The 144,179-nt window shown below is 43.2% G+C and overlaps 1 protein-coding gene across 3 annotated transcripts; it reads right to left on the bottom strand.

Moving 5' to 3' along the window:
- Positions 1–58,680: 58,680 nt before the first annotated feature.
- On the bottom strand, positions 58,681–130,122 carry SNX10 (sorting nexin 10). 3 transcript variants are annotated; one of them, XM_069729892.1, is made up of 7 exons: positions 129,942–130,122; positions 81,176–81,246; positions 71,803–71,886; positions 71,424–71,524; positions 70,453–70,551; positions 60,119–60,322; positions 58,681–59,655 (listed from the first exon to the last, which is right to left on the bottom strand). In XM_069729892.1, exons 2-7 carry the CDS (start codon positions 81,197–81,199, stop codon positions 59,541–59,543), a joined length of 627 nt encoding a protein of 208 aa, XP_069585993.1. In that variant the 5' UTR covers positions 81,200–81,246; positions 129,942–130,122; the 3' UTR covers positions 58,681–59,540. The 3 variants fall into 3 exon arrangements, with proteins under 3 accessions (XP_069585993.1, XP_069585994.1, XP_069585995.1); XM_069729893.1 differs by lacking the exon at positions 129,942–130,122 and adding an exon at positions 96,883–96,937; XM_069729894.1 differs by lacking the exon at positions 81,176–81,246 and having other exon boundaries at positions 58,682–59,655; positions 129,942–130,009.
- Positions 130,123–144,179: the final 14,057 nt, after the last annotated feature.

Here is a 144,179-nt window from a genome sequence, read left to right as displayed (position 1 = left end):
TCTTACACATTGCTTTAATTTCTGTGAAACACATAAAGGGCTAATAATGTGAATGTGACTTTGAGGGGTGGGGTTTTTAAAACGATGTCACTTTTGATATTTTCTGTAATATAGGGCCTTCAAAGTCACTTCAAATATAATGTGGTCCATAAACAAATAAGTTTTGTAAATTTTGTTATAAAAATTAGAAATTGGTGGAAACCTTTTAACCCTTCTACCTTCCTAACAAAAAAATGTTGTTTCAAAAATTATGCTGATATTAAGTAAATATTTGGTAACGTTTAACTATTTTGTGCGACTTTTTCTTGTTTAAGGGCCTAAAAATGAAAATTGGAAAATTGCTAAATTTTCACCAAATTATCCTATACTTTCACAAGTAAATGCAAAAATGATTGTCCTAAATATACCCCTGACACAAAAAAAAAAGTCTGGCAATCACTGGGATTCGCTAAAGCGTTCCAGTGATATTACCATAGAAACTGACACTGGTCAGAATTTTAAAATTTGACTTGTTCAGTGGGTACGGAAAGTATTCATACCCCTTTACACTTTTCACTCTTTGTTTCATTGCAGCCATTTGGCAAATTCAAAAAAGTTCATTTTTTTCTCATTAATGTACACTCTGCACCCCATCTTGACTGAAAAAAAACAGAAATGTAGTAATTTTTGCAAATTTATTAAAAAAGAAAAACTGAAATATCACATGGTCATATGTATTCAGACCTTTTGCTCAGTATTGAGTAGAAGCACCCTTTTGAGCTAGTACAGCCATGAGTCTTCATGGGAATGATGAAATAAGTTTTTCACATCTGGATTTGGGGATCCTCTGCCATTCTTCCTTGCAGATCCTCTCCAGTTCCGTCAGGTTGGATGGTGAACATTGGTGAATAGCCATTTTCAGGTCTCTCCAGAGATACTCTATTGGGTTTAGGTCAGGGCTCTGGCTGGGCCAGTCAAGAATGGTCACAGAGTAGTTCTGAAGCCATTCCTTTGTTATTTTAGCTGTGTGCTTAGGGTCATTGTCTTTTTGGAAGGTGAACCTTCGGCCAAGTCTGAGGTCCAGAGCACTCTGGAAGAGGCTTTCATCCAGAATACCTCTGTACTTGGCTGCATTCATGTTTCCTTCAATGACAACCAGTCGTCCTGTCTCTGCAGCTGAAAAACACCCCCATAGCATGATGCTGCCACCACCATGTTTCACTGTTGGGATTGTATTGGGCAGGTGATGAGCAGTGCCTGGTTTTCTCTACACATACCGCTTAGAATTATCACCAAAGAGGTCTATCTTCGTCTCACCAGACCAGAGAATCTTATTTCTCATAGTCTGGCAATCCTTCACGTGTTTTTTACCAAAATCTATGTAGACTTTCATATGTCTTGCACTGAGGAGAGACTACCATTGGGCCACTCTGCCATAAAGGCAGTAATGGTGGAGGGCTGCAGTGATAGTTGACTTTGTGAACTTTCTCCCATCTCCCTACTGCATCTCTGGAGCTCAGCCACATTGATCTTGGGGTTCTTCTTTACCTCTCTCACCAAGGCTCTTCTCCCATGATTGCTTAGTTTGGCTACGGTTAGGTCTAGGAAGACTTCTGGTGGTCCCAATCTTCTTCCATTTAAGGATTATGGAGGCCACTTTGCTCTTAAGAACCTTGAGTACTGCAGAAATGCTGTTTGTAAACTTGGCCAGATCTGTGCCTTGCTACAATTCTGTCTCTGAGCTCCTTGGTCAGTTCCTTTGACCTCATGATTCTTATTTGATCTGACATGCACTGTGAACTGTGAGGACTTATATAGACAGGTGTGTGCCTTTCCAAATCAAGTCCTATCAGATTAATTAAACACAGCTGAACTCCAAAGAAGGAGTAGAACCATCTCAAGGAGGATCACAAGGAAATGGACAGCATGTGACTTAAATATGTCTGAGCAAAGGGTCTGAATACTTACGACCATGTGATTTTTCAGTTTTTCTTTGTTATTAAATTCGCAAAAATGTCTACATTTCTGTTTTTTTCAGTCTAGATAGGGTGCAGAGTGTATATTAATGTGAAAAATAATTAACTTTTTTGAATTTACTAAATGGCTGCAATGAAACAAAGAGTGAAAAATTTAAAGGGGTACGAATACTTTCCATGCGCACTGTATGGTATATTCATTGTCTTTACTTTGAGGAATGCAACCATTGATGTTCTCACTAATCAAGCAGAGGGTTAAAGGATTTTTTCCAAAATATCAAGTTATTCTATATCCATAGAGAACAGTGCATGGCTTTTTCCAGCAATCCCTTAGAGAATGAATGTGGCAGAGGCAGTGCATATCCACCTGGACTTGATTGAGGACAAAGCTGCAGAGTTCTGTTCTCAGGGCTTTAATGTCACCATCTCAGGATCACTGAAGAGCCTGTTTGTTGGGCTCTCCATGCATGTGTTGTGACTGTCACATAGCCACATGCAGCTGCAGCGCCGGACACATGATTATCAGGAGCGCTCCAGGTATCCAGGTTCCCGCTGCAGCTTCTTCTGTAAGCGCTATAGCTATTCGGATAAGGAGTTATCCAAAGCTATTCACTCATCCATAATAAATAAACTAAATCTCTCCGAAGGCCTACATTGATGTACAGTGGTTACATTATAATTAATATTAACCTAATGGATACTTTATAGTTGTTTAAAATAGTTAAATGCATAAAATAAATTCATAAAATAATTCTTGTTGCCTTTTCATCGGATCACAGAGTATTATTATTATCTGGGTTATTGTCAAGACGCAAGTGGCTGGGATTGGCAATGATTCCAAAATGTTACCAAACAGTATTTATGTCATGTACACATGTAAAGTAATTATTGTGTTCCTGTTGAAGGGAACCTGTGTCTGATTCATGCTGCCCAAACCAAAGCCAGCATGAATCAGACAGAAATTGGCTACACGAATGCAGTGAGGTATGTTTTAAGGCTCATTCAGATATCCGTGCAAATCGACTTGTGATCAGACTGCAAGGCACAGATTGGCTACAGGTTTCTTGACCCGAGCATGATAGCTTCATAGAAATATATGAAGCAGTCACGCTCGGGTCAGGAGAGCCGTGGCCAGTCTGTATATTAGTGGTTGTAGCTCTGTATGGACGTCTGAGTGTCCTTCAGTCTGAAACGACCCAGTTTTTCAGGGAAAACATAGTTTGAAGAGCCAGACATGGGTGGCAGTGATCTTTATCTACAAAGACGTTGATTCAAAAGTTGACTGACAGGTCTCTTTTAATGTACATCTCCTGAGGGGGGAGAGATCTGTCAATCAATTTGACAATAAGAGAAGAAGCTAGGTGGGGTGGCATTGGACTAGTTAGGGGCTATTCCTATGGTCCCTTATTGGCTCTTCAAGCTATGTTGCCTCTGAAACAACGGTGCATTGCAAAGAAAGACATACCTGACGGTAATTGTGCAGCGAGGCTCTGATTCATGCTGCCCATGATTTAGGCAGCAGGAAGGGACTAACAAGTTCCCTTTAATGCTAATTACCTTACCCAATGTGCATCTGGATTCTAAAATGAAAATGTATTCCGAATAAATTCCTATAGAAAAAAAAACCTAAATCACACTACCCTCTATTCTTGTAGAATTTTCTTTGTAGCACTAATTCTGTGAGAGGCATACATCAATAGACTTGGAAATAAACTCTTTGCGAATGCAAAGTGCCCATCAGCTGGCGTGTGAAAATAGGAGGGGGGTGGGGAGGAAGCATTAGGAGAAACAGAAGCCATGGCGCTATTTGAATATCAGGCTCTGCCACACTCTGGGCTCCTCTGACAACTTCATTACCTCCGCATATAAAATGACTGCAGGGTAATGCAAATGGCTTTCCGTCACACTGGTGCATTCTGCAGTCAGGCAGAGGGCATTCGGAGACACTGTTGTGAGGGAGACAGCTTTTGTCCAATTTAATAAGATATCTTCAAGCAATAGTCCGCCCACTCTGCATTTGTTATGGGGTCCAGTGACCTAGCCTTTCAGAAATTTAAGGGGTTGATGTCTTCGTCTTGACCTCAGCTGTCAGTCATAAATGAGAAAAGAGACAGGAGGCAGTGCAGAGGCCTTTGCCTATCTGTAGAGAATTTCTAATCAATGTTGGGGAAATTTCACATTACTTGACAAGGTGATCTAATTAATATTATAGAAATGCCAACAGAATATCATTCGGCAGATTGGATTTATCACCTTGAAATGCTGTATTGCGGCTGGTAACAGAACAGGCCTTTCCCTTGACAATGATTAAATTAGACATAAGCATCAATATGTGTTACTCATTGGAATGCAGAAGTTCTCACTATTACCTCTCAGTCAAATGATTCTGAAAAAAAAAACGGAAATAAAATGATGTTTTGGGTCTCAGTTTGCTATCAATTAAACACGCTTTGGCAAACATTTCAAGGACTGATTAATTTATGTACGCTCAGGGGTGTGATGCTGCTGTGACATTGTATAGAAGGTGAGCGGCAGAAAAGCTAAGTATATTCATATATACTGGATATTGGAAAGGAAAATCCTAAACGTTACTATTAATTGGTCAATACTTAAAATGAACATTGTGATACCTGTGTTTTACACTATTTCATTGTTACATTCAGTGTAAACAAAATTCTTTCTTATTTCACTTGTTGATATTGATTTCTTCAAAGTTTACTTTCAGGAATGCAGTGATGAGCTTATACTGCACATCTAACATTTTATGACTTCTTTTATGCATTTTGCATCAGTATTACTGTCGACAGACATATAATTTTCTGGACTCTGCGCTAGTGGGTGAGACTATATGCTATGATCTATCCTATACATAGTTCACATAAACGTGAGGGATTTCTGATCGCCTGTGTTTTTATAACAGTATGGAAAACGTCACAAAGCAGTACTGAGCAGTACAGCTGTGAATCCAGGACTGGGATAACATAAAACCTTACTAGGAAAGAGCAGAATGTGTCTGTATGTGTCTTTGCTTTTCTGTTTCACAATGCTACTCCCACTTCATCCTCCTTCACTCTCTGTGGTCTTCATTAGGCAGAGAGATAAGCTAGATAGTTAGACAGATAGATAGATAATAGATAGATAGAGTGATAGATAATAGATAGATAGAGTGATAGATAGATAGATAGATAGATAGATAGATAGATAGATAGATAGATAGATAGATAGATAGATAATAGATGATAAATAATATATAGATAGGTTGAGGATAATATAAATAAAATAATAAAATCAGAAAGATTGCCTCTTGGAATTGGTGACTAGAGATGAGCGAATATGTTCAGAATCAGTTGCCGAATCCGAATTTTCCATATTCGTATCATATCGGTGCCAAATTTATGTTTGACGATTGTTTTCAAACAGCTTCGCTCATCTGTACTCCCATTGACTCCAATGGCGTTCAGCTATGTTCGGCGAATCCGAACCGAATATTAAAATATTCGCTCATGTCTACTAGAGATTCACCAACATTTTTTTTTTTTTTAAAAAGTAAAATTTACTGAAAAATTACATTTCAAAACATCACTCTATTGGACAGCATGTCACTTTGAACACCTTTAAAATATACACCATAACAAGGTACAATAGTAACATAGTCTTTGCTCAGCATAGACAGAAAATTGGTGGCTCTACACATCTAAGACACTCCACTCCTGGCCCTGAGTGTCACTATAGGTCCTGCTTCTTCTGCAGTCTAATGCCCAACTTCATTTGGTGGTTCCTAACTTTAAAAGTCAAGCGCCTCCTGCAGCCCCTCGTCTAGCCTCTTTTATAACCACCATAGCTATTTAGTAAGTCTTGTCTTTTCAACACAGGGTGTAACAATCTGCTTTATGCAGTGCACACTGTCTCTTCACCACTCATGAATCCCGCCTACATTTATAGTTTCTCCTGTTCTCTCCATCTTCGGAAACCCAAACAACATCCTATGTCAACATAGAAAAGGTTTTTGCAGATCGCTTCCTACATAACAGCGCCATGGACGGCAGTACAGCAGAGATAAAAATATCTTATAAAGACGTCATTATTAGTAAAGTGCCACATCTGATAGTGAGACTACATCATCCACAAATATATAAAAGGCAAAGGTTTCTAATGAAATCCCTTTTCATAAAACAGTAGAAGCAGGGCCGGACAGGCCATTTGGCAAGTCTGGCAAATGCCAGAAGGGCCTGTCTGGTCATGGGCCGCCTTGTCTGCAATGTTATTAACAGAATTAGTATTCTCAAGACACCCATACTGTCAAGAGTTGTGAAGGAGCACAAAGTTGCAGACTCCTTCACTTACCCCAGCAGGCCACCGGTATCATTAGAAATATTGGTCTTGTAGAAAATCTTCCTTTCCTCCATCCGGGGTAATATTAGTAATATATCCCATCTGGTGCTTGGAGACGGGGACAGCATGGGCCTGTGTGATTTCAAATGCCAGGGCTGAATTTCAGCCCGAGTCCGTACCTGAGTAGAAGAATACGTTTTTAATGAATTCGTCACCTGAAGAGGAACCTATCCAACCACATCAAGGTAAGGAACTCGGACCTAATCTTTTGCACACATATGGTAAAATGTTCCTAAAAAGAGCACTGATATTTTCCTCAGACCTGGAGATTATATGAGAGAACTATGTCTGGCTCAGCTCTGGTGTACCAAAAAAGATAAAGGCGATGGAGAACTGATACCCAACTTTGCACAAATTTGAATCAGGCAAATCTATTTTGTTGTATTATTCTGTAGAAAACTGGAAGACAAAAGCGAACATTTTATTATTCTGCTATGTAGTCAACCACCAGTATCCCAAATGTCCACCCTGACCCCTCTTTGCTGATCCTCTCAGTGTATCTATGGCAGTTACCTGACTGTCTTCTCACTATTTGCTTGTGTTTCACAATCATCCTGTAGTGACTTATGTTTTAATATTTAAAGGGTTCTCCTTATATATTCTGCTAGTGCACAAAACCTGCCACTTGCACACGCGATCAGGCAAATATCAGGAGACGTGACATCATGGCCTCGCTCACCTCCCAGTGTAGAAGTGAGAGGGGCAGGGATACCCCAGAAATAAATCTTTCCTAGCCTGCAGACTTATAATATTTTGTTTTCACTGAAGTCATACCTTCAGAATAAATATTTCTAACTATCACCTTTAGACGTTGCACATTAACAATAGCATCTATAACAGGACGCTATCATCTCTCCTTACTCAGGTATTCTAAACACACAATAACTCTACAGGTTCCTACATTTCATGTCGTAGCAGATGGTTCATTAGACATAATAGAGCAATATGTCTACTCTGGAGATTTCATTGCTAGTTAACACCTCTTTAAAGTAGTAGGAAGGCAAATGTGATGGTAGAGCATTTGTGATCTCATTGACATTGGCTCATTAACAGTCTGGTATCCACTATATTTAGAATAGGCATTATACCAAAAACTTTTTTTTTTTTGGGGGGGGGAGTAGGTTTTCTTGCAGGGTCTTGCGTTCTGACCAGGGGCGACATCTACATACCTTTGCGTTGAGTGTATTATCCTGTAAGTTTTTTAAGGTTTCTTTCTGATATTCTGGTTTCCTGGCACACAGCAAAAAACTTAGTTATTTTCTTCCTATTCCACATACAGTATGTCTGTGCATGTACTTAAAATAGAAAAATCATGTTGTGAAAATGGCTTTAATTAGGCAGGTATATATTCTTTAACCTCTTCATGACCAATGACGTATATTTATGTCATCAACTGTGTCCTTGCCTTCCAATTGGAAGCCACTCAGCTCAATATTTCATACAGGTAAAAAAAAAAACAGACATTGCACTTATATAACCCCACTAATTCCACAACACTTTACATACATTATTGTATTATTATTATTATTATTATTATTAAAAAAAATCAATTGAAAAATTGAAAAAAGAGGATTCAGGGGAGAAAAAACACTTCCATTTTCCTGAGGATCTTCTTCTTGAAAAAGTTGGCTGCAACAATGGCATCTAAAAGACATTGTGCGCACAAACCCTTAATACAAACCATCATCATCAGTGTTATCTTAGTATGAAACCAGCCTGAATTTGTGATATGGTAGAAATTCAGACTATAAAAATGTAATAAGGAGTCCAGAAGATGTTGTATATGTGTAGCAACCTCAGTCACATTTTTTTTAGCGTTTCCTGGAGGGATTCCCAAAAAGTACACATGAACAAAGAACACCCATATAAACACATGCAAGCAGAATGTTGTAACATTTTCATCGTAATGTGCAGCACGGTGGCTCAGTGGCTAGCACTACAGCACGGGGGTCCTGGGTTCAAATCCCACCAAAGACAACATCTGCATGTATCCTGTATGTTCTTCCTGTGTTTGTGTGGGCTTCCTCCGGGTTCTTCTGGTTTCCTTTCACAATCATACTGGTAGGGAATTTAGATTTTGGGCCCCATTGGGGGACAGCGATGATAACATGTGCCAACTGTAAAGCGCTGCGGAATAAGATAGCGCTATATAAGCATAATAATAATAATAATATAATAATAATAAAATGTGAAATTTAACGTAATAAGAAACATGGAGGCTGGATCATTGTTTTCCATGTGATAAACATGGGTCTAGATTGTGATGGAATATAAGCAGATGTAACGTATTATTCCCATTATTGAACCCTCAAGGGAACCTTACACGGTAGACCAAACCTGCCAATTTCACCAGGTTCACTTGATAATCAAATGTTTATGGTAGTCTTTCAGCAGACCACCAATGTAGATGCGGAGGGAAAGAAGGATTAAACTTCAACATGGACAACTCTGTTTTCCTGCAGGAGGTACCGTAAGTCACTTTGGCTGCATCATGTTCCATTGTTGCCAATCAAAGAAACACATACACTTGGCTCCGGCATGTGATAGCTGTCAGCTAATCAAGTGTCATCTAGTCAGTGTTTAATCCAGACTTCCCTAGACTAGGAGTCCGTCTTCATATCTACCATTATACCATTGAATATGGCATGAGTTAGCCTAATGGAGAAGACCTGACAAGCAGTTTTTATTGATAACAGGATATGGGTTTAGTCCAGATAAGAAATTCCTGTTCATTTGAGGCCTTGGTAGGTATACAGAGTTAGTCACTAGAGTTAAGGACCATCCAGATAGGGTTCACCTTGTCATGGCTGGATGGGTCTTATGCTTTTTAAAAAAAAAAGTGAACTAGGTATCCTATGTTTTTGTATGTATAGCAATAGTGGTAGTTTTGTATTCATCTATTGCAGTGTGTTACACATAGTGTTTCTTTTGTATCTATCTTTGCTTGATTATGGCCACAGAATACATGTTCATCTGCATATTATATTATAATTATGTGTATGTTGGCCATTGTTGCATCGACATTTATGTCTGTTCCCACTGTTCCTGCTTCTGTTGCTGGGCTGTACCTACATTGCATGCACCGCTGTGCCACAGTGGAGCAGTTTTGGTTGTTGGGACTAGTGGTGCGATCCAAACAGGGAGCTTGGGGTTTAACTCTTTTGTTATCTAATTAGCTTCCTTCTGTGAGTCCTAGACTCACACTATTAAATCCTCTGACTTTTCACTACTATATGCCAGTTATAAGCTTAGGATGACCTGATTTCTTGTAACCTAGAGTCTCGACACCGCTCATTTGACCTCAGCCCATATTTTAATTACCTGATGTTTATGTTCCTGTTCCAGACCTCCTGGCTTTTATGTGGCCTCTGGACCGCCCTTTTCCAGCTTGCTCCACTTGCAAATAGCAATTATCTTATCCTTATCCTATTTAAAGGGGATGTCCAGGACAATTTTTTTTCTACTATGGGCCTACTATGGGCCTAAAAACTAAAAGGCGGGTGGGCCTAAAAACTAAAAGGCAGGTATTTGCTAAGGCTGGTTTCACACTTGCGTTGGGCAGAGCTGCGGAGGGCTGCGTAGTTCCTCTGTTAAGCCCCGCCCACTAATGCACATCTTCCATTCAGCTCCGTCTTCATCAGCATGCGCCCTGCGTACCTATCTGTAACATTGGGTACTCAGGCCATGCGAATGTATGCAGATGCCTCTGCATGCGCCGTTTTGATGCTGCGCCGAACTGCATCGAACGCAACATGTTGCTTTTTGTTGCAGTTGGCGCAGCAACATAACAACGCATGCGGAGGCATCCTCATACATTCACATGGCCTGCGTACCCAATGTTAAAGATCAGTATGCAGGACGCATGGCGACGTAGGCAGAGCTGAATGGAAAAGGTGCTGCAGTGGGCGGGACTTAATGGAGGAACTACACAGCCTTCCACAGCTCTGCCCAACGCAAGTGTGAAACCAGCCTAATAGAGACAACTACCTGCCTGTTCTACCCGATGGCCCATGGTAAAAATATAAATAAATAGCCTTGGATAACCCCTTTAATAACCACCAGGCTACCACATACAGGGTCCTTGGGAGACCTCTAATTCAAGGACTCGTCTTAATCATTCAAGTACAGATAGATAATACATCTAATGACTGATACTCTAATGTAAGGATATGGTAAAAAAGCGATTCCAATTTTGACCTAAACTTTACTAAATGTATAAAATACATTTTAAGCCTAATATCTTGATGTCTCCAATTACACGGTTTCACACCTTGTGTCCATCAATGACACGTTCCTTCTCTGTTAGTCTTCCTTTGCTTTCTCATACAGATTCTGTCCTCTGGAGAGGTCTCTTTTCGTTTTTCCCTCTAGATAAGATCTTTTTTTTTCATATACAAAACTGACATGATAACGTGACATGAACACTTCTGAGCCCATAGTCTCACCCTTGTTTCTCTCCAAGTACAAATGGCAGTATAGCAATTAAAGAGATCCCGTCGCATTCCTATTAGCATAATAAAGCGCTAGATCCGGAGCCTTAGAAATTCTACATTGAATATATGAGCTGACCGAGTCTCAGAACTTCTGTAGGATTTCTTCTCTTTCCCTATTTTCACATTTCAAAGCTGACCATGCATTGACTCTGCCTATTCTTACACAACCACAGAGTGAATAAGCCAGCAATAACCCAGCGATATGATACTTCATGAATGCTTTTCATACATAAATACAATAGCATTACTAATAAGCACAAGAGGCAGCACTACAGGAACTCAAGCAAAAAAGGTAGATTTGTCAGGATCCAGGATTAGCTGAGTACATCATTTTATTAAATTTTAATTAAAACTTGTGGAGTGTCATAAGTAATGGGGGACCCTCATACAGTGTGGAAGGGGTCTTCATACATTATAGGTACTTCTGTGGGGCCCCTTATAAAGTGTGAGGCCTAATATAAAGTTTGGGGGCTAAAGTGGGGTCGATTATACAGCGTGGAAGCTAATGTGGGGGCCATTATACAGTTTGAGTGCTAATGCAGTGTCCATTATACAGTTTGGGGGCTAATTCGGGAGCAATTATACAGTTTGGGGGATAATATTAGGACCATTATATAGTTTGGGGGCTAATGCGGGGGTTATTATACAGCTTGGAAGCTACTTTAGGTTCCCTTATACAGTTTGAGTACTAATGCATGGGCAATTATACAGTTTTGGGGACTAATGAGAGGGCCATTATACAGTTTAGGGCTTACTTTGATGGCCATTATACAGTTTGAGGGCTACTGGGGGGCCATTATACACTGTGAGGGTTTCAGTGGGGGTCATTATAGTGCTTTGGGGGAGCAATGGGGACATCATACTATGTATAGAGGAGCTGTTATCATAATGTGTATAGCAGCGCTAGGGGCCCACAATACTGTGTATAAGGGAGCAATGGGGACATCATACTCTGTATAATGGTGCTGTACGTTGTGGGTCTCAGTGGATATTTTTAAATGTTGAATGGACATTTAAGAAGCATTATTGTTATAGGGGCACTTAGAGTATTGTGGCCACCAAAGGGGCAAAATATGGGCACAGGGAATTAATATTTTCTAAGTGGCAACTTACCATCCAGAGGGCACAAATGAGGCATTACAATTATGTAAATGTCACAGTGGTGGGCATTATTATGTGGAGCACTAAGAGGAGCATTGTTATTGTGCCAAACAGCAGGTGCAGATGAGTCCTGGCTGGAAGAAGTCATGTTGGTCTGAGCCAAATGTAAAAGAAGTTAAAAATTATCGACTTTGTCAGAAAAATCGTCAGCTGTAAGTCATCATCTGTAACTGTACTGTGATCACTTTTATGTTCTGCAAGACTGATATCTATCACTATATGTCACCATAGCATATTGTATGATATCCCCAGATCAACACCTCATTGTCTAATGGTTAGACAGAGACCTGGAGAGGCGTACAAGTCACAGTGTCTTGCACCCACTGTGAAATTTGGTGGAGGATCGGTGATGATCTGGGGATGCTTCAGCAAGGCTGGAATTGGGCAGTTTAAACTTTACGAAGGACGTGTGAATCAAGCCACATACAAGGTTATCCTGGAAAAACAGTTGATTCCTTCAGCTCAGGCAATGTTCCCCAACTCTGAGGACTGATTTTTCCAGCAGGACAACGCGCCATGCCACACAGCTAGGTCAATCAATGGATGAAGGACCACCACATCAAATCCCTATCATGGGCAGCCCAATCTCCAGACCTGTACCCCATTGAAAACCTCTGGAATGTAATCAAGAGGAAGATGGATAGTCACAAGCCATCAAACAAAGAATAACTGCTTACATGTTTGTACCAGGAGTGGCATAAGGTCACCCAAAAGCAGTGTGAAAGACTGGTGGAAAGCATGACAAGACGCATGAAAGCTGTGATTAAAGATCATGGTTATTCCACAAAATATTGATTTCTGAACTCTTCCTGAGTAGTGATGAGCGAGTATACCCGTTGCTCGGGTTTTCCCGAGCACGCTCGGGTGACCTCCGAGTATTTATGACTGCTTGGAGATTAAGTTTTCATGGCGGCAGCTGAATGATTTGCAGCTACTAGCCTGCTTGATTACATGTGGGGATTCCCTAGCAACCAGGCAACCCCCACATGTAATCAAGCAGGCTAGTAGCTGTAAATCATTCAGTTGCCGCAATGAAAACTAAATCTCTGAGCAGTCATAAATACTCAGAGGTCACCAGAGCGTGCTCGGGAAAACCCAAGCAACGAGTATACTCGCTCATCAGTACTCAGGAAGAGTTCAGAAATCAATATTTTCTCCGGGCGCTAACAGCTTCTTCCAGCGTTGAGCGGTCACTGATACCACTCATTACAGTAATGAATATGCGGCTCCACCACTATGGGAGTGGAGTAGTGTCCATATTCATTACTGTAATGAGTGGTACCATGTGACCGCTCAACGCTGGAAGAAGCTGCCAGCGCCCGGAGAAGACCATCAGGATAGCTGCCAGGGACTGCGCCGGGAGCAGGTGAGTATGTCACAGCCGCAGCTCCCCCCGGGACAATGACTCGAGTATAAGCCGAGAGGGGCACTTTCAGCCTAAAAAAATTGGGGTGAAAATCTCAGCTTATACTCGAGTATATACGGTATATATATGCCATGGCCAGCTGCCGGTTATTAGTCTCCCCATCTATGCAATCACTTCCTTTTTGATCGTCATCATGCTGCGCACATGTGGGATGAACTTCAACCCTCTGACATCATTGGACAAGCGCACAGCATATAAGAGACAGAATCCCGGCACTTGAAAGGCACTAGGTCACGGTGTGCATGCACACAATCAACTGCCATCTTGTAGTAGACTTCGGGTGCAGCCATTTTGGGGGAGATGACAAGCGCTGGGTGTTGCAAAAGAATGTTAATATATATACTGGGAGCAATGATACAGTGAAAAGTTCACGCTGTAATTGTATTAATTTGTATATAAAGTAGAATACAATCAAGGTGTAACCATAGGATTTAATTAAGGTGCAAAAACATTTTTATCATAAATAAATGGCATACAATTGTAAAAGGTTTTATACTTTATTTTATTTACATTTTTCATGTGACTATTTTATTACCCTATCCCTAGCCCTTATTCTCACCCTAGCCCTAACCCCAGTACTAACACTATCCGTTAATTCTACTTATTATTATTATTATTATTATTATTATTATTATTATTATTAATTTTTAGTAATCAGCAAAAATGAAAAATGTATTACAATTAGTTTTTATTTTTTTTTACAGAGTACACTTTTCAAAATTTGGGACAGCTGTTCTAGCAGGTCCCTGTCTCTCCTCTCACAAAATTACAAGTGAGAAGTAGGGAGCCATGAGACAGCACAGTGCAGCACACATGCAGTTCACATGAGTCTACAGTATGCAGAGCACGGCAGTCTGTCATCCGCTGCTGTACTCTGCATAGGCTGCGACTGAGATAACAAAGATCACTTTTTTATACTGAGATCTGAATTTTACTGGCTTTAAGGCAGCCACTCACTGTACCAGAGACCTTTTCCAAGAGGAAGTGCCTCAGTGCATTGGAGTCCTTGTTCATTTGACAGTGGATGTAGGGGAGCTGGTAAAATTTTGAGCTCCCATGGAATTTAGTACACACTTTACATCACTGCTTCTAATATTTTAATAAATTGCCGTAGGGGGTATATTAGCTTGGAGAATACAACCTTCCCATGAGTAGATAGATGGCTTTACAGGATGGTATTCGCCTTCTGATTTTGAATCTGCTAATTTAACATATGTTTTGTAGGACATAGAGCAACAGGATTTTCCTTTCTAATCAATTTCTGAAAGTTTTGCTTGGTTGGGCATACCATCCCCATCTGAGAGCCCCATCTGACTGATACACAGACTGCTAATTGGGACTGCAACATTCTGAAACTGCATGGAAGAAAGCACAACTCACTTGTCGAATAACAGGAAGGTCTGTCACATTCTGACAGTCATGTCCCATCTGTCATGGAATACAAGTTTGGAAACAGTGACCTTGATTCACAACAGTCAGATGTTAAAACAAGAATGAATATAGGTAACAATGTGAGTATCCTCATCTTTTAGAAAAGGGAAAGTATCTTAAATCTCACTTTGGATTCAATGGTGGATGTACTGTATGTTGGAAGAATTTTGTGATTTTGAGCAAGGTTAACCCCTTAACCCCCGAGGGTGGTTTGCACGTTAATGACCGGGCCAATTTTTACAATTCTGAACACAGTCCATTTATGAGGTTATAACTCTGGAACACTTCAACGGAACCTGATGATTCTGACATTGTTTTCTTGGGACATATTGTACTTCATGATAGTGGTAACATTTCTTTGATATTACCTGCGTTTATTTGTGAAAAAAATGGAAAATTTAGAAAATTTTGCAATTTTCCAACTTTGAATTTTTATGCCCTTAAATCACAGAGATATGTCACACAAAATACTTAATAAGTAACATTTCCCACATGTCTACTTTACATCAGCACAATTTTGGAACCAAATTTTTTTTTGTTAGGGAGTTATAAGGGTTAAAATTTGACCAGCAATTTCTCATTTTTACAACACCATTTTTTTAAGGACCACGTCACATTTGAAGTCATTTTGAGGGGTCTATATGATAGAAAATACCAAAGTGTGACACCATTCTAAAAACTGCACCCCTCAAGGTGCTCAAAACCACATTCAAGAGGTTTATTAACCCTTTAGGTGCTTCATAGGAATTTTTGGAATGTTTAAAAAAATGAACATTTAATTTTTTTTCACAAAAAATTTACTTCAGCTCCAATTTGTTTTATTTTACCAAGGGTAACAGGAGAAATGGACCCCAAAAGTTGTTGTACAATTTGTCCTGAGTACCTGGATACCCCATATGTGGGGGTAAACCACTGTTTGGGCGCATGGCAGAGCTCGGAAGGGAAGGAGCGCCATTTGACTTTTCAATGCAAAATTGTCTGGAATTGAGATGGGATGCCATGTTGCGTTTGGAGAGCCACTAATGTGCCTAAACATTGAAACCCCCCACAAGTGACACCATTTTGGAAAGTAGACCTCCTACGGAACTTATCTAGATGTGTGGTGAGCACTTTGACCCACCAAGTGCTTCACAGAAGTTTATAATGTAGAGCCATAAAAATAAAAAATATTTTTTCACAAAAATGAACTTTTTGCCCCCAATTTTTTATTTTCCCAAGGTTACCAGAAGAAATTGTACCCCAAACATTGTTGTGCAATTTGTCCTGAGTATGCTGATACCCCATATGTGGGGGTAAACCACTGTTTGGGTGCATGGCAGAGCTCGTAAGGGAAGGAGCGCCGTTTGACTTCAATGCAAAATTGGCTGGAATTGAGATGGGACGCCATGTTGCTTTTGGAGAGCCACTAATGTGCCTAAGCATTGAAACCCCCCACAAGTGACACCATTTTGGAAAGTAGACCCCCTAAGGGGTTAATATGCCAGGGCGGTCCGTGACCACTCCTGGCACATAGTGCCGGATGTCAGCTGTGATAGTCAGCTGACACCCGGACGCGAACGGCCGCGCTCCCCCGTGAGCACGGCCGATTGTTATGACGTACTATCCCGTCCCTGGGAATTAAGTCCCAGGTCACCTTGACGGGATAGTACGTCAAATGGGATTAAGAAGTTAATGACTGAGCCAATTTTGACCTTAATGACCCAGCCAAATTTTAAAATTCTGACTAGTGTCACTTTCTGAGACTACAACTCTGGAACAATTCAACATATCCCACTGATTTTGATCATTTTTTTCTAGTGACATATTGTACTTTATGATAGTAGTAAAATTTCTTTGATAGGACTTGCGTTTATTTGTGAAAAAATCGGAAATTTGGTGAAAATGTTGAAAATTTCACCATTTTTAAACTTTTAATTATTATGCCCTTAAATCAGAGACTTATGTCACACAGAATAGATAATAAATAACATTTCCCACATGTCTACTTTACAGCAGCATAATTTTGGAAATATACATTTTTTTGTTAGGAAGTTAGAAGGGTTAAAACTTGAGCAGCGATTTCTCATTTTTCCAACAAAATTTGCAAAACCATTTTTTTTAGGGACCACATCACATTTGAAGTGATTTTGAGTGGCCTATATGACACAACGTACTCAAAAGAGACACATTCTAAAAACTTCACCCTTCAATGTAATCAAAACCACATTCAAGAATTTTATTAACCCTTCAGGTAATTCACAGTAACTGAAGCAATGTGGAAATAAAAAATTTACATTTACAAAACTTTTACTTTAGAGCAAAACTTTTTTATTTTCACAAGAGTAACAAGAGAAAATTGACCCCAAAATTTGTTGTACAATTTCTCCTGAATTTGCCGATACCTTATTTGTGAGAGAAATCTACTGGTTGGGTACACAGCAGGGCTTGAAAGAGAAGGAGTGCCATTTGACATTTTCAATGTAAAATTTGCTGGAATAATTAGAGGATGCCATGTCGCATTTGGAAAGCCTCTGATGTGCCTAAATAGTGGAAACCCCCCACAAGTGACCCCATTTTGTAAACCACACCCCCTCAAGGATTTTTTCCAGGGGTATAGTAAGCATTTTGAACCCACAGATACGACACAGAATTTGATAACATTAGGTTGTCATATTGAATATGTCGTCAATAGTGTTGAGCGCAAGTTCTAGCTACTACAGTATACATTGGGTGCTCGGGTATGCACCAACTGTCACGGGTGCTCGAGTCCATGCCCCACTTGTTTTGCAGTTGATAGACACCCCAAAAAAAGTGGGGATCTGCAATACTCTGTGTATACCCAACCACCTGATGTGCACTCAGGTAGTGATCACTTCCGCTCAACACTAGTCATCATGTCATCATTTTGTTTTTCTAACATCCCTAACCCCAACCCCAACCCTAACCCTAAACCCAACTGCAAAGAATGGAGAAAATAGAAAAAAAATGTATTTTATCATTTTTATCTAACTAAGGAGGTGACAAAGGGGGGGTTATATACTTTTTTTTATTTTGATTGCTGTGATAAGGTCTCTCACAGTGATCAAAAGAAACCAATAGGAAAAATTTTCTATTGTTGCCGGATATCGGCTGGCAGATCTCGGCGGGCACCCTGCGCATGCGCCCGCCATTTTTTCTTCCAGGAAGAGGATGTCGAGCAAGGGGACGGATCAGGAGGGACCAGAGGATGGCGGATGTACCAGGGATCTCGGGGGGCATCATTTCTCTCTCCTCTGGCATGTATATCATGTCAGAAGAGAGAAAAATCATTGAAATGGCCAGCACACTTCTTTTTTTTGTGATCGCCGTTATTTACTGAATAACAGTGATCATGTGATCGGTCGTCAGAAAATCCAGTCCTGATAATGTTCTCTGGGGTCTTGGCTCCCAGTAGCCAAGACCCCAGAGATTTTTTGACTGTGGGGGGTGCTACAGCCTTATTCTTGATCGCTGCTTTAATGCGTATTGGCGGGCGCTAAGGATTTAAAGCACAACATCAGCTTTTTGGGGTTTTTTAGCGCTGAAGTGGTGTTTGTAATCTAAGGTCCCTGAACTTATTTTTATACTTATCTGCTGTTGTTTTCACCTTTTATTGGCACCACTATGATCCAGTGGCACCCTCTTGTGATCGCAACTTCTGACTGGCCAGAGTTCAGAAGTAATGGTCAAAAGCTCTCAATGCAGGAGCCAAAATGAGGCTATCATAGACTTGCATTGAAAAAACACCTCTGGCTTGCTCTAGCAAACACTGGAGCTAGCAAATTCTGGCAGGTCAGAAACTGCAGAAGACTGACTGGCGTGGTGACGGTTGAAAGTGTAGGACGGTGGCAGGTAAGTATGAGAGTAAGGGCAGGGACCTTACATTAAAAGCACCACTCCAGAGGTAAAATTTTAAAAATTCTGGCATTGTGCTTTAAGATGGATCTACAGCCCAGTGTCACACAAGTCTAATTTGGGTGCATTTTTGAACCCGTATAGCATCTGCAAATCTCATCCACACAGCAGAATTTGCCAAACTTACAGCATCTTAGGGAACTATAATGTTCTTAGCTTGGGTCATTAGATAAATAGTCATGTTAGGATTTTCAGCTCCAATATGATGCATATGTGAAAATGGTCACACAGTCTCAGCAACAGTTACATTACAAACAATAAGAAAGACATTGGTGAAAAAGAAAAAATACCTGTAAGTTACTCACACTCAGTAAATTAGACAGCTCTCAAAGACATTGGTGAAAAAGAAAAAATACCTGTAAGTTACTCACACTCAGTAAATTAGACAGCTCTCACTGAAGTTGTCATGTATAAGATGAAAATGTATGTTTATAGATGCAAATATCTATGACAAACATGTACATGTGTGTTTGAATAATTAATGTGATGGAGTATGTGTTTGTAAATGTATGGTGAGGATGGTATATTTATAATATTGTGAGGATAACACAATGGTTTATGTATATTTTTCTTCTATTGTGATGATGTCATAATAATTTGCTTATTTATGGTAAATGCTTTGCAGCCCTGATATCCTTGGCTCAAATCCACCTCACGCAACATCTACAAGGAGTTTGTGTGTATTTCCTCCCACACTCCAAAAACATATTGATAGGAAAGCAAGCTTAATTGTGATGTAGTGTCAAGGGACTATGGGCACCTACCTGATCCCTCAAACCAGTGGTGCACCAGTGGTGCCCTAGTCTATCCCTGTCCCCCAGATTACTCCTGAAGATGGAGACGCCGGGTTCTCGTACAAATATCTATGCTTCTAATGTAACCCTTATCTGATCCCTCTCCCACTCAGACAGGGGAGGGGCTGAACACTAACCAGACAGACAGAGTTAACAGACAGGGATAAAAGAAAACTACAATCATACCAATACACTCACAAAACAACAGAGTGGGAAACCTTGGAGTTATAGGAAGAGGAAACCAAATGTAAAATGATAAGGAAAAACATGCAAACCAACTCCATGCAGCAATCTCCAGGAAAACCCTCCAACCGCTAACTCCAAACACTGAACTTTCTCCTTCACCACCAAATCAGGAAGTAGAACTATCACTGGCAGCTCCCAGGTGCCAGTGGTGAGCAAATATACCAGAGGGGAGGGGCCAACACAGAACAGCTGAGACAATTCAGGATGGAGAGCTCCAGGAGATCAACTGAATTGATTAACCCTTGCCTTGACAGCAAGGAAACCTGCACTGTTTAATAGGATGGTGAACCAGTTCTAATAAGTGCAGGAGTTACCAATAACTACTAATGTGTAACCAGATGCCGCAATCTTCTTGCCCCTCTCTGACGCAGTATCCATGTCATAGTAGTAGTGAGCATTTATTAAAATCTGCTTTATATTTTGATGCAATAATAGTGTGTGTATTTTTCTTGGTAATCCTCTATAGTAATAATAGTCTGCCCACTGCTGTGATGTCATAATAATACAATAAAATAATAATATAAATGTGTAACCCGGCTTGTTATATTTGAATGTAGTAAAAAAAAGGGGGATAAACCTAGGTGAAGTGCGTTCCTCTTGACAGCACTCACTGATGGGCAATACCGGTGTGAATATTTATAAGCTTTGCTCTATTGTGATGTCCAGTAATTTGGATAATTTAGGCATAACTCTATCATCTAGGTATCATAGATATATTTGATAGTGTTTATAGGCTTTTTCACAAGTTAATCTATTTCTACATTGTTCTACACTAATTTAACTATATCACACTTATATGTATTTGTGTGCTTTTATAATTTTCCTCTGTAATGATTATTTCATAATTGTTTGTGAGCTTTACTAGGTTTTCTGCATTGGTTTTACTTCACCAAGATAATGTCTCATCATAATGTCACAATGTTTGTTTTCTTGCAATCACAGTATAATAATAACTCAACGGGGAATATTTAACAAGTCAAGTTTGCCAGAATTCTGGCGTAATTTGTGCCAAAAAACTGTCTTTCATGACTTTCACCATAGTTATTAGACTACGTTCCCACAATGAGCTTTTGGTGAGTTTATGATCCTGCTGAATTTCTGCACCTATTATTCAAATTATGTTACTTGTGTTTTTTATTGCATTTTTGTGTGTGTTTTTTTAACGTGTTTTTATCATGTTTTTGTCTCATGTTGGTCTGCCATACTTTAAATAAAACTCCATTGTTTTTTATATTTCCTGGTATTTCCCTTTCGCTGGTATTTCGTAAACTTTATTGATATAGTCATGTGCAGATTACATGCGTTTTTGATGCGTTTCCACCTTGAAAACACACTTAACACGCATGTGCGTTTTGCACCTGCAGAATTTTCGCACCTAGTGCAAGTCTATGGGGAAATTCCGCACAAAAAAATCAATGTACCATCAAGAGAATTTGACATGCTGCAGATTTCATGAATTTTTAGTAATATTGTCCTTCAAGTTCTAGGTCCCGGGTACGACTAAATCCCCTGCACCAATTATAGTTACACCCCTGGTGATGTCAGCTCTACAGACAAACAACAGTGACCTGGGCAATGGTGGAAACTCAGCAATGGACCCAGCGAGACAGACAGCTGAGCAGACGTGAAAACGATTTTGGAAAAGGGTCAACCCTCTAAGTCCAAAGAATGGGTCCATATTCTTAGACTTTAAGAGCTCACCACATCAGAACCATGATCAGAGAGCCTGTACGGTAGTGCATGGTGGCCATGTGGCTTCTTAAAGAGGAGCCACATCACTGGTGGGACACATACAGAAGAGGGCCCCTGTGAAAGAACAATATATGGGCTCTTTGCAGTCATATAGGACATACAACATAATGTACAATTTCACCTGATTTGAAGGTGTAAATGGCCCTCTTAATTCTTGGGCCCCTGTGAGCCTGCACAGGTTGCACCCATGGTATGGCCGCCCCTGAGCCATATAGTCTTTGTGTACTGCCCTGCAATCAGTGTTTTATGCATTGTCTTGTATGTATCACATGCAAAATGCTTTAAGGATGACGTTTTATAGATAAACATTTCAGGGGTTGCATAGTGTTAGAAAAACTTGGCTGCTTTCTTCCCAAACTGCCACATGTTCCTATGGGGGTTGCCGGTAATACAGCTCCACCTTATTGAAGGGAATGGATCAAAAATGGTGCTTTATTGGGAGAAAGCAGCCGTGTTTTTCATGTCTCGGATAATCGTTTTCAGAAGAATACCATGATAATAATACCCTGTAGGATTCACTCTGGTAAAGGTTGTACTATTGGCATCGCCACCACATATTAACACTACATGTTCTTTTATTTTTCTACCCTCAATAATTTTATATTTGAAAAATGTTGAAATATCAATGAAGATTTGACATAAGAAAGAAAGGAAAAGCGACACAATTCAATCCAAATGAAACAGTCTTCTCAGACACCAGCTATTGTCTGCTGACATTTCAGTGGGATGACATTGATCCCTCCCAGCGGGAATGTGTTCTGATATTCTCGGTTCCGCCGTTATGCTTCTGTCTTCTCACCATTAAGACACAGGACCCCACTGAGGTCTTATTAAAACTGATCTTTTGTAACATGTGCTGTCTATGCAAAATGACACTTATCTGATGGAACTCTGTGGAGGGTGACAAAGGATCTGATGGAACATTGCAAAGGGTGACAGGGAATGCTGTACAGTCCTTACATGTCACAACACATGGAAGACTCATGAAAGAGGCAATGAATGATCACTCCAGGATCTCGCAGCTTTCTGAGTGACGGCAAATGACTCCCTAACCTACATGAACAGTATGTGAGGCTACAGTACAATGGAAAAAGAGGAGCACGATGGCACAAGTCGCACAAAGTCATCGGCTCAACAACAGATGTTTGACTGGGACATCTCTTGCAAGTCATTGATTTCACATTGATTTTTTTTCGGGGGGGGAGAAGGATTTTCTAATAATTTGCAGATTACTGAAGATATAAATATATGCTGAAAATCTCATAAACCTAGATGAAGTAGTCTGTGCGAGTAGCAAGCAACTATTATGAATGATATGCGAGCTTGGATAACTGTTAAGTCTCTGTCACTCATCTGTTTTGATTTTTGGAGGGGTTACACCTTGAAAACAATTTTATTGATTGTTTTTTTTTATCTGATTTTCATCCGTTTTTTCTATACGCCTGTTTTACTTATGCAAAAAATGATTTTTCAAGAATTGAGAAAAAAAGATTAGTTGGTCCGGCAGCCACTACAATGCAGAATCCTGCATCTCTGGTGCGTCTTCTGATTATTAAGTCTGGTGGATCATTATACACGTGTCACAACTATGATATCAAATGCTGGCATCCCAGACTCCTGAACGTAATCATTTCACAGACCAAACCCAAGAAAAAAACAAAATGAGCATATACCCTGTAGTACATGAATAGTAATAGTGCATGTGAATAACATGGGGTACTTAGTTAACGCTATTTTGATTTTTTTTTAAAAAGGTAACGTCATCCCACCGCAACAAGGTGTCCTAATCGGGACGGTCCTAATCTGTCTCTAGTATTAAAACCTTATCTTATGCCAGCCGACCTCAGGGTAAATAAGGGCAGAGCAGGACCGGGGCCGACTATTCAGCCATCTGTCCATGGCAAGCTATATAGATGAAATGACTAGCTCAGAAGGGGCGGTACACATTGTTGTGGTGGGATGGCTTTTTATCGTTTTTTGTTTTTATTTCAAAATAGCGTTAACTAAGTACCCCATGTTTTTTACACGTAATAATACTATTTACTTGTTTACGTACTACAGGGTATATGCACATTTTGTTTTTTTGCTTGGGTTTTCTGTTAGATGCGTGTTCACAGTGTGAACGTGCGCTTACACATTGCACGTATAAATGCAGAAATGGTGCTGAAATTTGTGCAGCAAATACCACACTTATTGTGCACTTACCCTAAAAGAATTCTGACAGCATGTGATTATCATGTAATCTGAAAGCAGCATGATGTAGGGGCTGCACCCCCGATTCCAGTGATATGTCACTTACTGGGTTTTGTGCTGTTTTTTGAATAAAGTGTTTTATTATAAGGAGGTTATCACCACAGGACTAGGTGTCTCGTGCCTCCTAGGCAACTTACCTATGCAACCCCGCACCCGCCAATGATAAGCAGGTTTCTATCAATATACAATGTACACAGAAAGATGCCAATCAGGGGTGTGAGTGGGGTTGTACGGGACTTAGCATTCTGAGCTCTTCTATATCTGCAGCAGCGAAACTGATTTTATCACAACTGCTGCACCCAGAAAACTAAGTGATGCATCGCTGGAATCAGGGTCTCTGCACCTACATCATGTTGCATTTTGATGGGGAAGAAAAACCTGGTGACAGAGTCACATCAATATGACCAATATGCAATAATGGGGGATAGCTGGCCCTCCAAGAGAAATTAAATCACAAGGGGACTCAAATCACAAGAGGCATAGTTATCTGGGGTAGAAGAAATCTTGGCCCTAAATATCACAGGCTTATTTAAAAAAAAAAAAAAGTTTGTTCAGGAATGCTTTCCTGAAAAAACAGTGCCACACTGACTACACACACTGTGAGCTATATTGCAGTTCAGACCTTTCCTCTGAACCCCAATATCAGACTCAACCCATGGATGGATATCGTGAGGTTGTTGGAAAAAAGCAGCCATGTTTTCTAAAACTGAACAGTCCCTTCAAGGGGAGCATTCAGTTAATCTTAAAACTTATGTCTCATTCATTTTTTAAACAAACTGTATGAGAAAAAACTTTACTTTTTTTTCACTAGTGTGTAGAATCTGATTTTTCATTCACTTTTAGCGCATGTTTCCATTTTCACCACTAGGCTAGAGTCACACTTATCGTATTAAAAATCGGTCCGATTTTGACGGACGAGAATCGCACAAATGTTCCTGAACAGTGATCCGTATACAATCCGTTTGCAATGCGAGGATGCGATTTTCTCGCATCTAGTAACAGTGTAATATCTGTATGGCATCCGTATGCAATGCAATTTTAACATGAGCTTTTGCATACAGCAGTTCTCTCCACTGTGTAATGAATGAAAAGCTGCCTGCGCAGCCTCCCCGCCTGACCGGACATGAACTCTGTAATGTGGGAAAGTTTCTGAACTTTTTCCCACGCTGCCGAGTTCACCTCAGGTCAGGCTGTGAGTCTGTGCATGCTCAGTGATGTCAGCGGTAGTCATTGAGGCTGCGCAGCGGCCCCGCCTGTCCTGAGGTGAACTCGGCACCGTGGGAAAAAGTTCAGAAACTTTCCCACACTACAGAGTTCATGTCCGGTCAGGCGGGGAGGCTGCGCAGGCAGCTTTTCATTCATTCCTTTGTGGTTTACAGCCTTAGCATTAGCACCGCTCCCAGTTGTGAACTATTTAACCCCTTGAGATGGATTGCAGCATGGGACTTGACTGTATGGTGGACAGGTATGGGATATTGTTGCTTTTTTATTTTTGTTTTTTTTATAGGAGAACGAGGGCTTCGCTTGGATTGGGAGTGTAATAAAGATGGAAAACCTGTGTGTTTAATTATTTCATTAAAAGACTTTATTCTTAATGTGTGTGTATTTTTTTTAACCCTTTCATACTATTGGATTAATAATGGATAGGTGTCTTATTGACTCCTCTCCATTATTATCCGGGCTTAATGTCACCTTACAATAGCAAGGTGACATTAACCCCTTATTACCCCATATGCCACCGCTACAGGGCAATGGGAAGAGAGAGGCTAAGTGCCAGATATGCCGCATCTTACAGATGCACCTTTCTGGGGTGGCTGGGGGCAGATGTTTTTAGCCAGGGGAGGGGGCAATAACAATGGTCCCTCTCCAGGCTATTAATATCTGCCTTCAGTCACTGGCTTTCCCTCTCTGGTGAGCCCATGCAATTTTTTTTCCCTGAATAAATTTGTTAATATAACACCTACATCTCCAAAATTATGAAACACATCTGTGAATAGCAGTCATGTGAATGAGGCCTTATCGGGCACATGCAGTTCTTTCAATTTCTAATATGCACTTATCTGAGCTTTCATTTCCATGCTCACAATTAGTTCATATATGAACTATATTAATTCAGTTTTATTCATCCTCCAATCTGTGCCGTATCATTTATAAAAAAAAATTCCTTCTTGTTTAGTTGTTTTATAAAAAAAAAAAACCTAAATGCTAAGGGAGTAAATGACATTAAATGGTCAGGAACCTTTTCTGCCTATAGAGAACTCCTGACATTTTAATGGGCAATGATCTGGAAAAGTTGCCTGAAAATGCTTCCCTTTGGGATAGTCACATTGTTTCAAACATGTGTGACTTAATATTTTCCAATTGTATGCACTAGTGCACATTGGCGCAGGTCACAAAACTTTATGTGATGGCTGCTTTCATGTTATCCTGCCTTAATGGAATAACACGCAGATTAAACAAGATATTTTTGTGCTGCCTAACAAGAAATGTGCTCACTCAGCTGGCTCAGAGAGGGTTAAAATTCTTATGAGCTTCCTCATATAAAAAGTCTCTTTTCGTGTAATTGCGAGAGTGGCTGAGAGTCATCACTGCCATCTTCCAAGCACAAAGTGTGAAATTAGTTGGTGATGTCAGCTCATTTGACGTGAATCAGGTGACCATGTCTCATTTCAGATTGTGCTAATTGGCAGTCTCAGATGAGATACCATGGACTGGAGGAACGTGTAGACAGATTGCAATGGTGACCTTTGAAGTACAACATTGGAACACAATGACCTAGTTGTGACATTGGTTTCTGCTTTGCTTATATGTGATATACCATTTTGTGCTCCTAGAATTTAATACATTGTGGGGCTTTTGCTTCTTCTCGGTTTCTTGTGATGATTACTTATATATTGATTATCAAAGCTGAAATAGAAGAAAAAGACTTCTTGATAATATTCCCTTGATTGTCACCATTTTGACATACCGCTTGAAGAAAAGACGGGAAGAAGGTGCATCTTATTCGTTGTTGTCCACCCGAGAAATCCCTTTATGTCAATGTCAACAGTGGATCCGGCATCTGATGAGAACGAAGACAAGACCTTCAATCTTCAGAAATAGAGAGGACCTCAGTCACACAGACTATGTGGCAAAGGGAACACTCTGTGGAGCTCTCTGTCGGAGGGGACTGAACCTTTGGGGGCATCTGTGGATGATAATTTTGGATATATTTGTGCCAGACACTCTATACATTGCCTGTGAGAATTAATAATAGAACTGCCCCATTTCTTACCAACAATATGTATTACTCCAATCAAATTGCAGATTGTAGCCAAATGTATTTAATGAAGCAAACGATTGTTTAAGCAGAACATTTTTTTGGCTATCGAGTTGGAATTTGGTGGCTCACTCCTAATGTGACAAACACTGGAAGACTATGTCCATTTTTCTTGGTACAGAAAAAATCAAGTTGTGTTGTGCCACGAGAAAAGTTATCCATATTATTCTAATAATAAATAATCTGAACAGAAATAATTGATCTTTAATGACTGATAGATGAGGTCTCAACTCAAAGAGCTTCACCTATTGGAAGAACAGAGATTCTGCGACTCCTTTCATTGATTCACAACAACCACATTGCCAGTAGTGTTTAAAAGAGGCTGCAAATTTGCATTTTCCTCTCCATTGACGTCTATGGCAGCTACTAAAAATTCAAGCAAGGAGTTAACGTTTCCAAATGTGTCACCAGCTACATTACAATATACCAATGATCACTGCAGTTACAAATGGATTGTAGAAAATTAATATTGTAACATTCATCATATTAGTCTAAAGCTGTATCACCATCTCCTCAATTGTAGAATCCCTCAGTACAAAATAAGAAGTAGTAAACATAAAGTGAACAATTTAGCAGCTTATAATGAGAGCTGCTAATACTATTCCTAGACATATACATCCATGGCAAAAAAAAAGTGTTCGCACCCTTGAAATTGTTCCAAAAAACAAAGTATTTCTCCCAGAAAATTTTTGCAATTCTACATGTTTTGTTTTACACATGTTCATTTCCTTTGTGAGCATTGGACAACACAAAAAAAGAGAGAAAAAGAGGCAAATTGGACATAATTTCACACTAAACCCCAAAAATTGGCAGGACAAAATGTTGGCACTCTCAACTTAATATTTGGTTGCACACCGTTTGAAATAAATAGCTTCCTATAACCATAAACAAGCTTATCGCACCTCTCAACTGGAATTTTGGGCCACTCTACTTTTGCAAACTGCTCCAGGTCTCTCATATTGGAAGGGTGCCTTCTCCCAACAGCAATGTTAAGATCTCTTCACAGGTGTTTAATGGGATTTAGATTCGGACTCATTGCTGGCCACTTCAGAACTCTCCAGTGCTTTGTTTCCATCCACTTCTGGGTGCTTCTTGAAGTATGTTTGGGGTCATTGTCCTGTTGGAAGACCCATGACCTAGGACACAACCCCAGTTTTCTGACACTGGACACTACATTGCGACCCAAAATCCTTTAGTAATCTTCAGATTTCATGATGCCTTGCACACAATCAAGGCATCCAGTACCAGAGGCAGCAAAGCAAGTCCAAAACATCTTTAAATTTCCACCATATTTGACTGTAGGTACTGTGTTTTTTTCTTTGCAGACCCTATTCTTTTTTGAGTAAACAGTAAAATGATGTGCTTTACCAAAAAGCTCTATCTTGGTCTCATCTGTCCACAAGAAGCTTTCCAAGAAGGATTTTGACTTACATATATTTTGGCAAACTGCAGTCTAGTTTTTTTAAGTCTCTGTGTCAGAAATCGGGTCCTCGTGGGTCTCTTACCATAGTGTTTCATTTAATTTAAATGTCGACGGATAGTTCGCGCTGACACTGATTCAGCCTGAGCCTGCAGGACAGCTTGAATTTTTCTGGAACTTGATTTGGGCTGCTTATCCACCATCCGGACTATCCTGTGCTGCAACCTTTCATCAATTGTTCTCTGCCCTCATCATCCAAGGTGATTAGCTACAGTGCCATGAGTTGTAAACCTCTTGATTATGTTGCACACCATGAACAAAGGATCATGAAAAAAAGCTATGCCTGCTATAAAAATAATCTCAAAAAAATAATTCCCGAACCTTGTGCACTGTTCCCGAGCCTTTGGCGTCATCTTCCCGAAAAAAAATTCCTTCCACAGTTCTGCCGACTTTGTAGTGCAGTGGTATCCTCATTGTGCAGTGATGAGACAGTGACCCAGCAAAGTTCAAAAGAAAAAGTCTCTTTAATGTTTAACTCCCATAACGTACACAGCACACAATATTCTCTGGATCACAGCCGGGAAACATATTCTCCAGATTGCAGTCGATGCACATGCCAGTCCACCTCCTGAGACTTGTTGCAGTGGGCGACTGCACCGCCATGTACTCTGTTGGTGCCAGATCTCTCAGCTCCCCTGGCTGTTTGGCTCCGCTTGCCTGTGTTGCCCCACACAGGTGAGCTCTGCAGAGCCAACTGCTCTGCACTGTAGTAAACACCAGACTGACACTGACCCTGAACCTGACACACCCAAAACCTATACTGCAGGGTTTTTGAGTAGCAACCTGTGGCCTTCAGCCATATGGAAAACCCAGCCAGGAATGAAACAGACTGCACCACTACCATCTGCAGTCTGTTTCAAAGCACAAAAACCCAGAGCAGGTTTTCCCTAAATCTGCCTTGGACAAACAGCATGTCCAAGACCTATACTCACTTTAGTCTGCATTGTAACCACAGCTATGCCTGTGACTGCAATGCACTCTCATGGCCTCAATACGCCTCTGTGTGCATCCTGGGGGGGACACACAGTGACCCCTACCTGTGACACCAGTAACTGCCTCACAACTGGCACCCAGCAACAGCAAACGTATTTTTTCAATTGGCTCATTTTGATTACTGTGATAGACCCTATTACAGTGATAAAAAGCCAATAATTAGTATGTTAGGGTTGGGATTAGGGTTGGGCTAAGGGTTAGGGTTGAGGTTGGGTTTAGGCTTAGGGTTTTTTCAAAAGCTAAAAAAAATTATGACGATATGATGACTAGTGTTGAGCACAAGGACTCGCTAATTGGGTTTACATGGGGTGCTCGGGTATGCACCAAGTATCGTGGGTTATCGAGTGAGATGCTCGAGTCTCTGCCCTGCATGTTTTGCCGCTATTAGACAACCAAAAACATGCATGAATTGCCTGCAATACAAGGACAATCCCCGCATGGTTTTTTTGGTGTCTAACAGCCACAAAAAACTGCAGGGAGGATACTCGAACATCTCACTTGAGATACTTCATGCATACCAGAGCACCCGATGCAATCTCGAGTAGCGAGCACTTGCGCTCAACACTAATGACCACATAATCAGTATGACAACCTAATGTTATCAAATTCTGTGTAATACGTTTGAGTTCAAAATCCTCAATATACCCTGGATAAAATCTTTGAGGGGCGCCTCAGGGGCCCTGCAAATGTGACATGTCGCCAGCAATCTATTTCAGCAAATTTGTGTTCCAAAATTCAAATATTGCTCCTTCAGTCCTGAGCCCTGCTGTTTGTCTAAACAGAACTTTTAACTACATGCGGGATATCGCCGTGCTCTTAAGAAAGTGACTATCAAACTGTGTGGACTAATTTTTGGTGTTACCTCTTGCAAAAGTTATAAATTTGGGGCTAAATCAAGATTTTTGTGAAAAAAATGAACTTTTTCAGTGTGATGACCTAATGTTATCAAATTCTGTGTAGTACCTGTGAGTTGAAAATGCTCACTATACCTCTGGATAAAGTCCTTGAGGGATGTAGTTTCCAAAATGGGGTCACTTGTGGGGGGTTTCCACTATTTAGGCACATCAGGAGCTCTTCAAACACGATATGGCATCCGCTCTAGATTCCAGGTACTTTTGCATTCAAAAAGTCAAAAGGTGTTCAATCTCGTCTATGCCCTGCCGAGCACCCAACCAGTAGTTTTCTCCCACATATTGGCATTCCCTTCTAAGCCCTGCCGTGCACCCAACCAGTAGTTTTCTCCCACATATTGGGTATCGGCGTACTCAGGAGAAATTACATAACACATTTTTGGGTCCATTTTCTCCAGCTACCCTTTGTGAATAAAAGTAAAATGTTCATTTATTTCCTTCCACATTCCATTAATTCCTGCGAAGAACCAGAAGGGTTTAAAAAAACTTCTTGAATGTGATGTGGTTTTGAACACCTTAAGGGGTGCAGTTTTTAGAATCGTGTCACTTTGGGGTATTTTCTGTCATATAGGCATCTCGAAGTCACTTCAAGTGTGATGTGGTGCCTAAAAAAATGGTTTGGTAAATTTTGTTGGAAAAATTAGAAATTGCTGATCAACTTTGAACCCTTCTAACTTCCTAACAAAAAAAATGTATGTTTCAAAAATTGTGCTGATGTAAAATAGGCATGTTGCTTATGTTATTTATTAAGTACTTCGCATGATATAAATATCTGGTTTAAGAGTATAAAAATTAAAAGGTTGAAAATTGCTACATTTTCTAATTTTTTTGTCAAATTTTAGATATTTTCATAAATATACGCAAATCACATAGTACAAATGTTATCACTAACATGAAGTACAATATGACACAAAAAAATATTTTGAGAATCAGTGGGATCCATTGAAGTGTTCCAGAGTTATTACCACATAAAGTGACACTGGTCATATTTAAAAAAAATTGGGCCTGGTCATTAACGTCAAAATTAACTCTGTCACTAAGGGGTTAAAAAACCTGGTAACATGAGGGGGAAATGCAGTTTTAGATGGTGGCTATTACAGTTCATGGCTGTTCATGTAAGGCATGATTGTAACAGGTCCAATAATGGACCACTCTTAGTTTTCGCACATGAAGAGGGGACCATCCTCTGCAATGTGTATGTGCTTTAATTGGGCATATAAACGGACAATATCACCCAACCCCTTTAATTATAACATAGGAGGGCTGTGTTGTATAAAAAGGAAAAGGAAGAGGTTATCACAACAAGATTTCCTCGTACGATATAATTAGTTTTCTGGAAATACTCAGGCGCATTATCTTGTGCAATATTTTAGGTTTATATTCTTGACCAAACTGCATTTACATGAGACACCTGATGACAGTATACCTAATGGTAACTTACACTGGCATCATAGACCGATCGCATCTATCTTCATATATCTTATGTCTTGGCATGGGAACCAGAGAACACCGCTATCCGCATACCATAGTGACATCTCTGCGCTTTGGGTTACTCTATAAGAGAGATTAGTACAGTAACTTGATGCTGAAGGATAAAATAAGCTTAGAATTCCAGTAAGAGACACGGTCAAATACTAGTAAAAATCCATATGGTAAATGAAACCGTGCGTAGTGGAAGTTTCAGATAATGAGAAAACTACTTCTGACCGTAAACCTAAATGCTGGGACTTATTTATGGATCTACTATGTTCAATGATCAATACCGATACCAAAGCACTAGTGGGACAGAGGCTCAAGGCCCACTGTAGTAGAGTTGACCACATACAGTACAAGTGCACCCTCTTTTCCTTCCCAAAAAATAAACCATTGAATCGTCCAAGTAGAAAAGAAGAATATAAGCCTCTCTCCGGTCTAGGAAAGTTTTCCTCTAAGATAATAGTGGACTCAAACATGTTGAAATCCAACATGCCCAATCTTTCGTTATTCTTATTCTAAATGTAAATATCTTTAGGGAAAGTGCAATGGAAATGGTAACTTGATACATAAGATCTACTGTGTACAGTTATTACTGATCCGGGCTGAATACCTAGCCTAGGCCAGATGTTACACAGTGTCATAAAGGCACGCATGTTACACAGTGCAGGTTTAAGGTGGAGCCACGCTGAGGGGTTTTTTGTGGCGTTTTCAAAGCATAAACCCTCAAATTCCCCAATCAAAACCTTGTATTTTTTGGGAGAGTTTATGAAAAGAAAAAAACTCAATGCGAACACACCCTTAGGTGCTGAATTAGAAATAATATAATGTGAAATAATGCATAAGGGCTAAAGGGTCAATCTATAAATAGGGAGGTTGTCCGTAGATTGTGTGTAGGCCTCTTTGGGGCATTCAGAGATAAAATATGATACAGTCACATGGATGGGTCGTTAGATTATATTTACATGACAAAGCCATCGGAATTCCTACATGCAATTCATTAATTACGGTAGCTTTGTAAACTCAAATAAAATGTATCTCGTTAGAAATATGAAATTGGTAGACTTATTTTCATAGTTATCCTACATGGACCACCATAGCATGAGGTAGGTGTCACATTCCTGATAATTCCCTATACAATATTAATACTATAATATTATAGGTAAAACAAATACATGAACATACCTAATTGGAATCTGCCAGCCGACAGAACCTTTATTGAAAAGCATCTCCTCATCCCTTGCAGATTGTAGTCCTGTCAGGGAGTAGTGGGTCCTATTTGCCCATGTACCAGTCTGTAATTTACTTGTCTACAGTATTTGTTTTATGCTATATTGTGAAACTTTAACCCTTCACGACCATAGATGTATCCATGCGTCCTGGCTGGGAATGATTTGCCGACCTTAAACATACAGTCATGGCCAAAAGTATTGACACCCCTGCAATTCTGTCAGATAATACTAATTTTCTTCCTGAAAATGATTGTAATCACAAATTCTTTGGTATTATTATCTTCATTTAATTTGTCTTAAATGAAAAAACACAAAAGAGAATGAAGCAAAAAGCAAAACATTGATCATTTTACACAAAATTCCAAGAATGGACCAGACAAAAGTATTGGCACCCTCAGCCTAATACTTGGTTTCACAACCTTTAGCCAAAATAACTGCGACCAACCGCTTCCGGTAACCATCAATGAGTTTCTTACAATGTTCTGCTGGAATTTTAGACCATTCTTCTTTGGCAAACTGCTCCAGGTCCCTGATATTTGAAGGGTGCCTTCTCCAAACTGCCATTTTTAGATCTCTCCACAGGTGTTCTATGGGATTCAGGTCTGCACTCATTGCTGGCCACCTTAGAAGTCTCCAGTGCTTTCTCTCAAACCATTTTCTAGTGCTTTTTGAAGTGTGTTTTGGGTCAATGTCCTGCTGGAAGACCCATGACCTCTGAGGGAGACCCAGCTTTCTTACAATGGGCCCTACATTATGCTGCAAAATTTGTTGGTAGTCTTCAGACTTCATAATGCCATGCACACGGTCAAGCAGTCCAGTGCCAGAGGCAGCAAAGCAACCCCAAAACATAAGGGAACCTCTGCCATGTTTGACTGTAGGGACCGTGTTCTTTTCTTTGAATGCCTCTTTTTTTCTCCTGTAAACTCTATGTTGATGCCTTTGCCCAAAAAGCTCTACTTTTGTCTTATCTGACCAGAGAACATTCTTCCAAAATGTTTTAGGCTTTTTCAGGTAAGTTTTGGCAAACTCCAGCCTGGCTTTTTTATGTCTCGGGGTAAGAAGTGGGGTCTTCCTGGGTCTCCTACATACAGTCCCTTTTCATTCAGATGCCGACGGATAGTACAGGTTGACACTGTTGTACCCTCGGACTGCAGGGCAGCTTGAACTTGTTTGGATGTTAGTCGAGGTTCTTTATTCAACATCCGAACAATCTTGTGTTGAAATCTCTTGTCAATTTTTCTTTTCCGTCCACATCTAGGGAGGTTAGCCACAGTGCCATGGGCTTTAAACATCTTGATGACATTGCGCACGGTAGACACAGGAACATTCAGGTCTTTGGAGATGGACTTGTAGCCTTGAGATTGCTCATGCTTCCTCACAATTTGGTTTCTCAAGTCCTCACAGTTCTTTGGTCTTCTTTCTTTTCTCCATGCTCAATGTGGTACACACAAGGACACGGGACAGAGGTTGAGTCAACTTTAATCCATGTCAACTGGCTGCAAGTGTGATTTAGTTATTGCCAATACCTGTTGCCACAGGTAAGTTACAGGTGCTGTTAATTACAGAAATTAGAGAAGCATCACATGATTTTTTCGAACAGTGCCAATACTTTTGTCCACCCCCTTTTTTATGTTTGGTGTGGAATTATATCCAATTTGGTTTTAGGACAATTCTTTTTGTGTTTTTTCATTTAAGACAAATTAAATGAAGATAATACCAAATAAATTGTGTTTGCAATCATTTTCAGGAAGAAACTGAGTATTATCTGACAGAATTGCAGGGGTGTCAATACTTTTGCCCATGACTGTATGTATACATCAAGTCAATTTTGAACTCACAGGAGCTGTGCTCGTGCAATGCAACGCTTTATAACTGTGATCAGACTGCAATAAGTGAAATTTTCATAGAGGGACAAGGCAAAAAAGTAAAAAAAAAGTAAAATGAAAATTGCAAAAATATTTTTTTAAATTATAAAATAGTAAAACAATATATATATATATATATATATCTACTATATAATTGTCTAAGGGTCACTTCCGTCTGTCCTTCTGTCTGTCACAGATATTCATTGGTCACGGCCTCTGTCAGTCACAGAAATCCAAGTCGCTGATCAAAACAGCTACGACCAATCAGCGACGGGCACAGTACGGAAGAAAATGGCCACTCCTTCCTCCCCGCAGTCAGCGCCCGCTCCGTACTCCCATTCGGTCACAGCGCCCGCTCCCTACTCCCCTCCGGTCACAGCGCCCGCTCTGTACTCCCCTCCGGTCACAGCGCCCGCTCCGTACTCCCCTCCGGTCACAGCACCCGCTCTGTACTCCCCTCCGGTCACAGCGCCCGCTCCGTACTCCCCTCCGGTCACAGCGCCCGCTCCGTACTCCCCCTCCGGTCACAGCGCCCGCTCTTTACTCTCCTCCGGTCACAGCACCCGCTCCGTACTCCTCTCTGGTCACAGCGCCCGCTCCGTACTCTCCTCCGGTCACAGCGCCCGCTCCGTACTCCCCTCCGGTCAGCGCTCAAACAGGGTTAATGGCAGCGTTGACCGCAGTGTAACGCACTCGGTTAACGCTGCTATTAACCCTGTGTGACCAACTTTTTACTATTCATGCTGCCTATGCAGCATGAATAGTAAAAATATCCAATGTTAAAAATAATAAAAAAAATTAAAAATAGTTACATACTCACCTTCTGGAGCCTCTGGATCGAAGAGGCCGGTTACCGATGTTCCTCGCGACGCCCCGGTGACCACTGCATGCAGTGCGGTCTCACGAGATGCTGACGTGCGGTCTCGCGAAACTGCTACGTCATCATCTCGCGAGACCGCAATGCAATCTTCAGACCGGAGCGCGCGAGGAGCATCGGTAACCGGACGCTTTGATCCGGAGGCTCCAGAAGGTGAGTATGTAACTATTTTTTATTTTAATTCTTTTTTTTTTTTTACACGGATATGGTGCATACTACGTGACTGGCCAATATACTACGTGACTGGGCAGTATACTACGTGGCTGTGTGCTGTTTACTACGTGACTGGGCAATACACTACGTGGCTGGGCAATATACTATGGCTGGACAATATACTACATGGGCTGCGCAATATACTACATGTGGGCTGCACAATATACTACGTAGGCTGCGCAATGTACAACGTGGGCTGCGCAATATACAATGTGGGCTGTGCAATATACTACGTGGGCTGCGCAATATACAACGTGGGCTGCGCAATATACAACATGGGCTGTGCAATATACTACGTGGGCTGCGCAATATACAACCTGCGCTGCGCAATGTACTATGTGGTATGGGCAATATACTACTTGGGCTGCGCAATATACTACGCGGGCTGGGCAATATATGTGTACTGTGTGGGCTGCGCAATGTACTTCGTGAGCTGCGCAATGTACTGCGTGGGCTGTGCTATACACTATGCATACATATTCTAGAATACCCGATGCGTTAGAATCGGGCCACCATCTAGTATATATATATATATATATATATATATATATACAGCTCTGGAAAAAGTTAAGAGACCACTGCAAAATGTTCAGTTTGTCTGATTTTTCAGCAAGGCTGGACTTGGGCAGGTTAATCTTTGCGAAGGACGTATGAATCAAGCCAAATACAAGGTTATCCTGGAAAAAGGTTGATTCCTTCTGCTCTGGCAATGTTCCCCAACTCTGAGGACTGGTTTTTCCAGCAGGACAATGCACCATGCCATACAGCTAGGTCATTCAAGGTGTGGATGTAGGACCACAACATCAAATCCCTGTCATGGCCATCCCAATCTCCAGACCTGAACCCCATTGAAAACCTCTGGGTCATCAAGAGGATGATGGATAGTCACAAGCTATCGAACAAAGAAGAACTGCTTAAATTGTTGTGCCAGGAGTGGCATAAGGTCACCCAAAAGCAGTGTGAAAGACTGGTGGAAAGCATGCCAAGATGCATGAAAGCTGTGATTAAAAATCATGGTTATTCCACACAATATTGATCTCTGAACTGATCTTGAGTTAAAACATTAGTATTGCTGTTTCTAAATGATTATGAACTTGTGTTGTTTTTTTGCATTATTTGAGGTCTGCAAGCAATGCATTTTTTTGGTTATTTTGACCATTTCTCATTTTCAAAAAATAAATACAAAATGTATTGCTTGGAAATTCGGAGACATGTTGTCAATAGTTTATAGAATAAAAGAACAGTTTACATTTTACTCAAAAATATACATTTAAAGAGAAAAATCAGACAAACTGAAAATTTTGAAGTGGTCTCTTAATTTTTGCCAGAGCTGTATGGTCCCCAACCTGTGGCTTTGGGAGTCACATGTGGCTTGTGGCCGTCTGCCAGCTTGATCCATTGGCAAACAGCTATGAAGATGAAGGTCTCCAGAGGGTGAGCAGATCTGGATGCGCACATACCGTAATGGTGGATAGTAAGGGTGGGGATAAATATGGAAGGCTGGAGACGGGATGATACTGCCAGTCAGAGGAGGTGCTTGAAGCTGGATGAGATCGTGTGATGAGTGTGCTTGATGTGATAATACCAAATGGGTGTGTAATTTTGGACCCCTGGATGTAAATGTACTGTCTATAATGGAGGGGGCACAAAGTCTCAGTGTGATTTCTGTGGGGAAGATTTGGCTGTCATTATAGTAATAATGGAGGCTCTGGATGTCACTACTGTGGGGAGTCGGGGGCGCAGGATGTGACTTGTGACCATTTCTCAGAGCTGAATGTGGATCTCATGGTAGGAAAGCTTGGGGACCACTGCTATATGGATTCTTTTAATATTCCTTGAGTAAATAATTTTCACTTTTTGCTGATGGATAAACATCTTCTGTAGTATATGTAATAAATGTAATAAAACAAGCACATTAAAGTGGTATATACAGAATAGATAGGCCTGCAAAGCATTAGAGGTATAATTTATAATAGTAGGAAACAGTAGCCAATCGGAGGTGGACATACCATTGGTATATTATGTGCAGCCGCAGAGGGGCCCAAGAGGTAAGGGGGGCTCTTCTACCTCCAAAGCACGTGGAATTGTACATTATGAGGGGCTATTGGACAATAAAGGGCCCATATTTTGTTTTTACACAGGGACCTTCTTCTGTCTGTGTCCACTCCTATGGACAATAAAGTGCTAAAAATCATTATATTAAAAAATGAAAAAATTACAACCCAGACGTTAGCTACCTTTTTACTAAAATAATCAAAACTAAAGGGTTCTGAAGACATTAATGTGTGATCCTTTTAATTTTGCATCCTCCCCCCTACCCTTTTTGTTTTGAAGTACTGATATCACATAGTACTATTATAATAGTGGTAAATTTCCAATTTCTCTGATGCAATGTATCTTTAATTTACTGTTTAATTTTTAAGAAGCAAAGAAAAAAAGTGTTTGCCCATCAGATGGTAGACACATAATTACCAGGCTTCCAGATAACAAGACTCCTGGAGGCTGTAACTGTGAGTGTTAGCGCTCAATGTACATTTCAGCATATTGGGCATTATCTCCACCCTTTCATGCTACACAATGATGTCCTCTCCCTTTTTTTTTCATTATCCGTTAACTGAAAACAGTGCCGTTGATTACAAAGGGAGGCAGTTTGACTCCTGCAATAGGTCTTCCTCACTAATCCTCACTGTCATGAAAATTCTAACTGCTACAATGAATAAGAGGTTCAATCCATATTTGCCAGGCCTAATATGAAATCTGTCAGAGCCCAAATTAATGAGTTCCAAATTCCTTACATCACGATAACAGGTTAAGACTGGTCAATTAATTACATAAATCCTTCCCGATTCATTGTGCATTTTCAGCTGAGATTGTGTCTTACATCACTGCATGACACAAGGCCTTTTGGCTCCTGTTGTTGCATGGAGAGGCCCCATTTAAGCTGAGGCTGCCTGCCATTGCAAAATGTTAAATGTCAGATGTTAAATTTGCACTTTTCTGTAATTGCTTTTGTGAAAAAAAAAATCAAATTAAAGTCCTCAGCGATTTTTCTGTGTGCGCTCTGTATGACTCAGATAAGAAGAGGCTACAAAGTTTGAATGAGAAAGTACACTATGGTTTATACAAATATGTACAATGTGCAAGAAAGATCCCATAAATAACACACGAAATAGCCCTATTCAGAACCACATAACAACTGGGCAGCACAAAAATACACTTTATCTCACTCAGGTGGAATTATAAGGAGCGATCCAACCTTGAAAAATATTTTCCTTCCTTGACTATAATGGCACATTGGCCAAAGAGGGTCAATTTAGTCTGTTCCATTATGCCGAAAAATGTCAGTGCTCCTCAAATTAAATCTATAAACATGGACCAAGTGTTTAATGGCTATAATGATTTGTAAGAGGAATGATATGAAATTTGAGTTGCATTACTGCTCTACAAAATGTAAAAAATTAGGAATACTTAGCGCATAAATTGGACGATTCGTGTATACCCGGCAGCCACGATAAGGTGATTCTTATTGCCTTGCACGCTACAGAATGCAACTCCTGGATTTGGCATACAAACACCGATGCTAAAATACTGACGTGTGAATGAGGCCTAAGTTGGAAATACACATTTTTCCCAACTCCCAACCTTTGTACATTTGGTACAGTCCAGCATTCATTGGAGTTGAATAAAAAAAGGGAGCAGTCCACAGTCTGACACCTCTGTTGACAGCATATCTCCCTGGGTGACCAAAGGAATTGGCTTTTACAATTCAACATGCTTCTTTACCCTAATATCTACTTGAGGTGTTGAGAGGCCCCCATTTACATTGGATAATTGGCCACACCCAAGGGTTACAAACTGTCCAAATTTCAGGACAGTCCATCAAATAGGACCAATGGAATAATGGCTTCCATTATGAGAAATGCTACGAATGTAGATATGAATATTGCCATATCCTTAGGCTAGGGTAACACGTCCATTTTTCTCTCATCCAAGGAAATCAATTTGATTATGCTGAATAGACTGAGGTCAGAGTGTGATCCAATTTTGTCAGATGTGGAGAAGAATACAAAAAGTTTCTCCATCTTCTCCATTCAGTCTGTGTTAAAAAAATAGGACCACTCAGATGTAATTTGAGTGCAGTCAGATCTTTTCGACAGACCCATAGACTAGATTGGCCAAGTGAGTTCCAAATATTGGAGGCAAGTAGTGCCTGCTGCGATTTTTTTCCTCTGAACATTCAGTCTAAGAAAAGAAAATCAGACAAGTACACAGCCTCATTGAATAACATGGTGACAAGTGCTATCTGTCAAAACAGTTGTGTGTGTAAGACGGAGGGGCCAGGGCTGCTGTCATGGCTGATAGCAATCTCTTTATCATTCTCTGGCCTTCACCCTTCATGCAAACATGTATATCTTTCTGAGTACCTTGGTGTTGTTCCTCAGCGCCATCAGAGTTTTCCAAGTACGGGACAGTTACCTCTGCAGACAATGCCAAGAATAAAGAGTCACAGTCCAGTTTCACTTCAACTTCAACATGTTTACTCAACAACTTGTCTTCCAGGGCACATACTGTTACAGCATCGGGGTCTCTGACCCTTGCCTGTCGCTAAGCCTGCGTTCGGGACGGTCCGTACTATACAGTCCTGCAGTGTCCTCAATGTCCAGTAGTTCTGCCTTTCATGGGGGCATTCCCTGCCGTTTCACCCCGGTCCTGAGAATGGCGGCCCACGCAGAAATCTGCCATATCTTGGAGCACTTTCTCGCACTTTGCTCAGCCTTCTTCAGTCCAGCAGCTGCAGTCCCACTAATACTGCTTCACTGATTTGATAGTTGTTGTACTCTCTGTTCTTAGTTCTGGCCCCTTGGATACTACTGCTGGGCCCACTCTTCTTAGGAGAACGTTGCGGGGCACGATGTGCCCTGGGCTAGGCAGCCCTCTGGGAGCTGTGTGGGCGCCCTGACCCCAACTGAAATGAAACAGGAAGACCTAACTGTCTTATCCCATCGTGCCCCTCCTATCCTAACTATTCTCTATGCTATACCTAATATCTATGATGCCCCATCTAGTGGCCAACTTGGGGTACTACTCCCCTAACACTATACGGGCTTGGGGCACTTACTTTCCCTAACAACAGAACATGTGCAATTATGGCAAAATATATTTTACATTAGACAAGTATATAAATTCAGAGTAATACACTTTATGCATATTAGTACTCAATACGAATAGTGATAATACATTAAGTAATGTAGCAGTATCACATAATATATGAACAGAAGTTAGTGGAGAAAAAGGGACAGTATTATTATAACATCCCCTTTCTTTTAACATGGTTGTCCCCAACCATTGTAAACTTTAATATGTAAGCATAATACACAAAAACTGTGAATGTTCTTGGCAAAGGGAGAAGCTCCCCCCCCCCCTTTCTTTGAATGTGGCACCCCTGTACTCTAAAACATAGTTCTTGGAAGAAGTCCTGCTTTCCAGCAGAAGGGGCACAACAGATGCAACAAAAACAAAAAGAAAAAAGTCCATAGGCTCTGAATATGGGTATTCAGCTCGCAGTCCTCTGGATCAAACAAATGCACACACACCAAAAATGTCCTTGTGACCGCTTCTGGCCACGAAACTCCAGCCTAGAAGGACACGGAATAGTCCTTTATCATATATAGACTCTAAGTGCAATGGCACAACACGATTTCTATTTCACCTTCAACTTTGGAGCCATGGATTGCCCCAATAAAAAGGTAGGGCTTAAAAAAACATACAAGAACTCTGCGGGAGTCTGATTAGGCCACGCTCAGTCCCGCATACTGCTTCACTTCTTCCGGGTACACAAAGCCATGGCTACAGCATAATAGCCCCGAGGGCAGTTCTCTTTATAGAAGGAGACCCAGTCTCCCTCCTTCAGGAGCTTTCCGAATTTCCCTGAGGCCGCGTTCACATAGACCTCCTGATGGGTCTCGACCTCACGAATAAAGCCGTATCCTCGGCCTGATTCCACATACATTAACTGGCTATAGGTGCGGCGACCATCCATAGTGCCAACTCCTGGCTGGCGCAATTTGGCCCAGACCTCCCTCTCCCTATTCCTCTTTTGCTCCACTACATGAGCGATCCAGGCCAGCTGGTCTGGAGATGGAAATGGACCCTCATTAAGGTGTGTAGGATGTGTGGCTCTCTGAGACGCCTGGGTGCTTGCAACATGCCTCCCCTCCAGCACCCGGTGAGCTGTCGTTCGCCCCAGGACCCTTTAGCACGGGTCGGTCAGTTGCGTCAGAGGGAAACGATTTGGGACAGGCTCCAAGAGCAGACAATAGGGATGGGGTCTCACTCTCTTGGGCCACGGGACTAGGCTCACTCACTGCCTCAGTTGGTCGTCTCCAGATCACGTCCTCTCGACGACTGCTGCATTCTTCCGTGGAGGTGGTGCGGTTTGGTTTCTAGGGAAGAAGTTCCGGCTCCGGCCTTGCTTCCGGCTCAGGCTCCGGTAGGCGCGGGGGCTCCGGGCCTTCAGCAGATGACCCCAGTCTTGACAGACGGATGGGCTCCGACACCACGGGCTCCCCAAGCTGACTGCCTAACTCACAGGCTGCGTCGCTGATCTTATCCAGGATGGGGCATGGTTTCCAGTGACCACCGAGGTCCCCCAGCTTGAGGTAGGAGTGATGCTCCTTACTCCTTGCTGCTCCGCTGCACTGACTGGGCCCGCTCGCTCTCCTGTTGCCATTGCCTCTCTAGGCGTCTCACTCCTCCGCTGCCACAATCCATAATGGCGCCGCGCAGCTGCACCATGATGTTCTTCTGGGTCACACCTGTTCCAGGGCGGGGTTGCTTTCTGTCGCTCCTCCCATTCTCTCTCCAGTAGTCTCAGTAGGCGTGGGGCTAGCTGCCTTCGACGCATTCCCCGCAGGTGCTGCCTGAAGGTTCTTCACGCCATTTCAGCGCAGTCATGTCCACAAAGGGCACAGATACAGCAATAGTCTTTCTCCTTGGCGCCACTCACCGCCATCTTTGTCACATCAGTCTTCGATAGAGTAGTAGTCATTTCCAGTGTTCTTGTCACCTCCAGGGCATCTGTTCTTCCCGGAGTTTCTTCTTTAGTCACATCAATCACAATTCTTTCTTTCTTCTTTGCCACACCGACTTCACCGCCATAAGGGGCAGTGAGGAGGGGCCAGGGCTGCTGTCATAGCCGATAGCAATCTCTTTATCACTCTCTGGCCTTCCCCTTTCATACAAACATGTATGTCTTTCTGAGTACCTCGGTATTGTTCCTCAGCGCCATCACTCTTCTTAGAAGAACGTTGCAGGGCACAATGTGCCCTGGGCTAGGCAGCCCTCTGGGAGCAGTTTGGGTGCCCAGGCCCCAACTGAACTGAAACAGGAAGACCTAACTCTCTTATCACATCGTGCCCCTCCTATCCTAAATATTCCCTATGCTATACCTAATATCTATGATGCCACCATCTAGTGGCCAACTTGGGGCACTACTCCCCTAACACTATACGGGCTCGGGGCACTTACTTTCCCTAACAACAGTACATGTGCAATTATGGCAAAATATATTATACATTAGACAAGTATATAAATGCAGAGTAATATGCGTAGTAGTACTCAATACGAATAGTGATAATTCATTAAGTAATGTTGCAGTATCACATGGTACATGAACAGAGGTCAAAGGGGAGAAAAAGGAACAATACTGTTATCACATCCCCTACATGTGCATGAGCCCTTAAAATGTGCTATCCATGAAATGGATTACCCCTCTGGTTAGCACATCTCATTTTCCTGTATAATGGCAGCAATTAACAGATGTTGGTATATTTATTTTGAAGGGGAAAATATTTTGTAATGCTAAAAGAATGATGAAAACAAATTTTATTTAAAATAGAAACTTACTTCCCATTAACTGTTCAAGTCAAGTCGGACTTGAGCTCGAGCACCATTGGTGGCTCTAGAGTTCCAATCCACTTCCTCTCAGAAGATGCCATTTATTTACTACATACCTGTAGTTGCCCTATTGATAATTGTACTCAAACAACAGCTTGTTAATGCCAATATCTACACCGCATATACCATGGCTGCACTCATTCCATTCAACCACATAGATATGGTCATTAGGTAAAGTTATGGCCTAGACCAAACCTAGAAGAATGGAGGAACAAACATCTGAATAGCTAAATGTGGAATGATTGTTGTGAGATTATTTGCCTGCATGTACTAACTCTTACAGCTATGAATGGAGATAGTCGGCACATGCGTTGCAACCTCACCATTCACGGGTGGTCAGACACCAGCTGGAACTGGTGATCGGGGAACCCACATTCTGGAGATAGATGAGGAATCCAGAGCTCTAACCCACATCTATCAAACCTCAAAAACCTCAACTGTTTCTCGTGGGACAACTCCTTTGACATCAATATCTGTCATTATGCAAAAATCATTTGCATAGTCTAACAATCAACAAAAGTGTCATTAAGGACTAAAACACTAATAAATGTTATAAATGATAGCACGGAAATAAGTCAAAGCAACCCAACATGGGATAACATATGGTGTCACTTTCCATTATCAAACAACAAAGTTTGGAATTACTGCTGGTACGACAGTCTCAGCGTGAACATGATATGTTTTCCATATGACGGGTAATCCAATTAAACCCACTACTACAGGAGGTCTGACAATCTGCAGGACTGTCATCGAGCTGTCACCCGCCTGGGCTTGGAGAGATTCACACATCTAGACAGGAAGCAGTGACACTGGCGGGACCCATCAAACTCTCCCGGCTGCTTAGTGTGCAAACAAAAGATCAGAAAGTTTCTGTGACGTTACTTTGTGTTCAGTCAGAAACAATCATGTTCTGGGCTGTCTGTCCGCATCTAATATCCATGGGGTCAGTCCCAGATTTAGAGCAAAGCTTTAATGTCTCACTGTGCCAAGTGATCTTAGTGATCTTGTTTAAGAAACTTTTGGAGAAGTCTGCAGCATTGTAAAGCTAGTAACATCAATGAAGCTGTACCAGTCTACATTGCTGGTTCATCTATTTAGTTCTCTTTTTTACGGTGTTGTGCACTATTTAGCATTGCAGTATGACTTTATGAGCACAAAAAGGCATTTATTTAAACAAGGTTTGGCTCTCTGGGCATTCCTTGGCACGTAATGTGCACGCAAGTTACAAGCTTTACAGATTAAAAATGGTGTATGATTGATGGTTTCATCCCTTAGTGACGGAGCCAAATTTTTTAAATCTGACCAGTGTCACTATATGTGGTAATAACACTGGAATGTTTCAACAGATCTCCTCGATCTTGAAATCGCTTTTTGTGACATGTTGTTCTTTATGTTAATAGTAAATTTATGTCGATATTTTCTGCGTTTATTTCTAAAAATGTCAGAAATTTGTCATTTTTTTTTAAATTAGCAATTTTCAAACTTTGAATCATTATCCCTTTAATCCAGACAGTCATACCACATAAAATAGTAATTAAATAACATTTACCTCATGTCTCTTTTATATCAGCACCATTTTTTAAAATATCCTCTTATTTTGTTAGGATTAGCGATGAGCGAATATACTCGTTACTCGAGATTTCTCGAGCACGCTCAGGTGTCCTCCGAGTATTTTTTAGTGCTCGGAGATTTAGTTTTTATTGCCGGAGCTGAATGATTTACATCTGTTTGCCAGCATAAGTACATGTGGGGATTCCCTAGTAATGAGTATATTCGCTCATCACTGGTGAGGATTTTAAAAGGTTTCAAATTCTAGCAGCAATTTTTCATTTTTTTTCAAGGAAATCTACAAAACTTACTCTTTTATGGCCCTATTCAGTTTTGAAGTGACTTTAGGGGACTTATATGTCATAAAATCCCCAAAAGTGAGACCATTTTAAAAACAGCGCCCCTCAACGTATTAAAAACTGCTGTCAAGTAGTTTATTAACCATGCTGGGCTTTTCAGGAATTAATACAAAGTGGCATGACAGGAAGGAAAAATGTTATTTTTACCACCTAAATGTTGATAGCTTCTAAACAGGACACTATAGCCAACAGACTCTAAGGTCATTATTTGGCTGTTAATTGCCAAGGCAAACATCAGGACTACACAATCATGATCTCAGGGTGGGAATGGGGTTAAAGACTGCTCTGTATAATTATCCTGTGAGCCATACCAACTTGATAAAGACCATAAAAATTAGTTGTAATTATAAAAGACAATATCTCTGGAAGATAGGAATAAAACAAGAGCCAAAAATTGGCCAATTTTGATTTGGAGATTGGTCCTCTTTAAGATAATTTGATAGTAAGAGACTTGAGAAGATCCCTCAGATATAGTGATTCCAGAACAGGTTTCCATTCACCCAAGTCAGGTGGCTGATGCAGGACTAAATCCCAATGCCTAGAACAGCCCTTCTATCCTCCTCAATCTTGGAAGACTTCATTGGAGACAAATTATTAGGATCTATTTTCATCATCATCAGTGTTATAAAATATTGAGGGCACTTCAAGTATACTCATCATGACATGTATAAGTAACAAGGCTCGTAATATCGCTTCTAAGTGTTCAGATTCAATTAGCGAGAACACAGAATTATGTAACTCATCTATAGGGGTGGGATCATTAGCATTGCACCTACTATCCCCTAAATCCTGGATAACTTGACCCCAAATTCACATCCAGTCACCAGGTGGACACGTTGGTAGCGAATAACAAGCGTCGTACAGGACCATCGAAGAACTGTATGGTGGAACGTTTACATATACTGTATAGCACTCTGGACACAAATATAAATATGGCTTTTAATATTTTGAAGAGTGTTTTAATTTAGTTATTAGCTTCAGATGACGGATGACTTAGCATCTATGAAAGTGGATGAGGTAAACACAGGAGACCAGCAACAGGAAACCAGAGCAGAGCAGAAATGTAAATATATTGTACAGTTTAGTTTTACTACATTTTGAGTCCCAATCACCAAACATCTCATTTATTGAGTAAATGATTTTAATTAATTTTATTGTTTGATACTTTAACCTCTGCACAACATCCGCCGTATATATAAGTTGCTGCAGGAGGTGCATTGCGGCAAACCGTCATACATGTGTGGCGTGACTATCGCTCTAGGTCACTCCAAGCGTCAACATCATCAAGAGCTGACACCCTGGGGCAATGCCCTCGATCGATGTTAGCGCGCCCCTCTGATGCCGCGGTCAATTGTAACAGAGACATCGATAAGCATAACAGAGGGAGCTCCCTCTCTGCTCCAATCGGCACAAAGCAAGTGTGCCGATGGTCTCAAAGGTGACCCCGGGATGAAAGATGACCACGGGATAACCCAGGTATGGTGGCTTGTAAGCTCCTGCTCAGAACAGGAGCTGACACCACTCCTGCCCGTCTGTGATGCACTGAGCTAATTCACTGCAATGCAAAAGTATTGCAGAATATTTATTATTTCTTTACTAGATGGTAGCCAGATTCTAACGCATCGAGTATTCCAGAATATGTATGTAGTTTATTTATGAAGATTTTAGAATAATACATTGGATAGACGGGATTCAGCTGACCGCGACCAATTAGCGAAGCGTGGTTCAAATCCCGCGCCAATTCGTGGCCAGACTGTGCCTGTCACTGATTGTTCGTGGCCGGCCATGTAGTATATAGCACAGCCACGTAGTATATAACAGCTCATGTAGTAAATAGCACAGCCACATAGTATATTGCACAGCCACGTAGTATATAGCACAGGCCAAGGAGTATATAGCACAGCCCACTGAGTATATAGCACAGCCACGTAGTATATAACACAGCCCACGGAGTATATAGCACAGCCACGTAGTATATAGCACAGCCCACGGAGTGTATAACAGCCCACATAGCATATAACACAGCTCACGTAGTATATAACAGCCCACGAACGCAGTATATAACACAACCCACGTAGTGTATAACACAGGCCACGTAGTGTATAACAGGCCACGTAGTATATAACACAGCCTACATAGTATATAGCACAGCCACGTAGTATATAGCACAGCCCATGTAGTACATTGCACAGCCCACATAGTATATTGCACAGCCCACGTAGTATATTGCACAGCCCATGCAGTATATTGCACAGCCCACGTAGTACATTGCACAACCCACGTAGTATATTGCACAGCCCACTTAGTATATTGCACAGCTCACGTAGTATATTGCACAGCCCACGCAGTATATAGCAATGTGGGCATCATAGCCCTGTTAAAGAAAAGAATTAAAATAAAAAATAGTTATATACTCACCTTCCGTTGGCCCCTGGATCCAAGCGAAGCGTTTACCGATGCTCCTCGCACACTCCGGTCTCAAGAGTGCATTGTGGTCTCGCGAGACCGCTACATCATCATCTCGCGAGACCGCAATGCATGGAGCGGTCACCGGGGCGTCGCGAGGAGCGCGAAAGGCCAGTTCTGGATCCGAGGGCCCAAGGATGGTGAGTATATAACTATTTTATTTTTTTAAAATTATTTTTAACATTAGATCTTTTTACTATTGATGCTGCATTGGCAGCATCAATAGTAAAAAGTTGGTCACACAGGGTTAATAGCAGCGTTAGCGAAGTGCGTTACACCGCGGTCCGTTAACGCTGCCATTAACCCTGTGTGAGCGCTGACTGGAGGGGATTATGGAGCGGGCACTGACTGCGGGGAGGAAGTATGTGGACGGACTGTGTCCGTCGCTGATTGGTCGTGGCTGTTTTGCCGCGACCAATCAGCGACTTGGGATTTCCGTGAGACAGACAGACAGAAAGACGGATGTGACACTTAGACAATTATATAGTAGATTATGCTTTGCTTAAATAGCGCTATCATATTCCTCACAGACATTATAACTGTCACCATTGGGCTCATATTCTAAATACCCTATCAGTATGTCTTTGGAATGTGGGAGGAAGCTGGAGAACCCGGAGGAAACCAACGCAAACATGGGGAGAACATACAAACTCCTTGCAGATGTTGTCCTTGGTGGGATTTGAACCCAGTACTCCAGCTCCAGTGAGTATATACTAAAAATAAAAAGCGGAGTAAAATGCGTTCAAAAAATGGCTTTGCTGAAAACATCTTGTCACACGAAAAACAAGCCGCAATAGTGCTCCATCAGCCGAAATATAAAAAAGCTATAACTCTGAGAAAATAGAGGGGCAAAACCAATTCTTTGTTCCATAAAATAGTTCTTATTGCATAAAAACATCAGAACATAAAAATGATATAAACATGGAACATGGTATCGCTGTAATAGTACTTACCTGAAGAACAATGCTGTCTTATCACTTTTACCACATGGTGAACAACATAAAAAAAAATTGTGTTTGTTCATTTAGTCTCCCAAAAAGGTCATGTGTCCGAAAATGGAACCAATAAACTCACCCAACAAAAAACAAGGCCTCACATCACTATCTCAGTAGAAATATAGAAAATTATAGCTCTCAAAAACTTTGTTTTGCAATAAATAGCGTCTTTTAGTGTATGATAACAGCCAAACACAAAAAAAACTATATACCGTAAATCCGGCATCATTATAATCGCACCGACCTAAAGAATAAAGTCGTGTAATCACTTATACAGCACGAGGAACAGCATAAAAAGAAATAAAACCAATTCTTAACCCGCTGTTCATTTGTTCATTCTGCCTCCCAAAGATCACAGTAAGGCTTGGCATTTATCCTGCACTCTATGCTGAGCGTTTACACCGGGGTTTCTATGTAAACCTCTAACTGCACTGAGGACTCTGTCTGTCCTGTGATCTGGTGGTGTCCGTATTTTTAACAACAGTTTTATGTAAGTCTGAAAACAAGGACACCGCTGAATAGAGGCCAGACAGAATCTAAGGTAATTCTGCTGCCTCCTTAAAGTGAATAGATCCCATGGGGTTTCATCTGAATCATGTAATTCGGAGATTTAAGTAAGTGCTCAAAGTAGAGCATAGTACAATTGGGTTCCAAACATCACCTGAGGATTAAAAATGCTCATTACACTGCTAGATTAATTCCTCAAGAGATGCCGTTTCCAAAATAGTCAGATGTGGGGGGTTCTGCTGTTTTGGCATGTCATCTTCAAATGTGACATGGCATATGCAATTTGTTCTAGCCAAAATTGTGCTCCAGGATTCAATTGGCGCTCCTTCTCTTCTGAGCACATAAAAAGTACTGTAGTTTTCCTCCACATATGGGATATCAGTGTACTCAGAAGAAATTGCACAACAAATTTTATGGTCGATTTTATCCTGTTAACCTTGTGAAAATGAAAATTTTGGGACAGAACAACATTATAAAATTCTGTGAAGCACCTGAGGGTTCAAAGTGCTCATCATAGCTCCATTTCCACTGTTTAGGCACATCAGGGGCTCTCCAAACATGACTTGGTGTCTGCTAACTATTCCAGTATATTTTATGCTCAAAAAGTCAATGGCGCTCTGTGTCTAAGGGAGGCCTCAGAGAACCAGGCAAGTAAGATGGTGGGACCGTATATATGTGATGCGGGTGGTCAGGGCACGCTAAAGGAGACACCTATGTGGGCCATGACTACGGCCCTGGCTGCCGCTCACACTGCAAAGATTGTTCAAAAATGATTTAAGGAACATGGCAAAAAGTTCAGGGTATTGATCTCAAAATTTCTCAAATCTCTATCCAATGGAGCAATAGGATGTTCTGGAACAACAAGTCTGATCCATGTAGGTTATACTGTATAGATTAGTTTTGCTCCTAATGCCGTGGCACCAGATACCGCCGGATACCCTTCAAGGTCTTGTGAGATCCATGACTCACAGCTGTTTTGGTGGCACACAAGGGACTTATACAATATAAGTAGGAAATTGTCAGCACATATTATACCAAGAATATTATTTCTATATGTCTAATAGGACTTATTGAGTTATGGTCTGTTAGACATATTGTGTAAAACTGGATGCAGATTAATCTCATTATCCCAGTTCATTTACAATCTGATTTGTTAAACTTCATCATGCAGTAGTGGAGTAGTCCACACCAGGGTCTACATGGAGTTTCCAGACTTCAAAAGCGCAATGATAGGTCAGCTGGTGGTCTGTGAAATTGCCCATGCTCTATTTGTGTTATACTCAGGGGCATTTTGAATTTGCGGCCCACTGGGAAGAGGAACCAATGTGAGTAACTAATTTTTGTGGAATTCTGTGAAATGGTTACTCAATGCAAATACCAGCTCTCTTAATATTAATTATAATGGAAGCTACTGCGCAGTGCAGAATTGGATGCCACAGCGCACAATGGGCCCTAATGACTTATAATGAAAGAATTTGCGACAAAACCTTTAATTCGAATGTTAACAGAGCCTACAATGGACAATGCTGTGTCCGCTTTAACCTTCCCGAACCGTTACCTTCCCAATGAATGTTTAGGGTATATTCACACAGTTTCTTGATGTGGAATTTGTATCAGATCTGCTTCAAACTTCATGAAAAAAAAAACCTGTACATGAACATAACCCTAGTGCTGCTGGCAAAGTTGCCGCCTGCACAGGACCATTTAGGCCATGTTCACACCATCCTTTTTTTCATGCGGAATCGCCGCGATTTTCCCGTTGCGGGTCCGCAGCTGTTTTCCATCCAGGGTACATTACAATGTACCCTATGGAAAACAGGAACTGCTGTGCCCACATTGCGGAAAATCGCGAAAAAAGCCGCATTGAATAGCCGCGGTAAAAAAGAAGTACCATGTCACTTCTTTTTGCAGAACTGCAGCGGTTCTGCACCCATAGACCTCCATTGTGAGGTCAAACCCGCAGTAAAACCCGCAGATGAAAAAAATATGAGGGTTTTCTGCGGTTTGTGGTGCAGAACCGCTGCAGTGTGGCTGCCCCCCCGTGCCCCAATCCCACCCCCCCATGCTCCGACGCCCCCCCCCCCCCGTGCCCTCATCTACCCCCCTTATACTTACCCGGCCTCCCGGTGTCCGTCCGGCCGTCTTCTCCCTGGGCGCCGCCATCTTGCAAAATGGCGGGCGCATGCGCAGTGCGCCCGCCGAATCTGCCGGCCGGCCGATTCGTTACAAGGTGCATTTTGATCACTGAGATATAACCTCTCTTAGTGATCAAAATAAAAAAAATAGTAAATGACCCCCCCCTTTGTCACCCCCATAGGTAGGGACAATAAAAAAAAATTAAGATTTTTTTTTTTTTTCCACTAAGGTTAGAATAGGGGTAGGGTTAGGGGTAGGGTTAGGGTATTTTCAGCCATTTTAACCCTAAAAAACTTCCTAGAAAACACACAGACTCTGCATAGAAAACTGCATCAAAAAACGCACCAAAAAAGCACCAAAAAAAGGACCTGCGTTTAGCAGGTTTGAAAAGTTTTGTTGCAAAATTGACCGATATTTGGAACTGTTCAGAAGTGCCACAACCTTAACTAAGTCCACAGTTCCAGCTGCCAAAAAACAGCCCCAAAGAATAATGTTGCCTGCACCATGCTTTCTGGACCCGTTGGCATCATACAAAATGTCTGTCATCCATAAGGACACGCGCTTCCCTACTTCCATGTTTAACACATTTGGATAAAGGAGAATGTTACTTGAGGAAGAGTGCCACCTTCATCATATTCTATATAGCAGTCATGCAGTATAAATTTCATATATTCATTGCAGACATCTTAGCCCATATTCTATTGCTGGCATATTATGCAGTGATGGCAGCTTGCACCTGTTCACACTAGTTTATTCTGTTTGGAGGTGCTGGTCAGTTTTTGTTACATATTATTGGAGGTTGGACTGCCTCCTTTTCTGACTGAGCCCTTCATCCCTCTGACTAATGACATTTTTTAATTAGTGCTGGATCCTTCCTGTCCATTGTGTAGGCTTTTAGCCCAGGAGAGCCATATTATTAGGTTTAGGGTCCCATCAAATAAAGCTTTGTCACGGCTTGTGGGTAGAGTTGAGCGAATCTCTTTGGGTCGAGTTGAGCGAATCTCTTTGGGTCCCCGCTTATTTAGCAAGCTATAGCGCTTACCAAATAAGGCTAGGTTCAGATTGCGTTAGTGCAATCCGTTTAGCGCCTAGCGCTAGCGGATTGTGCCAACGCAATGTGATATAAAGGGGTCGCGTTAAACATCCTCGCTCTCGCGAGAGCAAGCAGCGTCCGCGGCGCGCCACAAAACCCCGGCACATCGCTAGCGCTTGCCGAAAATGGCACGCGCTAGTGATGCGCATCCCCATTGCTGTTAATTGGCGCGCTAACGGACGCGTTGCACGGCGTTAATTTCGCCATGCAACGCTGTCCGTTAGCGCGCTCCCATTAACGCAATGGGAACCTAGCCTAAGCTGTAGAGGGAACCCAGATACATGGAGTGCACCGGCTGATCAGCACCACAGCTGCATGTGTCACGGCTATGTCACTGTCACAACACATGCATGGAGAGCCTGTGTTTTGGCTCCATGTATCTGGGTTCCCTCTACAGCTTATTTGGTAAGCGCTATAGCTTGCTAAATTAGCGGGGACCCAAAGAAATCCGTTCAACTACTTGTGAGCTCTCATGAATTGACCAATTTATGCGCTAAGTACCTTAATTTTGAAGTATATTCTATATAGCAGTAATGCAGTTTACATTTTATAGAAGCAATGCTTGCAAACATCTTAGGCTACGTTCACACTAGCGTTCGGCTAGTGTGCGTCGCGCTAGCGTCGGGCGACGCAGCGGCGACGCACGCGTCATGCGCCCCTATGTTTAACATGGGGGACGCATGCGTTTTTGCTTGTTGCGTTTTCCGACACATGCGTCTTTTTTGACGCTAGCGTCGGACCAAGAAAACGCAACAAGTTGCATTTTTCTTGCGTCCGATTTTCGTCAAAAAATGACGCACGCGTCGAAAAACAGCGTTTTTGCGTGCGTTTGCATGCGTTTTTCGGTGCGTTGTGCGTCACGTCGCCGACGCAGCAGCGCACAACGCTAGTGTGAACGTAGCCTTAGTGATTACAGTGCGCTGCTGTATTCTCTTGTTTGTATGGGAACAAGCCACAAGTTGAGTTTTTAGGACATAGGCTGTTATTGAGAGATAGATTAACATTTGGAAAAAAAATAATATTTGTAAGTTATATAAATTTTTATTTTAAAATATTAAAACATTTAAACTAAACAATTTCTTTTTCATGTAAACCTTATTTAATTAGACACTCCAGTGGCCCCCATTATTCTCATGTTGCTGCCAACTTAAAGGGAACCTGTCACCCCCAAAATCGAAGGTGAGTTAAGCCCACCGGTATCAGGGGCTTATCTACAGCATTCTGTAATGCTGTAGATAAACCCCCGATGTATCCTGAAAGATGAGAAAAAGAGGTTAGATTATACTCACCTGGGGGGCGGTCCGGTCCGATGTGCGTCGCGGTCCGGCACCTCCCATCTTCTTACGATGACGTCCTCTTCTTGTCTTCACGCTGCGGCTCCGGCGCAGGCATACTTTGTCCTCGCTGTTGAGGGCAGAGCAAAGTGCTGCAGTGCGCAGGCGCCGGGAAAGGTCAGAGAGGCCCAGTGCTTGCACACTGCAGTACTTTGCTCTGCCCTCAACAGGGCAGACAAAGTATGCCTGCGCCAGAGCCGCAGCGTGAAGACAAGAAGAGGATGTCATCCTATAAAGATGGGAGGCCCCGTACCGCGACGCCCATCGGACCGGGACTGCCCCTGGGTGAGTATAATCTAACCTTTTTCTCATCTTTCAGGTTACATCGGGGGCTTACCTACAGCATTACGAATGCAGTAGATAAGCCCCGGATGCCGGTGGGCTTAGCTCACCTTCGATTTTGGGGGTGACAGGTTTCCTTTAAGGGAGGTACTACAGAAAGAAATTCCAAATACACTACTTGGCTAAGGCTAAATGCACAAGTGGTGTACTTGGTGCAGATTTGCTTGCAGAAATTACACAGAATAATAGAGGACCAGGTGAGAAAAGGATATTTGCAAAAGTTCATGTACACTTTGTGAACAATGGAAAATAAGACAAAACCCAAAAGATGTAGAAGGACCCATGCTGGAACAAGGCTGAGAGACTACCCCAACGTGCGTTTCGCGTGTTAAGTAAGTTGCTTTCCCCTTGCAAAAGTGACTTAACACACGTTGGGGTATTCTCTCGGCCTTGTTCCAGCATAGGTCCTTCATCTTCTGGTTAAGAGGCATCTCCTTATTAGTGCGCACATACTAGCAGTTACACTTGGCTTATAGACCCCGATTATGCTAGCAGATATATGTGGATGTGCCTCTTTTTACCCATTCACACTCTTGGATTTCATATGAGATGATGGAAATATTATATATATATATATATATATATATATATATATATATATATATATATATATATATATATATATATATATATATATATATATATATATATATATATATATATATATACACGCATACATACACTTTTCAAAAAAATAAAGAGAACTCTTAAATAACAGAATATAACTCCAGGTACATCAAACTTCTGTGGAATCAAACTGTCCAGTTAGGAAGCAACACTGTTTGACAATCAATTTCACATGCTGTTGTGCAAATGGAATAGACAACAGATGGAAATTATTGGCAATTATCAAGACAATACTCAATAAAGGAGTGGTTCTGCAGGTGGGGACTACAGACCACATCTTAGTACCAATGATTTCTGGTCGCTTTTGAACGTTGGTTGTGCTTTCACACTGGTGGTAGCATGAGACGGACTCGACAACCCACACAAGTTGCTCAGGTAGTGCAGCTCATCCAGGATGGCACATCAATGCAAACTGTGGCAAGGTAATTCTTTAAAAAAAATATCAGTTTAAGCACTGCCTGTGCACAGATCACTAGAAATGTTCAGAGACGCCTCTAATAAAAACAGATCCATTACAAATGTAACAAAAACTGATGCAAAACAGATGTGCGGCTGTTTTTGTTCTGTTTGTAACAGATACAGGGTTCAAAACCAAAAACTGGACCTGTTACAAACTGGTGACATGTGAACAGAGCCTTAGTAGTGATAAAATATGGAAAACAACAATTGCACACTTGTCTTTGTTTGAGGAAAAAAATAAAAAGTAATAGACCTGTCAGCTTTTTTTGTTACTTTTTTGCATTTCCAAGATTTCTCATAGGATCACTTTATTTACTGTATTTTACTCACTCACTCACATAGCGCCAATAGTTCCAGAACACTTTACAGACAATATCAGCACTGTCCCCCTTTGCGCTCATAAGCTACATTCCCTATCAGTATGTCTTTGGAGTAAGGGTTGAAACCAGAGTACCTGGAGGAAACCCACGCACGCAAACACAGGAAGAACATGCCTTGTCAAAAAAAAAATAAAAATGCAACCAGAATATGCAGGTCATATTAGCACATGAATTTTTTTGTTGTTTTAAAAGAAGAAAAAAAAAGAAGCCTATGGAAGAAAAGAAAAAAAAAAATCTAGAGCAGTATGTTTAACATTGCAAAAAACAAACAAAACCTAAATAATCCACCACTACCCCCCAAAAAAATGCAGGGGAAAAAAATAATGCCACATGAACATTTTTTTTTTTCAATACAAAAAAAAAAACACCGCACAACAAAACTGAAGGCACCATAAGGGTATGTGCATACATTGCGGAATTTGCTTCAGATAAGCAGCGGTTTTCCATGAGTTTACAGTACCATGTAAACCTATGGAAAACAAATTCCGCAGTGCACAAGCTGCGGAAAAAAACGTGCAGAAACGCTGCGTTGTTTATTCCGCAGCATGTTCATTCTTTGTGCGGATTCCGCAGCGGCTTACACCTGCTCCATAATAGGAATCCGCAGGTGTAAAACCGCAGGTGGAAGCCGCACAAAAACCACATAAAATCCGCAGGTAAAAAACACTGCTTTTTACCAGCGGATTTCTCAAAGCAGGTGTGGAAATATCCGCAGAGGTTCCATCTACGTGTGCACATACCCTAAAGATAAAGTGGCTTCTAGTGGCATTTAACCAAAGAACAATTCAAGGTTTACATTTTTAGGATTATAAAAAATATGGTGGATTTATTCTACTGTAGAGCTACAACCCCACTAGTGGATGGAGACAGCCTCCTTGATTTATACATGTGCCTTAAAGAAGGCTTCTTACACACAAGCAGTCATCAGCTCCCATATTTTCCAGCCTCGACATGTCATCCATCCATGTGTTGTATGCGTGGGATAGATCACGCAGCTTAAAGACAAGCCGCAGTGATTTGCACCCAGGGTGAATCCATAATTCAGCATGCCATGGTTTGCCCTGAGGCGGGTAAGACCCTGCTACAGCAGGGCACATTGTACCGCTTCATGCTAATGACCTGGGCCCCATTCTTCACAATACTGTGATTTGCATTTATAGTGATCTGCTCATAGGCTCCAGCTGATCATGAACGTCTTATTCTCAGGAAGACAATGGTGACTCCTTCTCCTGCAGCTCATTCCTCCCTGTGTCACAGACTGCTCAGGTTACTGGAGCGAAGAGAGTGAATGTGATGCTGCCGAGTCCAGACCTGCGCACAGAGGAAGGATGGAGGACACCGGAGCGCAGGCGTGAGGAGGGGAGGACGGTGCAAGATGCTGCTACCCGAGCCTCGGCTGACGCTACTGCTCTGAGTCCAGGTAAGACATACCTGGAGAAAACTACTATCCATATAGATTTATACAATGCTCTATGTAATAAATTGTACTATATACATGTATATGGAATTTTACTGCTGTTTTGTCTCTGAGGCCAGGTTGCCAATACTGACAACACACACAAGAAGACTAACACATAGGCCCAACCCCTAAATTAAATGAATAACCCAGTACAGTTTTTTTCCCCTCTAAAATTCCATATAGTAAATAATTCTATTTTAGTCCTCCCAAAATTTGAGAATTTTCAAAATCTTATGATATGATGGTGGGAATGATTGCTTGGAAGTTTGCAACATTATATTAATATCTGGTTACTGACACGAATGTTATTATATGCTGCTTAATAGAAAAGTCATGTTGGGGGGAAGCAAAAGTGTTTCTATCTTTGATCAGTGCAGAATTATATGGTGGAAAGATAATGAATGCACGTAATGTGCCTGTCTATGGCATTACTTTGTTGCCATTCTCTATTAATCCTTACTGGGTTATAGTTTGGGTGCATAATGTAAGAGTAGCACATAGCAGCCATATTTCATATGGGTAAATACTAAAATTTGCAAGCCAGATTCTAGTGAAACAACTCAGTTTTCAATCACAAAAGTGGGGAAAAAAACAAAACCCACAAAACTATTTCTAGATACCAAATAACATCAAAGACATGAATAAAAAAAATATTATAAACAAAAAACTATTAAGTCAAAGGGAAAACTGATATGTGTAAGAAAGGTATAGATAGATTATTAAACATTCTACTAAGTAATACGAGGGGAAAAGTATAAGTAATTAAAAAAAGAAATATATATATATATATATATACACACACAATATAATATAAATATGTACTCAAGCTTCTTTTTTTTTTAACTTTTTAAATCAATACAACTTTATTTAGACAAAACCATATGACATAAAAAAAAATGTACAATATAGATTTTCCGCTTACAAATATATTATAGCTTTACTTTATTTTTGTGCTCCTGCTGCCATACTTGACAGATAATACAGACTTCTATATTGTATTTTGGCTTTCACATTGTAGTCAGTCATTTGACAAAGGATAAAGTGCATATAATCATTATGGAATAGTCATGATGATTTCATGAAGCGTATGAAGGAGTCACTACAATTTATTATTAATTATCTGTAGAGTTTGAAGCCAAAAAGTAAAATACAAAACTTCTACGAACATCTAGGAAACCACCAGATAAACAGTACATGCAGAACCTTCTATTAAAACTACACTATAGCTGACTATATGAAGCGTGGTTGAGCTATAAGACAGCACAACAAACGTATCAGTCAAAGGCATAAAATACTGTAGAAATGGCTTAGAATATGTAACAAAAACAAAATCAGAAAATTCTGAGATGGTAGGAACCATGGAGTCTGTACTCCAGAGTGAAGGCTAAAAGGCAGTGCAGACGTAACTTCCACCCACCTACAAGACTAAGTAAACAAAATCTAACAAAAAAAATATAATAATAAATAGTTGATTCCATAAAGTTATTTTCCAGCTCCATTTCTGCCACCTGTGACAAACTTTGAAACGCGTGATTCTCACATGTCATGACTTCGACGCGCGTTGTCCAAAATCCTCAAAGTTTGGTTTACCTTTTGGACAACGTTTCTACATTAACAAAAGGCATTCTTCACTCTCAATACTAAATGTCTTCTGTTAAAGGATTTACAATTGCACTTAGGTGAGAATACAGGACCAATCGTCTATTCTGGAGGTGCCGAGGCCAAAATAGTCTTCCATGTTTCTTTATGTTTTTCAGCTGGTTTACAACCATTTAGAAATTGACCATCATGCTTGTTCTCCAGTGTTGAAGATGAACTGTTAAATGGAAAACAAAGAAAAAATAAATAAAATTAGAAAACACACCAAAAAATAATCCCAGAGGTCTGAGGTGGCGGTGCCATAAAGGGGGGATGGGGGAAGGAAATTGGTTTTCACAACACACTCAGAGGCTGAGTAGCAGAGGAGAACTTTAATTATCTCCCTTCAGAAAGAGAGACAGGAAATTTGGACTTTTAATTAGCCATTTGGAGTGCGGTAGGGTTTTTTTTTTTAAGCAGATAATTTAAACGCGAATAATTCAAGTCTGACTAAATGAAATTCACATAATCAGAATGCAGATAATTGAATTTCTACTGCATTCATTAATTCAGTGTGGAGGTGTGCGAGGACTCTTATGAGAAGCTGTCACAGCTCAATAAAATCTCAGTCAATTAATTTTTTCATTATCTGAGTAGAACACCAACAACAGAATAAGAGGGTCTACCGCACATGAAAGTACCTCTCAGGAACTAAGTGACAACTTGTTTGTTCTTCCTCCTCCGCAGGAAACCGCCGGTTCGAGGTGGCAAACTTATGAATGGCTTCGGAAACTGAAAATTTTGTCTGTCCAGAGGCGCAGGCTTCAATTTCGTCAAGGGGTAGTTGAGTTTGCAAGAAAAGGTGAAGGCGGCTGTCTGAGAGTAACAGCGGGCACTGCATGACTCTGAAAAACACAGAATGGAAGTCATTACTTGTACAGGTCACCATCTGCGGCGTGGTACAATAAATACACATAAGGATAGGAAAAGAACAAAATGCACACTTGACATAAAAATTGGGCCCCAATCTTAGGCCTCATTCAGACCTAACCGCTAAATTGGTCTGAGATCAGTGCATTTGAGCAGATTTTCATCGTTGTTTGGTCAGTGATTTTCTCACATACCAAAAAAAAAAAAAAATTGCAAACCTTCTATTCATTACAATGTTAAAAACAGACAGCACATGAATGACGATGTGTGCCGCCAGTGACCAATCAAGACCACCTGGTCAGCAAAAAAAAAAAAGAAATGCACCTCGACCACGTGAATAGCCACAGTGACTAATCAGTACATGTTCTGTCCATGGAAAACAGACAAAACATGCACATGATTCATAGATGTCTAAGAAAGGCCCAAGTAGGACAAATTAGTTCTCCACTATTTTTACGTTTATGACCAGTCCCAAGGGTAGGTCATTAATATTTGATTAGTGGGGGCCTACACCCAGCACCCCCACAGATTAGCTGTTCTCAGTTGTGGAGCTGAACAGCACATCTCCATCAACTATTCATTGAAATAGTGGTGGATCTGTAGTAGCGAGCAGCGGCATTAACAGTCGGCAGAGCGGTGCTGTTTAGCTCTGCAACAGTTAACATCCGTCGGCCGTCACCGAGAACAGCTGATCAGTGGGGTTGCCCACCAATCTGATGTAGATGACCCATCCCTAGGATGGATAATCAGTACAGACGTAATGGAGCAGCCCTTTAATTACAAATGAATGCCACTAATACTTGAAAAAGGTAAGTGAAACCCAGCAGTAGAATCAATAATTGGTCCGGCATCTTGCACGAACACAGAAGTTTCACCCGTGTGTTCAGATCAAAAAAGTAAAACCCTTTCTACCCTCGTTTTGGGCTTTAGTCTGGTTATTGTCTCCACATCTTCATACATAATATCGCTAGACTAATTTACCCCATATGCAACCCCATTTTTGCTCATTCACTGGTAACTTTTTCCCCCTTTAAAAAGTCATTCAATATATAAACGGTTTTATTCATGACAGTGGCTGCTGATCGGTGGGAATTTGGGTCCTGATCAGTGTCTAGCTCCTGCATGAACCGGCTCAATAGTGAGTCTATTAATCCATACATTCATACAGATCTATATAGCCTTACTACTGAGCCTGTATACAGCTCTTTGCACTGCAATGCAGGAGCTGTGGACTTCAGAGCGGTATTCTGTCTGATCCGTGGCGGTCACAGGACCCGGTCCCCACCGATCAGCAGCAATCGCCAGATATAAAAGCTTGTACACAGTTACCGATACACTACCGGGAATACAACAATTTTAGTACCATTTAGCATGTGGCTCTTTACATGAAAGTAGATGAATATAGATCGAACCCCGTGCAGAAAAGGAGGACAAAAATATTTTAAGAACTTGATCTGGGCAATACATTACAAAACAATTCCTATTATTACATATAGTCTTAAAGGGTGCACAAAATATATACCGTATATATTACATGCACTATATGTGACCTTCAAGACTGGCACAAGAGAGCCACTTCAACTAAGCACTAAAAAGTGACCCTCTTGGATTTTCCTAAAGTCCAATTGCATTATTAGCATGTGTGAGTTATCAAATCCAACCTAGTAATTGTCAATCACCCTGTCCTTGCGTAATGGATCTCAGCCCTCAATGCCCAGATTTCCTGGTGAGCCTGTGATCGTCTAGTGTTTACACACAACACCCAATCAGTGATGGTGGAGCTGCTGCCTGAACCAATCATAAGTCAGGAGGTGTGTCTCAGACTACCTCAGGCACCTGTAGGCTATGTACCTAAACTGTAGTCCCAAAGAATAGCACTACACCTATGAACCTGAGCTAAAGAAACAGCCAAGCAGAAAGTAGATGATCATCTGCTGTAGATTCTGACATGCATATCATTTCTGAGCTTCCAAAAAATTATTTTAATAAATTAAAAAATATCTTAAAGCATACCAAGAATAAGCTAATAAAGCTAAATCAGGCCACAAAATTTGCTATATATTGCAAACAACTATGCAAAAATAAAAGTGTGCAATAATTTAAATACAAGACAGGGGAGGACATATCTCTTTTCTGATTGTCAGTCACTGATACAATATATACAGGTCCCTTTACAGGTTGAATTCATAGCTCTATATAACCACTGCATGAAACAAACAGTCTCCACCCCCCCACAAAAAAAAAAATCTTAATGGCTGCATCTGTGAAGAAACCGGTTCACAAGTTTCTAGAAAAATGAAACAAAGCAAACCTTATAAAAAAAAAAAAAGTCCGCAAGTGGGTCAGACCCATTAGGATTTCATCAGATAAATGGTAATGGGCTCTCCGATTAGGACAGCGTTGGTACAAGGATTCCATGACAAATCGGGAGCACAGAGGACGTTCTCCCGTGTATTGGCGAGACCAGAGGAAAGTTCAGCTGCGATAAGTTAAGAAGTTGACCTGGATAACAAGCTCCATGCATCGTGGATTTCATTCTTCAGCATCACCTGCCGCTACATGGTGTCACCGCAGAGCCGGTCAATACACTACAAGTACAAATGACTATAAATGATCCTTGCCGTGTAATGGTTCTCTTAAGACATCAAGGGTCGTATTTATCATGTAAATTTATACAGGAGCAAATTATCGGAGCTGTAGAGGTTTCTGGTGAATAATACTTCTGTCATCGTAACTACACTGTAATCTATATATCTACCTCAAATGAATAGCGTGCCACATCATAACAAACAGGCTCTTTAAAAACAAGTATGGGCAAAGCCTGGTCTAAATCATTACAACAGCCATGTGCACCAATGAATCAGAGGCAGGACAGCAAGAATTCGGAGCCTGGAGAGTCGGCGGCAGGAACGCAAACGAAGAATGAGGGGGAGATCATTTACCAGCCACCAAAGAATTTCTACAGCAATCCACAAGAAGCACATAACAAACCCTGATCTACAGCGACAACGGCAGCAGGCAACGCACCTCGTGATGAAAGCGTAGCATAACACGAGGAAAACCAGATACCAACGGGTCATTAGGCCGGTAAGTACTGAACTAGAACCTGTAAGTGCGGGCCACGGAGTGGTCCTCATGTCGTCCTGTAAAGCAGAGGTGTAAAACTGCATTCCTCGAGGGCCGCAAACAGGTCATGTTTTCAGGATTTCCTTGCATTACACAGGTGATAATTTAATCACCTGCACAGAATGATTCCAGCACCTTGTGCAATACAAGGAAATCCTGAAAACATGACCTGTTTGCGGCCCTCGAGGAATGCAGTTTGACACCTCTGCTGTAAAGAGTCTAGTCACCTTTTCTCCCTGAGAATAATGAAAACACGGACAGTGCCAGAACCCACTCATGGCGGGAACCATCCTCACATGACAGACCCTACTGGGCCCATTGGGAATCCATCAAAAGTCAACAGCCTGTGTGATACCAGCGGATAGTAGAGCGGCAACCAATATGGTCTCAGTGGAAGTTTTAACAGGGTCGTCAACCAGGTTTCCTAGACCCGAAATGGCATAAAATAAAGTACCTGTTGCCCATCGAATCCCCTGCCTGTCCTGTGGTGATAACGTCACGCACATCATTCACATGACCTCAGCAGCCAATCATCGGCCTCAGCGGTGATACTTATATGTACAGCAAGTGATCGCTGCGGCTGATGACAGCAATGTTATCAATGCAGGACTACTGGGGACCACGAAAGTGGAAGGGAATTTAAAGTGGATCTGAGCCAGGTTTTGGACCTTCACTGATCTGATATGGAAGACTTAGCAGATGCCCAGACAACCCCTTTTAAAGCTAAATATCCCCATATACATAACATATCAGTCAACACTATAATTATTTGGCCATCAACTCTCGCTCAAAACTCTCCCGTCCTCCGAAACGTTCACATTGACCAAGCATTCCTGAGTTTTCTATGAGAAAAAGTCTGGCAGCAGCTTCTCCCACCAAACAAAATAATTGATAGTGGAAAGTCCATAAGCTAAATCCATGTCTATCCCCTTCATCATCTTTTGGGGGGAAAGTCGGAGGTTTCTATAAAAAAAAAAGATGGTCAGCAGAGTTTCAACACCACCAGTTTCCAAGGAAAGATAATCTCGTAAGTGTCCCCGGGTGACCATGATGGTAACCTGTTTGCGAGCCAAAGCTATGATCACAGGTAGTTTCATCACTGCGCAAGAATTCGAGCTCAAGTAACGGAAATAAATCTTTGTGAGCTTGCTGTATGATGTGCTGGCTGCAATATTGGGTTTAATTTACCAGGGCAGGAGGAAAAAAAAAAAAAGGAAAAAAAAAAAAGGAGGCTGAAAACATTCCCAGGGACCCTCTAACACGTTAAAATCTATACAGTGGTCACACCAAGCATGCCACCCCCCTATAAATGTCACATGTCCTCTTACAGCTGTCTTTTGGGGTTTTGGTACCATCACTTATGGCAGGGTTGTCCTAAGATTTCCTAGGCTCCTCCAAGTTCTGTGTAATTCCATCTGCCACTCAGGAACTTTGGAAAGCTGGGTGAAAGTTCCAGCACGGCTGCACTACTAGACAAACTTGGCCTAGATTCAGTTTCTCTGAAGCAGATTTATCAACAATCTATATGGGGACAGAAATGTAAACAGCAATATTGGAAACCTCATCCCATATACATTGTTCTAGTATCCAACATGATGTCATCTATGAAGAAATACTTAAAATGCAAGTCAGGCGTCCGCTAAATAAAACGCGGAGGGTGAACAGCCAGTGTATGCTGCCCTCTACTGAGCAGAAAGTGGAATGATCCGTTCTTAGAAAACGCCAGGATTTACAGTCTGAAGAACCCACAGTATACATACACACTAACAAATATTACATACACACGTGCACACGTCTACATCTATGTGATTTTCCTTCTATGCTGTATCATATTCCATAGTTTGACATATACAGTAACACCAATGTGAAATGAATCATTCAGTAAGGTGGCGGACTGTGGGAAGAGATTCTTTTGTATGCACAGCATTCAAGAATACTAAATGTGAATGCAGAAAAACAAAACACGATTAATTTGCTACAAATGGCTAAAATTGTTTGTAAAAACAAGCAATTTTGCTTTGCTTTTTTTTTTTTAAATTAAAAATCCTCTCCATTCCAAAAAGACTGATTTTTAATTCTGTGTTCTACTTGTTGCCTAGGTTACCAGCTACCTCTGCAGTCCATCAGGGGTGGTCAGGCTACTAGGCAAGGCATGCAGTACTAACTAGCTCATTCTTGCGCCACCTCCGATGCTGTAGAGGTAACAGCTCCTGTTTTCAGCATGGGAGACCACATTTCGGGCCAGTGGCGCAGCCGTTGCGCTGGTCCGATCTGTGAATCATCAGGAGCGCGCTCGTTTCCCAGCAAGCAGGAAACTGCTCAGGAGCGGCCTGCTCCTCGGGCTCACAGGAGTGGATGTACAGAAGTCTAGCATGCAGTTATGCAGTTCTCGGACGGACGCACGTGTCTGACTTTCTGCATTATCACAGTATAGAGCCAGTACATCGACGCTCATGGTCGTCCTTTTAATAAAAAAGGAAAAATCAGATATTGAAAAAGTGAGGGGGAAAAATATCCTTCTATTCCATTCCTTGTGGTAAGATTCAATCCCTTCATTTTAGGTTTCTTCCTAAATATCCTTGTCCCTGACATATAAGCTTTTGGGTAGCTGCATTGCTTTATCACATGGGTAATGGCTACTAAACTATTTAATAGTTGTCATAACAATAATAAACTCGGAGTTGCTCAAAAATGTTGTCACTTTTGGCGTTTTCATGCCAGTTTCCCCAGCTCTGTCGCAAGACCTCACCTTCCATTTCCTAGAAAACTTAAAAAAAACGATCATGTCCCAAAACGCAATGAACCTACAGATACGGGATTTATACGTCTGTTAATAGTGTTGTAAAGCCGTGTGGGCACCACTCTGAAAGTTTGGCTACTGAGCTACTGGGAGGAATAATTAAGCTACACCCTTTTCCATAAGCGCCACCTCTTCCTAGACAAAAAAAAATAAAGGTCTAAACACACAATACATTTGGTGCTGGGCATATACAGTCTTTGTGCAAATTGACCAGTTGCTGGAAAATTATCCCCGGCTTCACTACATGAAAACTTCTATGTGTGTGATCTCCTAACAGACTAAGGGCTTTACATTGGGATGTAGTAGTGCGCGCTCCGGCTTTACAATCTAGATTTCAGTAAAGCAAAAAGACCAATAAAAGAAAAATAAAGTGTTTGCGTTAACGCATTTCTATAGGTTTCCCATATTCAGATATCTGGCGGTCAGACAACAGTCGCTCCCATACACCGGGGCGCTTGGCTCAGCCGAGAGTTCAACTGACCGATGGGGAAGTGCAGGGAAAGAGCCGATGGCCATCACACAGGAGTGTTTTACCGAATGTCTACACAATAGCATGGAGCTGCTGAAAATTATTAATATTGTACCTACATGTAAAGTCAGACATCTCAGCCATACATGCACGTGGGACGATTTTTTTCCTCACTTTTTACCCATGTGTAATCTGCTTTATTACCCCACAGCTCGCCCTGAATCGGACAAGCTGTGTCATTGTGTCCCTATCCTGACCATTTTGGCAGATCTAGGTGAAACTGGTGTGAACCCCCCCCCCCAAAAAAAAAAAAAAAAAAAAAAAATCACAATATTTGTGAGCACCTCCAAGTTGCGGAAACACCTTGGGACCTCTCAGAGCGTTGTACACCAGTTTCCTAATCAATGGGTTTTGATGAATTAGGGTCAATCTGTTTTCTAGTCCGTGTGCTTACAACAAGTGGGCCCACACAAGTCAACGAATATTCGCACATCTGATTTTACACTGACCCATGTGCCCAATTAAAGAAAAAAAAAAAAAAAAAACCTCACTGCATGTCCTATTCGGATCCATATTTGAAGATCCAACTTGGCCAATCAAGCATGTAATAGTGAGGGGGAACAAAAAAAAAAAAAAAAAAAACTAGTACAGAAGGATGCCACTTATGTGTTGATCTGCATGGATCGAACTTTCTTTTTCCCCAGACAAAATCTGGAATGGTTGTATGACTCGGCACTAGATGTTAGGCTATGCCCAGGGTTATTACCTGTATTAGAGTGGTTTCACACTTGCGTTGAGGAGGGCTGCGGATGGCAGCGTACTTCCTCCGTGAAGCTCCGCCCACCCTCCGCGTTTCCGTGCGGTTGCCGCACACCTCAAATCGCCGCATGCGGACACATCCGCATACAATGCATGTCCCTGCGTACCAAATGTTAAAGGTAAGTACGCAGGGAGACGCAGTATGCAAGTGGCAGTAGGCGGAGCTTCGCGGAGGAAGAAAGGAGGAAGTACGCTGCCATCCGCAGTCCTCCTCAACGCAAGTGTGAAACCGCCCTCAAAATGGTCTGTCATCCCAAACTGACAGCCAAAAATAGGCATGAAGCATTGTAGGGGGCTACAGCCAGGGGAAATATCGCACCATTAGGCCACATTCACACATCCGTGCCTAACTTCACATCAGTTTTTCTCTCATGTAGGTTATAGCAGTTTTATTCTCATCCCTTTGTAAAAACTGTAGGAGGAAAATTGTCAGAACTTTTATTAATCCATTGAATCTTAATATGGATCAGGGAAACTTGGATGTAAAAACTTTGAGTCCAATTCAAAGATTTTTTTCACCTGAATTGAGGTGTGAAAAGCTTGAAAAAGTCACAAAATGTTGGCACAAGTCAAGGCTATGCTAAAATTTACCAACTTGATCTCATGCCATTTTTGCAAAGCTTAGACAAGTGGACCCTATAGGGGGAGGACAGGGTGTGGCTAGTGGCAGTGCGCTCTATGCCACAAGTCTTACTCCAGCAGGGACTGGAGTGAGAGGTGTGGCGAGGTGCATGCCACTCATCAGATTCTTCTAACCCATCAAGAGGAACAGAAGCCTCACACTTCACCCCGCTACCTCATCGCCAGTCTTGATGAATAGGGGTCTATGTCTTTCGGTTTCCATCTATGTTTAGCAGATTCTCAGTCATCCACAATCATCATCAGGTCCAGGCCCTTCTTTCGGGTTCACCATCTATTCATGGCTTTGGTGATCTACACTCTGGAAAATACAGCGATTACGCCACGTACTGGTCAATAGTGAACAAAGGACTTCAGAAAATCCTTTACTAAACTCGCACATTTCTTGCCAAAACCCAGAACGCAAACCCAGCAGAGGAAACCGTGAATACTTTTCAGCTACTTCCCTCATAGGTTCTGTGCAAGAGATAGAATCAAGAAGTTTAGACATGTCTGCGATCTAATTCCATTTTCCTTCCGCTTACAAGGAACTGTAGTATAATTGCAGACTTTTTTTTTTTTAAGTAAATAATCACATTTTTTCTTTGCAGTTGCTGATTCTCTTTACGCAATTATGGGATTTGATCTAGCTCCGGATCTAACTATTGTTGTAGAAATTATTAGATATGGACGCGAGTCTACTTAATGGGAAATTCCTGACTACAATATTAAAATAGGTATCACATTTCAATTGGAGAAGGCGATGTTAGACTAGTGAGGGCAGACAGTTTGTACGGTCTATAAAGGGGGTCCCTAGTCCTTCCATCCTTCCTCTGCCAGCCACTTGACTGTGGTAAGGGAAAGTTTGAGACAATATCTAAAAGGGTTGGCCAAAAATACAAATGTATAAAGTCTTGGAAGGTTAGGCTTAATGTGGAGAAAAGGAAAGCTACGGACATAGGCACTGATAACATGTGGGCACCATATGTTGTAGGTGGGGTAAAACTAGGAGAGTCACTTGTAGAGAAGGATCTGCGAGTACTTGTTCATCATCCAATAACCTCATGCAATGACAGTCAGCCAGCAGGATATATTCATTAATTAAAGGAGACATGAACCCGGGGGACAGAGATGTAATACTATCACTTCATATAGCGTCACTGCAATCGCCTCTGGAGTATGGAGTTAGGTTGTCGGTACCGAATTACAAAGTACAAAGAAGAGCCACTAACTCAGAAGGGGAAAGAAAGTTTCGTTAGGAGGATGATCGAGTAAAAGAATCACATTTATTTAGTCTTGAGAAGACTTGGAGCGACATGATAGAAAAAAAAAATTCTGGTCGAAAGCTGTTTGTTAACCCTCTGATCCCAGTTTCAAAAGGCATGGGGGTACTCACTCTCCAGAAGAGACAGGCCGCCTTATCTGTGGAATAGTCTACCTCCGGAGATAGTCATAGTGGGAACTATCAACTTGACTGTTATTTATTTTAAACAAAGCTTAGATGTTTTGTTTCTTTTTCTTCTATGAAAGAAAATACTTTTATACACATTTAAAAATTTCTTGTTCTGAATGTTGATACAAATCGAAAGAGACTCTGGATCAGGAGTGAAAATCTTGCTCTTTAGGGCCAAGCAGATCATGCATTATGGATGGACCCCTTCAGTTTATCCTCACTCGGCTGCACCTGATGGGCATGTGTTTGTTTTTTGGTTTTGTTTTTACTTTTTAATTGTACTATGTAAAGACACATGATCATAATCTACCGTGTTGATCAGTTATTGTCTGGATTGATCGCCAAGTTCACATTCTGTTTGCATTACCCATAAATCGGGGAGATCCTGTAATGATGGGGCAGCACACATCAGCCATGACCCCCTTGAACTTAGGCAATAAAATGCAGAGTGCAGCCTCTGTCTTATCAATAGGTCTTTGGACATTATTGCACCTTCCATGCTGAGGAATGCAGCAGACATGTAAAGGCAGAGTGACAGCCTGCACTGATAAGAAGGAACCATAGATGATAGATTCTTATGTGTGTGGGTTGAAACAAGGACATGGGGTTATAGGGAGGACACATGCACAAGGCAAGAAGTGTTCACAGCTCCACCTTCCATACATTCAACTCTGAATACTCATCTCCATGAGGGGGAAGGGCAAAGTAAGAGGTGACGGACTGCAGCAGGAAGCCCTTCTACCATGACGGCGGCCACTAGATGGCTCTGCTACACAGGACATGAATCGTCTGTACCGCACTTCAGAAAAAGCGTACTTACTTATTCAAAAATGCTTGCAAGCCGCGAACGCGCTGCTCCACAGTGTGCGCATTGTTGATATTAAAAAAGGGGATCTTGGGTGGCAATTCTGGTAGCACGCTGAAACAAAGAGGGAAGAAAAGTGAGTACATGGTATATCTAAAACAAAAAAGGAGATTCAATAATGAAGAAATATATACGCAGCCCAGCAATGTACAGAATCCCATTGGCGTCTAGTGCTGAACTATTGAAAAGGTGCCGAAAAGTGTAGACTTCCATAGGAAAACAAGTATGTGGAATAATGTGTAATGCCTTATATGTCCCTACTTTATAAAGTGCAGCCAAATACGAGAAATAAAACACTCATTCTCAGTGTAGGGCAAAAATGGTCTTAAAGTTATTGAAACATTTCAGAGATAAGGTGTTGAACCCTTCACTTTCCAAACAAACTTTAACATCCTCAATAAAAGGAAAATGTAGACATGTTTATGGATATATAATACAGATATAATAAAATAAATGTATGTATGTATGTATGTATGTATGTATGTATGTATGTATGTATGTATGTATGTATGTATGTATATGTATATATATATATATATATATATATATACACACATATATATATATATATATATATATATTTTTTTTTTTTTTTTATATGGTGGTATAATATAGTATGATATATATGTAAAAGCATAATAAGAAAGAATAGACTGTAAGCAGTACTAATGGAAATCAGGGAAAAAAGTGGGCTTGAGAAAGGCTTCAAATGAGGAGCCACGACGTTGCATGTATCTGTGTGAATAAATTCCACTTTTTTCACCGATTTCCACAGGAGTGCTGCTCCTATTCTATTTCCTCTACATTTGGAGGCTTCTTGGCTGGTTGCTTGTGGAAGTATTGCGCCCACAATATTAGGACGGTGCTGCCATTTTTCCTTGTTATTATAATATTCTATATATTACACACCCAGAATAATCACTTACATCAGCACTGCGTTACTCTGAAGTTTTTGGCGCAGCCACACAAATTCTCTGAACCTTCTTCGGACCCGGGAGGTTTTCACAGTGAAGCACATACTATTCGTCTGCGGAGACAAGTCAAGATTTTTTTTCTCATCACCACTATTATGTCAGAAAACATACATTTACATCTTCAGAGGATTCATAACATGATTGTTCCCCAAATATGGAGAAAAAAAAAAACAAATACATTTCAGAAGTTTAGCATTGCCCTATTCCTACTTTGATCACCAAACTTCCTCCCAGTATACAGAGACAACACAAAACCTCAAGTCACCCAAATTTTATAGGAAAAGAAAAAAAAATCCCTGAAAAAAAAAGAAAATACATAAATTAAACTTACATGGAGGCAGATCTCATAATCCAGGTAGGGATGCCAGTCATGTTTCTGTATTTTAGGATCGCGCACCCAAACGCTGATGGTCTCCTGTAATAGCATAATGTAATGTCACAGCACGAAGTCAACTTCACGAGGACCAGCTCGAAAATGCCGAGCAGCAAGAGGAAGTAGTTTTATAGGCTTGCAAAACAGAAGAGGGGGAAAAAAAAAAAAACCTCAATGATGAAGTCACCAGACTAGATAGGACTTGGAATTTCTGCCTTAAGCGAGCAAAGTCTTCACAAAAGGTTTCCAAGATTGCATCAGGATTGACCCCAGCCAGTGGGCTTCTAGGAGGGAATTATCCAACAATGAAGAAGTGTTCTCCGGAGAGATCAGGATTGTATAATACCAAGCAGCCAGAGAACATTACAAAATAAAGTAGAAAACGCTCTGTATTATGAGTCAGCCCACACCGCTTATTAAACGTATGAGCAAAGTGTACAAACTGGCGGCATGTTGCCATGAACCAATGAAACAAGATTTATACTAGATATTGTTATATAAAATTTTACATTCAGACTTCCCTGCCCAGAACATATCAACCATGATCAGGGGGTGCCATCACTGATCAGCATGGTGGATAAGCCATTACTAGATGGGTTGGATCGGACCTCCGGAACCCCCATTGATCCTAGCTTATCTTTATGGCTTTTCCCTGCACAGCAGCGCCGCTGTCGAACATCTGCGCCGAGGACTGCACCTTGGCCCAAGTAAAGGGGACAACCTCACAATTCCCTCAAAAAATAGTGTGACCGGGAGCCGGGCTGTGCAGGTAAAATAGAGCGAACACAGCAATAAACTAGCATTCCTCCATTCTCATACAAGTAGTTGGACTGGTCCCTCCAAACACGGAATAGCACATACTATTTATAACAAGTAGGCACCACTGGATGGTCCTTGCAATGTATATTCAAGGCAGGGTAATACTGCAAGAAAATGTCACAATCCACTTTTTTTTTTTTCTTTCAAAGTTTCCAAAATGTAAAACGATAGAAAAATCACCCTTTCATAATTTGTATTCCTTTTTTTGTGTGCGTGTGGTAGCACAAAACATGTCACTATAAAAAAAACATGATTTTGTGGTGTAATACTAACATTCGTTGCACTAAAAATCTAATTTTCTACAATGTATAAGAAAGAAATAGAGGAATAATGCTACAAAAACATGCTATTTAATTTATTCTATAGGAACGGGGGGCTACAGGCGAGTTCTCAACAAACAGGACAGCAAACTCAGATACAAAAATTAAAAGCTTGGAGAAAGTCGCGGGCCAACCTTGACTTTTATTAAAAAATGCCTACAATTGAGGAAGTTTTTCCTTATCAACTATAACAATGAACCTTTTCATATTTAAACAAACTTAAAGGGTTTTCCCACGAACAAAGTACATTTTAATTAACAGATCTTGGACTAAAATAAAAAAAATATTCTAACTTTCGCATCATGACTCCATTAAGAACAACCTTTTAATTCCTTCTGATGAACCAATATGAAGGGGGAAACGTGTCGATGTTAGGGCACTTTGGTAGCTATATGGGGTCCTTCTCATTGAAGTAGCCATTTGCATCTGTTCTGGGCCCAGTTTCGTTTGTTTATTTTCTATCACCTCATATGGGTTTAAAGATACAGGTGTATGCCTATATATTAGTTTCATTAAGCAGAATTTCCACTTTATCATATGCACGGGCACTCTCTCCATACAACAAAGATTGTGTAGTGCAAGCACTTATCGATATTGGGGGTTATATATACACATCTGACTATATATTGACTAGCTATTGAACCAGTTCTACGCCCGGGTGGTGAGCATTTACACTGGTATATGGAGCATCCTGCGCCCCCATCCTACCATGTGTTGCACCCATCTTGCGCCCCCATTCTGTCATGTGTTGCACCCATCCTGCGCCCCCATTCTGACATGTTCTGCACCCATCCTGGGCCTCCATTCTGACATGTTCTGCACCCATCCTGCGCCTCCATTCTGTCATGTGCTGCTCCCATCCTGTGCCCCGTTCTGTCATGTGCTGCTCCCATCCTGTGCACCTGTTCTGTCATGTGCTGCTCCCATCCTGCGCCCGTTCTGTCATGTGCTGCTTCCATCCTGCACCCCCGTTCTGTCATGTGCTGCCCTATTCTGTCATGTGCTGCTCCCATCCTGCACCCCCATTCTGTCATGTGCTGCTCCCATCCTGCGCCCCTATTCTGTCATGTGCTGCTCCCATCCTGCGCCCCCTTTGTGACATGTGCTGCTCCCATCCTGCGCCCCCATTCTGACATGTGCTGCACCCATCCTGCGCCTCCATTCTGACATGTGCTGCTCCCATCCTGTGCCCCCGTTCTGTCATGTGCTGCTCCCATCCTGTGCACCTGTTCTGTCATGTGCTGCTTCCATCCTGCACCCCCGTTCTGTCATGTGCTGCCCTATTCTGTCATGTGCTGCTCCCATCCTGCACCCCCGTTGTCATGTGCTGCTCCCATCATGCGCCACCATTCTTTAATTTGCTTCTCCCATCCATATGCCCCATACGCTGCTCCATTATGGTTGATGGCCCCCATAAGATGCTCCATAGTACAGTGGGGCAAAAAAGTATTTAGTCAGTCAGCAATAGTGCAAATTCCACCACTTAAAAAGATGAGAGGTGTCTGTAATTTACATCATAGGTAGACCTCAACTATGGGAGACAAACTGAGAAAAAAAAATCCAGAAAATCACCTTGTCTGTTTTTTTAACATTTTATTTGCATATTATGGTGGAAAATAAGTATTTGGTCAGAAACAAACAATCAAGATTTCAGGCTCTCACAGACCTGTAACTTCTTCTTTAAGAGTCTCCTCTTTCCTCCACTCATTACCTGTAGTAATGGCACCTGTTTAAACTTGTTATCAGTATAAAAAGACAGCTGTGCACACCCTCAAACAGTCTGACTCCAAACTCCACTATGGTGAAGACCAAAGAGCTGTCAAAGGACACCAGAAACACAATTGTAGCCCTGCACCAGGCTGGGAAGACTGAATCTGCAATAGCCAACCAGCTTGGAGTGAAGAAATCAACAGTGGGAGCAATAATTAGAAAATGGAAGACATACAAGACCACTGATAATCTCCCTCGATCTGGGGCTCCACGCAAAATCCCACCCTGTGGGGTCAGAATGATCACAAGAACGGTGAGCAAAAATCCCAGAACCACGCGGGGGGACCTAGTGAATGAACTGCAGAGAGCTGGGACCAATGTAACAAGGCCTACCATAAGTAACACACTACGCCACCATGGACTCAGATCCTGCAGTGCCAGACGTGTCCCACTGCTTAAGCCAGTACATGTCCGGGCCCGTCTGAAGTTTGCTAGAGAGGATTTGGATGATCCAGAGGAGTTTTGGGAGAATGTCCTATGGTCTGATGAAACCAAACTGGAACTGTTTGGTAGAAACACAACTTGTCGTGTTTGGAGGAAAAAGAATACTGAGTTGCATCCATCAAACACCATACCTACTGTAAAGCATGGTGGTGGAAACATTATGCTTTGGGGCTGTTTCTCTGCAAAGGGGCCAGGACGACTGATCCGGGTACATGAAAGAATGAATGGGGCCATGTATCGTGAGATTTTGAGTACAAACCTCCTTCCATCAGCAAGGGCATTGAAGATGAAACGTGGCTGGGTCTTTCAACATGACAATGATCCAAAGCACACCGCCAGGGCAACGAAGGAGTGGCTTTGTAAGAAGCATTTCAAGGTCCTGGAGTGGCTTAGCCAGTCTCCAGATCTCAACCCTATAGAAAACCTTTGGAGGGAGTTGAAAGTCCGTGTTGCCAAGCGAAAAGCCAAAAACATCACTGCTCTAGAGGAGATCTGCATGGAGGAATGGGCCAACATACCAACAACAGTGTGTGGCAACCTTGTGAAGACTTACAGAAAACGTTTGACCTCTGTCATTGCCAACAAAGGATATATTACAAAGTATTGAGATGAAATTTTGTTTCTGACCAAATACTTATTTTCCACCATAATATGCAATTAAAATGTTAAAAAAACAGACAATGTGATTTTCTGGATTTTTTTTTCTCAGTTTGTCTCCCATAGTTGAGGTCTACCTATGATGTAAATTACAGACGCCTCTAATCTTTTTAAGTGGTGGAATTTGCACTATTGCTGACTGACTAAATACTTTTTTGCCCCACTGTATATGCCCCCGTATACTGCTCAATTATGGTTGATGGCCCCCATAAGATGCTCCATATTGTATGCCCCCGTACACTGCTCCATAAAGGTTTATGGCCCCCATAAGATGCTCCATAGTGTATGCCCCCGTACACTGCTCCATAAAGGTTTATGGCCCCCATAAGATGCTCCATAGTGTATGCCCCCGTACACTGCTCCATAAAGGTTTATGGCCCCCATAAGACGCTCCAGTGTGTATGCCCCCGTACACTGCTCCATAAAGGTTTATGGCCCCCATAAGACGCTCCAGTGTGTATGCCCCCGTACACTGCTCCATAAAGGTTTATGGCCCCCATAAGACGCTCCAGTGTGTATGCCCCCGTACACTGCTCCATAAAGGTTTATGGCCCCCATAAGACGCTCCAGTGTGTATGCCCCCGTACATTGCTCCATAAAGGTTTATGGCCCCCATAAGACGCTCCAGTGTGTATGCCCCCGTACACTGCTCCATAAAAGTTTATGACCCCCATAAGAGCTCCAGTGTGTATGCCCCCGTACACTGCTCCATAAAGGTTTATGGCCCCCATAAGACGCTCCAGTGTGTATGCCCCTGTACACTGCTCCATTATGGTTTATGGTTCCCATAAGATGCTCCATAATATATGCCCCCGTACACTGCTCCATTATGTTTTATGGCCCCCATAAGATGCTCCATAATATATACCCCCGTACACTGCTCCATTATGGTTTATGGCCCCCATAAGATGCTCCATAATATATGCCCCCGTACACTGCTCCATTATGGTTGATGGCCCCCATAAGATGCTCCATAGTGTATGCCCCGTATGCTGCTGCCATATATATATAAAAAAAAAAAACACAACATACTCACCTATCGTCGCTGGGCGCCGAGTGCTGGGGGGCCTGAGCAGGCGGGGACACCGGCGCGCTGTGGGGGTCAGGTGCCGGTATCGCCGCTAGCTCAGGCTCCCCAGCACTTGCTATATTCATCTGGCCCCGTTCCACCGCTATGCGGTCAGTCAGAGGGCGGCGCCGGCGCGCATTAAGCGCGTCATCGCGCCCTCTGAACTGTGAACGTCACAGCAGAGGAAACGGGAGACTGAGCCGCACGCAGCCCTAGAACGGGGGACAGGTGAATATACTCACCCTCCTGGCGGTCCCTGACTCTCCGGTGGAGATCGCGGTGTGCGTTCAGTGTTTACGCATACAGCGATCTCCTGGGAGCGTCACTCTGTGTGGGGCCAGACTGCGCCGGCGCTTGCGCAGTCTATAAAGGCTTCGGACAGAGTGACGCTCCCAGCGTTATATTATAGATATACATTGCTCAAAAAATTAAAGGGAACAGTTAAACAACAGAATATAACTCCAAGTAAATTCCAACTTCTGTGAAATCAAACTGTCCACTTGGGAAGCAACCCAAAATAAATTTCACATGCTGTTGTGCAAATGGAAAAGAGAACAGATGGAAATTATTGGCAATTATCAAAACACACTCAAAGGAGTGGTTCTGCAGGTGGGGACCACAGACCACATCACAGTACCAATGCTTTCTGGCTGATGTTTTGGTCACTTTTGAATGTTGGTTGTGCTTTCACACTCGTGGTAGCATGAGACGGACTCTACAACCCACACAAGTGGCTCAGGTAGTGCAGCTCATCCAGGATGGCCACCACACAGTATAATGGGCCCCACATTAAAATAAATTTAAAAAAAACTCTCCATTTTCCCTTCTCTGAAGCTCTTCTTTGCTTGGCACAGTGGGCGCATTGTAATGACGTAATTGCTCTCGTTGGACTGGGAAGTCAGATGCAGCGGGAGAATGATGGTGGAGGGAGCACCAGCTTGGCACTCCTTACTCCAACATTGCTTTCAACTGTATCGGCATCCGGGATTCCAATACAGTAGAAAGAGCAATGCAAGGGGGGGGCAAACATATGACTTTTCCCCATTACAATGAAGCAGTGGTCAAGCATATACACTGCCTTCATCCTAACAGGACAGAAGCGCCCCAGTCTGGTGATCAGAGGAGTCCATGTGATGAGCGAATATCTTCGGCTAACTCCTTATTCGGCAAGCTATAGCACTTACCGAAAAAGCTGCATCAGGAACCCGGCTAACTGGAGCGCTCCCGGTGATCAGCTGTTCCGAGCTGCAGCTAAATGTGTCGCGGTTGTGACAGTCAGAACACATGCATAGAGAGCCCGCTTGTTGTGCCCGTCACATAGCCGCGACACATGCAGCTGTGGCTCGGAACAGCTGATTATTGAAGCGCTCCAGTTAGCCGGGTTCCTGATGCAGCTTATTCAGTAAGTGCTATAGCTTTCCAAGTAAGGAGGGAGCCGCAGATATTCTTTCATCTCTACGATGACCACTACAGACCTACAAGTTATCACTATTCCTATGGACTGGTGACAACTTTCTAGCAAAATACCCTTTAAAGCCACCTACTCTCATCTGTACAGAGGCACATGGACACTTGAGATTTATTTCTTACACACCACTATTGAGTATTCTTATTAAATACTAGACGTTTAGTGAGCCTTGAACAGTGGGTCATCGGGATACAAACTAGCAGACCAGTCATGTCTGCAAATTGCGGATGGAACTGGGTCGATGAGGTTCTTGGCGTACTCATCAACATCGCGGATGTGAGCAGGCGCTGTTTACAAGCACTACTGTGCTTCATAAAAATGGATGGGAATAGTGCACTCTGCATTTTTTGCGTTCATAAGCACTCGCACATTGGCTGGTAAGTGCGTTGTCCGTTACACAAATGGACAGCACGTTGAATAAAAATACACGAGTCTGAACTGTGCCTAAGACACTTGAGTGAGTGACAGCGGCTCATTTTAGTTAATCCATCTCTTCATTTTAGCAGACTAGTTCAATGGTGCAATATTTCACACATAACATAGAAGACTGGACTTTTTCCCTACATTGTAATTGAATGGCCATTGGCCATTTGTGATATATGGAGCTGAACTGGAGATCACTTGAGAGATTTATTTCATGGGTATCTGACTCATCAGAAGGTAAATCATTAATGGTTTCTGCATGAAACTCCCCAGGTTTGTCACACCGTCCTTCAACTTTTCCTTCGGAAAGCAAATTTGTGTGGATTCAGAGAATCATAAAAGGTGAACACTTGACAAGTCACGTCCAAGCTCTAATGACTACACTCATTAGGTAGGAGGTTGATGGGTGCACAGCTGCTGAATGAACACTTTACTGTGGTACGATGGCTTCTCCGATGCGGCCATGCACATTGCAGCCCATGTCGCTCACTCTGGGCTATAGATTCTAGAACATATACAATGATTTCACAACGCCAAGATGTAATGCTCAATAGACCCAAGTACTGGTGCAATCGCACAGGGGCCCCAAGAGGTAAGGGGGGGTCACCATCACCCGTAGAGCAGGTGGAATTGTACATTATGATTAATTATTGGACTTCAAAAAAGGGCCCATATAGTGTTCTTGTACAGGGGCCTCCTCTCTGTGTCCTATCCTTGGGTTCAGGAGCGATTAAATATTCCCCATTTTTTCACTTCTCCGAAAATAAAAGTAGCGAGCTGTGGAAAATAAATGTTTAAATACATTAAAAGGAAACCCATCATGTGCAAAACCAGTGGCTGCAGATATTCAGCAGTTAAAACAGTGTTCGGCTCCGTTCCCACAATGAGCTTTTGAGGTTGCAAATTTTCTGCACCCATTAAATAACCTATTTTATTTGCAGTTCTTCAAAAAAACGCAGCATTAAAAATATAAAAACTCACCAAAAACTAATTGTAGGAGAGTAGTCTTAAAATGCTGCCTGGCTACTTGTAGGAAATACCCTTATATCCTCCAGGTGGCCCTTGCTTTCAGTCAAACGAGTGTGCACTGACAGTTAGTGTTAACACCCGCCATACTGTGAGTGGCAACTGAAATCACTCTATCAGTCAGACAGGCTGCTCGGCAGCACATCTGTGCAGAGTGAGCTGTCAAGCAAAGTCACAGAATAGTGAGCGGTGAGACCAACTGCTCCGTGAATGCTCTTTTGACTGAAAACGAGCGGATGCAGGGAGGATTGAAACATTCATAGAGCACATAAAAGTCTGGGTCAGGGACAAGAGTACAACGTCCCCCCTAAAGGAATAAATCACAGAGACTCAATATAATCAGATGGTGGAGTACTCCAAACAATCTATATTATTGGTTATTACCATTATATACATGCGAGTCTAAAAAGGAGGGGGAAAAAAAGTGTGGGCAACAAGAATCTAATGTACACTCAGCACAAAGGGGTTCCTGGTTTGGAAGAAAACTAATTTCTGTTTGGCTCATACAAAATTAAGTGAGGTGAGGCAATAGGCCAGTCTATAGAAATGCGTTTTTTCAGGCCACACTTAAACCTGTGGTTATTGGGAAATAATTGAATTTTCCTGGGTAGTGCATTCCAAAGAATTGGTGCAGCACACGAGAAGTCTTGGAGATGGGAGTAGGATGTTCGGATTATTAAACATTTTAGTTCTAAGTGATTAGAAGAATGGAGGGCACGTGTAGTGTGGTAGACTGAAACGAGGGAGCAGATGTAGGGCGGTGCTGAACCGTGGAGAGCTTTGTCGGTGAGAGTGATAAGTTTATATTGAACCCTGTATCGGATGGGCAACCAGTGTAAAGACTGGCACAAGGTTAGGACATCTGTGTAGTGGTTGGAAAAGAATATGATCCTGGCTGCAGCATTCAGGATGGATTGGAGAGGGGAAAGTTTAGTAAAAGAAAAAAGGATTAGTAGAGAGTTGCAATAGTCCAGACGAGTATGAGTTTTTCCAGAGTCAAAGGTAAGAAAAAGAATTTTAAACACTGCTTATCTACAGATTAACCCTATATCTGCAGGTAATGAGGTTATTTTTTTTGCACATGATGGGTTTCTTTTGAAGCAAAGCATAGGCATCACGAATCAGACTAGGCTGTATAATTATGGCCTGTTTTAATTACATTTTTTGTGGGATGGGTTATTTTTTTATATCACAATTTTTAACACAACAGTGTTCAATATAATTGGCTATGATTCATACACAACCCTCAATTACATCTACGGACACTTTGCCTATTAAAAAAAAAAAGTGTGTATTACATTATTGGAAACACACTTCTGTTCAATGGTCACTTACGCCTTTCCGGTCCTTTGGCAGCATACTTCACGGAAGTCAAGAGCAGTAAAAAAATAAAAATAAATAATGACCTAGAACACAAAAGAGCACTGTTTAAAGTCACATAGTATGACAAACCCTAAACATACAAAGAAAGAAAGCCTTGTCCCTCACCGCTTGTATTTCTTAAAATATCCATGAATTAAACATAAACATGGGTGAGGAAAAAATAAAAAATTAACTGGAAAAACCAAACTAATAAAAAAGGGCAAAGAATAGCACATTGACAACACAAACACATCAGTACATTTTATACATGAGGCCCATAGAGTTTCTGGGTGCATCACCAGCTCCAAACTGTACAAAGATTTAGGGAAAACTTCATACAGACATCCTTAGGTGTAAGCACTCTAGCAAAAGGTATTTATTATAAAGCTGCACTTTCAGGTAACTTTTCAGAATAACCCGTCATTGTGAGTACATCAGGAGTAGCACCATTTCTGTTTGTTGTGTGACTATTCTGCATGATCACCTGTTTTCCCCTCCACAGATTATCTAGAATTTTCAGTTGCCTCTGGACTGATGAATGATCCAGTCTTTATGCTGTACCTGTTCAGAAGCAGCAGATGTATGGAGAGTATAATGCAGTACTGAGCAGTGTAGCTGTGAATCAAGCTCTGTGATAAACTACAACACAAAGGTGAATCCTAGCATATGCCTGTGCATCTGTGCTCTCCCCCTTCCTCCATAGAATAACACCTAGCAATCAATAGGTGCGACTTACGTCATGGCCAACGTGTACCATAGCCTTAAACCGGGAACCAACTCATAGTGCTGGCAGTCCATCTTGTTTGATCAAACTATATTTTAGAGGTTTTTTTAGAGTGAATTATGAGTTCAGCGAGCAGGAGTATGGTAAAGGAGTAGCTCATAAGTGGAGAAAGATGTAGAATTCTGGGATAAGATACATGGGTGTACCCACCATGGGGCAGGGGGGCGGCTGCTCCCTAGAAGCAGGCACTACAGCTTTTTAGAGGTGTGCGCACTCGCGCAATATTCAGTGAGCCAGTGGCCGGGTGCCCAGCAAATACGGGTTAAGTATGCCTGATGTTGAACGTCAGGACGTTCTTTATGGGCGGACAGAGTGCGCTCTGCTCTCCCCGTCTCCTGCCCCTGGCTGCAGTGCGCCGCTGAACGTATCAGGATCAGGTCTCAGGCACCCGGAGGAGCTCCTAGCACCCGCACACTCCTGAGGCAATTGCTGCTATTCGAATCTGTTCAGTCAGTGACGGCACGCCAGGTCTGGGTGAGTGAGTGTGTAATACTCCAGTCCCAGGCTCCAGTCACTCCCAGAAAAAACACGTTTAAATTAGAATGCATCAGCCCACAGCACATGTCCTGTAATACTTACAGGTGCGGAGCTGGGGCCTGGGGCTGATGTATGTAAATACAGGGGCTGGGGCCTGGGCTGATGTATATACAGGGGCTGGCTGTGGCTGGGCCGATGTATATACAGGGGCTGGGGCCTGGGCCGATGTATATACAGGGGCTGGGGCCTGGGCCGATGTATATACAGGGGATGGGGCCTGGGCCGATGTATATACAGGGGATGGGGCCTCGGCCGATGTATATACAGGGGATGGGGCCTGGGCCGATGTATATACAGGGGATGGGGCCTGGGCCGATGTATATACAGGGGATGGGGCCTGGGCCGATGTATATACAGGGGATGGGGCCTGGGCCGATGTATATACAGGGGATGGGGCCTGGGCCGATGTATATACAGGGGATGGGGCCTGGGCCGATGTATATACAGGGGATGGGGCCTGGGCCGATGTATATACAGGGGATGGGGCCTGGGCCGATGTATATACAGGGGATGGGGCCTGGGCCGATGTATATACAGGGGATGGGGCCTGGGCTGATGTATATACAGGGGCTGGCTGGGCTGATGTATACACAGGGGCTGGCTGTGGCTGGGCTGATGTATATACAGGGGATGGGCCTGGGCTGATGTATATACAGGGGCTGGCTGTGGCAGGGCTGATGCATATACAGGGGCTGGCTGTGGCAAGGCTGATGTATATACAGGGGCTGGCTGTGGCAGGGCTGATGCATATACAGGGGCTGGCTGTGGCAGAGCTGATGCATATACAGGGGCTGGCTGTGGCAGGGCTGATGTATATACAGGGGCTGGCTGTGGCAGGGCTGATGTATATACAGGGGCTGGCTGTGGCAGGGCTGATGTATATACAGGGGCTGGCTGTGGCAGGGCTGATGTATATACAGGAGCTGGCTGTGGCAGGGCTGATGTATATACAGGGGCTGGCTGTGGCAGGGCTGATGTATATACAGGCGCTGGCTGTGGCAGGGCTGATGTATATACAGGGGCTGGCTGTGGCAGGGCTGATGTATATACAGGGGCTGGCTGTGGCAGAGCTGATGCATATACAGGGGCTGGCTGTGGCAGGGCTGATGTATATACAGGGGCTGGCTGTGGCAAGGCTGATGTATATACAGGGGCTGGCTGTGGCAGGGCTGATGTATATACAGGAGCTGGCTGTGGCAGGGCTGATGTATATACAGGGGCTGGCTGTGGCAGGGCTGATGTATATACAGGGGATGGGCCTGGGCTGATGTATATACAGGGGCTGGCTGTGGCAGGGCTGATGTATATACAGGAGCTGGCTGTGGCAGGGTTGATGCATATACAGGGGCTGGCTGTGGCAGGGCTGATGTATATACAGGGGCTGGCTATGGCAGAGCTGATGTATATACAGGGGCAGGCTGTGGCAGAGCTGATGTATATACAGGGGCTGGCTGTGGCAGGGCTGATGTATGTATATACAGGGGCTGGCTATGGCAGGGATGATGTATGTATATACAGGGGCTGGCTGTGGCAGGGATGATGTATGTATATACAGGTGCTGGGGGCTGGCTGTGGCTGATGTATATACGTATATACAGGTGCTGGGCCTGGCTGTGGCTGTGCTGATGTATATACAGGTGCTGGGGGCTTGGGCTGATGTAAATACAGGGGCTGGGCTGATGCATATACAAGTGGTGCTGGCTCAGTGGGCTGGTGAGGATGTATATACAGGTGCTTGGCTTAGTGGGCTGCTGGTGATAATGTATATTGAGGTATGGGGCTCATTATACTCTATGGAGTATTATATGGGGCCCATTATATTGCATGGAGTATTATATGGGAATCATTCTGTATGGGGCAATGTATGGGGCATGTTATTCTGTATGGAGTGCTATGTGGTGCGCGTAGTACTGTATGGAGAAATATATGGGGCTTATTATACTGTATGGAGCACTATATGGTACCCAAAATACTGTGTAGAGCAATATATAGGGCTCATTTTACTGTATGGAGCAATATATGGGGCATGTTATTCTGTATGGAGCGCTATGAGGTGCCCGTAATACTGTATGGAGAAATATATGGGGCTTATTATACTGTATGGAGCAATATATGGTACCCAAAATACTGTGTAGAGCAATATATAGGGCTCATTTTACTGTATGGAGCAATATATGGGGCATGTTATTCGGTATGGAGAACTATGCGGTGCCCACAATAATGTATGGAGGACTATGTAGTGCCCATAATACTGTATGGAGCAATATATGGGGCTCATTATTCTGTATGGAGCACTATGTGGTGCCCAGAATACTGTATGGAGGACTATACTGTCTGATTTATAACCTATTGTAGAATGTACAATAGTTATCACTCATGTAATGTATGGGGGACTGTACACGAGATGAGAGCCCAATGGAGGGGCTGTATATGTGTTTGTGGGGGGGTGCTGTTTTCGCCTCAGGCAGCAGTGTGGCTAGGTTCACCCTTGCCTATAAGCAAAAAAAAACAACAACAACATTATTATTCTTCCTGCGCTTTATACTAACCTCGCAACACTCCCCTGGTGACCACCGGTGTCTTCTGATCCCCCGCCTGGGACGCAGCGAGAGCAGGCTCTAGGACCCGGAAGCACCATGTGACCAGTGACGACACCCGGTCACATGGTGCTGTAAGGTCCTGTGCCAGGTCCTACGGTGCCGGGATGAGGAGCGATCACCGTGGGAACCCGGCGAGCGAGGTGAGTAATAAGCATGACCATGGCTTGCCCCCCCCCCCTATTTTTGATCCTGGGTACGCCCATGATAAGATATATGACAACGATTCTAATATTCGCCTGTACTAATGATTTATTCAGTTTGCTGAAAGGACCTTCATCATTTAAGACCTTAGAAATGCAGTGATATAGTAAGGGAATATTTTTAGTTGGGTTATAAAATCTGTAACAGCACATGGTCTTGTCAAAAAGGGGAGTAACAGCACAGAAGTGCTGGTCATTGTATCCTTAAACTGAAAGATTGCACAAAGTGATTACATAAAATCATAACCACCACAATGAGGTAAAATATATATCCAATGTATAAAATCCCACACCGCTCCAGTACTGTGACTGCCGGCCATCTGCGCAGTGATATCACAGAAATCACCGCAGAAAAAAAAATATGCCAATTTATGAAACATGTTTAAAGGGAAAATAGTCCTAGCTACTCAGTTTTCATTTCTATCTGTCACCAAGTTTCTGCTGCCTAATCTGAGAGCAGCATGATGTAGAGACCCTGCTTTCAGCGGTGTCTCACTTACTGGGCTGTTTAGTGTAGCATAAAAAAAATAAAAATACCTGTTGAATCAGTAGGTGATTGTCTCTAGACAACTAGTAAACCTGCTGCCAGGTAGTCCAACCACGCCCCCACTACTGATTGGCAGCTTTGTGTGTATACACTGTGCATAGGCAGAAAGCTGCCAATCCGTGGCGCAGGCGGGGTTATGCAGAGCTCAGCTGTTAGAGAAGTGCTATATCTGCAGCAGAGAAAACAGTGATTTTCTAAAACCTGAAGCAAGCAGCCCTGTTAATAATACACAGCAGAAATCAGGGTCTCTACCCCTACATAATGCTGCTCTCAGATACGATAGCAAAAGCCCGGTGACCGATTAATTTCCAAACAACTCAAGAAATAAAGTTATACTGTGACTGGTTGCTATAGGCAAAGACCGTTTAACTAATGGATCCATTCTTTTTCAACGAAGTCAGACGGCCATATAAATAGAAGATCGGAACGCATTGCAGGCTGGCCAGCAACTCTCCCGACCTGAGCAGGACAGCTGCATAGGAATCCATGAAATGATCACGCTGGGGTCAGGAGAGTCTGTGCACCATGTCCCGATTTATACAGCTGTCCAGCTCTGCCCCTAAAATAAGAAGTTATGTCCTAGAGATGTGCAAAAATAGTCACACCACCCCGGTGTGGCATCTGGACTAGGGCAGTGTTCATTTCTGAGCTGGCAGTCTCCTAGCCGGTTGTTGTGAATTCTGTGGCAGAGCTCCCTCCTGTGGTCACAAGTGGTACTTCGGCTGATTCTCTCTGGGAGCTTCCGTTTGTGGAGGAAACTGGTACTGCTGCTTCTGAGTTTCCTCCCTCAGGTGATCTGGTGAGGTCGTTAGGTGCTTCTCTACTTAACCCCACCTAATGCTTTGATTCATGCTTCCTGTCAATGTTCCAGTGTTGGACTTGTGTTTCTCTGGATCATTCCTGTGGCCTGCTGCTCTGCATAGCTAAGTGCTTCTTTGCTATTTGTTGCTATTTTTTCGGTCCAGCTTGTCTATTTGTTTTGCTGGAAGCTCTGGGACGCAAAGGGTGTACCTCCGTGCCGTTAGTTCGGTACGGAGGGTCTTTTTGCCCCCTTTGCGTGGTTTTCTTTAGGGTTTTGTGTAGACCGCAAAGTTATCTTTCCTATCCTCGTTCTGTCTAGAATATCGGGCCTCACTTTGCTGAATCTGTTTCATCCCTACGTTTGTCTTTTCATCTTACTCACAGTCATTATATGTGGGGGGCTGCCTTTTCCTTTGGGGTATTTCTCTGAGGCAAGGTAGGCTTATTTTTCTATCTTCAGGCTAGTTAGTTTCTCAGGCTGTGGAGAGTTGCACAGGGAGCGTTAGGCGCAATCCACAGCTGCCTCTAGTTGTGTTTGGAGAGGATCAGGAATTGCGGTCTACAGAGTTCCCACGTCTCAGAGCTCGTTCTATTATTTTGGGTGTTTGTCAGATCACTGTATGTGCTCTGACCGCTATGTACATTGTGTTACTGAATTGCCTATCACAACAGTACAGGAAGCCAAAAGTACTAATGATTCTCAATAGAGGGAAAAAAGTTCTGAGACCATTTTTTTTCCTTTGCACTGTGATTTGTCTTTTTTTTCCCCTAGACATTTGGGTGGTTCAGGACACAGGTGTTACAATGGACATTAAAGGTCTGTCTTCATGTGTAGATCAGCTCACGGCAAGAGTTCAAGATATTCAAAATTTTGTGGTTCAGAATTCTTTGTTAGAACCGAGAATTCCTATTCCAGATTTGTTTTTTGGAGATAGAACTAAATTTCGGAGTTTCAAGAATAATTGTAAACTGTTTCTGGCTTTGAAACCTCGCTCCTCTGGTGACCCAGCGCAACAGGTTAGGATCGTCATTTCTTTTTTGCGTGGCGACCCTCAGGACTGGGCATTTTCTCTTGCGTCAGGAGATCCTGCATTAAGTAATATCGATGCGTTTTTCCTGGCGCTCGGATTGCTGTACGATGAGCCTAATTCGGTGGATCAGGCAGAGAAGAATTTGCTGGCTCTTTGTCAGGCTCAGGATGAGATAGAGCTATATTGCCAGAAATTTAGAAAATGGTCCGTGCTCACTCAATGGAATGAATCTGCGCTTGCAGCCATTTTCAGAAAGGGTCTCTCTGAAGCCATTAAGGATGTCATGGTGGGATTTCCTATGCCCGCTGGTTTGAATGAGTCTATGTCTTTGGCCATTCAGATCGGTCGACGCTTGCGTGAGCGTAAATCTGTGCACCATTTGGCGGTATTACCTGAGATTAAACCTGAGCCTATGCAGTGCGATAGGACTATGACCAGAGTTGAACGGCAAGAACACAGACGTCTGAATGGGCTGTGTTTCTACTGTGGTGATTCCACTCATGCTATCTCTGATTGTCCTAAGCGCACTAAGCGGTTCGCTAGGTCTGCCGCCATTGGTACTGTACAGTCAAAATTTCTTCTGTCCGTTACCTTGATATGCTCCTTGTCGTCGTATTCTGTCATGGCGTTTGTGGATTCAGGCGCTGCCCTGAATTTGATGGACTTGGATTATGCTAAACGTTGTGGGTTTTTCTTGGAGCCCTTGCAGTGTCCTATTCCATTGAGAGGAATTGATGCTACGCCTTTGGCCAAGAATAAGCCTCAATACTGGACCCAGCTGACCATGTGCATGGCTCCTGCACATCAGGAGGTTATTCGCTTTCTGGTGTTGCATAATCTGCATGATGTGGTCGTGTTGGGGTTGCCATGGCTACAAGCCCATAATCCAGTATTGGATTGGAATTCCATGTTGGTGTCCAGCTGTGGTTGTCAGGGGGTACATGGTGATGTTCCATTTCTGTCAATTTCGTCATCCACCCCTTCTGAGGTTCCAGAGTTCTTGTCTGATTACCGGGATGTATTTGATGAGCCCAAGTCCGATGCCCTACCTCCGCATAGGGATTGTGATTGTGCTATCAATTTGATTCCTGGTAGTAAATTCCCAAAAGGTCGACTGTTTAATTTATCCGTGCCTGAGCACACCGCTATGAGCAGTTATGTGAAGGAATCCCTGGAGAAGGGGCATATTCGCCCGTCATCGTCGCCATTAGGAGCAGGGTTCTTTTTTGTAGCCAAGAAGGATGGTTCGCTGAGACCGTGTATAGATTACCGCCTTCTTAATAAGATCACTGTTAAATTTCAGTACCCCTTGCCATTGTTATCTGATTTGTTTGCTCGGATTAAGGGGGCTAGTTGGTTCACTAAGATAGATCTTCGTGGTGCGTATAATCTGGTGAGAATCAGGCAAGGCGATGAATGGAAAACTGCATTTAATACGCCCGAGGGTCATTTTGAGTATCTAGTGATGCCGTTCGGACTTGCCAATGCTCCATCAGTGTTTCAATCCTTTATGCATGACATCTTCCGTGAGTAACTGGATAAATTCCTGATTGTGTACTTGGATGACATTTTGATCTTCTCGGATGATTGGGAGTCTCATGTTAAGCAGGTCAGAACGGTTTTTCAGGTCCTGCGTGCTAATTCTTTGTTTGTGAAGGGATCAAAGTGTCTCTTTGGTGTGCAGAAGGTTTCATTTTTGGGGTTCATCTTTTCCCCTTCTACTATCGAGATGGATCCGGTTAAGGTCCAAGCCATCCATGATTGGACTCAGCCGACATCTCTGAAAAGTCTGCAAAAGTTCCTGGGCTTTGCTAATTTTTATCGTCGCTTCATCTGCAATTTTTCTAGTGTTGCCAAACCATTGACCGATTTGACCAAGAAGGGTGCTGATTTGGTCAATTGGTCTTCTGCTGCTGTGGAAGCTTTTCAAGAGTTGAAGCGTCGTTTTTCTTCTGCCCCTGTGTTGTGTCAACCAGATGTTTCTCTTCCGTTCCAGGTCGAGGTTGATGCTTCTGAGATTGGAGCAGGGGCTGTTTTGTCACAGAGAGGTTCTGGTTGCTCAGTGATGAAACCATGCGCTTTCTTTTCCAGGAAGTTTTCGCCTGCTGAGCGAAATTATGATGTGGGCAACCGAGAGTTGCTGGCCATGAAGTGGGCATTCGAGGAGTGGCGTCATTGGCTTGAAGGAGCTAAGCATCGCGTGGTGGTATTGACTGATCATAAGAACTTGACTTATCTCGAGTCTGCCAAGCGCTTGAATCCTAGACAAGCTCATTGGTCGTTGTTTTTTGCCCGTTTTGACTTTGTGATTTCGTACCTTCCGGGCTCTAAAAATGTGAAGGCGGATGCTCTGTCTAGGAGTTTTGTGCCCGACTCTCCGGGTTTATCTGAGCCGGCGGGTTTCCCCAAGGAAGGAGTAATTGTGTCTGCCATCTCCCCTGATTTGCGGCGGGTGCTGCAAAAATTTCAGGCTAATAAACCTGATCGTTGCCCAGCGGAGAAACTGTTTGTCCCTGATAGGTGGACGAATAGAGTTATCTCTGAACTTCATTGTTCGGTGTTGGCTGGTCATCCTGGAATCTTTGGTACCAGAGAGTTAGTGGCTAGATCCTTTTGGTGGCCATCTCTGTCGCGGGATGTGCGTACTTTTGTGCAGTCCTGTGGGATTTGTGCTCGGGCTAAGCCCTGCTGTTCTCGTGCCAGTGGGTTGCTTTTGCCCTTGCCGGTCCCGAAGAGGCCTTGGACACATCTCTATGGATTTTATTTCTGACCTTCCCGTTTCTCAAAAGATGTCAGTCATTTGGGTGGTCTGTGATCGCTTTTCTAAGATGGTCCATCTGGTACCCTTGTCTAAATTGCCTTCCTCCTCTGATTTGGTACCTTTGTTCTTCCAGCATGTGGTTCGTTTTCATGGCATTCCAGAGAATATTGTTTCTGACAGAGGTTCCCAGTTTGTTTCGAGGTTTTGGCGAGCCTTTTGTGGTAGGATGGGCATTGACTTGTCTTTTTCCTCGGCTTTCCATCCTCAGACTAATGGCCAGACCGAACGAACCAATCAGACCTTGGAAACATATCGGAGATGCTTTGTTTCTGCCGATCAGGATGACTGGGTGTCCTTTTTGCCTTTGGCTGAGTTCGCCCTTAATAATCGGGCCAGCTCGGCTACCTTGGTTTCGCCGTTTTTCTGCAATTCTGGGTTCCATCCTCGTTTCTCTTCAGGACAGGTTGAGTCTTCAGACTGTCCTGGTGTGGATACTGTGGTGGACAGGTTGCAGCAGATTTGGACTCAGGTAGTGGACAATTTGACCTTGTCCCAGGAGAAGGCTCAACTTTTCGCTAATCGCAGACGCCGTGTGGGTCCCCGACTTCGTGTTGGGGGATCTGGTTTGGTTATCTTCTCGTCATATTCCTATGAAGGTTTCCTCTCCTAAGTTTAAACCTCGTTTTATTGGTCCGTATAGGATTTCTGAGGTTCTTAATCCTGTGTCTTTTCGTCTGACCCTCCCAGATTCTTTTTCCATACATAGCGTATTCCATAGGTCATTGTTGCGGAGATACGTGGCACCTATGGTTACATCTGTTGAGCCTCCTGCCCCAGTTTTGGTGGAGGGGGAATTGGGAGTATATTGTGGAGAAGATTTGGGATTCTCGTGTTTCAAGACGGAAACTCCAGTATCTGGTTAAATGGAAGGGTTATGCTCAGGAAGATAATTCCTGGGTTTTTGCATCTGATGTCCATGCTCCCGATCTTGTTCGTGCCTTTCATGTGGCTCATCCTGGTCGGCCTGGGGGCTCTGGTGAGGGTTCGGTGACCCCTCCTCAAGGGGGGGGTACTGTTGTGAATTCTGTGGCAGAGCTCCCTCCTGTGGTCACAAGTGGTACTTCGGCTGATTCTCTCTGGGAGCTTCCGTTTGTGGAGGAAACTGGTACTGCTGCTTCTGAGTTTCCTCCCTCAGGTGATCTGGTGAGGTTGTTAGGTGCTTCTCTACTTAACCCCACCTAATGCTTTGATTCATGCTTCCTGTCAATGTTCCAGTGTTGGGCTTGTGTTTCTCTGGATCATTCCTGTGGCCTGCTGCTCTGCATAGCTAAGTGCTTCTTTGCTATTTGTTGCTATTTTTTCGGTCCAGCTTGTCTATTTGTTTTGCTGGAAGCTCTGGGACGCAAAGGGTGTACCTCCGTGCCGTTAGTTCGGTACGGAGGGTCTTTTTGCCCCCTTTGCGTGGTTTTCTTTAGGGTTTTGTGTAGACCGCAAAGTTATCTTTCCTATCCTCGTTCTGTCTAGAATATCGGGCCTCACTTTGCTGAATCTGTTTCATCCCTACGTTTGTCTTTTCATCTTACTCACAGTCATTATATGTGGGGGGCTGCCTTTTCCTTTGGGGTATTTCTCTGAGGCAAGGTAGGCTTATTTTTCTATCTTCAGGCTAGTTAGTTTCTCAGGCTGTGGAGAGTTGCATAGGGAGCGTTAGGTGCAATCCACAGCTGCCTCTAGTTGTGTTTGGAGAGGATCAGGAATTGCGGTCTACAGAGTTCCCACGTCTCAGAGCTCGTTCTATTATTTTGGGTGTTTGTCAGATCACTGTATGTGCTCTGACCGCTATGTACATTGTGTTACTGAATTGCCTATCACAACAGCCGGTATCCTGAGCATCTCAGACAAGAGGCACAAGGCACTTCATGACAAAGGCATGAGCGAGAAGGAGAAGCGACCAGGATCCGGGGGCCAGACACTGCCCTGGGACAGCCGCAAAGTACTGCAGTGCGCAGGCGCCGGGAAAGGTCAGAGAGGCTTGGCGCCTGTGCACTGCAGTACTTTGCTCTGCCCTCAACAGGGCAGACAAAGTACGCCTGCGCAGGAGCCGCGGCAGGAAGACAAGAAGAGGACGTCATCACATGAAGATGGGAGGCGCCAGACCCGGACCGCGATGGCCATCAGACCGGACCGGTACCGCCTCTGGGTGAGTATAATATAACTTGTTTTTCTTATCTTTCAGGTAACATCGGGGGCTTATCTACAGCATTACAGATGGCGGTGGCCTTAGCTTATAGGCAAAAAATGGGGGGGACAGATACCCTTTAATAATGGCAATTAGAGATGAGCGAACATTGTCGGCTCCGCCCTTATTCGGCAAGCTAGAGCACTTATTGAAGAAGCTGCATCGGGAACCCGGCTAACTGGAGCGCTCCGGCTGATCAGGTGATCGGCACCGAAGCTGCATGTGTCGCGGTGGTGTGAGTCATAAAACAAGCATGGAGAGCCTGTGTGTTGTGCCTGTCACACAGCCGCGACATAAAGCTCCTACAGTGAGCGCTATAGCTTACCGAATAAGGAAGGAGGCGACAATGTTTGCTCATCTCTAATGACAATGTGCCCATAAGAATGTAGATGTGATATGTATGATCTGTATGGGATTGGATTTATTTCCACACCCATATACTTGTATAGGCGAGTCTCATCCAAAATACCAGAGAGAGTAGGTTTGTTTTTTTCAACACAAGTACTTGGTCCATGTGTTGGTTCTGTTCACATCTGGCAGCCACAATTGTCAACACAGTTAACAGGAAAAATACCACTCTGTCCCTTTAAGATTTACAGAAAATACTGCAAAACCCAAACTGGACAATTCTATGACTCCTGGAGCCAATCTGACTCTTTGGCCTATAATGGTGACTATTTGTACGTGTAGACAGAAAAACCTCCAAAAACGTAGTGGCCCCCAATACATCTCCATGTGCACGGGCTGCCAGTGCCCTGGGTGGAATCCAGTTCTGTGAGAATCGGGCATTACTGGCACCAGGTGTGAGAATATAGGATTCTAACTGTTATCCATCTGATCCAGTAGATTTAAGGCTTTACATTTGGTATTTTTCTCACCCCTTCGGCTTAGGACAAGTGACATTTGCATTAAATAGCATAGTCCTGGGGGGTGGAAGATTGGAGAAAACGCCATGACGCTTCTAAGAAGTGTCACGGACAGTAAAATAAGCTTGTTGATTTTCTAAGAACGAAAACAGATGTTCCCAGTTTCAATTTCAATTAATAAAGAGCAGCATTCATGTGTTTTTATAGCCTTACAAGGGATCTTCAGGATTTACACACATGTATTATTTCCTGTAATTATTACTGAAATAGCACGAGCCTCTGTGGCAATAGTATTAACAGAGCCCGATACACAGAAAGCCACAACACTACACAGGACGCCATTATATGGTCTCTGTGACTAAAGATTTGCCCGTTCAGCTGAAAGACCTCCTGCCCTTCCAAAAACACAATTATGCCCTGCGCTTAGTCAAGAGGGTAACATGTATTCAACAGGGAAGCCGAGCCGCTGCCAGGTGGAAAAATCCCAACATGTTTAATCACTAGATCAATAGAAATCAATCTTTTAAAGTGGTTTTCCCCACGAACAAAAGTGCGCTTAATTACCGTATTTTGTAGATTATAAGACGCTCCGGATTAAAAGACACATTCCAAATTTTGAGGAGAAAAATAGAAAAAAAAAACTTTTTTTTTTTTTGTAAAATGGTGGTGTTTCTTATTGGTTCATGCACCTAATTGCTTAGCGGGGGTGGTGACTGCGGTGAAGCGTGGTCCCAGGGTCGCCGCTAGCTGAGGGATGATGCAGGCCGCAGGCTGGGATGAGGGGGTGTTCGGAGGTGCGGTGCTGTGGGGGTGTCCGGTGGTGCTGTGGGGGCTCTGCTGACATTTTGTGTAAGGCCAGGCCAGAGCTCCCACAGTTCTATGGTTTCCTATGTGGTGGACTCCGGGAAAATGGCTGATTTGCAATCCCATGCTGTAATGTCTGTATACTTCCCCCACACACACTGCCCAGGAGCTGTGCTATGATCAAACCATGTTCCTGTACGGTCAGACACGGACATTACACAGTACACAGCAGGGGCACATTTATAAGATTATCTCAGCACAGGAACATTTTATTTACACACATCCAATTGTGGAAACTAATTATCCAAAGATCTATTGATGAGCTTTAGTTTGTGAGAAAACCTCTTTAAGGAACCTAGAAGCAGTTGATGAAAATGATCAGCTAAAAATCTCTCTCTGACCAATCACAGACTGTCGTCTGAGATTAAAGGGAACCTGTCACCAGGTTTGGCTGATAAGAGATACTGCCATCACCTTTCAAGGCTTATATCAAAAGCATGCTACAATGTTGTATATCTGCCCCCAACCCGACCTGCAAGAGAAGAAAAATAACTTACTATACTCACTTGTGGGCGGTCCGGTCCAACAGGTGTCGCACTCCTTGGTTCGGCGCCTCCCTTCTTGCGATGACGCCCTCCTGCTTACTTTGTGTGGATGACGCATTTCCTCAGCTCCGCACTCCTGCGCAGGCGTACTTTGACCTGTTGAGGGCAGAGTAAAGTACTGCAGTGCGCAGGCGATGGGAAAGGTCAAAGAGCCCAAGGAGCACTGTGTAGAGGAGACGTCTCATCCACACGAAGCAAGCAAGAGGACGGGGATCGTAAGAAGATGGGAGGTGCCGGACCAGGACCTGTGATACCTATCGGACCGGACCGCCCCGCAGGCGAGTATAATAAGTTATCCATCTTCTCTTACAGGTCGGGTTGGGGGCAGACACACAGGATTATAGAATGCTGTATATCAGCCCTGAAAGGTGATGGCCATATCTCTTATCGGCCAAACCTGGTGACAGGTTCCCTTTGGGTATGTGTCCACGTTCAGGATTGCATCAGGATTTGGTCAGGATTTTCCATCAGTTTTTGTAAGCCAAAACCAGGAGTGGATGATAAATACAGAAGTGGTGCATGTGTTTCGATTATACTTTTCCGCTAATTGTTCCACTCCTGGTTTTGGCTACAAATACTGACATAAAATCCTGACCAAATCCTGATGCAATCCTGAACGTGGACACATACCCTTTAAGTTTGCAGAGTTTAATTTTTTAGCTGATAATTGGACAAAAGATCTTTAGATCTAGTAGGCACATACGTTCAAAAATGATGCACATTCACTCTGCCAGCACCATTATAGTCTATGGCCCCATCGGCACATAAGTTTGAATCCAGTGTTGGTGGGGAAGGGGGTTCAGGCACAAGCTCAATAAACGGGTGAGTCAAAGCAATCTGAAAGCATATCCTTACAGTTGTGCTTTCAATTGTTATTGAACCTGCAAACAACTTATCTGATGTATACATCGGAGCTTGGACTTGTATATTCTCATCTTTTTACGTGATCATGACAATGTCATGATTAACGGAGCTTAGTCTCCAGAAACGCGTCGAGATTCTTACCCATATGATTTGTGCTGAAGTTTGTATCCTCCATGTTTAAGTTTGTGAATGAAGAAAACATTTTTTTACGGATTAGGTGAAGCTGGACATTTTCTTCTCATAAAGTCTTATTCCCCACACTTGCAGGTTTCCTCTTGGCAAGTGACTGATCACATGGCTGATGCTGTGAAAGCTTCTGCATATACCGTAATTAGGACATTTGATTTTTGGTCCTGCTGTGTGGGAAGCTGTTCCAGTACCTGCAGCATGGAGAGGTTGTACAGTAGTGATGAGCGAGCGTGCTCGGAAAAGGTGTTATCGGATCATGCTCGTGTCATAATAGAGCATCTTCTTTGTACTCGATAACTATGCTCGAGTCGCTGCAGCTGCATGTCTCACAGCTGTTAAACAGTCGCAACACATGTGGGGACAGTCTAAAACAGGCAATCCCTGCATGTGTTGCAGCTGCTGAACAGCCACGGCGACAAGCACGCCGAAGATACTCTACTAGGACACGAGCACGCTCGCTCAGCACTACTGTGCAGGTTTTGGTCAGCTTTTTATCATGCCCTGATCACATTTATCTGCAGCACCGTTCTCCTAGCTATATAAAAGCTTTCCTTAATCAAACATCCATGTTTTGACGGGTACATGGAAGAAATGGTACCACTGTCTTCCGTGTGTCCGTTTTCACTGTGTAATCAGTGATTTTCATGGATGAATAATAAAATAAATAAATGACAATGCTTCTCCTATACTTTGCAATGTTAAACACTGACGCCATCCATGTGCTGTACGTATTGGCCCTTTTCATCCGTGCCGATGGGAAATAGACAAGGATCGATGTGTCCTGCACGGATACATGGTCCGTTAACAGTATAGGCATGTGCTCAGCATGATAGACTAAATTGTAAATTTTACCTTTTTTTTTTCCGGATACAACACGTACGTAAAACAAGGATATCTGAATGAAGCCTAAGGAAACAGGCAACAGACTATTAGGCGCTTATTTGCAAGTTTATTTTCTTGCTAAAAAAGTGCATCACATAGTTAGAACACTACAGTTTAGTGGCACTTTGAAATCTTTAAAAAAAAATACAAAAGTAAATCAGAAAAACTTTTTTTCTTTACAAATTTGTTCCAGCATTACACACAAAAAAAACCCAACACAAAGCATCAAGATAAAAATGACCTATGAATTAGGCTTCCTGTATCATGAAAAACAGGATGGAATAAATTATCTGAATAATGAACTGAAGTAAAAGCTGTAGAGCTTGTAAACCCGCAATACGGGAAAAGCAAAAATGTGCTGGGTTATGAACAAGAAATAAGGCTCTGCCTTGAACTGGTTAAAGGCAAAGCATTAAAGGGGATGTTAGGCCTTAGACAACAAGCATGCAGTCACTATGACTGCAGACCTGTGAATTCTCACATCGCGCATACAGTGCGCTGTAAGGATTCTCCGATAGCGGTGCCGAAAGTATGCGATTGGCATACATGCGGTCATGTGCTGAACAAATGGGCACAGCCTTGCTCAATTCAAGTGTATTAAGGCTAGGTTCACATTGCGTTAGTGCAGTCCGTTCAACAAATCCATTAAACGGACTGCACTAACGCAAGTGCCGACTTTGGCACTGAGCTAGCGCAGATGGAGCATCTGCTAGCTCCATCTGCGCTAGCAGTGCGCTCGCAGTGACTGACCCGGAAACGCTGCAGCCCGCGTCTCGGGTCCGTCACTCAATGACGGCACATTGCTAGCGCACGCCCACTATGGGCGTGCGCTAGCGATGCGTTCGCCATTGAAAGTAATGGCGGCGTTAACGGACTACGTTACACCGCGTTATGCCGCGGTGTAACGTAGTCCGTTAAACGGGTCACACTAACAGTGTGAACCGATGTACAGAGTCTAGTCAGAATGTGGCCGGAAGAAGACATCACATTCCTGCAGTCACTTGACCAACCACTCCTGCACCAGAGAATCCTCAGCGTACCGTGTGCGTGACGCGAAGATTCACAAGTCTGCAGTCACTTAGACTACCTGCAGGCTAGAAGACCAACGTTTATATAAAACAAAAAAGTAAAACTGGTCGTGCCACATAGTTCCTGACGTTCCTGCTGCTGCGCTGGCACGATTATTATCTTAACGAGCCTCTAGATGAACTGTATTATGCAAATTCTGCAAAAACAAGTCTTTATAATGCAAGGTGTGTTAAGATACATACCCCAATCTGGAAGATGTGTCTATAATAATTCAGACAGGCAATTGCTTCTCTTCATTTGTTGAATATCAAATCATTACAAACTTTCACTTCCTTATGCACACGGAAATACGAGAACTACATTTTTTTGGACACTGAAATCCCCATGGGCGTAACAAAGACAAAAAAAAAAAAAAAATCAAGAACTACAATTACAGGTAATGGGAAATTCCAGACTAATCTGCAAGGCATAAGGGCCACAATATATGTGCTGTGATCTTAGACCACTAGTGCGTCTGGATGGTTGCCAACATATACAGGTCTATATAAACCTCTGTATGGATACAATACCGATAATAAAGTCTGAATATGTCAAATTAAAAAGCCTACAGTGGCATGCAATAAATTACTATGATTGTGAACAGTTAAGCAAGTTAAAGATTATATAATCTCTAAAAGGCCTAAAAGTTAAAGATGACATTTCCTTTGTATTTTAGGAAAAATATTTTGTAGTTTTTTTTACATTTTAAATATTACAAAAAGGAAAACGGGTGTATGCAAAAGTTTGGGCACCCTTGGAGATGTGTGCTCAGATAAGTTTGACCAAGGTGACAGACCTTAATTAGCCTGTTAGGGTTATAGCTTGTTCACCATCATCGTTAGGAAAAGCCATTTGATGCAAATTTCCCAGCTTTATAAAAACCCAGATTCCTCTAACCTTGTGCCAAAAAACAGCAGGCATGGGTTTTTCTAAGCAGCTGCCTAGCACTCTGAAAATGGTGGAGGCCTAGAAAGCAGGAGAAGGCTTAAGAAGATATCAAAGAGTTTTCAAGTTCCCCTTTCTGCAGTTCGAAATGTAATTAAGAAATGGCAGGTAACAGGAACAGTGGAGGTCAAGATAAGGTCTGGAAAACTAAGCAAAATTTCAGTGAGCTGCTGGTAGGATTGCTAGAGAGACAAATAAGAACCCTCACAAAAAGGCAAAAGACCTTCAGAAAGATATAGCAGACACTAGAGTTGTGGTACATTGTTCTACTGTGCAGAGATACCTGCACAATTATAGCATTCGTGGAAGAGTGATCAGAAGAAAAACTCTCTTGCATCCTCACCATAAAATTCAGTGTCAGAAGTATGCAAAATAACATCTAAACAAGCCTGATGCATTTTGGAAACAAGCCCTGTGGAACGATGAGGTTATAATAGAACTCTTTGGCCACAATGATCAAAAGGTATGTGTGGAGAAAAAGCAGCACAATTTCGGGAGAAAAACGAAACAAAACATCCTGCCAACCACTAAGCATGAGGATTGATTAATCCCGCTTTGGGGTTGTGTTGCAGCCACTGGCACAGAGAACATTTAACGGGTAGAGGGAAGAATGGATTCAATGAAATTTCAACAAATTCTTGAAGCAAACATAGCACCATCTGTAAAAAAAAACTGAAGTTGGAAAGAGGGTGGCTTCTACATATTGATAATGCTCCTAAACATGTCAAAATGCACAAGCTGAATGTTTTACAATGGCCCTCACAGTCCCCTGATCTGATCATTGAAAATCTGTGGCTAGACCTCAAATAGTAGTGTATGCAAGACGTCCCAGGAATCTCACAGAACTGGAAGAATTATCCAGGGAAGAATGGATGAAAATCCCTCAAACAAGAATTGAAAGACTCTTGTCTGGCTACAAAAAGTGTTTACAAGCTCTGATACTTGCAAAAGGGGGTGCTACCAAGTACTAACCATGCAGGGTGCACAAACATTCATATCGTCCCATTTTCCCATTATATTTAAAATGTAAAACCTTACAATATATATCTTTTTGCCTAAAATACAAAGGAAATGTGTAATCTAACTTTAGCCCTTTCAGAAATCATTTCATCTTCAACTTGCTTAAGTGTTCACAAATAACAGTAATTTTGACCAGGGGTACCCAAACGTTTACATGCCACTGTATATGATAAGGCAGAGGTCCCCAACTCCAGTCCTCAAGGCCCACCAACAGGTCATGTTTTCAGGATTTCCTTTGCATTGCACAGGTGATGCAATTATTACCTGGGCAAGACTAAGGAAATCCTGAAAACATGACATGTTGGTGGGCCTTGAGGACTGGAGTTGGGGACCCCTGTGATAAGGTGTTGGAATCAGGAAACATTGGTAAGCATTTGAATTTTGACACGACCTCTGAGGCGGAGCATCTCAAATAATGATTGGTCGTATGCGGTGTTTTCCCATCATACAGCCGTTAGGTATCTGCTGCACACAGTACCATGCCAAAAGTGCACATAGCGTGTGTGCTTGGTTTAAACAGTAATTTTGAGCTGATGGACTCTAAGATGGTTCTAGACATGTTGGAGATTTATAATAAACAGGTTCTCTGCTTTGGGCAATTACGAGGCCTGACAAAAAGCAGATCACAAGAATCAGCTGGGAACTTTTGGAAAATCTGCCAGAAAGTGCTCAACTTTCCTGCAGTGCAAGGTTATAGGGAAAAAAAGTGTTCACAAGTTGTCCAAGTAAAGAAAACTGGTGAACTAGTGACAGTCATGGCAGCACAAGGCTCACTGATGTGTGGGGAGTGAAGGCTAGCTTGTCAGGCCCAATCTTACTGAAGAGCTACTGTAGGACAACTGTTGGCTGTGATAGAAAGCCATCAGAACACAATAATTTATGGAGCTACGGAGACAAAGGACTGTCCGATCACTCGTACAGACTTTCGCCCACCACTGAAAGTGCCTACAATGGACACTTAGGCATCAGATCAGGCTATAGAGCAATAGGACTTGTCAGACCAGACCTACAAGTATTTTTTTTATATATGATGTGTACCGTTGAGAGCGCTTGTCAGTACCTGAGGATGGGATGGCACAGGAATGCACCGTGAGAAGTAATGTCAGCCATTGGCTTGGGTAATGTCCTCCTGGGCAACCTATGGCCCTAGCATTTATTCCCTTGACAGATACAACCAGTTCCACTGAAGTCCTGATTTCTAATTCCCATGACTTATCTGGGTGCCAAGTAGCACCGGACGTCTTCAGAGGTCTTATCAAGTGTGTTTCGATGGGTCAGAGCTGTTTGGATGGTACAAGGTGACCTACACAATACTCGCAGGTGGTTTTATTCTTATGACTGGTGTACATTTAGAAATGAACAACCGTGAGCTAGAATCATCAGTTGCCTTCCATCAAGAGTCCAAAAGTTTGATTCAGTTTTTACTATGCGACAATATTTGGTAATACAGTCACCATTACAGCGCATAGTCAAAAAGTACAAAGGAGTCATAAAGTCAATTAAAAAAATATTCCTCAGTTTTATTGTACATGATTAAAATAGCCAGTAAATCATGAATCAGACATGTCAGACACGAGAGGTAGCAAATACACAAGCACCAACTACATATGGGATACTAGTATCCATCTTAAAAAAAAAAACCATAGGCATTAAAATCAAAATATAAAACTGCAAGAATGGCTAGCCCAAGCCAAAATGTGCTGTGCTCACCGTCCACTCCCTCTCCCCACTACACCAACACACGTCAGGCTTTTATCCCCCACTCTCTCATGCTTCTTCAGGGAAACCCTTTAGATTTTGGATAAGGTTAGCCATCCCTATTCATATGTTTGGCTATACAATGAGGTATTGAGACCAGTGTCCCGCATGAGGTTGGTGCTTGTATGTCTGCTACCTTTTATGTGCGATATGTCGTCTGACTCGTGATGTCTAAGTGGTCATTTTAATTGTGTACAAATACTACTGAGGAATATTTTTATTGACTTTATGACTCCCTAGTGCTTCTTGAATATGAATTTAAGTAGTTTCTAGATGAAATTTTTTCATAAAGACGTTGAGAGGCATTTAATGCCTGGCTCTTGATTTGAATATGTACAGAGTGAGTCATCTTTTTCTGCAATCACAGCACATGCACAGGCTGTCATCCAGGTGAGCAGTCCTATGAAACAGTTAAAAGGAGTGTCAGCACTAAATGACTGTTCAAACCAAGCATAGGCGCGGTGTGGACTCTTGGCACAGCTGAGGAGTTTAGTGCTCCTTTCTACCTGCACCATCCTTCTCCTTGATTGACAGCTCTGACGTTATAGAAACCAGAGAAAGGCGGACATAAATCCAAGTGCCTGTGCAGAGTATGAACAGTTATTTTGGGCTGAGACTCCTTTTAATGGTGGCCCTAACAGAGGAGGATACATAGGCTTTAAATTAAAAGGGTTCTCGGCTTTGCGCAATCGCTACTTGTTAAAAGGGACTGTCAGCACAGAATGACTGTTCAAACCAAGCACAGGCGCTTAGTGCATCATGGCGTGGACAATTATTCAAATACACCTTCCTATCTGCTTGTTTCCACCCATCTCCTCCTTTCTCTGGCTCTCTGAAGCCAGAGCTGTCAATCAAAGAAGAGGGGGGTGGAGATAGAGGGAAAAGAAGCGGGTGGGAAGGGTATATAAATGTTTGGCCCCGCCATGAAGCACCGAGTGGCAGAACTTAGTTTGAACAGTCATTCTGTGACGACAGAGTCCCTTGAGGCTATGTGCCTACGTTGCGGATTTTTGTGCGGATTTTTCCGCTCAGTTTTTGAAAAATCCGCAGGTAAAATGCACTGCGTTTTACCTGCAGATTACCTTCGGATTTCCTGCATTTTTTTGTGCGGATTCCTATTGAGGAGCAGGTGTAAAACGCTGTAGAATCCGCACAAAGAATTGACATGCTGCGGAAAATAAACTGCAGCGCTTCCGCGCGGTATTTTCAGCAGCATGTGCACTGCGGATTTGGTTTTCCATAGGTTTACATGGTACTGTAAACCTGATGGAAAACTGCTGCGGATCTGCAGGCAAATCCGCAACGTGTGCACATATCCTCAAAGGATTTTTTTTTTTTTTTACAAAAAGCAGATCACAAGAACCTGCCGTAGACTGTGCGGAAATTTTCCAGAATTCTTACTATGCTAAGTTATATGGAAAGGAGTTTTCTAAACTGGACAACTTGTTCAAAGACAAAGGCCCCAAATCAGCAAGACTGAAGAAATGTAGGTCTCGATGGCGGGATGGGATGGGGCGCACGAAGCCCGATTATGAGGCACACACCTCTTAAGAAATCAGGTGAGGCGCAAAATGGCGTGCACATTGTCAGAAATCTTACTCCGTTCAGTGACTGGAGCAAAATTTGTGGTGTTAGAAACGCTACCACTCGCGGTGAATTTGAAGAGTTGGGAGTTAGGGGTCGGGGGGTGAAGAGGTCGTTAGGCCCCAGCTCCATTTACTTTGTCATCGCTGGGCGACTATTACATGAAAAGTTGCAATACTTCTGCGCAGCTTCACGTTGTGTAGAAGATTTTACACCAGTTTTCTGGCATCAAAACTTTACTGAATCAAAGCTAAAGTGTGTCTAGAATACTATATAAACTTTGATAAGACTCCATGACAATCACTGACTGCATTAGCTTACGGTTCTTCTTCAGCATGGACCAAGAAGGATTAATACATATGACTAATAAACCATGGAGCATTTTCCTGTACCACTAGCCTAAACCACTTCTCTGGTATGGTGAAATTGCGTGTTTAGCAGGAATCTTAACTTTTATGCTAGAAATAGAAATCCTTCTTCTATAGCAAAGCACAATGCTTCATAAAGAAGTAACCTACCGAGATCAAAGGGCTGCAGCAACGTCCATGGAATACATAGACCACAAACACATAATACAGCCCTTCAAGCATTGCCATGTGTGACAGCACAGTACTTTTTCTGCCACATAACCATTGAGTTGTGCTAAGAACTTGGTGGCGCAGGATGATAATTTGACTTTTGGAGCAATTTACATTAACCCCTTCCCACTGAAGTCAGTTTTTGACTTTCTGACTTTTTCGAGATTGCTCTAACATGACAAGTGTCACTTTAGATGACTGCATCTATGTATCCTGGGGTTGTGTTTTCATGTCCCGTACTTTACGAGAGTGGTGAATTTATTTCAATATGTTTACCATTAATTTATGAAAAAAATCTGAAATGTTAAGAACATTTTGAAAACTTAGCAATTCTTCAACCTTAGACAAACAATACCTTCCTAAATGTCTACTGTGAAGACACGATTGGGTCAGCAAGTGCTCTCGTCAGCTGGCTCGAAAATGCATGTGCCAGAGTCCGTCCCACTGAATGCCTGCTCTCCTTTTACGGTGGGCAGAAAACTGCTCAGACCACATAGGTTGAGGGTAAAACAGTGGCAATACTTTCTTGAACCAACAAACAATAACATATAGAACAGTCCCAGCAAATACCCAAGATGGTGCACATTACAGAGTCTCACCATTCTGCTGGCTCGCCGGGATCAGAGCAGCTGCAGCTTTGGGGCTTCCAGGGCCGACTACCCCCCCAGCAGTGGTACCCCACTTTAGTTGGGCACCCACTGAGGAGGTTATGACAAGCCTAGGAAGCTGACAGTCCATTGATGTACGAGGCCAGGGGACCCGATTGTCCCAACCTGGATTCTCTAAACATCTTTGAGGGTTCAGTGATGGTCAATGAAGCAGCTCTGCATTTCTTTAGTTGGAGCCATGAAGCCATGGCTATTGTAGAAACTCTTCAAACACAGGCAGATCCTCCTTTTTATAGCTCACAACTTCTCATTCAGGCATTCCTCCACAGGTTTGGGGGAAGGTGGAAGGAGGCCATCCCTCACTGCTGGAGGATGTTAGAAGGCTTAAAGGGGTTGCAGATCTAAACTGAAAAGTCTAAAGTCAGAATTTTGAATCCCACCAAGTGAACACACTGTGCGTTGCGAGGATTCGCCGGTCTCTGAGCTGGGACTGGCAGGTACGTATGCATTGCACATACTCCAGGGTAAAAGCCGTCTGGTGGGCGCGGCCTCACTCCACACACTTGTATTGAGCGAGGCCGCAACCGCCAGAAGGCTTCTGCCCAGAAGTATGCATATCGCATATATCTGCCATTCCAGGCTCAAACTAGTGAATGCTGGCAGCACAAAGTGCTTGCACTGAGGGGGAGATCACAAGTCTACAGTCACAGAGTGACTGCAGGCTTTTCATTTTAGTGACAATTAGTGATGAGCGAGTGTACTCGTTGCTCGGGTGATCTCCAAGTATTTATTAGCGTTCAGAGATTACGTTTTCATCGTGGCAGCTAACTGATTTACATCTGTTAGCCAGCTTGATTACATGTGCGGATTCCCTAGCAACCAGGCAACCCCCACATGTACTCAGCCTGGCTAGTAGCTGTAAATCATTCAGCTGGGGCTATGAAAACTTAATCTCCGAACACTAAGAAATACTCGGAGGTCACCCGAGCAACGAGTACACTCGCTCATCACTAGTGAAAATCTGTCCACGGGTAACAAATCAAAGCCTGGCTGCGCAATTTCAACCAGGTACGTCTTTAAGTCTTTCTTTGAAACACTACAGAGTTTCAGAGAACAGTTTAAAAAGCCGTCTGGGGAGTATAGGGAAGAGACCAGACTAATAGTGATGAGCCAATATACTCGTTACTCGAGATTTCTCGAGCATGCTCGGGGGTCCTCCGAGTATTTGTAAGTGCTCAGAGATTTAGTTTTCCTCACCTCAGCTGAATGTTTTACATCTGTTAGTCAGCTTGATTACATGTGGGGATTCCCTAGCAACCAGGCAACCCCCACATGTACTTATGTTGGCTAACAGATGTAAATCATTCAGCTGCGGCTATGAAAACTAAATCTCCGAGCACTAAAAAAAATACTCGGAGGACACTCGAGCCTGCTCGAGAAAGCTCAAGTAACGAATATATTCGCTCATCACCAATGGCTAGTCCTATGCAGCCCACAGCCAGCTCCTCCTGGCATAGCTCCAGTTATTGACAGGTCTCTCCATATGTGTGCACAGCACAACAGCACAGCCAGGCTCCAATTCGTGCAGCATGTAGCTAACATCCAGCTCCTTTTAAAACCTAGACAGCAATAATTTTTTCAATGAAATTTAAAAAAAAATTTTTTTTTTTAATTTTTATTTTTAGGAAGGTTCCTCACTTATGAAGTGTCTCTGAGGGACCTATATATTGAAAAGACTTCAAAAGTAATATTTTAAAAACTGCACCCCACAAAGTATTAGAAACCGCACTCAGCTTACAGGCGTTTCATAGGAATAATTGCAAACTAAAAAAAATAAATTTTTTCTTTCACCAAAATGTTGTTTTAGCCCCAAATTTCTCATTTTCATAAGGGGTAGCAGGAGAAAAATAGAGCCCACAATCTGTTAAGCAATTTCTCCGCAACTAGCAATACCAGTTATGTGGTCATAAAATGGGAAAGGAAGGGAAGAAAAAAAAAAAAATCTAAAACGCTTTGAGAGCAGATACCATTGGAATAATAATCTTTATTTTTAATTTTTATATAGCGCTAACATATTCCGCAGCGCTTTACAGTTTGCACACATTATCATCACTGTCCCCGTTGGGCCTCACAATCTAAATTCCCTATCAGTATGCCTTTGGAATAGTTTGTAAGTGCCGTTTACTAAGCCACTGAGGTGCCAGAATAGTAGAAAACTAGCGATGCTCGAACGTGCTTGGAAAAGGTCTTGTCAGAGCACATTCGGGTGCTAGGAGTGTCTTCGGCGTGCTTGAAAAATGTTTGAGTCCCCATGTCTGCATTTAGGGGGTTGCCCTGCATGTGTTACGGCTGTCGAACAGCAGAAAGACATGCAGCCACGGAGACTCAAACATATTTTTCAAGCATGCCAAAGACACTTGGTTAGCACCCAAGCAGGTTTGCTCATCACTACAGAAAACCCTTAAAAGTGACAATATTTTGGAAATTACACCCATCTGTGAATTCACCTACAGGCGTTGTGACTATTTTGCACCGCCCCCCCCCCCCCCCAGGCGGTTTCCAGAAACAAGCAAGCAGTGGACACAGATGCGCCACTTTAGCACCCAGCATTGCGCTTCTGGAGGCAAGCATCCCATGAATTGTCAAGTCGGATCTAACCCCTTTCTGACCTCGGACGGGATAGTACGAATTTAAAGGGAACCTGTCACCCCGTTTTTTCAGTAGGAGATAAAAATACCGTTAAATAGGGCCTGAGCTGTGCTTTACAATAGGGTATTTTTTGTCCCCTGACTCCCTACCTATGCTGCCGAAATACCTTACAAAAGTGTCCTTTTTCGCCTGTCAATCAGGCTGGTCAGGTCAGATGGGCGTGGTCACAGCGCTGTTTCTCCCCCACATCTTGCTTATGTTCCCGTTGGTGGCGTAGTGCTTCTCGCATGCGCAAGTGCCGAATGCACTGCGCAGCTGTAGAAAAAGAGCGCGCTCGCCGCTATTCAGTGGTTTCTCGGTGGGCGCGGCCATCTTCCTGAGGCTGCGCGTGCGCAGATGGAGTCTCCCGCTTCCCAGGGCTTCATGAAAATGGCCGCGGGATGCCGCGCGTGCGCAGATGGACATCGCGGCGGCCATTTTCCTGAAGCCGAGATTCGAACTCGGGGAGAAACAGCGCTGTGACCACGCCCATCTGACCTGACCAGCCTGATTGACAGGCGAAAAAGGACACTTTTGTAAGGTATTTCGGCAGCATAGGTAGGGAGTCAGGGGACAAAAAATACCCTATTGTAAAGCACAGCTCAGGCCCTATTTAACGGTATTTTTATCTCCTACTGAAAAAACGGGGTGACAGGTTCCCTTTAAGTACACCTAAAAACATGAAGAGGCTATACAGAGTCAAAAATGACGTACAACGAAGTAGAAGGGAGCACTCACCATCCAGAAGAAATGTTCAATCTTTATTGCGGCATAAAATGTATAGCAAGGTCTCACAGGAGAACGTGGGTGTCACGAGACGACGGCCGTTTCACGCTGCTGCACTTCTACTCCGTCTACCTCATTGTGAATGGCTCTACCTGAATCACATTTTTCTGCAGATTAAGGTTGTGCGCACACGTTGCGGATTAGCCTTAGGAATTTCTGGTGCGGATTTTGCCTCTCCTGGCAGAAAACGCAGCTAAGGATTTGTTGCGTTTTTTGTGTGGATCCGCAGCGTTTTTTGTGTGTTTTTCTTGCGGAATTACTGCGTTTTTTACCCCTGCAGATTTCTATAATGGAATGGGTACAAAAACGCTGCAGATCCGCAAAAAAGAAGTGACATGCTACTTCTTTTAAACCGCAGCGTTTTCGCACTGGATTTTCCGCAACGTGTGCACAGCTTTTTTTTTTCCTCATTGATTTACATTGTACTGTAAATCAATTGCGGATCTACAGCGTTTCTGCACCGCAAAAAATGCTGCGGATCCGCAGAGAATCTGCAACGTGTGCACAGTCTTAGACGGAAACCCAGACAACGGCTCGTTGTAGAGCGCAGAGTATGTGTGAATTGAACCATATACTGATTTTTGGGAGGCAGAATGAACACAAACAGCAGTTCAAGAATTGTTTTTATTGCACCAGTAACCAAGAGGTATAAAAAGTTAAAGGTTGTTCTCTTTCAGAATATCTTGGTCCTTGGGTACAGTATGGGTCTGGAGTCCAAGGCAAATCTGTGAGTCATGGACCATTACACATGCCATGTGTGGTATGTTACCGCACGATCACTATGACGTACCTGTACGTCATGCTGCAGAAATCCCTTACAATTCATAATATGTACATGTACGTCAGTGTCGGGAATAGGTTAGAGGGGTTGTCTACTACTTAGACAAAACCCTTATAAATCCCTATCTTTCCCTCTTAAGAATAATAATACCTTTACTCCCATCCGGTGCCAATGCTGTCCTAAAGGTGTCGGCACTCGCTCTCTCAGGCTGCCGTCACACTATCAGTATTTGGTCAGTATTTTACATCAGTATTTGTAAGCCAAAACCAGGAGTGGAACAAAGAGAGGAAAAGTATAATAGAAACATATGCACCACTTCTGCATTTATCACCCACTCCTGGTTTTGGCTTACAAATACTGATGTAAAATACTGACCAAATACTGCTAGTGTGACGCCGGCCTCAGGGATTGCATGACATTATGTTGCACAATACCCGCAGCCAATCAGCGCTAGCTTCACTCTCCCCCATCTCCGGGGAATCATACATTCAGAGGAAGTGAGACCAGCAGCTCATAATACAGTATAAGTGTTATAAGGATTGAGAAGGGGTTGCAGCTTGATCATTTAAAATACTAAAAAGGGATTTCCAGGACTCCAATATTGATAAAGGTGAAAAATGTGTAATTGCTGTGGTTCTTACCACTGTGGCTGCCACAGGCCCACAAAACAGTGTCCCCAAAGTCTCCAGCTTAAACTGGTTCTGTGCTGTTCCATTGACTTCTATGAGATTGAATGACATGTTCTGTTAATCCCAAAGAGGTGAATAGAGCAATGGTCGCACACTGGCACCATAGCTCTAGTTGCACTGTGGACTTTGGGGAACCCTGTACTCAGGAACAGTGGAGATACCAGAGACTGTACCCTCAGTAGTTATGGTAATATTTTTAACATCTTGTAGATAGAAGTATTTAGAGGAAAACTGCTTTAAGACGCTGTTCCTCAAAAAGACACTCTGGATAACAGTTTCCATACTGGCAAATTATGCTTATTATAGGAAAGATTTTGTTCGGATGCACTCGTTATTTTCCAGCTCTACAATTATCAGCAATTTCCTCTTATCGTAAAGGAGATTTTCCTAGTCTAAAACCTTTTTTTGTGTTTTTACCAGATTTATATGACACATTTAATTATGGGCCACATGACAGCAGGAAAATCACCAATATTCACTAAGGCTTCATTCCTAGCAGAGACTTGATGTGAACAGTGCTACTGAAGGTCATCACGTCCAGGACAGGTTTTGGCTGTGGTCCATAATATAATAGAGGGGACTTCTTGATCAATACCCTTCAAAAAAGTGAAAATTCTAGTTTATAAAGCAGAACTGGTCGTTTTGAGCTCCAAGCTTACCTTTAGAATTTCTCTACAATTTATCAGGCAACTACCTTTCTAGAACCAAAAATATTGAATACTGGGTTTGTGGTCCGCAACACATTTTGTGGTCCGCAAGACATTGCTGTCAGAGAATGGGGTATTTTTTGCACGTATCGAAAAGCTGAAAACATGGAGGCCTTGAATTTCTAACAATGTGTAAAAATGCCATCAGGCAGCAGTCACTGACATTGAATGGGAAGGACGGCCTTAACCTAAAAACAAGAAGTTTGGGATCATAAGGTCTCGTGATTATGTAAAAGTAGTAAATATTTGTCTGCAGCTCAAATCCCTGTTCAAAATAAATACCTAGATCTCTACACGGAAGTTTTCCAAGCAGCACCAAGTGTTCACATGATCTTGTCTAGCACTTACGGTAAATAACTTCCCCAGATAAGTACCACTTATGGTGTTCATCTTAAGGACAGAAGGAACTTGATTTATTGCAACTCAATATAAGTGAGAAAACTAGATAATATAATGAAGCATGACGCAAGTAAAGCCAAACTAACCATTCCCAACTTGTGAGCCATTGTGTACATATACATATGCATCTACTCTATTTTTATGTTGTAGAAGTCCTGACAGCTATCGTGAGAAGTGCATTCAGACACGGATACAACCAGAACTTCAGATATTTATTTAGCGGGTGAAATAAGTATTGAATACGAGACCAATTCTCTAAATAGATTTCTAACAGTGCTATTGACATGAAATGGACATGAAATGTTGTTAACAACCCATCAAAACCCAGCTAAAAAGCCATGGAACATCATGACACCAGCTGAAATCTATCAATAATTAAAAAGCAATCCTGCTACTTAGTGAAAAATAGTAACAGCTGATTCAACTTATGTCCGATAAAAAGGTGTCCCATTACCAAATCTCTCTCATGATAGTTCACTGGTTTTACCAGTCTCAAGACCTTGGCAACCTTTTTGTTGCAAAACATACTGATAGCATTGAATACAGAAGAATTTCTAAACCAATAAAGGCTTGGCTGAGCACTCTTGGGTCATAATCCAGAAGTGGAAAGATCACCTTCTCACCATAAACCACCCAGGACCATGTGCTCACCACAAGATTTCACACACAAAGGAGTGAAAAGAATTATCAGAAGGACCACCTGTGGAGAGCTAGGGATAAGTGGTACAATTGAGTCAAAGAAAACAATACGTAATGCATTCCACCTCCATGGTCTGTATGCACACTCAGCAGTAAAGACTCCATTGCTGAACAAACGGCATGTTCAAGCACATTTAAGGTTTGCTCAACAACATTTAAACAAGCATGTGAAATGCTGGGAAAATATGGCCTGGTCAGATGAGGCAAAATTGAACTCCTTGGATGCCATAAAACACACCGCCTGACGTCACCACGTCAGATCACGTAATATGGAATCCCCACTTTCACCAACATGACATCCCCGCCCCCCCCCCCCCCCCCCCCCCATGGACACGTGAGGCCAGCTTGGTACAGTTTTTCCCAGATGGCCCTGTCCACACTGGCCAAGGGAGGCATGGGGAGTGACAGGATGTTGTCACGCAGTCACTAATGTGGCACCACATCTCGCTCACAACCCTCATATGCCGAGAGGCCTCTTTTACTACCACCAGTGAAACAGAGCGCTGCCAGCCTGGTTTTAGTGCCACCAGTTCCTCGTTAAGCCTAGTCTGTTAACGGGATAATATTGGGCCAGAAACCAGCCCCGGTAGCATGTTAGCTAAACCGAGATTCGTGGATCGAGATAAATGAGCAGCCCAAGGTTAAATTATATATTTAATAGCCTTAAGGGCACACTAGACAATACACTATATACACAATTGTTACACATATACAATGGTCAGATATGCAAAGACAGAGTGGTAGGACAAAAGACATAGAAGAATATGTCAATTGCGGGGTTGATGTTTGACTGTGTGCTGGGTTGCCAGCTGTCTCCTTGGTCCCTTCACAGCACGTTACTCAACGCGGCCCCTACTTTCAAAGTGACCAGCAAGCATACCAGAGAAAGACCATATGGCTTTACATTAGCCTTTAGCCCCTTTGGGACTCTCCCAACCTGCCCTCTGGGCTGAAACTACGGTAAATCATCTACTCTTGCCTTTGTTAGCTAAAAACTCCAAAACCTAAGCGGATCTGGCTGAGTCCCTGCTACGCGTTGAGACTAGAGATGGGCGAACCCCTGGATGTTCTGGTCCAGCAGGTTTGCCCCAAACAGTTTAAAAAAGTTTGGTTCAGGTACCAGAACAGTTCTCAAACTCGGACCCCATTCACTTGTATGGGGGGGGTCCGAACATGCAGTGTTTGCCAAGCTGTAATTTTGTTTTGCTTTTCCTCTTGTCCATAGGGTTAACAATTAAGCACATCTGTGATTTGTCTATTCCACATCGACTTTCTATGCTATATAGTTTCATAGCTCCTGCATGTTAGTTGTCATGATTAAGACCTAGTGTAGCTCAAACCATGTTGACCGTTGCACCAACATGTTTTTTATTCTTTACTTAAAGGGACTCTGTCACCTGAATTTGGCGGGACTGGTTTTGGGTCATATGGGCGGAGTTTTCGGGTGTTTGATTCACCCTTTCCTTACCCGCTGGCTGCATGCTGGCTGCAATATTGGATTGAAGTTCATTCTCTGTCCTCCATAGTACACGCCTGCGCAAGACAATCTTGCCTTATGCAGGCGTGTACTATGGAGGACAGATAATGAACTTCAATCCAATATTGCAGCCAGCATGCAGCCAGCGGGTAAGGAAAGGGTGAATCAAACACCCGAAAACTCCGCCCATATGACCCAAAACCAGTCCCGCCAAATTCAGGTGACAGGTTCCCTTTAATCTACAAATAAATGTGATGTCTTAGTGAATTTTGCGGTTGCTGGACATTCCACTGTTTTTGACGAACTTTACGGTTCGGGTTTGTTCATCTCTAGTGGAGACTAAACAGCTCTTGGCTATCTGGTTCCTATTAGCTGTTCTATGTATCTCCATACCCCTGAGTGCTAGACTAGAGATGAGCGAATTTGATCGGGTAAGGGCTTATTAGGCAAGCTATAGCCTTTACTGAAAAAGCTGCAGAGGGAACCAGGCTTCCTGGATCGCTCCGACTGTTTGGCACCGCAGCTGCATGTGTCACGGCTGTGTGACAGTCACGACACATGCATGGAGAGCTCAACAAACAGAATAAGCCCTGACCCGATCAAATTCGCTCATCTCAAATCAAGACCCAAGCAGGCATTCGCCATGTTCTGGGGATCTAGGAAATATACACGGTGTACGGCTAGGACGTATAGTATCTCCATAACTCCTTATGGAATCATGCTTCTAGAATGTTCTCTCAGCAGTATGACTAAATTGCAAGCAGTCTTTGTCCTGCTCTGAGCTGACTCAAGGTGTGAGATATGTCACTCTTAGCCCTTTGGTACTTGACCCCCTGCTGAGTTAGCTGCACAATAAAGAGGGTCTGTTAAGGTACCGTCACATTAAGCGACGCTGCAGCGATCTAGACAACGATCCCGATCGCTGCAGCGTCGCTGTGTGGTCGCTGGAGAGCTGTCACACAGACAGCTCTCCAGCGACCAACTATGCGAAGTCCCCTGGGTAACCAGGGTAAACATCGGGTTACTAAGCGCAGGGCCGCGCTTAGTAACCCGATGTTTACCCTGGTTACCAGCGTAAACGTAAAAGAAAAAAAAAAAAAAAAAAAACACTACATACTTACATTCCGGTGTCTGTCCTCTCCGGCGCTGTGCTTCTCTGCACTAAGCGCCGGCCGGAAAGCAGAGCACAGCGGTGACGTCACAGAAGTTTATAATGTAGAGCCGTAAAAATAAAATATATTTTTTCACAAAAATGAACTTTTCACACCCAATTTTTTATTTTCCCAAGGGTAAGAGAAAAAAATTGTACCCCAAAAGTTGTTGTGCAATTTGTCCTGAGTACGCCGATACCCCATATGTGGGGGGTGAACCATAGTATGGGTGCATGGCAGAGCTCGGAAGGGAAGGAGCGCCATTTGACTTTTCAAAGCAAAATTGTCTGGAATTAAGATGGGACGCCAAGTTGCATTTGAAGAGCCCCTGATGTGCCTAAACATTGAAACCCCCCACAAGTGACACCATTTTGGAAAGTAGACCCCCTAAGGAGCTTATCTAGATGTGTTGTGAGAGCTTTGAACCCCCAAACGTTTCACTACAGTTTATGACGCAGAGCCGTGAAAATAAAAAAAAATTTTTCCACAAAAATGGTTTTATAGCCCCACAAATTTTTATTTTTTCAAGGGTAATAAGAGAAATTGGACCCCAGAAGTTGTTGTCCAATTTGTCCTGAGTACGCTGATACCCCATATGTTGGGATAAACCCCTGTTTGGGCGCACGGGAGAGCTCAGAAGGGAAGGAGCACTGTTTTACTTTTTCAACGCAGAATTGGCTGGAATTGAGATCGGACGCCATGTCGCGTTTGGAGAGCCCTGATGTGCCTAAACAGTGGAAACCCCCCAATTATAACTGAAACCCTAATCCAAACACACCCCTGACCCTAATCCCAACCACACCCCTAACTCCAACACACCAACCATAACCCTAACCACACCCCTAACCCAACCGTAAATGTAATGCAAACCCTAATGGGAAAATGGAAATACATATATTTTTTTAATTTTTTTTATTTTTCCCTAACTAAGGGGGTGGTAAAGGCGGGTTTTATTTACTTTTATAGTGGGCTTTTTAGCGGATTTTTTATGACTGGCAGCCGTCACACACTAAAAGACGCTTTTATTGCAAAAAATATTGCGTTACCAGATTTTGAGAGCTATAATTTTTCCATATTTTGGTCCACAGAGTCATGTGAGGTCTTTTTTTTTGCAGGACGAGTTGGCGTTTTTATTGGTAACATTTTCAGGCACGTGACATTTTTTGATCGCTTTTTATTCCGATTTTTGTGAGGCAGTAGGACCAAAAACCAGCTATTCATGAATTTCTTTTTTGGGGGGCGTTTTGTAAGCCAAAACCAGGAGTGGGTGATAAATACAGAAGTGGTGCATATGTTTCTATTATACTTTTCCTCTATTTGTTCCACTCCTGGTTTTGACTACAAATACTGATGTAAAATACTGACCAAATACTGCTAGTGTGACGGCAGCCTTATAGGTCGGGTCGTTACGGACGCGGCGATACAAAATGTGTACTTTTATTTTATTTTTTAGATAAAGAAACGTATTTATGGGAATAATATTTTTTTTCTTTATTTAGGATTTTTTTTTTTAACACAACTAAATATTTTTTTTTTTTACTTTCTAACATTGCCCCAAGGGGGACATCATGTTATAAGGTCAGATGGCTGATCTGACCTTATAATACTTCACTGATGCAGAGCACTGTGTTAGATCAGCGATCTGACGGGCACTGCTCCTGGCTTACCAGCGCCTGCTCTGAGCAGGAGCTTAGTAAGCCACCTCCCTGCAGGACCCGGATGCAGCACCGCGGCCATTTTGGATCCGGGGCCTGCAGGGAGAATGTAGGAGACCCTCGGAGCGTTGCTCCGAGGGTCTCAGTGAAGCACGCAGGGAGCCCCCTATCTGCGCAATGCTTCCCTATACCACCAAAACACTGCGATCATGTTTGATCGCGGTGTGCCGGGGTTACTGTGCCAAGGGCGGTCCGTGACAGCTCCTGGCACATAGTGCCGGATGTCAGCTGCGATAGTCAGCTGACACCCGGCCGCGATCCCCCCGTGAGTGCGGCTGACCGCGCTGGACATACTATTCCGTCCTTGGGAAGTAGGGCCCACCCCACATGGACGGAATAGTAGGTCCAATGGTAGAAAGGGGTTAAAGCATACGTCGGGTGGCTACAGGACACAGCTATTGTCTTCACAGCCGGACCGTCTACAACATGAAATTATGAATTACGGATGCATCGTCCGAGGTACAGGCTCATAAAAAATATCCTCACAGTCCTGAAGAAATTGCGCATCTGACAGTGCAACTCCCGGGTCAATGAGAGTTCTGGAACATGAGATATAGAGATCAGCCTTCCACAGCAATCGAATGGGTCCAGGTTTGGTCCCTGTACGACTGGCAGAACAAACCACATGCGCTGGTACCGCCCGTGTACTGATCCGATCATCCTGAGAGAAGGTATTTCATTTATTAGTTACTGGGAATAGATTCTGCAGGGAAGATAAAGGGTGAAGATTCTTAGCTCACCCAGGTACCCCCAGGCTCCCTGCGTACTTACCGGAGACCCTTGGTATAAGGCGATGTGCTCACCTTGTACCGAGCATCTCCTCCCTTCAGGCCCCGGATCCAAAACGGCCTCGAGGCTTCATCCGGGTCCTGCAGGGAGGTGGCTTACCAGAGCCTGCTCAGAGCAAGCGCTGGTAAGCCTGCAGCCCTGCATGTCAAATCGCTGATCTGACAGTGCTATGCAAAGTGTCATATCAGCGATCTCACCCTATATCATCATTCCCCCCCCCCCCCCCCCGGGCAATGTTGTAAAGTTTAAAAAAAAAAAAAAATACTCACATGTGTAAAAATAAAAAAATTCCTAGATAAAGAAAAAAAAAAATTTGTTCCCATAAATACATTTCTTTATCTAAATAATAATTTAAAAAAACAATAAAAGTACACATATTTAGTATCGCCGTATCCGTAACGACCCAACCTATAAAATTGTCCCGCTAGTTAACCCCTTCAGTGAACGCGGAAAAAAAAAAAGGCAAAAAAACCAACGCTTTATTATCATACCGCTGAACAAAAAGTGGAATAACACGCGATTAAAAAGACAGATATAAATAACCATGGTACCGCTGAAAACGTCATCTTGTCCCGCAGAAAACGAGCCGCTATACAGCATCATCAGCAAAAAAATAAAAAGTTATAGTCCTCAGAATAAAGCGATGCAAAGATAATTATTTTTTCTATAATATATCGTTTTTATCGTATAAAAGCACCAAAACATAAAAAAAAATGATATAAATGAGATCGCTGTATTCGTACTGACCTAAAGAATAAAACTGCTTTATCAATTTTACCAAACGTGGAATGGTATAAATGCCCCCCCAAATGAAATTCATGAATAGCTGGTTTTTGGTCATTCTGCCTCACAAAAATCGGAATAAAAAGCGATCAAAAAATGTCACGTGCCCGAAAATGTTACCAATTAAAACGTCAACTCGTCCCACAAAAAACAAGACCCCACATGACTCTGGACAAAATATGGAAAAATTATATCTCTCAAAATGTGGAGACGCAAAAACTATTTTTTGCAATAAAAAGTGTCTTTTAGTCTGTGACGACTGCCAATCATAAAAATCCACTTTAAAAAACGCTATAAATCAAACCCCCCTTCATCACCCCTTTAGTTAGGGAAAAATAATAAAATTTAAAAAATGTACCGTATATACTCGAGTATAAGCCGAGATTTTCAGCCCAAATTTTTGGGCTGAAAGTGCCCCCCTCGGCTTATACTCGAGTCACGGTAGTGGTGGGGTCGGCGGGTGAGGGGGAGAGGGCGCTGAGGTATACTTACCTAGTCCCAGCGATCCTCGCGCTGTCCCTGCCTTCCTCCCCGTCTTCTGTGCTGCAGCGTCTTCCCCTCTTCAGCGGTCACGTGGGACCGCTCATTAGAGATATGAATAAGCGGCTCCACCTCCCATAGGGGCGGAGCCGCCTATTCATTTCTCTAATCAGCGGTGCCGGTGACCGCTGACAGGAAGATGCTGCAGCACAGAAGACGGGGAGGAAGGCAGGGACAGCGCGAGGATCGCTGGGACTAGGTAAGTATGTTATATTCACCTGTCCGCGTTCCAGCCGCCGGGCGTCGCTCCATCTTCCCGGCGTCTGCGCTCTGACTGTTCAGGCAGAGGGCGCGATGACGCATATAGTGTGCGCGGCGCCCTCTGCCTGATCAGTCAGAGCAGAGACGCCGGGAAGATGGAGGCGCCGGGACCGGACGCTGGGAGCTGCAATCAAGGGAGGTGAGTATGTGTTTTTTTTTTTTTATTGCAGCAGCAGCAGCGGCAGCACAGATTTATGTGCAGCATCTATGGGGGCAGTATGAACGGCACACAGCACTATATGGGGGCAGTATGAACGGCACACAGCACTATATGGGGGCAGTATGAACGGCACACAGCACTATATGGGGGCAGTATGAACGGCACACAGCACTATATGGGGGCAGTATGAACGGCACACAGCACTATATGGGGGCAGTATGAACGGCACACAGCACTATATGGGGGCAGTATGAACGGCACACAGCACTATATGGGGGCAGTATGAACGGCACACAGCACTATATGGGGGCAGTATGAACGGCACACAGCACTATATGGGGGCAGTATGAACGGCACACAGCACTATATGAGGCATCTGTGCAGCATCTATGGGGGCAGTATGAACGGCACACAGCACTATATGGGGGCAGTATGAACGGCACACAGCACTATATGGGGGCAGTATGAACGGCACACAGCACTATATGGGGGCAGTATGAACGGCACACAGCACTATATGGGGGCAGTATGAACGGCACACAGCACTATATGAGGCATCTGTGCAGCATCTATGGGGGCAGTATGAACGGCACACAGCACTATATGGGGGCAGTATGAACGGCACACAGCACTATATGGGGCATCTGTGCAGCATCTATGGGGCAGTATGAACGGCACACAGCACTATATGGGGCATCTGTGCAGCATCTATGGGGCAATATGAACGGTGCAGAGCACTATATGGCACAGCTATGGGGAAATACCGGATTACGTACCGGTAATGCTCTTTTATAGAGCCCACGACAGCACCCACTAGAGAGAGGGGATCCGCCCCTAGGAACAGGAAACCTACAGAGAGATAAAAGGGGCGGCCCCCCCTCGCTCCTCAGTTGTTTTACAGAGAATAGGAGGAACCGCCGCCAAGTTTTAGTTAACAGGTTCAGGTATATACATATATACACATATTTACAACCTCATATTATATCTTTCTAATATTTACACCTCACCAAACAAGCACCATGTGCAACTATATACAGAAAAGGGAGGGATGTGAACGGGTGCTGTCGTGGGCTCTATAAAAGAGCATTACCGGTACGTAATCCGGTATTTTCTATTCGCCACGACAGCACCCACTAGAGAGAATTGCAGAGACTATAGACTGGGTGGGTTTACTGAGTCAAGGACCGATACACCAAAAGTTAGATCAGAAGCAGAGGATAGATCTAATCTATAATGCTTATAGAAGGTATTTGGTGAAGACCAAGTTGCAGCCTTACATATAAGGTCTATTGGCACATTCGCCCTTTCTGCCCAGGAAGTCGACAAGGCTCTTGTAGAGTGCGCTCCCACATGCATTGGAGGATCTTTCCCTCCAGCTTTATACGCCAAGATTATGGCCTCTCTGATCCAGCGAGATAATGTGTTCTTTGTGACTCCGGCACCCTTGGTTTTACCCTGGAAAGACACAAAGAGAGCCCTACTCTTCCTCCAGTCCCTAGTTCTCTCTAAATAGGCTAGGACAGACCTTTTTACATCTAGGGTGTGAAGTCTTTCTTCTTCTGGAGTTGAGTGGTTCTCATAAAAGGTGGGTAACAAGATCTCCTGGGATCTATGAAAGGTAGAAGCCACCTTAGGGAGATAACAAGGATCTGTTTTTAAAAGTATCCTATCTGATGTTACCGTTAAAAAGGGAGGATCTATAGATAATGCATGGAGATCGCTCACTCTTCTGGCAGAGACTAATGCCACTAGCAAAACAGTCTTCAAAGAAATGTTCTTTAGTGAGGCTGTATGGAGAGGCTCAAAAGGTGGTTGTGTTAATGCATTCAAAACTATCGAAAGATCCCACTGAGGAACCCGAGGAATGTTAATTGGTTTTGATCTTTCACAAGCGGATATAAACCGGGATATCCATTTATTTCCTGCAATGTCATGATTAAAAAGAGCTCCTAATGCTGAAAACTGCACCTTCAGAGTGCTCACGGAGAGCCCCAATTCCAGCCCTTTTTGTAGAAATTCTAATATTTGAAATATAGGAATCTCAGAGGAAAATTGTGTAGTATGAAATTGAAGGAATTTCCTCCAAATTCTAACATAAATCCTGGTAGTTGAAGGTTTTCTGCTCTTCATAAGAGTATCGATTAACCCATTAGAAAACCCCCTGAGATTTAGTAACCGCCTCTCAAACTCCAGGCAGTTAAGTTCATGCCCTTTGCCTGAGGATGGAGGAATGGACCCTGAGAGAGCAGGTCCTTTGACTGAGGCAGAATCCATGGATCTGACACGGACATCGCCCTCAGCCATGAGAACCATGGCCTCTTGGGCCAAAATGGGGCTATCAACAGAACTTTTGCGCCCTCCTCCCTTATTTTTCTTATTACTATAGGTAATAGATTCCATGGAGGGAAAGCATAGGCCAGATCGAATGTCCATGGCGTCTGGAGGGCATCGAGTATGTCTGGCTTGTCCTCCCTGTTTAGAGAGGCAAACATCTTGACTTGACGGTTGGCTCTTGTGGCAAACAAGTCTATTTGAGGAACACCCCATCGAGCTGTTATTGCCTTGAAAATCTTCCTGCTCAGCATCCATTCCCCTTGATGAAGAGTATGACGGCTCAGGAAATCGGCACGAAAGTTGTCTGTGCCTCTGATGTGTACTGCCGATAGTGATAGTAGATGACCTTCGGCTAATTCCATGATGTCTGATGCCACCTCCCTGAGTTTGTCCGACCTTGTACCTCCCTGATGGTTCAGATACGCCACCGCAGTGGTTTTGTCGGAGAATACTCTTGTATGAGAGCCGCTGAGCTGGGGAAGAAAGTGGAGAAGGGAGTAATATACCGCCCTCAACTCCTTGACATTCGAGGAATTATTAAGATCTGAGCTGGACCAAAGATCCTGAACCCATTGATCCTGAAAATGTGCCCCCCAGCCTTCAGGACTAGCATCTGTGGTCACAACACTAGAAGGAGTGATTACCCATAGAACCCCCTTTGAAAGATTATTCTGATCCAACCACCACCTAAGGGAGTGTAATACTTCCGATGTTAGAAAAACTGTTCTATCCAGACATCCTCTATTCTTAATGTCCTCCTCCAATACAAATTTTTGTAGCTGCCTAGTATGGAACTGTGCCCACTGTACCACAGGAATGCACGATGTTAGAGAGCCTAGCAATGACATGACCTGTCTTAGTGACATACTACGTCTTTTTATTGCTGAGGACACCTTATCAACTATGGAGAATTTCTTATCCTCAGGCAGTTTACAAATCTGGTCAACGGAATCCAGAAGGAGCCCAAGGAATCTTTGACACGTTACAGGCTGAAGTCTAGATTTTTCCCAATTAACTAGCCAACCCAGGGATTGTAAGGATATGACTACTTCCCGTAATCTCTGCTCACACTGTAGGGGGCTCTTTCCTACAATCAACAGGTCATCTAGATATGGAATGACCAAAGTATCCTTTACCCGTAAAAAGGACATTACTTCTGATAGTAACTTAGTAAAAATCCTTGGGGCCATAGATAACCCGAAGGGCATTGCTCTATATTGTAAATGACGAATTTGCCCCTCTATACAAACTGCTACCCGAAGAAATTGTTGGTGTGAATTATGAATGGGAATATGGTAGTAAGCATCTTTTAGATCCAATACTACCATGTAACAATTTGGAAATAGATTTTTTATAGCTGAACGAATGGATTCCATTTTGAATGTTTTAGGTTTTATAAAGGAATTCAGCTTCCTCAAATTGATTATAGTTCTGAAAGAGCCATCCGGCTTACTAATCAGGAACAAGGGAGAGTAAAAACCTCTCCCTATCTGAGAAGATGGAACCTCTACTAGGACATGTTTGCGTAGGAGGGTTTTAACCTCGGTTTCAAGTGCCTCTTGCTGAGGCTTGGATCTTAAGGTGGTAAGAAGGAAAGAATCCGGAGGAGTTTTAATAAAGTCTAGTGTGAGGCCTGAGGATGTTAATTTAATAGCCCATTGATTAGTTGTTATTTCTTTCCATTGATGACTGAATTGTTTTAGTCTTCCCCCCACCGGAGAAATATCACTGATGGAATTTATCGGTTGGCTTGAAGGGGCGTTTATTAAACAGATTTCCTTTTTGTTTGAAATCCTTATTATTCCACCTGTCTCTGAAGCCTCCCTTTCTTCCGAATGGTGGCTTCCTGAACGCCCTTCTGTAAGACGGAATAAAGGGATTAGGGAATCCTTTCTTCCTCTCGCCCGCCTTAGTGAGAATATCATCAAGGACTGTGCCAAACAGGTACTCACCCTGACAGGGTATGGAACATAATTTGGATCTTGACTGGGCATCCCCCTTCCAGTTTTTTAACCATAAAGCCCGCCGAGCCGTATTAGCGAGATTAGCTGTCCTGGCCGCCAGGCGGAGGGAATCAATTGAGGCATCTGAAATAAAAGCCGCAGCACCTTTAATCAAAGGGATAGATGCCCTTAATTTTTCTCTAGATACGCCACTTTTAATCTTCTGATCCAGCTGATCCAGCCAGACTAGCATTGATCTGCCAGTACATGTGGCTGAAATAGCCGGCTTGAATGCCGTGACACAGGCCTCCCACGATTTTTTAAGGAGTGCGTCTGATTTCCGGTCCATAGGATCTGATAAGGAACCTGCATCCTCTACTGGTAAGGAGAAACGGCGAGATGTAGACGCAACTGCCGCATCGACTTTCGGTATCTTGGCCCAGGTATTCAAATCATCATCAAAGGGGTAGCGCCTCTTACAGGATATTGGGACCAACCCCTTTTGACCTCTACTCCATTCTTTTTTAACGAGATCTTTTATGGCCTGATTTATTGGAAATACGTGGCCTTTCTTCTGAGAAAGACCAGCGAACATAACTTCTTGTGGCGTCTGGGGTTCTTTTGATTCAGACACCCCCATCGTATTTCTCACTGATTTTACTAGGTTGTTTATGCCCTCAGTTGGAAAACAGACGAAGTCCTCTTCCTCTGAGGAATTAGATTGCTGAGAAATATCAGAGTCGACCTCCCCACTCTCCGCTGATGTGTCAGCTCTAGGAGAGGATGTTTTCCTCCTTCGTTTCTCCATATTTACTGAAGAAGTAGAACCACCTCCCAACGACTGGAGTTCTTCCCGAATTATGAGACGTATCTCATTCATTTTAACCGATTCCTCCTGCCGTAAGGTGTTCTCTATACATGCCTGACACAGACTTTTAAGATAGGAGTCAGGCAGGGGTTCGGTACATATGGCACATTGTTTGTGCTTACTCTTCCCCGTCCTCTTTGCCTAGAAATAATATAAGCTTCAGTGAAGCTATATACGCACTCACCCAGCGTAATATTTATACCGGCTGCGGAGATGCCTTAGCTTGGGGTGTGGAACGGGAGGATTTTCTTCCTGATTTATCAGTGGAGTCACTTATTTTAGAGTGTCCACTATTCCTTTTCCTGGCTTCACCACTAGGGACTAATGGCTCTTCCATAGGGTGCACCCTGACCTCCTCTTGGGACGACATAATGGCACACTGACTGCCTTAACTGACTACACTTTATAGTGTAGTAATGTACACACCCCTTGCTTTGTCTCCACTTTTTTTTTTTTTTTTTTTACTTACAGATCCGGCGTTTAGAGTAATGGCACCACATGGGGGAATCCAATATGGGGGAATCCAATATGGCGGTTCCCCCGGAAATGACCTCCAACACCGTGCCCCGGAAGTTCCTCTCCATTTCCGGGACGCCGACGCTACTGCGCATGCGCCCGCGTCCTGTATGCCGGGAGACGCCGCTGCCTGCTGCATCCCACCATGTCACCTCTTACCTTGGAGGGACAGGAGGGCCTCGTATCGTGGAACCGTCTCACCGCTGCCCAGACGCACACCGGAGGACGTCGCACCAGGTACCCGCACTGTCGGCGTCTCCACAACGGTGTCCCAGCAGGGAGACCGTTGGATAACTTCAGGCTGCCTGTCAGCCGCACCAGATGAGGGGGGAGCCCGCAGGATCATTCCCCCGACTCTGTCTACCTGCTTCTGGAACCCCTGCCGCTCAGCAGAGTCGTACAGGCGGTAGTCCAGGCAGGTCTTCCTCTTCCTATCCATAGAGTCTTCTCTGTGGGTCTCCATCTAGGAACAGGAAACCAACTGAGGAGCGAGGGGGGGGCCGCCCCTTTTATCTCTCTGTAGGTTTCCTGTTCCTAGGGGCGGATCCCCTCTCTCTAGTGGGTGCTGTCGTGGCGAATAGAAAATAATGATCTATTTTTATTTTTGAAATTCACCGGTAAATGCTACATTTCCACCCTAGGCTTATACTCGAGTCAATAAGTTTTCCCAGTTTTTTGTGGCAAAATTAGGGGGGTCGGCTTATACTCGAGTATATACGGTATTTCTATTTTCCCATCAGCGTTAGGGCTAGGGTTTCAGTTAGAATTGGGGGTGTGGGGAAGCATGAATATTAATTTCTCTTTAGCAGCGGGGTCAGGCTCCCTGGCACCAGGAGGGCCCCCCTTGATTCAGGGACCCATAACAGCTGGGTGTGCCGCTATTAGCGACACTACACTGGCTAGGGGTCCCTGGAGCAGTGGGGGCCCTAGGCAGTTGCTGGCCAATATGCTCCGGTTCTCCGGTGGGCCAATCCGACCATGGGTACTGCTGTCCTGACACCTCAGCGCCTCTGCCAACGTGTCATGGCACATTCCAGGCAAATCTGCACTCTGATATGGAACTCCTTCCCTACTGAGCTTTGTCCATTTTCACCTGTTACCTTTGTGTACATGAAACATCTGGGACTAAAACATTTTTCGGGGGAAAAAAAATTCATTTTTAATTTCACAGTCCAATTGTTTTTATTGTGGGAAAAATCATCTTATTTTCACGGCTCAACAATACAAAATTCTGTGAAACACCTGAGGGCACAACACAACTAGATTACTTCCTTGAGGGGGCTAGTTTCCAAAATGGGGTCACTTGTGGGGGGGGGGGTTTTACTGTTTAGACACTCGAACATGCTGCAACATGGTGGCCACTTTGATTCCAGGCAATTTTGCATTCAAAAAGTCAAACTGCACTCCTTCCCTACCGAGCAGCCAGTTGCCCCTCGTATATGAGGTATCAAAGTACTCGGGAGAAATTGCACAACTAATTTTGGAGGTCCATTTTGTCCTATTACCCTTTAGAAAATAAAAGAGATGTGGGGCTAATATAACATTCCTGTGAAAAAAAAAAGGGGGAAACGTTAATTTTTTTCTTTCCACATTCCTTTAAATCCTGTGAAGAACCTGAAGTTTTTGAGCACTTGAGAGGTGCAGTTTTTAGAATAGGTATATTCTATAAAGTAGATCTCTTAAAATAAAAAAAATAAAAAATTGTTGTAAATTTTGTTGCAAAATGAGAAATTGCTGGTCAACTTTGAAACCTTCTAAATTCCTAACAAAAATTTAAGAAAAAAAAACAAAAACGTAAGCAGATGTAAAGTAGATATGTGGGAAACGTTATTCATTAACCATTATCTTTTATAACAGAGTTAAAGCGAAGCAGGGCCACGCCAGGCAGGCATTACTTATCTGCGCTGCCAACTCTGCCCTTTTATTGCATATCCCATGGATGTGATGTAAATAGATTTTTTCGTGGGACATTCCTTTTAGGGCAGTAAACCATGTATTGCAGGAACCCTTTCTTTCATACATTGTCAGCAAATCAGTTCATATTGGAAAGTCACCAAGCAGCTGCTAATGTGAGCAAACAAACGGACATCAGCAGCCATAATGCCAGGTTAACTCATTAGCTAGGCGCTAATGGATGTGTACATGAGAGGATGTGCAGAGCTGTCAGTCCTCTTCCCAGTATAAAGCAGAAGTGGTGTCAGGGATTCTCAGAATTACCAAGAGAATGGTATAAATAGCAATCCAAGAATGCAGCATTGATAATAAGCCTGCTGGAAATCCAGTATAATGTGGGCTTGTGTTTGCAGAACCAGGTGGCCACTGAAGATCATGGTTTGGGCCATACTAGTATTGGGAATATACATTAATATTTTCATCCACTATTAAGAAAAAAATTATGTGTCCTCTTCAGACAAGGTTGGGTTAATGCCTACCACATACATGTTAAATGTTGTGAAATGAAAACTGAACGCGGCTCAAGAGGTTTTTCACAATCGCTGGTTTTCCATATTGACTTCCTGGTCAAAATGACAGAGGGCTTGTCTGATTGGCAGACCACCCCTGTTTATTGTGTAAGCATATTGGAAGGACCAGTTGTGTGTTTGGTGGTCTCCCGACTACCAGGCAATACTGAGGGCTTCAAGAGAGAGGTGTTTGGTCAAAAGCTACTCGTATGACAGTAAACCAAATTTATGGACACTTGAAAAGGTTTATTGGACCTCCAGTGATTCCAAGATCTCGGATCTACAGCACAGTCTTTCACATGCTCGGCCTCCGCACCATTCATTGTGTATGGGACTGCTGGAGAAAGACGAGCGCTGTGCTCATACTTCCGGCAGTCCCAGTGACAATGAATGGAGTGGAGGCTGAGCATGCGCACCTCTGCGCCATTGAAGACACGATAGCTGAGCCCCTCGATCACCGAATGTCCCAGTGGTCGGACTCCCTGCAATCAGCAGTTTCTCTTATCCTTTCAAAAGATTTTTTTTTTTTTTTTGATTGTGGGGGGAGGGGAGAATGCGGCTGTCAATCACCGCTATTTAGGCTGTACAATCCTGCCTGAAAGTCCATTATGCTCAATCATCAGCCCCTCCGTGACGCAATTGTGGGGTGCCAATGGGTTGTCTTTGTAGGTGGGGGTCTTATAAAGGCCCCCAACCACTGCCATCTTGGCACTCCTGTGACGTCCTGCCACAAGCCCGGCAAAACATTGGCTGCCTGAAGTCACCACTAGGTGGAGCTCTTTTTGGTGTACAATTGTAACTGATCACAACGTGAGCTCCGTACAGCTGCAATCACAGGTTATTTAGCTTGTAGTGTAAGCTCGCTTTATTGGAAAAATTATAGACTTTCTGCAATAAAAAAATTAAATAAGAGCAATTTTAACAGAACCCGTCCATGCGATTTACCCTATAAAGCATTTGAACTCCTTATCAGCTTCCGGTTAACGTTTTTACTGACCCCTTTATTACGTAATTTTTGTTGTCTGTCTAAATTTTGTTTAATGTTGCACGCTTGTACCCGGACTAGTCCTGAGCGTCATCACTCATCGCGGCAGTTTGGTGGCATCACATCCCCAGCAGTGATGGAGATAGCAGCACATGCAGGAGAGGTGGAGAATAAGACTTTCTGATCATGCTGGCGTCCATCACTCTGCGGTGGGAGTGAGACCACCAGACTACAGTGACTAGTAGAATAAAGGATCAATATAAACCATTACCATGGAGCCTTGTACATTATCGGCATCAATCCTACACAGGCTGCACATGGAGCGAGCGGGTTCGAGCCAAAGCTTAGTCATATAGGGGACTCGGGCCCCTAACACCCCCATCCCTGGAGCAGACATTACTGGACGCCATGTTAATTGCAAACAGCACAAATATTAGAAACTAGATGGTGGCCCGATTCTAACGCATCGGGTATTCTAGAATATGCATGTCCTCGTAGTATATTGCACAGCCCACGTAGTATACTGCACAGCCCACGTAGTATACTGCACAGCCCACGTAGTATACTGCCCAGCCACGTAGTATATTGCCCAGCCACGTAGTATACAGCACAGAGCCACGTAGTATATTGCCCAGCCACGTAGTATACAGCACAGAGCCACATAGTATCCTGCCCAGCCACATATGTAACAGGTTAAAAAATAAAAAAGAAACATATACTCACCTTCCGAGGGCCCCTTGAAGTCCTGGCGCCTGTGTGCGGTGCACGCGGCAGCTTCCGGTCCCAGGGTTGGTATGAGCGCAGGACCTGTGAGGACGTCGCGGTCACATGACCGTGACATCACAGCAGGTCCTTCTCGCATTGCATCCAGAACCTGCCGCTTGCACTGCCGAGGACAGCGCCACATCGGAGGGTGAGAATAACTTTTTTTTTTATTATTATTTGTAACATTAGATCTTTTTACTATTGATGCTGCAGCATCAATACTGTGGCAATGGCTGTGGCCGTCGCTGATTGGTCGTGGCAATGGTCACGGGCGTTTTGCCACGACCAATCAGCGACATGGATTCCATGACCAATGAATATCCGTTACAGACAGACAGACAGAAGGACAGACGGAAGTGACCCTTAGACAATTATATAGTAGATTAGATGGTGGCCCAATTCTAACACATCGGGTAGTCTAGAATATGCATGTCCACGTAGTATATTGCCCAGTGACGTAGTATATTGTCCAGTGACGTAGTATACTGCCCAGTGACGTAGTATACTGCCCAGTGACGTAGTATACTGCCCAGTGACGTAGTATACAGCGAAGTAGTATATTGCCCAGTTACATAGTATATTGCGCAGCCACGTAGTATATTGCCCAGTGACGTAGTATACAGCACAGAGCCACGTAGTATATTGTCCAGTTACGTAGTATATTGCGCAGCCACATAGTATATTGCCCAGTGTCGTAGTATACAGCACAGAGCCACGTAGTATATTGCACAGCGACGTAGTATACAGCAGAGCCACGTAGTATACAGCAGAGCCACGTAGTATATTGCACAGCGACGTAGTATACAGCAGAGCCACGTAGTATATCGCACAGCGACGTAGTATACAGCAGAGCCACGTAGTATATCGCACAACGACGTAGTATACAGCAGAGCCACGTAGTATATCGCACAGCGACGTAGTATACAGCACAGAGCCACGTAGTATATCGCACAGCGACGTAGTACACAGCAGAGCCACGTAGTATATCGCACAGCGACGTAGTATACAGCAGAGCCACGTAGTATATCGCACAGCGACGTTTGTCACGGGTTAAAAAAAACAAAAACATATACTCACCTTTCCGAGGGCCCCTTGTAGTCCACGGCAGCTTCCAGTCCCATGGTTGGTATGAGCGCAGGGCCTGTGATGACGTCGTGGTCACATGACCATGACGTCATGGCAGGTCTTTCTCCCATACCATCTTTGCCACCGGAACCTGCAACGGAAGATGGCGGCAGGCGCGAGCGGCTCAGCGGACTACAGAGGGTGAGTATAGCAGGTTTTTTTTTTTTTTTTAATTATTTCTAACATTACATTTTTTACTATTGATGCTGCATAGGCAGCGTCAATAGTAAAAAGTTGGGGTCACACAGGGTTAATAGCGGCGGTAACGGAGTGCGTTACCCGTGGCATAACGCGGTCCGTTACCGCCGGCATTAACCCTGTGTTAGCGGTGACTGGAGGGGAGTATGGAGCGGGCGCCGGCAACTGACTGTGGGGAGTAAGGAGCGGCCATTTTCTTCCGGACTGTGCCCGTCGCTGATTGGTTGTAGCAGCCATGACAGGCAGCTGGCGAGACCAATCAGCGAATGAATAAAGGTGACAGAAGGACAGACAGACGGAAGTGACCCTTAGACAATTATATAGTAGATTTTGCTAATTATCAATGGGGGTTGAATCTTTTTGATGGCAATTGTGCCCCCCTGCTGAGACCCCTCTACTACACGTGTATGTGATCAGCTTGTAGGGGGCTTCTGACCACCAGGCTGAGAAATGGAGCCACAGACGGCAATAATTGGCTCATGGAAGCTTTTTCATTGCCTTTTCGGATTTTGGCTACCGTGGCGGCTTCTTACAGAACACTGTGTGCTTTATAAATCCACAGCAGAAGCCTCAGTCTGCAGTGCAGGGGCTCGCTCTGCTCATGGCTGGTGTCCCCCCCCCGCGAAAAGACCACCCGACGTACTTACCAGCCTGTCACCCTGCAGCCAAAGCCGGCAATGACACTGTCACGTGATGAGCACGGCTCACACACTACACCACGCCCCCCTACCGGCATTCGCACATTCCGGAAATGACCGCCGGGTGTCTGTTGGGTTGTACCACTGACAACTGATGCGGGGGTGAGGTGCGATCATGATGGCGGCGTCTTATGAGCGGCTTTCTTTTCCATGCATTGTAGCAGCTCCTGACGTTTTTCCATCCTGACCTGAACTGTGTTCACATTATCGTTTCTGTTCCTTTGTAACCCTTAAACTCCTGCCACACTTTGCTCCCTAGTGCTTTGTAAAGGTGGATAAAATGCTCGTGGACTTGGCCTCCACTGATTTTGTGAATTTAATTTCACGATTTTTTTAAAGCACAGTGGTGTAAAAAAAAAAAAAAGCGAAAACATGCCGCAAAGTTTTTTTACGGTGCCGTCCCCACACTCATGAATAGCATAGTTTTGGACGCAGATTATTTCCGCTGCGTTCTCATTACCGCACTTGTTTGTCCGTACACGCGGATCCACCATATGTAATGACGTGTGATTGGCCAAGGTCCGCAGTGGAGACCGGGGCCTCGGCTACAGATAACGGCCATGCTGCGGCTCGTAACACACAGCGTCATATAGAGGCCCAGCGGACATTTCTATAAACCCCATCCACTGTGCTTGTACGTACAACGCAGCACAGGTGAGCTGTGCCCATAACGCTGATATTCCGGATCGTGGGCACGCAGCCTAATAAGAGCAATGTGTGACCCTGCCAGTAAGTAAGCGCTCCTCCTCCTCACATCATAGTTTGTATCCTCTTGATGTATTGCACTCTTCATATTATACAGCATTGTGTACTTACAATTGCTCATTTTGCCTTTCTACCCTGATAATTCTCTTCTCTGCGGTCTGTCCCCTGAGGAAGCCCACACAAAATGTGACTCAGGGCTGCAGACATTTCATACAGGGACATAGTCTCACTTGGGCGAGAAATGGTAATATTTTGCTTCTTGTTTTAATTAGGTCTAATTATTAAGATTTCTGTTATAAGGGTTGCCCAGTCCAAACCGCTAAGGCTAGGTTCACATTGCGTTAGTGGGTGTCCGCTAACGGACTCCGTTACATGGTGCAACTGTCGCAATTAACGCTATGTAACAGATCTGTTAGCACACCCATTGACTGCAATGTGCTAACGGATCGCAAACGTATGCCCTTTTTGGCATGCGTCTGCGATGTGCCGTTATTTTCGGACGGACCTCGAACGCTGCTTGCCGCGTTCAGGGTCCATTCCTCGCTAGCGCAGATCGGACATCTGCGCTAGCGGGATTGCCAAACGCAATCCCTTTTTGGACATTGCGTTAGCGCAATCAGTTAGCGTATCCGCTAAACGGATCGCACTAACGCAATGTGAACCTAGCCTAAGTCTGCATTCACTTTGTGTGACTGAAGACTTATGAATCCCCCTCAGACCACACACTCAGAGCCGTGGAAATTCGTCAGTCAGTTTCTGACCCAGGACCGGAGGGTGTGTATGTGTTGGGCCAAATTCACACTAGCAGTATTTGGTCAGTATTTTACATCAGTATTTGTAAGCCAAAACCAGGAGTGGGTGATAAATACAGAAGTGGTGACGTGTTTCTATTATACTTTTCCTCTAATTGTTCCACTCGTGGTGTTGGCTTACAAATACTGACATAAAATACTGACGTGTGACCGTGGCCTTGCTTTCATACACTTGTATGGAGCGCTGCTGCTCCCAGCCTAGTGACGCGGCCGGTCAGTGGTCACAGCCAACTAGAGGATGCAGCCTCGCTCAATACAAGTGTATGGACTGAGGCCATGCCCACTGCCCGGGAGTATGTGTAACTCATACATACCCTCCATTCCCAGGTCAGAAACCAGTGTAGCCCCGCAGTGCGCCCGCTGGGGATGATCCATAATCTGTCCACAGGGTGACTGCAGTTCTCGATTTGAATCCGACAAACCCTTTATCATGTTTTTTTGGAGTCATAATTGCACTTTTTACAGATACATTCTACCTCATGGATCTATTTAGCAGTATTTCTTATTGCCACCACGATACTATTATTGCCCGAGTTGTATGCTGTTGTCGGCTTTCTGATCCATCACCGTTGACCTGTTTACTACTTTTTTTTTTCAACACATTTTGTAATTTTTAACGTGGCTGTAGTGAAGCTGGTTTTCCAAGAGACTATAGATGTCCAGACTACGGGTATGTGCACACATAGAATGGAGCTCTGCGGATTTTAGAAATGCGCAGGTAAAAGGCACTGCATTTTACCTGCGGATTTACCGCGGTTTTTGTGCAGATTCCTATTGTGGCGCAGGTGTAAACCGCAGCGGAATCCGCACAAAGAATTGACATTCTGCGGAATGTAACCCGCAGCGTTTCCATGCGTTTTTTTTCGCAGCATGGGCACTGCGGATTGCGGTTTCCGTTGTACTGTAAACTCATGGAAAGCTGCTGTGGACCCGCAGCTGCAGATCCGCAGCAAAAGTCGCAACGTGTGCACATAGCCTAAACGTTCCCTCCACTCCTCAGACAAGCGCAGGACTGGGTGTAATCTATGGAGTTTTCTGTCATTCCTTGTAAAACAGAAAGATTCTCAGACTGATGCAAAACAAATATCAGAAGATGGTGAGGGATGGAAGGGGGAAAAAAAAACCCAAAAAAACCTAGAACGGTCATTTTTGCGTAATACCAAGATTTACATAAATTGTGAAAACCCATCAGACTACTGCAGCCAGGAATCACTGTATCCAACCCTCGCACAACCGCTTTATCCCCTCCCTTCATGATCGAGACCAATTTTAGTTTTTCCCTCCTTTCCCCAGAGCCATAACTTTATTTTTTCTGTCCACAGACACGAGGGTTTGTTTTTTGCAGGATGAATTGTACTTTTAAATACGGTAATACAGTTCATTTTACCAGTGTACGGAAAGACGGGGAAAAAAAAATTCAAGTGAGAACAAAAACAAAAAAAAAAACACTGACTTGTGGGAATTGTGCTTAGTGGGTGTACATTATTGTAAAAATTACCTCGATATGATTCTGCTCATTGGTACGATTACAGAGATACCAAACTTCCAGTTTCTTCATTATTTTAGTCTCAATATATTTATTTAACCGCTTACCGGCATCGGACGTACTATACCGTCCGATGTCGGCTCCCCTGCTTTGATGCAGGGCTCCGCGGTGAGCCCGCACCAAAGCCGGGACATGTCAGCTGTTTTGAACAGCTGACATGTGCCCGTAATAGGTGCGGGCAGAATCGCGATCTGCCCGCACCTATTAACTAGTTAAATGCCGCTGTCAAACGCAGACAGCGGCATTTAACTACCGCTTCCGGCCGGGCGGCCGGAAATGACGTCATCGCCGACCCCCGTCACATGTCCGGGGGTCGGCGATGCGTCTCCATTGTAGCCATAGAGGTCCTTGAGACCTCTATGGTTACTGATTGCCCGTCGCTGTGAGCGCCACCCTGTGGTCGGCGCTCACAGCACACGTGCAATTCTGCTACATAGCAGCGATCAGCAGATCGCTGCTATGTAGCAGAGCCGATCGGCTTGTGCCTGCTTCTAGCCTCTCATGGAGGCTATTGAAGCATGGCAAAAGTTAAAAAAAAAAGTTTAAAAAAATGTGAAAAAAATAAAAAAAACATAAAAGTTTAAATCACCCCCCTTTCGCCCCAATCAAAATAAATCAATAAAAAAAATATCAAATCTACGCATATTTGGTATCGCCGCGCTCAGAATTGCCCGATCTATCAAATAAAAAAAAGTATTAACCTTATCGCTAAACAGCGTAGCGGGAAAAAAACTCGAAACGCCAGAATTACGTTTTTTTGGTCGCCGCGACATTGCATTAAAATGCAATAACGGGCGATCAAAAGAACGTATCTGCACCGAAATGCTATCATTAAAAACGTCATCTCGGCACGCAAAAAATAAGCCCTCAACCGACCCCAGATCACGAAAAATGGAGACGCTACGAGTATCGGAAAATGGCGCAATTTTTTTTTTTTTTTTTTTTTTTTAGCAAAGTTTGGAATTTTTTTTCACCACTTAGATAAAAAATAACCTAGTCATGTTTGGTGTCTATGAACTCGTAATGACCTGGAGAATCATAATGGCAAATCATTTTTAGCATTTAGTGAACCTAGCAAAAAAGCCAAACAAAAAACCAATGTGGGATTGCACTTTTTTTGCAATTTCACCGCACTTGGAATTTTTTTCCCGTTTTCTAGTACACGACATGCTAAAACCAATGATGTCGTTCAAAAGTACAACTCGTCCCGCAAAAAATAAGCCCTTACATGGCCAAATTGACGGAAAAATAAAAAAGTTATGGCTCTGGGAAGGAGGGGAGCGAAAAACGAACACGGAAAAACGAAAAATCCCCTGGTCATGAAGGGGTTAAAGTTTTAAACACAACCAAAGCTGAACAAACTTCTGTACAGAAGAGAAATGTGCATCAATAAAAAAGAAAAATATGATTGTTTTGTACAAATAATCAGCTTTAGAGGGGGCAAACGAAACGTACAAAGACCCATAGACAATACAGAGAAACAAAGGATAAATACATCAGGGAGGGGGGCATCAAATCAGTCATCAAACAAGCAATAGTTTTAACATAACAGGAGAAATTGCTCATATAGGTCAGAACCTAAAGGACCCAGTAGTCTGGTTAGCCATTATCAGATATGATCTAAGTCTAGCGAGCATTAGAGGGGTACCAAAATTTATGACATTGTAAATAAATTGTAGGGAAATTAATCCCACCAAGATAACCTCGTCCCCAGACCGCCAAATCACACACGTTCACATCAAGGGGAGATCCTGAGAGCTTGGGTCAGTTGAGCGACAGAATCGAAGTCAATCCAGGGGTTCCAAGTCCGGAAAAAAGTGTTCCACTCAACATTCCTGGTAGCTTGGATGCGTTCATGAAGTAGAATCGAGTTTATTCTGTCTTTAACTAGCGAAATGAAAAGTGTCGTGGTTCTCCATCTGGCCGCCATGTGAATTTTCGTGGCCATACATATAATGGTCACGAGTTTATGTAGACTTTTGGAGAAGCCGGGATACTTTGCTCCCAGTAGGAAAACTGAAGGGTCCATGGAGATTGTTTTACCATAAATCTGGTCAATAATCAACTTAACCTCTCGCCACAGGGTCTCGACAATAGGACAGCTCCACCATATGTGTAACATGTCTCCTAAAGCATTACAACCTCTAAAGCAATTGTTGGGTACGTGTGGGTGGATGGCATGAAGTCTCGCTGGGACGTAGTATGCTCTGTGGAGAACTTTAATCGACGTTTATGCTAACGAGGCCTGATGACTGCCCTTTGTTAGTGTATCGCAAGACATGTGCAATTTCTCTGTAGGTAGTACAAGGCCTAAATCTTCCATTGTAGCATAAATTTTAACTTCTCTTTAGTGCGGGGTGTATTAAGGGCAGAGTATACTAAGGAGATCAATCCCCTCCCCATGGGGTCATGCAGGCACCTATTCTCAAACCCAGATGCAAGAAATAGGGTCCCATGTGGCACGATATGTTTAGCGAAGTGAAGGACTTGATTTATACGGAGAGCTTCCCTAAATGGTGGTTCATGTTTCTAAATGAATTCTTGTCTAGTGAGTAAAACATTGAATGGGGAGCAGAGGTGCTTCAATGTAGTGATATCTTTCAAGATCCACCAGGAAAAAAGAGAGCGCTCTAGGCAGAATGGGCCAAAGGCTCCATGGCTAGGGCGAACAACGTTGGCGATAATGGGCATCCCTGACGTGTACCTCGCTGTATGGTTATAGGGGAGGGTCTGGTAGTTGGGAGCTTAAGGTATGCAGTTGGATTATCATAGATTAGCTGGAGACATGAGATCAATTTTTGAGGAAAGCCGAATTTAGTTAAAACCGAAAAAAGGTATGGCCAGGAGAGTGAATCGAAAGCTTTTTCAATGTCTAAGGCTTACATCATGAGTGGTTTGTGCGAATGATTTGCTGAGTGGATAATATTAAGGTTTCTCCTTATGTTATTAGGACCTTGCCTCAAGGGTATGAAGCCCACTTGGTCCTGGTGTATCAATGAGGGAAGAAGCTTATTGAGTCTATCGTTAATAATTGATGTAAATATTTTGAGATCGACATTTAGTAATGAAATGGGTCTATAGTTTTTAACTAGTAAGTAGTCTCTCTATGGTTTGGGAATGACCGTCACGTGGGCTGTATAGAACTCGGGGGGCATTTGGGAGCCGTTTAAAAGGGCATTGCAGAAGGTTTTAATGTGGGGTGTTAATAGATTGTTAAATTTTTTATAGTACACAGCAGTGAGTCCATCCGGGCCAGGGGCTTTTCCTGTTTTTAGTTTTTTGATCACTAAATCTATTTCTTCAGTTAGAATTTCTGATTGGAGCTGCTGAGATATTGGCTCTGAGATGTTGGGAAAGGATATATCCTGTAAGAATGCTTGTAGAAGGTGCGGGGGGGGGGGGTGTTTTGGGAGAGGAGTAAAGTTTTTGATAGAACTCATAAAATGCTTTATAAATGGTCTCTGGGTGGGCTGATGCGTGTCCCGCAGGATCTCTAATAGAGGGTGTAGAGGTAACGAGTTGTCTTGATCGTAATTGGCGGGCAAGCATTTTGGAGGGTTTATTTGCCTGCTTGTAAAAAGTAGCTCGAGTCCAAGCAAGAGCTTTTTCCGTTTTGGTGGTTAAGACTGCATCTAATTGTAGTTTGACGTCGTGTATTTGTTTGATTAGGTAACGGGATGTAGACATCTGGTTTGCCTGTTCAAGTTTAAATAATTTTGTTTCCAACCTGTTTAGGAGATCAGATCTGTTTTTTTTTCTTAGTAGATGCTATTTTAATTAGTGTGCCAGTGATATATTTTTTATGAGCTAACCAGACATTCCCAGGTGAGGATTCCTCAGTAACATTGGTTTGGAAAAAGAGTTTCAATTCCTCCACAATTTGAGAGGATATCATAGGGTCAGCTAGAAGGGACTCATTTAGCCGCCATCTAAAAAGATTGGATGTAACAATATCAAATTTAAAAACGGATCATGGTCGGACCATGATGATGGGACATGACGCGAAAACAAAACAGTTGGGAGAGAGTTTGCCACAGTAATTTGGAGGTCTATTCGGGAGTACGATCCATGAACTGGAGAAAAGTATGTGTACCCTCTCGTGGGCCCATTAATTTCTCTCCAAATATCTACCAGCCGGTTATCATTCATTATGCGAAGGATTTTTTTCCTATCCGTCTTCGAGATGTCCGAACGTTTTAACGAACTGCTATCTAGGACAGGGTTTAGGGTGAAATTGTAGTCACCGCACCAGATCAGATGGTGGTAGGGGATTGTGGAGAGTTTAGAAAGAATTGTTTTGAAAACCGATAATTGAGTGGTGGCAGGAAGGTAACTGTTTACAATACAGAGATTATGGCCTTGTAGTGTCCCTTGTAAAATTAAGAATCTACCCTCTGGGTCTGAATAGGAGTTGGTTAAGTGGTATGGGAAGTTATTTTTGAGAAATATGGCTACACCCCTAGTTTTGTGGTCCCAAGAGGCCAAGAAGAAACGGGAGTAGTTAGAGTCAAAATATTTGGGGAAAGAGGTGTTAGAAAAATGGGTTTCTTGCAGGCACAAGATGTCTGGTTTGGATTTGTGATAGTCTAAAAAGGCTTTTTTCCTTTTTATCGGTGAATTGAGCCCTCTAACATTGTGAGATAGAACTCTACACATGGCTAACTAAATAATTACCGCTTACAATCCAGAAGTCTCGAGCACTTCTCTGACCAGACCAGAAAGGCCACCTGTGTTGGTGCTGACGAGATGAACAGCTTTGTGCAGCTCTAAAAGGAGACAATAGGGAAGGCACAAAACGAGGGGAAACACAGACATATAACACATAAAATGCAAAGACTTGGGTCAAAAGCCCAAAGAGTGTGGTGACCCAGAGATTCAGCTCACCTACATGGTGAGCTGCAGCATGTGCTACATGTTCACAGATCGACCAGAAGAAGAATCCAATTTCACCTGTCAGAAGTGTAGACTAGTGGCCCTTTTAGAAGAAAAGGTGCGGGGTCTGGAAGAAAGAATAGCAACTTTGAAACTCATCAAAGAGAATGAAGACTTTCTAGACAGAACAGAAGCATCTCTACTGGTCACAGAAGGTGCAAAAAGTGTCAGAGAACCTCCAAAAGCAGATGAGTGGAAGCATGTGACCAAAAGAAGCAAGAAGACCATGGAGAAATCACCAACCACACAACTGAAGAACCGATATCAAATCTTTGTAGAGGATGAAGATGGCACACCTAAGAATGAAGCAATACCAGCAAGCAAAAAAGAAAAGGGCACACAGCAACAAGTGACAGCAAAAAGTACAGCCAAGAAGCAACGAAGAGTGGTGGTGGTGGGAGACTCACTACTGAGAGGCACCGAAGCAGCCATCTGCAGACCGGACATAACTGCAAGAGAAGTATGCTGCCTTCCAGGTGCGATGATCAAGGATGTGACCGATAGGATACCAAAGCTCTTCAGCTCCAAGGACGTCCACCCATTTCTTCTGATACATGTTGGCACCAATGACACGGCAAGGAAGGACCTACCGACAATCTGCAAGGACTTTGAAGAGTTGGGGAAGAAAGTAAAGGAACTGGATGCACAGGTAGTTTTTTCTTCTATCCTTCCAGTAGACGGGCATGGCACCAGGAGATGGAACAGGATCCTTGATGCAAACAACTGGCTAAGACGATGGTGCAGACAACAAGGATTTGGATTCCTGGACCACGGTGTGAATTACTGGTATGATGGACTCCTCGCCAGAGACGGACTACACCTCAACAAACCTGGGAAACACACATTCGCCAGAAGACTCGCTACACTCATCAGGAGGGCGGTAAACTAGAAGAAGAGGGGACGGGAAGAAAAACATTAGACTCGAACAAAGACGACCCAGGAAAACATACTCAGAAGGGAGGTAAGAACATTTCTAAAACAATCCACAGTGAGGAGATTGGAACAAAACAAAATCCTCTAAACTGCATGCTCGCAAACGCCAGAAGCCTGACAAACAAGATGGAAGAACTAGAAGCAGAAATATCTACAGGTAACTTTGACATAGTGGGAATAACCGAGACATGGTTAGATGAAAGCTATGACTGGGCAGTTAACTTACAGGGTTACAGTCTGTTTAGAAAGGATCGTAAAAATCGGAGAGGAGGAGGGGTTTGTCTCTATGTAAAGTCTTGTCTAAAATCCACTTTAAGGGAGGATATTAGCGAAGGGAATGAGGATGTCGAGTCCATATGGGTTGAAATTCATGGAGGGAAAAATGGTAACAAAATTCTCAATGGGGTCTGTTACAAACCCCCAAATATAACAGAAAGCATGGAAAGTCTACTTCTAAAGCAGATAGATGAAGCTGCAACCCATAATGAGGTCCTGGTTATGGGGGACTTTAACTACCCGGATATTAACTGGGAAACAGAAACCTGTGAAACCCATAAAGGCAACAGGTTTCTGCTAATAACCAAGAAAAATTATCTTTCACAATTGGTGCAGAATCCAACCAGAGGAGCAGCACTTTTAGACCTAATACTATCTAATAGACCTGACAGAATAACAAATCTGCAGGTGGTTGGGCATTTAGGAAATAGCGACCACAATATTGTGCAGTTTCACCTGTCTTTCACTAGGGGGACTTGTCAGGGAGTCACAAAAACATTGAACTTTAGGAAGGCAAAGTTTGAACAGCTTAGAGATGCCCTTAATCTGGTAGACTGGGACAATATCCTCAGAAATGAGAATACAGATAATAAATGGGAAATGTTTAAGAACATCCTAAATAGGCAGTGTAAGCGGTTTATACCTTGTGGGAATAAAAGGACTAGAAATAGGAAAAACCCAATGTGGCTAAACAAAGAAGTAAGACAGGCAATTAACAGTAAAAAGAAAGCATTTGCACTACTAAAGCAGGATGGCACCATTGAAGCTCTAAAAAACTATAGGGAGAAAAATACTTTATCTAAAAAACTAATTAAAGCTGCCAAAAAGGAAACAGAGAAGCACATTGCTAAGGAGAGTAAAACTAATCCCAAACTGTTCTTCAACTATATCAATAGTAAAAGAATAAAAACTGAAAATGTAGGCCCCTTAAAAAATAGTGAGGAAAGAATGGTTGTAGATGACGAGGAAAAAGCTAACATATTAAACACCTTCTTCTCCACGGTATTCACGGTGGAAAATGAAATGCTAGGTGAAATCCCAAGAAACAATGAAAACCCTATATTAAGGGTCACCAATCTAACCCAAGAAGAGGTGCGAAACCGGCTAAATAAGATTAAAATAGATAAATCTCCGGGTCCGGATGGCATACACCCACGAGTACTAAGAGAACTAAGTAATGTAATAGATAAACCATTATTTCTTATTTTTAGTGACTCTATAGCGACAGGGTCTGTTCCGCAGGACTGGCGCATAGCAAATGTGGTGCCAATATTCAAAAAGGGCTCTAAAAGTGAACCTGGAAATTATAGGCCAGTAAGTCTAACCTCTATTGTTGGTAAAATATTTGAAGGGTTTCTGAGGGATGTTATTCTGGATTATCTCAATGAGAATAACTGTTTAACTCCATATCAGCATGGGTTTATGAGAAATCGCTCCTGTCAAACCAATCTAATCAGTTTTTATGAAGAGGTAAGCTATAGACTGGACCAAGGTGAGTCATTGGACGTGGTATATCTCGATTTTTCCAAAGCGTTTGATACCGTGCCGCACAAGAGGTTGGTACACAAAATGAGAATGCTTGGTCTGGGGGAAAATGTGTGTAAATGGGTTAGTAACTGGCTTAGTGATAGAAAGCAGAGGGTGGTTATAAATGGTATAGTCTCTAACTGGGTCGCTGTGACCAGTGGGGTACCACAGGGGTCGGTATTGGGACCTGTTCTCTTCAACATATTCATTAATGATCTGGTAGAAGGTTTACACAGTAAAATATCGATATTTGCAGATGATACAAAACTATGTAAAGCAGTTAATACAAGAGAAGATAGTATTCTGCTACAGATGGATCTGGATAAGTTGGAAACTTGGGCTGAAAGGTGGCAGATGAGGTTTAACAATGATAAATGTAAGGTTATACACATGGGAAGAGGGAATCAATATCACCATTACACACTGAACGGGAAACCACTGGGTAAATCTGACAGGGAGAAGGACTTGGGGATCCTAGTTAATGATAAACTTACCTGGAGCAGCCAGTGCCAGGCAGCAGCTGCCAAGGCAAACAGGATCATGGGGTGCATTAAAAGAGGTCTGGATACACATGATGAGAGCATTATACTGCCTCTGTACAAATCCCTAGTTAGACCGCACATGGAGTACTGTCTCCAGTTTTGGGCACCGGTGCTCAGGAAGGATATAATGGAACTAGAGAGAGTACAAAGGAGGGCAACAAAATTAATAAAGGGGATGGGAGAACTACAATACCCAGATAGATTAGCGAAATTAGGATTATTTAGTCTAGAAAAAAGACGACTGAGGGGCGATCTAATAACCATGTATAAGTATATAAGGGGACAATACAAATATCTCGCTGAGGATCTGTTTATACCAAGGAAGGTGACGGGCACAAGGGGGCATTCTTTGCGTCTGGAGGAGAGAAGGTTTTTCCACCAACATAGAAGAGGATTCTTTACTGTTAGGGCAGTGAGAATCTGGAATTGCTTGCCTGAGGAGGTGGTGATGGCGAACTCAGTCGAGGGGTTCAAGAGAGGCCTGGATGTCTTCCTGGAGCAGAACAATATTGTATCATACAATTATTAGGTTCTGTAGAAGGACGTAGATCTGGGTATTTATTATGATGGAATATAGGCTGAACTGGATGGACAAATGTCTTTTTTCGGCCTTACTAACTATGTTACTATGTTACTATATTAGGGGAAAATCCGGGTATCACCAAGGTTGGGCGACATGTAGAACACCCGATTATCCGACCCTTGCAATAGTGAGCCCTGATAGGGGGGCAGGAGAGGGAAATAAGGGAGGGATAGAAGGGGAAAAAAAAGAGGGGGGAAGGCGGGGGAGGTGTGGGGGGAGTTTGGTAGGATCGGGCTATTGATGTATAACTCGGAACCGGGGGGGGGGATATTTAAAGAAATAATAATAAATAGAAAAAGAAAAAACAGGAGAAGTTGCATATATTTGTAGAGTATCACTGAATTATTGAAATTTAGCATAACTCGTGATGCTCAGTGTTATAACAACAGGTTAACCTGGAAAGACCGACGGGATGGGCCCAGAGGCCAGTCATGTAATACGCGCAGTTTGGCTCCTAGTTTTCGGAGCTGGCTTCCATTCTCTGGCTGGTCTTGATTTCCTTTGTGGCTGAGGTGGTATAACATCAGGAATAGGTATTCCGGCTTGTTCTAAGGCTTTTTTTACCCTCGTCCAGCGAGCGGCAAACATGTAGCTCATTTCCATGGGTGAAAGTTAGTGAGAATGGGTATCCCCAGCGGTACTTGACTTGCGCCGTTTGTAAAGCAGCTGTGACTGGCCTGAGGGCTCTTCTGGAGAGCGTAGCCGGAGCTATATCTGCGTATAGACGCACTGAATCAGGGAGACCAGGTAGTGAGGAAAGAGGCCTTGCTGCATTTAGGATCAGATCTCTGGATTCCTCATAATGCATTTTGAGGACTATGTCCCTCGGGAAATCTGAGGAGCGGGGTCTGCCAAGTGCTCTGTGGATCCTCGTGATGTGTAAAAGCGAACGGTCTATATCTGGCAACAGCGCAGTAAAAAGTGTGGTGGCTGTTTCTTTAAGCGCCATATTAGTTTCAGGCAGACCACGTATGCACACATTTCCCCTGCGGGATCTGTTTTCATAATCCTCGCTCCTTGACTCAAGTTCCATAATGCGGTCAGCATGGTACCTGAGGGTCTCTTGATCCTCCCTCGAGGGCGTCCGCTGTGGCGTCCATCTTCTCCTCCAAGTTTGTTGTACGCGGAGTGATATCCTGCAGCTGGGTGGCGATGGAGTGCATAGCTGCAGTAAGTTCAGAACGGAAGGTTTCCTGGAGAGACTTAGTTAGGGCCGCAGTGGATATGGTGGCTTCCCCCGTCTCATACAGCTCCTCTATGCTCCCATCTACGCTTGGCTGTGAGGAGGCGGCGGGGGCGGGAAGGGAAGGAGACGCGGCGGCCATCTTGCCCGCACTGGCGCTTATCAGGAGCTCGGGTATTGTGCGGTTTGCCGATTGATTTGCGCCTCCCTTCTTAGGCATTGCAGGCCATCAGCTTCCCAGATGTAAGGAGGACCCGTCGGTGTGAAAATCTCCCCGATACCGGCACTGAGAGGGTGAGGTAGGATGTCGGGTTGCGGAGCTCAGCAGAGCATGTCTGACTCCGTGAAGGTCCGCGCATGCGCCCCTTCTTCATTATTTTAATGGTGAAAAAAAAAAAAAAAAAATGGGGTTTGTATCACCATTTAACGACACCTGTAATAATTTTTTTCAGCTGATTGAGCTCATTTTTGGCAAGGCGAGAGAACATTTTTATTGATATAATTTTTGGGATCGACATGAGGATTTGATCACTTGTTACGACATTTTTGTGGTATTGCTACAAGAAAAACAAAATTTTGTCATTCTTAAATTTTTGTTTACAGTGTTTAACAATTGGTTTAATTTTTTTATGTTTTGATCAGACTTTTATGAACTCTGAGAAAAGGGATTTGAACTTTTTCCACTGTATTTGTTAGTCCCCTTAGGGGACTTAAAGGGAACCTGTCAGCAGGTTTGTGCACAGTAACCTACATTGTCAGGTCGGCAACATTATAATGAGTAATAGGATACCTTGGTTCATTAAATCCATCTTGTGGTTGTTGGGAGGTTACTGAGCACAATCCTGCCGACAGGTTCCTTTTAAAGCTGTGCTTGTCTGGACACTTGTGCTATATACAGGAATACCACCGCATCGCTGCATATAGTGAACTAGCTATTGAACCCGCTCTACGCCCGGGTGGTGAGCATTTATATTGGTATATGGTCTCCATCCTGGTATGTGCTGCTCCATCCTGCGTCCCCATCCTGTCATGAGCTGCTCCATCCTGCACCCCCATCCTGACATGTGCTGCTCCATCCTGCGTCCCCATTCTGACATGTGCTGCTCCATCCTGCGTCCCCATCCTGTCATGTGCTGCTCCATCCTGCG

This window comes from Ranitomeya imitator, chromosome 6, assembly GCF_032444005.1.
Source record: "Ranitomeya imitator isolate aRanImi1 chromosome 6, aRanImi1.pri, whole genome shotgun sequence".
Taxonomy (NCBI): domain Eukaryota; kingdom Metazoa; phylum Chordata; class Amphibia; order Anura; family Dendrobatidae; genus Ranitomeya; species Ranitomeya imitator.
This window is presented reverse-complemented; position numbering and strand designations above follow the sequence as displayed.

Bases quoted from the DNA above. Each gene is read 5' to 3' on its own strand.
- SNX10 (XM_069729892.1), bottom strand. From the start codon at position 81,199: ATGCTGCCAAAGGACCGGAAAGGC. The intron at 70,552-71,423 runs GTAAGTGATTAT...TCTTTGTTTCAG, and splicing joins CAGAGTAACGCAGTGCTGAT to CGTGCTACCAGAATTGCCAC. The intron at 60,323-70,452 runs GTAAGTACGCTT...TGTGTTTTTCAG, and splicing joins TTGCAAGCATTTTTGAATAA to AGTCATGCAGTGCCCGCTGT.